Here is a 144,179-nt window from a genome sequence, read left to right on the forward strand (position 1 = left end):
TAGATGCACAATGGGAGTGTTCCTTGGAACAATGAGTCGGTAACTATTCGTTGAGAGGACAAGTGGCGCAGGGTTATAGCGTGGGGCATTGGATGCAGATTTGAATTTGCAGTGGATTCTAGACTTCCTGGGAAGGAGGTGAATCTTGGTATTACTTTGAGGATGGAGGTGTGAGCCTCTGGATTTCCTTGTTATGGATACGGGCATCGTATCCTTTATTTGTTGGTTAAGCAAATGTGTATATATGTATATCATTGTAAATATCGTAATGAGATGTGTTATAAAGTTTCAATATGTAGTATGGTTTTTATCTAGTCATGTTGTCATAATGTTTTTCTTTTGAGCGGGTCATTCATTGTAAATACTGCAACAAGTTGTGTTATAAAGCTCCATGGGTAGTATGTTTTTTTTCAACAGCCTTGTTGGTTATAGGTGTCATTGAACACTGAGGAAGGTGTTCCCCCAAGGGGGAGGGTTCTGTAACAACCCTTGTGAAAATTCCATGTAAAAATATATAAATACCACAGATGATGGGACACGTATTCCAAGCTGAATGGTTGGTAGTACATCCTAGTGGGTGTTCATTTGGTTGTTTATGGTTAAGGAATTGGACAAGGAATTAAAGAGGGAAAAATGTATTTTGGCACATTTATTTATGAAAATAATGGAAATTAGGAGAAAAGGAAGGTGAAAAGTCACATGTTGCATGTGAGGAGGAAATTGAAGGAAAATAATGGAAAGTGAAGAAAATAGAGGCCTCGTTAATAAAAAGGCTCCTGAGGATCAGTGGGTAAGACTTGGTCAGTTTAGTTTGGGAGCTCTCTCATTATTCTCTCTCTCTCTCATACTCTTGGATACTTAGAGTTTTCTTGGAGCACTCTTGGAGGGTGTGGAATACTTGGATTCTTGGAGCAAGAAGGCAAAGGAAGAGTAGGAAAGCATAAGAGGGCATCGACATCAGTAGCTACATCATATTGCTTGCAGGTACTGAGTTGCATGTATGATTTATTCACTAGTTTTGGCATGCACGGAACATGCATGTGGTTTCTTGGTTATGATCTGTCACTAGCATGGAGGATGGTCGGGATTGACAATGGATTGCCTAGCCTTGCCATTTTCTAGATAGCCATGGTGATTGTGGATTTAATTTAATTGCTTTGTTTTGATTAGTTCTCATGTTTCCTTAGCTTGGGTTGAGTTATTAGTCTTGGAAGCCCTAGTTGAACAAATGCTTTGGAAGCCCTGTAACAGCTTGGGTTGAGTTACTAGTCCTAGAAGCCCTGGTTGGACAAATGCTCTGGAAGCCCTTGGTGGGTTGAGTTACTAGTCCTAGAAGCCTTGGTTGGACAAACGCTCTAGAAGCCTTGTATAAGCTGTGGGTTGAGTTACTAGTTCTGGAAGCCTTTGTTGGATTAACACTCTGAAAGGCTTGGATGGAGACCAATCTAATGATGGTTTTTTGGTGATGTCTGACGTGAGGTGGAATCACTGTTTGATGGGTTGAGGTGGGTGGCCTTTAGAAGCCCTGGATGAGTTTTGATTGATGTGTTATCTAAGATCCCACATTCATGCTTGGAATATGGCACGATGGTGATTGGCTGAAGAGAGATTTGGGTCAGCCAATCTATGGTTGGGTGGAACTTGGTAGTCCCATCTCCAGTTGGTTCATTGCATTTATTAATGAAAAATTCATTCCCTTGATTTTCATGTGAAAATGTACTGATGTATATATGGATTTTGATGGCTAATATATTTATTGTATTTATGTTCCTATTATGTTGTTTATATGCACATTTACCCTCAAAGGTGTTACACCAATGATCACAAACTGTAGAGGCTTAAGAATCAGACGCTGAATGTCTTGAGTCCATTGGAGGGGTTTTGGTCAAGCGGGGACAATGGGTAGCCGAGGGACCAACTGAGGCGAGAGTGTGAACGAAAGTCTTTCCAAAACTTAAAGGGACTCTACCGAAAGTCCAAACATTCCAAAGGAAACACGACCAATCTAAGTAAACACACCCAGAACTGGGAAACTTGACCTAACTAATTGCACTTGCCTATCACTGATAACCCAAAGAAGTGCCATTGTAGAGTTGTCTGCATTGAATTTAGTTTTCATGAGACTGAAAATAAAGCCAATTGAGATTTTTACCTCAACACCAAAGAGGGAAAGACACCATATTTCCCACCTACAATGGTGTTTTAACCACAATTTGAGCTCACCGCGAGAGAGAATCAGACACAGCTCATCGTTGAGCTTCTGACGGCTCTAGCCATGAGACACCACACTGGTAATTATCCCTATCTTTTTCCTATTCCTCAGTGGATGACGAAGCCCTAAATTTCCTTGGATGCTGGAAGTGAAAATTAGCATGAAATCGCTCTCCAATTTATGATTGGAGGAGCTTTTCACCCGCATGCGAACCTATAAATTGCCATGATGAATTCCACCTCTCCAAGATTTTGCAATCATATCAGAATTAACTGAAATGACTCCTTCCTTGCAATATATGAGAAAAAATTGGTGCACTAGTCTAATCTGCATCTATACTCTTGATTGAGGCACACTTATTAAGATTATTCCAGTGTGAAGCCTACGATCAAATGTTGTTAAGTATCTAATCTCCTCAGAGTCATTTAATAGAGGCGTGCTTGCATGCTGCTTGGACTCACAAGTTGCCACAAGGGGGTGGCGTAATGTTTTCTAAATAATCATGAGATTGATGGATCATGATGTAGCATTGTGATTTAAATAGTTACCTTTTGAAGATGGGGGGTAAGCAAAGTAGGGAGGGGCAAAGAGTGTAAGAGAGGGGGAGGGTGTGGGATTTCTTTAGGCTCAAAATGAGTAGAGGGAGGAAAGGGGGTATGGGGAAAGGGAGGGACAACCATGTTCTTAAGGAATGGGAGCAAATCGACCCATGTGATTAATTTTCGTATGACATTTTTGTAGCAGACAAGCCTTGTTGGTTAGAATGTCAGCTTTAAAGTTAAGAGATCTTAAAATGTGAAAGGAAGCACAATGAGAGAAGGTTTGGAGGGTACTTTTTTTTGTAAGCTTGGTAGGACTACATCTTCATTGTGTCCAATATATCACCCCAATCGAGGCAGGGAACTGAACTAATGACTTCATCGTCAAGAAGTGCCTTAACTAAGCACCCGATCACCATTTATCCAAGATCCCATGGATCGATTTGGAGGGTACTTTTAATTCTAAGGAACAAAAACTTTAATAGGTTATCCTTTGGGAGAAAAGCAATTCCCAGACAATGAATAATAAGGAAAGAATCCCCCAGGATAGTGATGTCAGTTAATCCTCTGTTGAGAGCTATTGTCAATCCCATGTATAGGCCATATAACTTAGCTTGGTTATTGGATTTCCTACCAAATCCCCACAAAAATTTCTCTGTAATTATTCTTTTGGGATTCAAAATAATCCATCCCCTCTTAACACCCCTACTAACTCAAAATTATCTTAATTAAGTATTATTTTTTAATTTTAATATTATTTTAATTTTATTTTAAATATTTGCTCAAAATCAATATAACATTACATAACATTTTATCAAAACAAATTCAAACTTTTAACTAATAAAAGAAATCCTTGACCACTTATTTAGTAAACTTTTCAAAGATCCTCTCAACATTATATTCAAATACTAAAAACACAATATTATTACCTTTTTTTTCCAATACTTAAAGATTTAATGATATAAAAAATCTTAAAATAATTATTTCTCAATCACAATATTTTCATATAAATGTGAAGTTGATATTATGAAAATATGTGTATTACAATATATTTTATAATTTATTGATTTCATTTAAAATTTTAAATATGTTATATCATTAATTATTAATAATTAATTCATATCGTGTATTTATTTTTATTTTTATTTATATATATATTAAAGCAAATGTATCTACATTATATTAAAAGGAAAAAAATTTACATACTTTACATCCAAGAGTGCATTCTCTACCTTTGTGTGAGGAAACTAGAGATGGAAATTGAAGGGCTCTACCCTAAGAAGGAGAAACCAGAGCCCAGAGGTCTTACCGTTTTCAAAAAAACAACTGACATTAACCAAAAACATGCTCCTAAGATCTAGCATTACATAGTTGTTGCATGAGAAACCAAAACTGGTGCGTAGCGATCCATAAGGCTTCGTGACATAGGTCCACCATCCACACAAAAAATAATACTAAAGAGGCCTACTGGGAGGCTAGATTGGACTAAGAGAACCAACCTGAAAGTCACCATACAGTCGAGGAGTTAGATTCTGCCACATTGGAATTGCATGGTTGCCACGCTGGGGCCACATTGCACTTGGGCACTGCCTTGAGCCTTCATGCTGCCTGTGTTTGCCGGAAGCTCATTCATAAGATAACAACCATAAGGAATTGGACGAGGGGAGGAGGGAGCATTGACCAGGGAGGGGATGGGGGCATGGGAGGGAGGGGGATGGGCCATAGGAGTGCATGGAATGGGTGGAGAGGAGGAGACAACAGGCAAGGAATGTGAAGGGGAGGGAGCAGAGGAGGAGAAGGAGGGGATGCTTAGAGGAAATTCGACGCGGAGGACTTTGGAAATTCGTTTGAGTGAGGAGACAGAGCGGCTTTGCTGGGTAGAGAGCTTGACAATCCAGTAAGAGACCTGCAACCTCTCTTGAGCTCTTTCCTTGAGTTGTCGGGCAAGGAGGTTCCTGAGAGCCCAGAGTGTCAAACGACCTCTGCGAATCTCCGCCTTTTCCATGGATAGGAAATCCCTGCGAATGGATTAAGGAATATTGCAATTAAACATTGCCACAATGGTGGCGTCATTGAAGATGCTGGGGAGACACCCTCGTTCTCTCCCTCTACTAGGGCATCGACCCCTCCCCTTGTCACGGTTCATTATCTGATGGTAGTAAAGAAGAGTTGTAGCGCCGGAGCCAGAGGGAGCGCTGGAGGGAATGAAAGAAGGAGAATAAAGCTAGGAGAAAGGAATGTTAATGGCTTTAATCGGTTTATTGCAGGGATGTGAGAGTAGAGGAATCAATAAAATTACATTCCCAATGCCATCATTTCCATCAACACACTATCATTGACCCACATGGCCCAAATGTTGGAAATAATACTAAGAGGGGGGTGAATCAATATTATCAATTCAATAATTTTATTTCCCAAAAAGATTTATATATGCTACTTCAGTGAAGTGAACTAGCGTGTACACGCGAATGTGCTTAAAGAAACCAGCGTATATGCAAAGAACTTGTGATTTAGACAGTTTATCATGTGTTGAGCTTAAACCAGTATATTAGAGATTTATTAGACAGTGCAGTAAAAGCAGAATAAAGCATCACACATAAGCAACACACATGAACACCAAGATTTAAGGTGGAAACCCAATGTGGGTAAATACCACCTATTGTTGTCATCTCTGTCTTCTTTTAATATAATGTAGATAATCTGGGCTTCCTTTATTGAGGAGCTCAAGGACATCAAGCTTGACTCTTGTGACATTCTGGTCAGTTTTGATGTTGTTTCCCTCTATACGTGAATCCCCATTAATGAGGCCATGGACGTGATCTAGCATCTAACTAATCCTGATACCGCTCGGTTAGTTGAGATCTGCCTCACCTCAACCTTTTTTAGTTTTGAAGGAGAGTTCTTTGAGCAAACTTGTGGGGTTGCCATGGGCTCACCCCTATCCCCTATTGTTGCTAATATTTTTATGGAGGATTTTGAACATAAGGCTCTGAACTCAGCCCGTCTCCTACCCAAGCTCTGGAAAAGGTATGTAGACGACACGAATGTCATCTGGCCTCATGGCCAAGAGGAGTTAGATCTCTTCTTCGATCATCTCAATAGTCAATCCTCGGCTATTAAGTTCACTAAGGAACAAGAAGTCGATGGTTGCCTCCCTTTCCTTGATATCCTTATCTCTAAGAATGAAGATGGTTCCCTCTCCCACCGAGTGTTTCGCAAGAAAACTCATACGAAGCAGTATCTTCATGCTAGTTCCCATCATTTCCCGGCCCAGAAGTTGGGGGTTCTCTACGCCCTTGCAACTCGTGCCTTAAGGATCTCTGACAAAAATAGCTTTGATGAGGAAAAATCCCATCTCCTTAATGTCTTTGTCGAGAATGGTTATAGCAGACACTTGGGACAAAAGGATTTCCTCAAAGTAGCTAAGAATTCGTTTACCAGGAAGGAGCCTAAAGAGTGAATTCCTGGTGTCCATCTTTCGTATGTTCAGGGACCACGGATAAGATTGCGAGGGTTCTTAAGAAGCATAATATCCCCGCAATGTTTAGACCTCTTAACACCATTCATAAATCCCTAAAATTTGTAAAGGATCCCATCGACCCCAAAGACATGAAAGGGGTTTATATTATTCCTTGTTCTTGTGGAACCCCCTATATTGGTGAGACTGGTCGCTCCATTAATCAAAGGATTAGTGAGCACGCGGCTGACCTAAAGCATATGAGAACTAAATCCTCCGCGTTAGCAGAACATATAGAGAAAACCAATCATCATGTCTGCGTCGAGGAGGCTAGCGTGATTGCTAGAGTGTCTCAATTCCATCACCGGAAATTTAGGGAAGCCCTTGAGATTGAAAAAAGGCCGATCAATCTGAATAGAGAAGATGGCTAGAAGATTAGTAGTTGCTGGATCCCAGCCCTCTCCTCCTAATTGTTTGCCTTCTTTCTCTCTCTCCCTTAAATTTTTTTGTTTTTTATTAAGTTGTGATTTCTATCAATTTATTTATTTATTTATTATTATTATTACTATATATATATATATATATATATATATAAGTATTACTTTATCTATTATTAATATTATTATTTATTTTAAACCTTGTGTTTCATTTTTTAAGCTTTGTGTTTCATTTTTATTTAATTATAATATTAATTTCATATTAGTTATTTAATTTAAACTATTAATGGTTCTTAATATATTTAGTTTTATTTATAATTATGTATTTTACTTATTAATTTTTGTAGTCTCTTTGTGTATTAATTTTATTTTGTTTTATAAACATTAATTTTAAATTAATCTAATTTAAAACTAATATACTTTTGGGTTCCTTAAATTAATTGTTTTTATTGTAATATCTTTCTTTTTTGACGAACATTTACTCTATGTTCAACGTTTATAACTAAAAAATATTTAAAGTAATTCATTTTATATAATTTTTAACTTAATTCATTTTAATTTTTCAACATATTATTATTATTATTATTTTATTATTTATTATCTATTTATTTATTTTTTGATTTTCTTATTATTAATTTTAGGTTTAAAAGTAAATATTATTAATAATAACAATATGTTTGACGTTTATAACTAACTATTAAGATTTTAAAAGTAATTCATTTTATATAATTTTTAATTTTATTTATTTTAATTTTTCAACATACTTGAAATTATTAGTTTTTGATTTACTTAAAAAAAGAAAGAGAATATTATTAATAATAATAAATTTCTCTTTTTCTTGGTCAAACTAGTCGTTATCATAGCTGTTATTTTTAGCCGTCGAGTCATGGATTCTCTGCCATGTCTATTTAATGTGCTAAATGTGATCTGCTCATTCAACTTGTCTTGACGATGAACCACACTGGATGGTTCGAAACGCGTCGACATAAGTTTTTCTATGTGATTTTCGCCGAAGATTCTTCAATAAAATTGATATGGATCACAGAAGTCTTAGTTCAATAATAAAATCTGTTTACAATCTTGTATTGGTGCAGAATCATACCAGTACGCAGGCTTCTACCTGCAGAAGGTTACAACCTTCTCTCGTTTTCCAGATTCTACTAGAAGGGAGCTACAACCCCCTAGTTTTTGTACTAGCCAATATGTTTACTAGTACATAGGTGCCAACCTATAGAAATCTCCACTCTTCCACCTGTTATCACCCCAAGAAACTCTCCTAGGTTGTATCTCAGAGATGCTCGGGAACATTACAAACTCAACAAAATGTTGGAAATGGATGAATGGAAGGAATGATGCTTGTTCAAGCCAGATAACCACTTCTACTATGCTTAACTCCAGACATGGGTGAACACCCCCAAACTACAAGGCTTTAGACCACCAATTACTCACAGTTTGAGGATTAAGTGAACATGGAGAATACTGACCACACTAGCAGATGCACAAGACCATGTGATGGCCCGCTGCAACCAGTAAAGAGGTTTGCAAATCTATTTCCTAATGCACAGACAGGGTGACAGCTCTTTGGCACTAAGTAAACAGAAACATGCATAACACATTCAATGATATATACTAGATTCTAACACAGAGGTTGGATGACAGCCCCTCTAATGCTAAACATCAAGAGCACATGAAAAATGCATAACAGGCACAGCCTAGAACATAGCAGAAATGAAAAGTGAGCAATTAATAGCAAAAGAAGCTTGTATTAGCTGAAAATGAAGACCAGGCGCTGCAAGTATCACAGTAGTTACAGTCTCCAGAAGTTGAACCTTACATCAAAACAACAACCATCAACCCTCATTACATCTTGTTTCTGGGTATATATAGAATTTTATTACAAAATGCTCTGCTATCCTATGCGTGGAGGGGTCATAATTGACCACCAACCACCTTAACTATCTAAAATGGGCCTCTTCTACGATCTGTTGCTTCAATGAATGAATTTGACATTCTCTGGTACTCTGTTGTATTCCTCGAGTAGGTGGAGTGTCGTAAAGGGCAGAATTCCTTAACTGCTGAATGTAAGTTTCTTCTTTGGCATCGTCCTTCTTTCTCTCGGGTCTACAATGCGTTGAATGCAGTAGTTGAAGATTAACTGCGCAGAGTGCTGGTAGATGATCGCCTTCATCCTTCGGTAGCACAGAATAGTCAAGGGTGGCACAGAGAATATGGCAGAGGCATGGGCAAGACCGGAACAAATATCAGCAGTTGGATCCAGCATATGAATGGTGGGGATCGATTTGCGAAAGATATTGGGAGATATGGGAGCGGGGCGATCGCATGCCGTTGGATCTCGGGCGGGGAGATCTAACAGTCGTCGAGTGCGGAAGCTGCGCGGGGACTTAACGGCTGGGAAAATGGTTTTGAGCGACCGGCAGTATTGATCGCATCGCTTTAGAGCCTGCGGCAATATTCGTATGTGGGGGAGTGATGCGAGTCAGCGGGCGATGCGTGGTGGACATGACGAGAGAGAAACCACTTTCCCCATGCGTTATCACTCGGTTAGTTTGCGATGGCGGGAGGAGCGAATGCCGTCGGATCGCGCGGTAGATGATTGGACGGTGGGGGTTAAATGCACATGTTTATGACTGATGTGACAGGGAAGGACTTCGCGGGTAGCGCTTTTTGCGAAGGTGCGCAGTTATATGGGTTTAAAACCTTAGCGCCTGGGGGCTATATTGAAATGGGGCTTTGATGGATTTCGGGGGGTTTTAAACGGGGAATGGAGAGGTTTAGGAAGGAAAATAAAGATAGCAGGGGGTTATGAAAGTATAAGGAGAATGAAGGAGTAAGAGAAGAATGACTAATGCGGGTCCTTTGTAAGCATAACCAGCACTGCCAGACCTATTTTTGATCCATCAAATGTTGAAGAATATAACAGAGCTAACACTGGCTCCTTCTAGGGATGAGATCCTCCCTGTGAGGTCTCAAGAACCTGCAGATCAATGCCTTTCCGATGAAAAAAAATTAGCAAAATTCCTAGTGTTCCATTGGGCATGGAGTCTGACTGAACCTACACTAAGACTGATAAAATCAAATATTTACAACTTTAAGGCCAAAAGACCTTAAATCACATAAATTTTCAGAAAACGCCCATTAACTAGGCCATCAAAAACTGCCTATCCTCCCATACTTTTCAGTATGAAGGTGTTGTTCCCTTGAATCTAATAAATGATAAAAGGCCCTGTCCAGAAAGCATAAAACTTCCCATGATTGCCTTTCTTTTCTTTCAGTGCATCTCACTTCTGAACCAATTATCCAACCTGAAAATTATTTGTTTTTGTCCCTTTGTTAAAAGCTTCCTTGATCTTTTTCTGATGTGCTGCAACCCTTTCAACCAGCTATTCTCGGATTTGATGTACCTCTGCCAAATCAATGATCCTTCGTGCCATGTCTTCTTCCTCATTCTGTTCTTCTTGCAGGAACTTTGCCACAGGGAGAATTAACTAAATTGGGAATACAGCCCCAGTGCCATATACCAGCCTGAATGGAGAATTCCCTGTGGATTTCTTAATGGTCACTTTGTCAGCTCACAGTGCATACTTGAGCTTAGAATCCCAATTCTTTTTATTGTCTTCCTGATCCGGATTTAATCAGGAACGTAATAAAATACAGAGATAACCATAAAGACAGATATGCAGTGGAAATAATACTTCATTTCATTACTGTAAAATACTGAAATATGCTTACAAACAGAAATGGAAATAAACCAGCTAGGGCGATGGTAGCTTATCTCTGAGAAGAGATGTGGCGGCTACATGCCTCTGAACTGTTTTGAACTGTGTTACAATGAGGCTCGAGGGCCTATTTATTGTTGAGAAACAATGGAAAACCTTTCACATCCCGAAACCTAACCCTAGAAGATGAAACGCCAAATTGTGGGCCCCGTTTGGGTAAATTGGTACATCAATTTCTCGGGGTCATAACTTTGGCATACGATTTCCGTTTGATGCGTACAATAGCTCGTTAGAAAGATCTATCCGAGTACTATCACTTTGGGAGGCAACATCGGTCCATGGACCGATGTTGCCCCAGATTCCCAAAAAAACGTCGTTTAGGGCCTCAAAACGGTTCCGGAAGTTTAGGACCCGAAAAATTGCTAAAAATAGTAAACTGTGTTGCAACTTAGGAAACTGAAAAGACTGAAAGAGACAATTGTGGGGGTCCAATTGGGATAGGTGGGTGGCCACCAACATCCACTTGGATCATTCCTCCCCCCTTAGGAAGCAATGGTCCCCATTGCGTTGAGTTCCTCCCTGAGATGAGGAAGCTTCTGCTGAGTTGGGTTTGTGGTGAGTTGTTCTGTAATCTCTGATGTGACCAGAAATGGTGGGAAGCATGGTCGACGATGGTCCACATTGAACACTCGGTGCAAGCGAAGGAATGGAGGAATGTTGTGCTTCAAAGCATTGTTGCCCGTAGCCTTGGTACTGGTGTAAGGACCATGTCGGAGTGGTCGGAGCTTCTGATGGGTTCTTGTAAGGTGTTCTTTCTGCAGATGTAACCAAACTTTGTCGCCCACCTGAAACTTGTGTGGTACCCCTGTGGGTGAGGAGAAGTTGTTCCTGTGTTCTATCATGACCGTATCCCTTTGCTGCTACTGCTGCGTGGAGGAACCCTTTGCGGGGGTCATGGATGTAGCAACGATCTTCCCCTTACTTTGGGAGTGAGCCAGACAGATGAATTTCTTGGTCTGGGAGATGAGCTTGCTGCCTTTCTTAGCAGTGATCAAAGAGGTGGCAGTAGGTGGGGCTACCTCCGGTATCCTGTATAATGAATCACCCAAAGAAATAATGACAGCGCGAGGTCTTGACTCATACACAGCATGTTGCCTCCACAAGTATGGCTGGCCTAATAGTACATCGCAAACATCCAGAGGTGTAACATCACACAATACCTCGTCTGTGAAGGGCTTGATGCTGTAGGGAAGGCAACACTGCTGGCGAACTTTGAGATCTCGTCCTTCATGAAGCCACCTGATACTATACGGCTGTGGGTGCGGTGTAGTTGGTAGGCCCAACCGCTTCACAAACTCTACTGAAACGAGGTTCTTTTGGCTGCCACTGTCGAAAATGAATTGTAGCGGCGAACCCTTCACCCACATCTATGAGTGGAAAAGACGCTCCCCTTCCTCTGGATTTTCGGGCTCATCTTTCTCGATCTTGGCAGTGGCAACAGTGGCGCTAGGATCCGCATCAATGATCTGCTTCGCTTTGCCATTCCCCTTGTCGGGTTCTGGCTCAGGGTCGTAACATGCATCTGATTCGGAAGCCTTCAACTCGGCCACCAGCAACTGCTTGGTCGGACACTCACTTGTGTTATGAGTGGGACTCTTGTGGAACTCACACCACTTTCCTGTGTCCTTCTTCGGCTTCGTGGTGTTGTTCTTTTCTTGCGGCTTTGACGGGTTGTCTTGGGTCACCCCGCCTTGGCTTTGTCCTTTGGGCTTCAGATTTGCAGATCCAAAGTCTCGCTTCTTCTGTTTGAACTTTTGTTCAATTTTGACAGCGTATCGGTATGCTGTGCCGAGTGAGGAGATGTTCAAGAACCCCATCTCTTCCTGGATGTATCTGTGTAGGCAGCCGTGGTATTTGAGTACCAGATGTAGCTCAAATCTTTGATACCCAACTGTGTGCGAAGGGTATGAAAAATGTTTGTGAACTATGGCACATCTTGGTCTCGTCCCTGCCGCAATGTGGTCCATTTGATGTATTTGTCCTCATAGCTTCCGACAGGGTAGTACTGCTCCTTGATGGCATCCGGGAAGTCATTCCAAGTGGGTGAGGCTGAAAATATTGAGCCTGTACTTCCATCCTTCTGCTCGCAGTAGGTTTCCCGCCAGTCCTTGACGTGGGGGGCTGCTTTGAGAAGAGCGAAAACAATCTTTTCCCGACTTGAAAATTCGTGAACAGAAAAATACCCATCTAGCAGATTTAACCATTTATCTACGACATCTACGTCTATGTGACCCTCGAAGATGGGGATTTCAAAATTAACTTGTACCTTAAACGGTGTGTCATTTCCAGAGTAGCTGTTGGAAGCCAATGCGTCGCCTCTGGGTAGCCGCTGAAGGATCTGCGCAAAGCTATCCATCATCGTGTTCCTTTGCCGCTCGAGCGCTTCTTCGAGCAAGCTTTTGATAGGATCTCCTGCCCCCTCATCTTTCTTCTCATCCGCCATGGGAGGCCGTCGGGATTTGCGAGGCTGGTCTTACAAAGGTCCGACCAGTTCAAGCCCTAACTCCTTATATCCCGACCTCGTTGGGGACATGCAAAGAAAAACAGAGAAAAAGCAGACCGTTCTGATACCACTGATCCGGATTTAAACAGGAACACAATAAAATACAGAGATAACCATAAAGATAGATATGCAGCGGAAATAATACTTCATTTCATTACTGTAAAATACTGAAATATGCTTACAAACAGAAATGGAAATAAACCAGCTAGGGCGATGGTAGCTTATCTCTGAGAAGAGATGTGGCAGCTACATGCCTCTGAACTGTGTTACAATGAGGCTCGAGGGCCTATTTATTGTTGAGAAACAATGGAAAACCTTTCACATCCCGAAACCTAACCCTAGAAGATGAAACGCCAAATTGTGGGCCTCGTTTGGGTAAATTGGTACATCAATTTCCCGGGGTCGTAACTTTGGCATACGATCTCCGTTTGACGCGTATAATAGCTCGTTAGAAAGATCTATCCGAGTACTATCACTTTGGGAGGCAACATCAATCCATGGACCCATGTTGCCCCAGATTCCCAAAAAAACGTCGTTTAGGGCCTCAAAACAGCTCCGTAAGTTCAGGACCCGAAAAACTGCTAAAAATAGTAAACTGTGCTACAACTTAGGAAACTGAAAAGACTGAAAGAGACAGTTGTGGGGGTCCAATTGGGATAGGTGGGTGGCCACCAACATCCACCTGGATCACTTCCAACAACTTTTTAATTATTCTTATCAGGGTTTTGTTGGAAGACTCTGCTAGGCCATTGCCTTGAGGGTAATATGAGGTGGAATGAACTAGCTTGATGCCCATTGAGTCACACATGTCCACCAATTATTTTTCCCTGAAGGCTGTTGCATTGTCTGTGACTAATTTATGTGGACAACCAAATCTGGTAAAGATATTTTCAATTAAAAAATTCATGACCACATTATGATCAACCTTCCTAGTAGGGATTGCTTCAATCCACTTAGTAAAGTAATCAGTGGCTACTAATATCCATCTGTGCTGGCCACTGGAATGTGGATTGATTTCTCCAATGAAATCCAAGCCCCATTGTTGAAACGGTCCTTTTGCGTGTATTGGTTTTAAGGGCAGGGGCTTCAATTGTTGTTTTCCTTTAAATCTTTGGCACCTGTCACAAGATTTAACAAATGAAAATACATCAGAAAATAAAGTGGGCCAATAGTACCCAGCTTTGAGAATCTTATGGGCAATGGTTTTCCAATAGTGATGTCCTCCACACATGCTGGAATGAAACTACTGCATAACCTCCATTGATTGTTCTTTGTCGAGACATCTCAAAAGCATTCCAGATGGATCCCTCCAATAGAGCATATTTTCGTTAATGCAATATTTAGCTGCTCTGAGTTTAACAGTTCTGGCTTGACTTGTGCTTAAGCCTAAAGAGATTTCTAGCTTCAGCAAGAATTTAACTATTGCAGAATACCAATCACCAGAAGCTATATTTTCTGCCACTGATTGCTTTCTCTCTGGTTCAGTTGTTTCCTCTTCTTCTGTCTGACCATTTTCTGCAGTTGTGCCCATGAAATGTATGTCCAATGTTCTACAATTTTCTTCAGCTAATAGTTTGGCAAGACCCTGACCTCTAACGAGTTTGGTGGGCTTCAGTTCTATATTAAACTCAATTAACTTTGGAACCCATTTAACCCTTCTTCCATCAACATCAGGTTGTGTTAAGACATCTTTTATTGCAGTAGAGGGTACATATGCAATTATCTTGGAATACAGAATGTAAACTCTGAAAGCTTTCAAAGATTTGATAAGAGCATATGCTTTTTTCTCAATAATGTCATACCTCAGTTTAGCATCCCTTAGGTTTTTGCTGAAAAATGCCACTGGATGCTCTGAACCTTCCTCATCTGCTTGGAATAACACTGTTGCAAGGGTGTCATTAGAGGCAAAAGAAAATATATGGAACTCCTTGCTGTAATCTGGACTTATTAAAGTGGGAGCCTCCATAATAGCCTTCTTAATGGACTCAAAGGATTTTCTTGCCAAATCAGTCCATTTGATTTCTGACCCCTTCTTCAACATGGAGGTAATATGCTTCACCAATTCTGAAAAATTTGGTATAAACCTTCTTACAAAATTAATCTTTCCCAGAAAGGACTCGATGTCCTTCTTTGATCTCGGGACAGTCAAGGTCTATATTGCTTTTACTCTTTCTGGGTCAATTCAGACACCTGCAACAGAAACAACATGTCCTAACAGCTTGCCTTCTTCTAAAGCAAATTGTGATTTTTTAGGATTGACTAAAATCCCAAACCTTCTGCACTTCAGGAACACTTTCTTTAAATGTTGCAAATGGTCTTGATGGCTGCTGGAGTATACTGTTATATCATCAAGGTAGATAAGGAAAAATTTATCCTTCTCTCCCACAAATGCTATATCCATAGCTCTCTGAAAGGTGGCTCCAGCATTCATCAGCCCAAAAGGCATCTTGGAGTACATAAAAGTGCCCCAAGGAGTGGTGAATGCAGTCTTCTCTTGGTCATCTGGATGCACAACAATCTGATTAAACCCTAAAAATCCATCCAAGAAAGACATTACTTTGGCTCCTGAGACTTTTTGCAGCAAATGCTCCATCTTGGGTAGAGGATAGTTGTCTTTCTTAGAGCATTTGTTTAAGTTTCTGAAATCAACACACAGTCTGATTTCTCCACTTTTCTTCCTTACTACCACCAAGTTGGCTACCCATTTTGAATATCTGAGAGGGACTATGATTTTGGCAGCCAACAACTTTTTAATTTCTTTTTCAATCAAAGGAAGGAGCAAAGGATTTATTGGTCTCAGCTTCTGCTTGAAAGGAATGGTATCTTTCTCCAGAGGGATTTTATGCTGAATAATCTTTTTATCATAGGTTTTCAGGTCACTATATTCCCAGGCAAACACATCAGCAAATTGCTTCATTAGATTGCAGTATTCTAAACTTTGGTCAGCAGACAGATGAGAGGACAGATTTATTCATCTAGGCTGACCTGGACTCCCTATATCATGCTTACAGACTGTAGATTGATCTTCTTCTTGGGAAGCCTTGTAAGGCACATCATTCTGGTCAAACAGTCTTTCTAAAGGAATTAAACCCTTAGGTATATAATTGTTGGGAAGCTGGACAATGCTATCTTTTCCAATTTTATTTCTAAGCTGGAATTGGGGGCTTTCTTCCAAGGCTTCATTTTCTTGGTCAATTTGCATTTCAGAGAATTCACCAATGACTTGAAAGAACCTATTCAATTCATCATCATTATCATCAAAAACTTTCCAATGGTGGACATTATCAGGCAAGGATGGCCTATACTTCATTTGGACTTCATAAACTAGTCTGGGAGGCATAGGAGGGATAAACATGCTAGCAGACACAACAAGGGAATCAACAAGCTAATTTTTGGCTCTAGGGATATATGAAATACCGAAATTATCAAAGGAAGTTTTGAGTCTCCATACCTCATCTCTGTATGCTTTCAGCCTTGGGTGCTTTGCTTGAAATGTTTTGTTTACTTGCTGAATGATCAAATCAGCATCTCCAAACACCTTTAGGTTCCTGATTCCTCTGTCTTTAGCTGCGTTAAGGCCCAATATCAGAGCCTCATACTCTGTTGTATTGTTAGTGACTTGAAAAGCCAGCTTAAAAGACAACTATGTGCTTTTTTGTTCTGGAGATACCATCACCACCCCTGCTCCTACAGTCTCCCTCGAACATGCTCCATCAAAGAACATCTCCCAAACCTGACCTCCTTGCTCTTCCCCAGCCTGATTTGTTGGTTTCTTGAGCTGCATTGAGGCTTTCTGGGATTCTTCTATTTGGAGGATACATGCTCCAAAATCAGTGTCCACAACATATATGGGATGATTAGTAGGATTCTTCTCATCACTAATGATGTATGCCAATTGTGCTTCTCTATACAATCTCCTGCTTTCTCCTCCGAAAACTAGGACAGTGGCATAAGATAGATCATTCTGTAATGTCCCACCTAGTCTCTTAATCCACCCTCTAGACAGCAGCATGCCAAACTTAGGAGGGACATCTGCTACCATAATATCCATCATCATACTCTTCATGGGTAGCTGAGTTAGGGTAATGGCTAGATCTTTAATCAACCCTAGAAATTTCACCTTTCTTGAACCAAATGAAAATAAATCATGATATGGTCTAGTGATGTCAAGGCCTAACTCTTCCATGACAGCTTTAGACATCAAATTATGGCTGGCCCCCATGTCTAGCAGGCAATTGTGGAGGATTTTGTCATGAATGGTCAAGGAGACATAAAATGATGGAGAATTATTATTAGCAGGATCGATCATGGGGCTAAGCACAACAACAGGCTTATCATCTTGCAAATTGACAGAGTCAGTGGAGGTTTGTGTGGTTTCCAGCTCAAGAGCTCCAAGGATAGGCTTTCTAAACACTTCATTCTTTACCAACTATACCAGAGGCACCAATATTTTTAACTTCTGGAATTTTGATTCAAAGCTGAAAGAGGGAGGTAATTTGTCAGAACCTCTTACCTCTTGAACTGGAGCTTCGAGGATGATTGGGTCAGCTATTGGTCTTCTCTGTCTGATATTCCGTGCCTCTGTTTGGACAACAACTCTTTGGGCAGGATTCTCTTTGACATTTTTTGCATTCAACCTCATATTGTATCTTTGTTGTTCACCAATATGCATAACAACCTCTCTGTCCCACTCCTGACTGATCTGGTCCTATAGTAGTGACTCTTCATATGCAGCCAATGTCAAAAAGCTATCACTACCTTTATCTTCCATACAATGAATTTCATCCCCATCTTCAATCTGCTCCTCCTCCATGACCACATTTTGAAAAGGAGCTTTAACCTTCTGATCTTCATTAGCTTCTTTACCCCTCTGAATGATTTGCAACTGTTCATTTACTCTTCTGAATGGATTCGGATTTCTAGGAGCAAATGTGTTCTGCTGCCTTGTCTTCCCAGAGTTCTGCTCAATCTTCAGCTTAGATATCTCTGCAGCCAATGACTCTATCATTCTAGTCATTTTATCTAATTTAGGCTCTGAATATGAGGCAGGGGAAGAAGAAGCCTCACCTCTTTGCCTCCTTCTATCAACATGTGTTTTAAGCCTTTCTGTAACCATAATATTTGATTCCACCTCCAGTTCTGCATCCTGCATATCAACTAGAGTGGCACATCTCCTTTCTCTCAACAATAGTCAGAAATCGGAGTCAAAAGCGTTGGCATAAGTGAGTTTGGCAAACATGGGGGTAGGATTTACCTCAGCTGGTATCTTACTATACATACGGTTAAATATTTTATTGAAATCAGACAAAGATTCCCCATTCTCCCTCTTTAGGTTTCCAAACTCTGTATGGTAGTAGAGCAGGTATTTTCTATCTCCCCATTGCTTCAGGAATGCATCATCCAATGCTTCAATGTCTGTTATGGACCTATGGGGTAATTCTCTGAACCACTTCCTAGTCTCACCATCAAGGCTCTGGACAAAAACTCTCATCCATACATCATCTTCATTGATATCTAGGTTATCTGCATAGCTATAAAAAGACTCAAGGTGTTCTTCAGCAGTTACTCCCTCTATACCAATGAATTTAGGCATATATTTTTGATACTCTCCTGTAGGCATGGCATTCAAAGGAACAGGCAAGACCAGGGGTCCATACCTAGCAGCAATAATTCTTTCCATCTTCGTAGGTGCTTGTTGTCCTGCCATGACTAGGGTATGTGGAAGGACACTAACAGATTGAGTAGTTTGAAGCAATGTAATGGATGGCAGAGACAAGGGAATATGATGGACTGTATGGGAGACCTTCTTTGGACTGAGATCCAAAGGGGAACTAACTAAACAAGGAGCTCTATTAATCTCTGGAAGAATTTCTTTACTAACAGTGCTGGGCTCTAAATCTTCAAACTGTATATCCTCAACTAAAAACTTCTCATGAAGGGACCAATAAGATTTCTTGGACTTACTTGATCCTGATGCTCCTTTCTGCGATGTTTTCTTCGGTTTAACAATCTTCTCAGGGTCAGGCACTGGAACAGCTGGTGATTTCTGAGGATTTCTCCGGGTATGCCTCACAAACTAAGCCAGAACTGAAACGTGGAGTCGCCACCAGGTAGGTTCTCTAGTAGAGTCGCTAGATAGATGATTACAACCAGAAATGTGCCCAGACTTTGTCTATCATCAAAATCTGGAACTGTGTCGTCTCCCAGGGAAGCTGAGCTTCAATCTCCTCTCCCCGGCAATGGTGCCAATTAATGTTATCACCCCAAGAAACTCTCATAGGTTGTATCTTAGAGATGCTCGGGAACATTACAAACTCAAACATGGGTGAACACCCCCAGACTACAAGGCTTTAGACCACCAATTACTCACAATTTGAGGATTAAGTGAACATGGAGAATACTAACCACACCAACAGATGCACAAGACCATGTGATGGCCGGTTGCAACCAGTAAAGAGGTATGTAAATCTATTTCCTAATGCACAGACAGGGTGACAGCTCTCTAGCACTAAGTAAACAGAAACCTGCATAACACATTCAATGATACATACTAGATTCTAACACAGAGGTGGGATGACAGCCCCTCTAATGCTAAACATCAAGAGCACATGAAAAATGCATAACAGGCATAGCCTAGAACATAGCAGAAATGGAAAGTGAGAAATTAACAGCAAAAGAAGCTTGTATTAGCTGAAAATGAAGACCAGATGCTGCAAGTATCACAGTAGTTACAGTCTCCAGAAGTTGAACCTTACATCAAAACAACAACCATCAACCCTCATTACATCTTGTTTCTGGGTATATATAGAGTTTCATTACAAAATGCTCTGCTATCCTATGCATGGAGGGGTCATAATTGACCACCAACCACCTTAACTATCTAAAATGGGCCTCTGCTACGATCTGCTGCTTCAATGAATAAATTTGACATTCTCTGGTACTCTGTTGTATTCCTCGAGCAGGTGGAGTGTCGTAAAGGATGGAATTCCTTAACTGCTGAATGTAAGTTTCTTCTTTGGCGTCTTCCTTCTTTCTCTCGGGTCTACAATGCATTGAATGCAATAGTTGAAGATTAACTGCGCAGAGTGCTGGTAGATGATCGCCTTCATCCTTCGGCATCATAGAACAGTCAAGGGTGGCACGGACAGTATGGAAGAGGCATGGGCAAGACCGGAACAAATATCAGTCGTTGGATCCAGCAGATGAATGTCGGGGATCGGTTTGCGGAATATATCGGGAGATATGAGAGCGGGGCAGTCGCAGGCCATTGGATCTCAGGTGGGGAGATCCAACGGTTGTCGAGCGCGGAAGCTGCGCAGGGACTGAACGGCTGGGAAAATGGTTTTGAGTGGTGGTGGTATTGATCAGATCGCTGTAGATCATACGGCGGTATTCGTACGCAGGGGAGCGATGCGAGTCAGCAGGCGACGCATGGCGGACGTGACGAGAGGGAAACCACTTTCCCTGTGCGTTATCACTCGATTAGTTTTCCATCACGGGAGGAGCGAATCCCGTCGGATCGCACGGTAGACGATCGAATGGCGGGGGTTAAATGCACATGTTTATGACTTATGTGACAGGGAAGGACTTCACAGGTAGCGCTTTTTGCGAAGGCGCGCGGTTATATGGTTTAAAACCTTAGCGCCTAGGGGCTATATTGAAATGGGGCTTTGATGGATTTCGAGGGGGTTTTAAACGGGGAATGGAGAGGTTTAGGAAGGAAAACAGAGATAGCGGGGCGTTATGAATGTATAAGGAGAATGAAGGAGTAAGAGAAGTATGACTAATGTAGGTCCGTTGTAAGCATAACCAGCACTGCCATAATTATTTTTGATCCATCAAATGTTGAAGAATATAGCAAAGCTAACACCACCAAGGACCACGTTTCATGAATTTTCAGACTGGATACTCCTAGATCACAATACCACAAGTTGAAAGCCGTGTTTCATCAAATTTTCACACTGGACCCATCAAAGCCTTTTAAACTTAAACTGCATCAACCAATATTCAGTTAATCTGAATAATCAGATCACTAGCACCAATAATTGTGCTGAACCCAGAACCCTGCATCATCATCCAGAACCAGTTGTAACCTCAAATATCATGCATTAGAGTGTATACGCTACTTGGTTGAACCCAACCTGTGTATATCTCTAAAGGTACTGAATCATAAACTTCTGAACCATAGACTGTACCAATCAGTGACGTTCTGAATATCTACTGTCATATTACAAAGTTCAAAACAGATAGCAACAAGGATCACCCTTCCTTCTCAATCAATCAATCAATCAGACTCAATTTCCTTATACAAAAGTTCTACATTTAGATCTAATAAGACTTCATTGATAGACAACAGTAAAACAACATAATTTGATCAGATAGATCAGTCAGATCTGAAAAGAAGCTTTTCTTTTTCTATACGCCACTTGAAAGAGTCGAACCTGTGTGTATACACCCTTTGGCCGAGATGAACTTGCGTACATATTTGAAAATTTTGACTCAGAACTTTGCTGCAATTCCAGACTTCAGACAAACCCAGATCATGATAGTTAACTAATAGAACAGGCGTAACACATCAGATCTAGTCTCAACCAATATCATATCATTCAAGAATAAGTCATTTCAAGTTTCATGATTCCTGATCCAATGTTGAACTCAAGGTGCACATGAATATTTCAGATCCAGTCCCAAACATAACCCTGCAACATAATATATACTTCAGATAGAAGTATTTCTTAGAATCTCATTACTTTCTCACCTTGGCCTAATGATCTTCTCCTCCTTATATACTCTTAGGCCTTTCTCAATACCTTGGACCAAAACCACTTAGGACCAATACCTTGTACCCAATACCTAGGGTATTACCTTGGACCAAATGCCTCGGACCAATTACCTTGGACCAAAATACCTTGGGTCAAATACCTTGGACCAAAAACTTGGTTTTCCAACATGTACATGCTTTTCTTCCTGTGAAAGTGCGTGTATACGTTATATGCTACTTTTGTTTTGTTAAACCGCATGTGTATGCGCCTTGGTAAAAGTGAACCACCGTACACCTCTCTTTCTTCATTATTTGGAGTTTAATCTGTAATCCTTTGCTGTTGACCTGTTGCACTGTGAACTTTTATCTGAATGAGTTGCCATCAAGGACAACACATCTATCATAATGCCAAGAATCTCCCCCTTTGGACTTGATGGCAACAACAACACCAAGACACTCTCCCCCTTTGACATCAAGGGCAAAGGGCGAACCAAGATATTCTCTCCCCTATGCTATTCGTGCTCCCCTTGAGTATATGCTGAATTTGGGCACCCCTTTGTACATGCTGAGATGCACTGAAACCGCCCATGCTCCCCTTGAGCACAAGCAGAGTCTGCAAAAATATTCTCCAAAAGAATAACATGACTCTATAACTCAACTATGTGAGTATGACCTTCCTATCACAAATGACTCATTCATACATCCATATCCCAACCAAATGGGGATATACCAAATTTGGCTCATCCACCCAACCAAGTGGGGATATACCAATTGTTTATACATGACATAAATATAATTACATCATCCATCTTATGCAAAGTGGGGATAAATTACATCATTTGTCCAATAGGACTCATTCAAATGTATGAGAAGAAATATCACACCCTAGACTTTTACATGACTTAAGCAATAAAAGGTATAAATATGTGAAGCCATAGCTGTACTTAGCAACCATAATGCCAACAATGTAGAATGCGAGTGAAGGCTAATGCTCCCCATGAACCTGTGCTACCTGTGCATTGTTAACAATTCAATGATCAAGGCATCTTTGTGAGTTAGATAAAATTAATGAACATAGCATATCAATAGACTGTAATCATCAACATTAGACAGAGCACCCATATCAGAGCCTAACCCATTGTTTTTTTTCTTGTCTGAAAAACATATACGTTCCTTGATCCACAGAAACCCGCGCGTGTACGCGACTATACTTCATGAAACGCGTGTATAATAACCTTTCTCTGAAAAATTGGATTTAACAGTAGGAAGATGCAGCAACTACTCCCAAATTTTGTTTGAGATATTCAAATGTTTCTCTGGGCAGTGGTTTAGTGAATATATTAGTAACCTGTTCTTTGGAGGGAACATACTCCAAATTGACCTTTTGTTCAGGCACTTGCTCACGTAGAAAATGGTATTTGATCGGTATGTGCTTGGTCTTGGAGTGCATGACTGGATTCTTTGAAATACTGATGGCACTTGTATTATCACATAGAATGGAGATGGGTGGAGTACATGTGATCTGAATGTCTTGCAAGGTTTGCATAATCCAAAGTAGTTGTGTGCAGCAAGATGCAACAGCCACATATTCTACTTCAGTTGTAGATAAAGCAATTGAACTTTGTTTCTTTTTGAACCAAGACACTAACCTAGAACCCATATAGAATGCACCACCACTAGTGCTTTTTCTGTCATCAACACTTCCTTCCCAATCTGCATCTGTATATGCATGAAGAGTAAGATCTGCATCTCTAGGATACCATAAACCAAAGTCTTGAGTTCCTTGAAGATATTTGAAAATTCTTTTGACTGCCTGAAGGTGTGATTCCTTTGGATTTGCTTGGAATCTTCCAACTATTCCTATTGCATGCATGATGTCAGGTTCTAGTACCTATTAGATAAAGCAGACTGCCAATCATGGATCTGTAAGTTGGTTGATGTAATGCTACTGATTCATCATTTGAGCTAAGACTGCATCCTGTTACCATTGGGGTACATATAGGTTTAGAATCTTCCATTACATACCTTTTCAAGATTTGTTTGAGATATTTGGTTTGTGAGATAAAAATACCATCTCTATTTTGTTGAAATTGTAGACCAAGAAAATAGGTAAGTTCACCAAGCAAGGACATTTCAATTTCTTGTTGCATTACTGAAGCAAAATTCTGACTCATGGATTCTTCATTGCTATCAAAAATGATATCTTCAACATAAACAATAATAATTAGAAATTTATCAGTTTTAATCTTTGTATATAGTTTGCTATCTGTTGAACCTTTTGTAAAACCTTGTTGGTGTAGATATTTGTCAAGGCAGTAATACCAGGCCCTTGGAGCCTGTTTCAGACCATAGAGGGCCTTTTTGAGTATGCATACAAGTTTTCCACCATTTCCAAGAATGAATCCTTTTGGATATTCAATATAAACTTCTTCTTCTAAATCTCCATTTAGGAAAGCTGATTTTACATCCATTTGGTATACTTTGAATTTCTGAAAGCTAGAAAGAGCAAGAAACATCCTTATGGCTTCAAGTTGGGCAACAAGTGCAAAAGTTTCTTCCAAATCTATACCTTCTTATTGAGAATACCCTTTACAAACAAGTCTGGCCTTGTTTCTAATGACTTCTCCATTTTCACTCAACTTGTTTTTGAATATCCATTTAGTTCCTATAATATTTCTATCATGAGGTCTAGGAACTAATTCCCAAGTATTTTTTTTTTTCAATTTGCTCAAGTTCTCCATCCATGGCCTTGACCCAACATTCATCTTTGCATGCTTCTTTTACATTTTGAGGTTCGGTGGAGGATAGTAATGCTAGATAGCTTGAGGTCCCTGTAATAGTTCTTCTTGTCTGTACACATGCCTCTTTTTCCCTAAAATTTGAGTTTCTGGATGATTTTTCTGAACATACCTGGACAGAGTCTTTTCTTATACCATTATCTCTTCTTCTGGTGCTTCATTGGTTTCATCTTCACTATGATTTTGATTTGATGTGGGAAAATAATCCCCATCTTCTTCATTGTCATAATGTTCTGTTGATTTTATCTATTTCGGATTTTTGCATGCTTCATCAACTACAACATCAATGCTTTCAATAATTTTTCCAAGTATTTTATTATAACATTTATATCATTTACTTCTAGAAGAATGACCAAGAAGAATACCTTCATCTGCTCTGGGTTCAAACTTACCAAGTTTTTCATCAGTCCTTTTGATATAACATTTGCTTCCAAAAGCTTTAAATTATTTTACAGTAGGAGTCTTACCATACCAAAGTTCATGTGGATTTTGAGTGTTGTTTACCAGAAAATTTTCTTGGTTGAGAATAGTTACGACATCGAATGCAGCTTCACCCCAGAAGGTTAGAGGAGTTCCAGATTCATCTAGCATAGCTTGAGCCATTTGTTGAACTGTTTTGTTCATTCTTTCTACCACGCCATTTTTTTGGGGAGTCATTGTGGTGGAGAATTGCCTTTTTATTCCATGTTGTTCACAAAAGTCAAAGAATTCATCCGAGGTAAATTCCCCTCCTCGATCAAATCTGAGGCATTTGATTTTTCGATTTGATTCATTTTCAACCAAAGCTTTGAAGGCTTGGAACTTTTCAACATCTTCATCTTTATGCTTTAGAAGAACTATCCAACATATTCTGGAAAAATCATCAATGAACAAAATAAAGTATTCTTCTCCACAAGGTGACTTTTTCCTTGATGGTCCACATAAATCAGTATGGACAAGTTCAAGAGGCTTACTAGCTTATTTTTCCAAGAAGTGAACTCTAGTTTGCTTGCCGATTTGACATGGTTTGTATATTGTATTTTCTGGGATGTTGATATCTGGAAGATCACGAACAACCTTGAATCTGCATGCTTTTCTTATTTGAGAAAAGCTTAGATGTTCCAATCTTCTATGTCACAGCTAGTTTTAATCATTTTTGCTTAGATAGCACTGTTGTTGTCCTCCCTTGAGTATGTATAAGTTGTTTGGAGTTCTTGTACCTTTGATCACGGTCTCTCCTATGTCAAGCTCACGAACAACACATCCGTTTGATCGAAACACCACTTCATTTCCTTGATCACACATTTGACTGACACTCAACAAGTTAAGCTTTAAACCGTTTACATACATAACATTTCCAGCTTTAACCTTTTCTTTCAAGAAAACAGATCCTTTACATTTTATGACAGCAGGAGTGTCATTTCCAAATGAGACATTCTTTTCCTTTTCTAAGGCATTATATGAGTGAAGTTTTTCTTTGTCACCTGTCATGTGTTTTGAGCATCCATTGTCGATGTACCACTGGTTTTCTTGTCCTTCTGCATACAAGGCTATACCACATCTTTCTGTTTGAGATTCTTTCCTTCTCCATATCTTGGGATTTAATGGAGTTTGCTCCTTTTGAGATGTTTGCCAAAATTTTCTCCTGCATTCAGATTCTTCATGATCAAAGTTGTTACAGATTGAGCATTCTATTTCATTTTCAAGAAGAGAAAAGTTATTATAGGAACTTTTCTTGATCCCTGTTACATTCCTTTGATTTCGTGCTTCTCTAGTCATGATGGTTTTGTAAGCAACACATTGAGAAACTTTGTGTCCAAAATTATGACATGAAAAACATTTCCCATTAAAGAAGTTCCTGCGTCTATCAAATCTATTGACCTGTTGATTGTAGTTTCTATTGATATTCATCTTTGGAGCAAATTGAGTATGATTTACCTGAGGTTGGTTGTGGATTCTATTCATCCTTGGAGTAAATTGAGTTTGATTTACCTGGTGATCTGCTTTATGCTTTTGCTGACGATTGTCATATTGTTCAATGGTCTTTGCTGCATCAAGATAGCTTTTGGTGGAAGTTGACGACATCTGTGATTGAGATGCTTCTTCAGTATATCCAAGACCTGTCTTTATCATAGGAGAACGCTGAACTTTGATAATTTCATTTAAAATTTATGATCCTTTAGCAAATCTAAGATTGAGAGATTTCGTTTTCTCAAGATCCTTTCTTAGACCCACAATTTCACATTCTAGTTTTTCATTGTGTTTTTATTTTTCAGCAAGTTGATATGTCAAGGTATTTATAATCATATTCTTTTTTTCTAAATAGATTTTGAGTTTAGATATTTCTTCATGAAGGTCTTCCTCTTCCAAAGCATCCCAAAAATTATCATCGTCGTAAGCCATGAGAAGTCTATAATCTTGTCCAGTTTCATCTTCATCACTATTGGATAAACCATCGCTATCTTCATGAGTATAGTAACTCCTTTTATTCACAACTTGTTTTCTATTCCCTTTTGCATATTCCTTTCCTTTTTCAAATTTATCTTAAGAGGACATCTGGTAGCATAATGATCGACTCTGCCACAAGAAAAGCATTTGAAGGGTAACTTACCTCTAAACCTTCCAGAACCCCGTTGAAGCTTTTTGATAAAGTTTACCTCATATTCTTCTTCTGAAATATGTCCTAATTCATTGTGTTCTTCCTTTCCTTTTGTTGAAGCTTTGAATGCGGCTTCTCTCATATCTGATGGTCCTCCTTTTCTCATCTCAAAGTCAGTTAAGATTCCGTGAAGTTGCGTCATAGTGACATTCTGTAGATCCTGTTTCTCTTCTTTGGCAGACACTTTGGATTCAAATTTAGCAGACAAGGATCTCAAAACTTTGTCAACTAAGGTAACTTACTTAATTTCTTCTCCCGGATTCTTCATACAATTGACAACGTCATCTATACGTAGGAAGTAACTAGTTATAATTTCATCACTATGCATCTTAAGAGTTTCATACTGAATTTTAAGAGTTTTAAGCTTAGCAAGTTTTACTTGAGAGTCTCCTTCGTAGCTCAGAACGATTTTGTCCCATATTTCTTTGGCTGATTTGAGATACATTACTTTGACAAACTCTGATTGTGACAGACTTCCCAATAAAGTATTGACAGCTTTGGCATTGGTTTCATATTGCTTTTTACGTGCCGTATCTGTAGGAATTGCTGTTGGAAATGTATATCCTCCTTCCACAATTTCCCAGACATCCGTTCCAAGCAATTGTAGATAGGTTATGGTTCTTATTTTCCAATAAACAAAGTTGCTCCCATCGAAGATTGGTGGTCTGATGGATCCCATGCTTTCTTGATTATTCATGTTGATGGATCTCCCTTCAAGCGATCAAGCTTCTTCTGAAGGACCTGCTCTGATACCAATTGTTGGAAATAATACTAAGAGGGGGGTGAATCAACATTATCAGTTCAATAATTTTATTTCCTAAACAGATTTATATACGCTACTTCAGTGAAGTGAATTAGTGTGTACACATGATTGTGCTTAAAGAAACCAACATATATGCAGAGAACTTGTGATTTAGACAGTTTATCATGTGTTGAGCTTAAACCAGTATATCAAAGATTTATTAGACAGTGCAGTAAAAGTAGAATAAAGCATCACACATAAGCAACACACATGAACACCAAGATTTAAGGTGGAAACCCAATGTGGGTAAAAACCACCTGCTGCTGTCGTCTCTGTCTTCTTTTAATAATAAGAAAATCTGTTTACAATCTTGTACTGGTGCAGACTCATACCAGTATGCAAGCTTCTACCTGCAGAAGGTTACAACCTTCTCTCATTTTCCAGCTTCTACTGGAAGGGAGCTACAACCCCCCTGCTCTTGAACTAGCCAATATGTTTACTAGTACGTAGGTGCCAACCTACATAAATCTCCACTCTTCCACCAGGGACCACGTTTCATGAATTTTCAGAATGGATAATCCTGGATCACAATACCACAAGCTAAAGGCCACGTTTCATCAAATTTTCACACTGGACCCATCAAAGCCTTTTAAACTTAAACTACATCAACCAATATTCAGTTAATCTAAACAATCAGATCAATGACACCAGAACATTGTGCTGAACCCAGAACCCTGCATCATCATCTAGAACCAGTTGTAACCTCAAATGTCATGCATTAGAGTGTATATGCTACTTGGCTAAACCCAACCTGTGTGTATATGTTACTTCCTTTAACCCAACCTGCATATATCTCTAAAGATACTGAATCATAAACTTCTGAACCACAGACTGTACCAATCAGTGACATTCTGAAGATCTACTGTCATATTACAGAGTTCAAAACAGATAACAATAAGGATCACCCTTCCTTCTCAATCAATCAGACTCAATTTCCTTATACAACAGTTCTACGTTCATATCTAATAAGACTTCATTGACAGACAACAGTAAAACAACATAATTTGATCAGATGGATCGGTCAGATCTGAAAAGAAGCTTTTATTTTTGTATACGCCACTTGAAAGAGTCGAACCTGCGTGTATACGCCCTTTTGCCATGGTGAACCTGCGTACATATCTGCAAATTTTGTACTCAGAACTTTTCCGCAATTCCAGACTTTAGACAAACCCAGATCATGATAGATAACTAATAGAACATGGGCAAAACATCAGATCTGGTCTCAACCAATATCAGATCATTTAAGAATAAGTCATTTCAAGTTTCATGATTCCTAATCCAATGTTTAACTCAAGGTGCACATGAATATTTTAGATCCAGTCCCAAACATAAGCTTGCAACATAATATATACTTCAAATAGAAGTATTTCTTAGAATCTCATTGCTTGCTCACCTTGGCCTAATGATCTTCTCCTCCTTATATACTCTTAGGCCTTTCTCAATAACTTGGACCAAAACCACTTAGGACCAATACCTTGGACCTAATACCTAGGGTTAATACCTTGGACCAAATTCCTCGGACCAATTACCTTGGACCAAAATACCTTGGGTCAAATACCTTGGACCAAAAACTTGGTTTTCCAACATGTACTCGCTTTTCCTCCTGTGAAAGTGTGTGTATACATTATACGCTACTTTTGTTCTGTTAAACCGTCTGTGTACGCGCCTTGGTCAAAGTGAACCACCGTATACCTCTCTTTCTTCATTCTTTGGAATTTGATCTATAATCCTTTGTTGTTGACCTGCTGCACTGTGAACTTTTATCTGAATGAGTTGCCATCAAGGACAACACATGTATCATAATGCCAACAATCTCCCCCTTTGGACTTGATGGCAACAACAACACCAAGACACTCTCCCCCTTTGACATCAAGGGCAAAGGGTGAACCAAGATATTCTCTCCCCTATGCTATTCATGCTCCCCTTAAGTATATGCTAAATTTGGGCTCCCCTTTGTACATGCTGAGATGCACTGAAACCGCCCATGCTCCCCCTGAGCACAAGCAGAGTCTGCAAAAATATTCTCCAAATGAATAACATGACTCTATAACTCAACTATGTGAGTATGACCTTCCTATCACCAATGACTCATTCATACATCCATCTCCCAACCAAGTGGGGATATACCAAATTTGGCTCATCCACCCAACCAAGTGGGGATATACCAATTGTTTATACATGACATAAATATAATTACATCATCCGTCTTATGCAAAGTGGGGATACAAATTACATCATTTGTCCAATAGGACTCATTCAAATGTATGAGAAGACATATCACACCCTAGACTTTTACATGACTTAAGCAACAAAAGGTATAAATATGTGAAGCCATAGCTGGACTCAACAGTCATAATGCCAATAATGCAGAATGCGAGTGAAGGCTCATTCTCCCCCTAAACTTGTGCTACCTGTGCATTGTTAACAAGTCAATGATCAAGGCATCTTTGTCAGTTAGATAAAAATTAATGAACAGAGCATATCAATAGACTGTAATCATCAACATCAGACAGAGCACCCATATCAAAGCCTTCCCCACTGTTTTTTTTCTTGTCTAAAAAACATATACGCTCCTTGACCCAAAGAAACTCGCATGTGTACGCGACTATACTTCATGAAATGCGTGTATAATAACCTTTCTCTGAAAAATTGGATTTAACAGTAGGAATATGCAGCAACTACTCCCAGCTTTTATCTGAGATATTCAAATGTTTCTCTGGGCAGTGGTTTAGTGAATATATCAACAACCTGTTCTTTGGAGGGGACATACTCCAATTTGACCTTTTGGTCAAGCACTTGCTCATGTAGAAAATGGTATTTGATGGGTATGTGCTTGGTCTTAGAGTGCATGACTGGATTCTTTGAAATATTGATGGCACTTGTATTATCACATAGAATGGAGATGGGTGGAGTACATGTGATATGAATGTCTTGCAAGGTTTGCATCATCCAAAGTAGTTGTGTGCAGCAAGATGCAGAACCACATATTTTTCTTCAGTTGTAGATAAAGCAATTGAAATTTGTTTCTTGGTGAACCAAGGCACTAACCTGGAACCCATATAGAATGCACCACCACTAGTGCTTTTTCTGTCATCAACACTTCCTTCCCAATCTGCATCTGTATATGCATGAAGAGTAAGATCTGCATCTCTAGGATACCATAAACCAAAGTCTTGAGTTCCTTTAAGATATTTGAAAATTCCTTTGACTTCCTGAAGGTGTGATTCCTTTGGATTTTCTTGGAATCTTCCAACTATTACTACTTGTTGTGGGGAAAAATGCCTATGTAGGACGATCCTATCCACCTAAGGTGTGACAGTGCCTTAGCAACAAACAGAGACAACTATTCTAGTATTCTTCCTTTATGAATTAAGAATGAAGAGAGATGGATGGACTAACCAGTGTCTTCCGTTTGTTCCTCGATCCAGTTTCTCTTCTCTTTGAGAGTTCCCAGCTACTTGCCTTCTCGCTCGCCCAGCTTCAACAGGTTCCTGCAAGATCACAAGAAGGGAACACTACACAAAGACATAGATTCATATTCATAACTAGTTCAAGATTAGAAATAAACCAAATACACTAATGCAATCATACATCAAAGACACATCAGCATATAGGAGAAACCAAAATAGCTTTATTGATGAATAACAAGGTTCAGGAGGAGATACAACCAAGAGAGTTCCAATCCAGCATCTCCTTCCCAGCAAATGAAATTCCTATCTTCACCTCCCTTCAAAGCATTAAGCACCCAATGATTCCAATCTCAAACCAACAGCAATTCTTTGCAATAACAAAATTCCAGCCTCTAGATCTCATGGAGAAGAGATCCATATATAGATGTTTGGAGTGAGGATGAGTCGGCTTGTGATCTGGTCCTCTCTCTCTGTCAGTTCTTACTTCCACTTGGAGACTAAGAGCCTCTTACTCATCACTTAGTCGAACTCAGCAAGGCAAGTGTCATGGAGGAAGATTCTGGAAGCTTCCACAGTCTTGACACCTCTCACAAGAGACCCTGACATTTGTCATTTCTCGCTCAGCGCACCCTGGTAGTGCTTCTACCTACGTTGCAGTGCAACTAGTCAGTGTAACCTCTGCATTTCAACGCAGGCAGCTAGTGGAGCTTCTGAATTGATCCTGAATTGACTTGTTTTTGAGCAGTTTCTGGTGGAGAACTTCTGTGAATTGCTGTGGTTTGTTAGCCTTGTTCCTCTAGGGGTAGGAATAACATGTTTAGGGACTTTGGATCCCTTGGATTATGGACATTTCATGCTTATAGCTGTAAGGCACAAAAATGTCTATAACACTACTGCATGCATGATGTCAGGTTGTGTACCTGTTAGATAAAGCAGACTGCCAATCATCGATCTGTAAGTTGGTTGATGTACTGTTGTTGATTCATCATTTGAGCTGAGACTGCATCCTGTTACCATTGGGGTACATATAGGTTTAGAATCTTCCAGTCCGTACCTTTTCAAGATTTGTTTGAGATATTTGGTTTGTGAGAGAAAAATACCATCTCTATTTTGTTGAACTTGTAGACCAAGAAAATAGGTAAGTTCACCAAGCAAGGACATTTCAAATTCTTGTTGCATTACTGAAGCAAAATTCCGACTTATCGATTCTTCATTACTACCAAAAATGATATCATCAACATAAAGAATAATAATTAGCAATTTATCAGTTTCAATCTTTGTATATAGTTTGCTATCTGTTGAACCTTTTGTAAAACCTTATTGGTGTAGATATTTGTCAAGGCAGTAATACCAAGCCCTTAGAGCCTGTTTCAGACCATAGAGGGCCTTTTTGAGTATGCATACAAGTTTTGCACCATTTCCAAGAATGAATCCTTCTGGATGTTCAATATAAACTTCTTCTTCTAAATATCCATTTAGGAAGGTTGATTTTACATCCATTTGGTATACTTTGAATTTCTGAAAGCTAGAAAGAGCAAGAAACATCCTTATGGCTTCAAGTTTGGCAACAGGTGCAAAAGTTTCTTCAAAATCTATACCTTTTTGTTGAGCATACCCTTTACAAACAAGTCTAGTCTTGTTTCTAATGACTTCTCCATTTTCATTCAGCTTGTTTTTTAATATCCATTTAGTTCCTATAATTTATCATGAGATCTAGGAACTAATTCCCAAGTATTATTTTTTTCAATTTGCTCAAGTTCTTCATCCATGGCCTTGACCCAACATTCATCTTTGCATGCTTCTTTTTACATTTGGAGGTTCGTTGGAGGATAGTAATGCTAGATAGCTTGAGGTCCCTGTAATAGTTCTTCTTGTCTGTACACCTACCACTTTTTCCCTAAAATTTGAGTTTTTGGATGATTTTTCTGAACATACCTGGACGGAGTCTTTTCTTCTACCATTATCTCTTCTTCTGGTGCTTCATTGTTTTCTTCTTCACTATGATTTTGATTTGATGTGGGAAAATAATCCCCATCTTCTTCATTGTCATAATCTTCTTTTGATTTTATTTGTTTTGGATTTTTGCATGCTTCATCAACTACAACATCAATGCTTTCAACAATTTTTCCAAGTCTTTTATTATAACATTTACTTCTGGAAGAATAACCAAGAAGAATACCTTCATCTGCTTTGGGTTCAAACTTACCAAGTTTTTCATCAGTCCTTTTGATATAACATTTGCTTCCAAAAGCTTTAAAGTATTTTACAGTAGGAGTCTTACCATACCAAAGTTCATGTGGATTTTGAGTGTTTTTTACCTGAAAATTTGCTTGGTTGAGAATAGTTACAACAGCGAATGCAGCGTCACCCCAAAAGGTTACAGGAGTTCCAAATTCATCTAGCATAGCTCGAGCCATTTGTTAAACTGTTCTGTTCATTATTTCTACCACACCATTTTGCTGGGGAGTCATTGTGGTGGAGAATTGCCTTTTTATTCCATGTTGTTCACAAAAGTCAAAGAATTCATCCGAGGTAAATTCCCCTCCTCGATCAGATCTAAGGCATTTGATTTTTCGATCTGCTTCATTTTCAACCAAATCTTTGAAGGATTGGAACTTTTCAAAAGCTCCATCTTTATGCTTTAGAAGAAATATCCAACACATTCTGGAAAAATCATCAATGAACAAAATAAAGTATTCTTCTCCACGAGGTGACTTTTTCCTTGATGGTCCACATAAATCAGTATGGACAAGTTCAAGAGGCTTACTAGTTGACCCTTCTTTTTCCATGAAGTGAACTATGGCTTGCTTGCCTATTTGACATGGTTTGCATATTGTATTTTCTGGGATGTTGATATCTGGAAGATCACAAACAACCTTGAATCTGCATGCTTTTCTTATTTGAGAAAAGCTTAGATGTCCCAATCTTCTATGCCACAACCAGTTTTCATCATTTTTTCTTAGATAACACTGTTGTTGTCCTCCCTTGAGTATGTATAAGTTGTTTGGAGTTCTTGTACCTTTGATCACGGTCTCTCCTGTATCAAGCTCATGAACAACACATCCGTTTGATCGAAACACCACTTCATTTCCTTGATCATACATTTGACTGACACTCATCAGGTTATGCTTTAAACCGTCTACATACATAACACTTCCAGCTTTAACCTTTTCTTTTAAGAAAACAGAGCCTTTACCTTTTATGACAGTAGGAGTGTCATTTCCAAATGAGACATTCTTTTCCTTTTCTAAGGCATTATATGAGTGAAGTTTTTCTTTGTCACCTGTCATCTGTTTTGAGCATCCATTGTCGATGTACACTGATTTTATTGTCCTTCTGCAAACAAGGCTATATCACATATTTATTTTTGAGATTATTTCCTTCTCCATATCTTGGCATTTAATGGAGTTTTCTCCTTTTGAAAACTCCTTTTGAGATGTTTGCCGAAATTTTCTCCTGCATTCAGATTCTTCATGACCGAAGTTGTTACAGATTGAGCATTCTATTTCATTTCCAAGAAGAGAAAAGTTATTATAGGAACTTTTCTTGATCCCTGTTACATTCCTTTTATTTCGTGCTTCTCTAGTCATGATGGTTTTGTAAGCAACACATTGAGCAACATTGTGTCCAAAATTATGACATGAAAAACATTGCCCATTAAATAAGTTCCTGCATCTATCGAATCTATTGACTTGTTGATTGTAGTTTCTATTGATATTCATATTTGGAGGAAATTGAGTATGATTTACCTGAGGTTGGTTGTGGCTTCTATTCATCCTTGGAGTAAATTGAGTCTGATCTACTTGGTGATCTGCTTTATGCTTTTGCTGACGATTGTCATATTGTTCAATATGGTCTTTGCTGCATCAATATAGCTTTTGGTGGAAGTTGACGACTTCTGTGATTGAGATGCTTCTTCAGTATATCCAAGACCTATCTTTATCAGAGGAGAACGATGAACTTTGATAATTTCATTTAAAGTTTCTGATCCTTTAGCAAATCTAAGATTGAGAGATTTCGTTTTCTCAAGATCCTTTCTTAGACCCACAATTTCACATTCTAGTTTTTCATTGTGTTTTTCTTTTTCAGCAAGTTGGTATGTCAAGGTATCTATAATCATATTCTTTTCTTCTAAACAGATTTTGAGTTTAGATATTTCTTCATGAAGGTCTTCCTCTTCTAAAGCATCCCAAAAATTATCATCGTCATAAGCCATGAGAAGTCTGTAATCTTGTCCAGTTTCATCTTCATCACTATTAGATAAACCATCGCTATCTTCATGAGTATAGTAACTCCTTTTATTCACAACTTGTTTTCTATTCCCTTTTGCATATGCCTTTCCTTTTTCAAATTTATCTTTATGAGGACATCTGGTAGCATAATGAACGACTCTGCCACAAGAAAAGCATTTGAAGGGTAACTTACCTCTAAACCTTCTAGAACCCCGTTGAAGCTTTTTGATAAAGTTTACCTCATCTTCTTCTTCTGAAATATGTCCTGATTCATTGTGTTCTTCCTTTCCTTTTGCTGAAGCTTTGAATGCGTCTTCTCTCATATCTAATGGTCCTCATTTTCTCATCTCAAAGGCAGTTAAGATTCCGTGAAGCTGCGTCATAGTGATATTCTGTAGATCCTGTTTTTCTTCTATGGCAGACACTTTGGATTCAAATTTAGCAGACAAGGATCTCAAAACTTTCTCAACTAAGGTAACTTCCTTAATTTCTTCACCCAGATTCTTCATACAATTGAAAACCTCATCTAGACATAGGAAGTAACTAGTTATACTTTCATCACTATGCATCTTAAGAGTTTCATACTGAATTCTGAGAGTTTGATGCTTAGCACATTTTACCTAAGTGTCTCCTTCGTAGCTCAGAACAATTTTGTCCCATATTTCTTTGGCTGATTTGAGCTGCATGACTTTGACAAACTCTGATTGTGACAGACTTCCCAATAAAGTATTGACAGCTTTGGCATTGGTTTCATATTGCTTTTTACCTGCCGTATCTATAGGAATTGCTGTTGGAAATGTATATCCTCCTTCCACAATTTCCCAGACATTCGTTCCAAGCGATTGTAGATATGTTGTGGTTCTTTTTTTCTAATAAAAAAAGTTGCTCCCGTCGAAGATTGGTGGTCTGATGGGTCCCATGCTTTCTTGATTATTCATGTTAATGGATCTCCGTTTAAGCGATCAAGCTTCTTCTAAAGGACCTGCTCTGATACCAATTGTTGGAAATAATACTAAGAGGGGGGTGAATTAGTGTTATCAATTCAATAATTTTATTTCCCAAATAGATTTATATACACTACTTCAGTGAAGTGAACTAGCGTGTACACGCGACTGTGCTTAAAGAAACTAGCGTATATGCAGAGAACTTGTGATTTAGACAATTTATCATCTGTTGAGCTTAAACGAGTATATCCGAGATTTATTAGACTATTTAGTAAAGCATAATAAAGCAACACACATGAGCAACACACATGAACACCAAGATTTAAGGTGGAAACCCAATGTGGGTAAAAACCACCTGCTGCTGTAGTCTCTGTCTTCTTTTAATAACAACAAAATATGTTTACAATATTGTACTGGTGCAGACTCATACCAGTATGCAGGCTTCTACTTGCAGAAGGTTACAACCTTCTCTCATTTTCCAACTTCTACTGGAAGGGAGCTACAACCCCCTAGCTCTTGTACTAGCCAATATGTTTACTAGTACGTAGGTGCCAGCCTACATAAATCTCCACTCTTCCACCAGGGACCACGTTTCATGAATTTTCAGACTGGATACTCCTGGATCACAATACCACAAGCTGAAGGCCACGTTTCATCAAATTTTCACACTGGACCCATCAAAGCCTTTTAAACTTAAACTACATCAACCAATATTCAGTTAATCTAAATAATCAGATCACTGACACCAGAACACTGTGCTAAACCCATAACCCTGCATCATCATCCAGAATTAGTTGTAACCTCAAAGATCATGCATTAGAGTGTATACGCTACTTGGTTGAAGCCAACCTACGTGTATACGTTACTTCCTTTAACCCAACCTGTGTATATCTCTAAAGATAATGAATTTGAACCACAGACTATACCAATCAGTGACATTCTGAAGATCTACTGTCATATTACAGAGTTCAAAACAGATAGCAACAAGGATCACCCTTCCTTCTCAATCAATCAATCAATCAGACTCAATTTCCTTATACAACAGTTCTACGTTCAGATCTAAGAAGACTTCATTGACAGACAACAATAAAACAACATAATTTGATCAAATAGATCAGTTAGATCTGAATAGAAGCTTTTCTTTTTATATACGCCACTTGAAAGAGTCGAACCTGCGTGCATACGCCCTTTGGTCGAGATGAACCTGCGTACATATCTGCAAATTTTGACTCAGAACTTTTTTGCAATTCCTGACTTCAGACAAACCCTGATCATGATAGATAACTAATATAACAGGCGCAAAACATCAGATCTGGTCTCAACCAATATCAGATCATTCAAGAATAAGTCATTTCAAGTTTCATGATTCCTGATCCAATGTTGAACTCAAGGTGCACATGAATATTTCAGATCCAGTCCCAAACATAACCCTACAACATAATATATACTTCAGATAGAAGTATTTCTTAGAATCTCATTGCTTGCTCACCTTGGCCTAATGATCTTCTCCTCCTTATATACTCTTATGCCTTTCTCAATACCTTGGACCAAAACCACTTAGAACCAATACCTTGGACCCAATACCTAGGGTCATTACCTTGGACCAAATGCCTCGGACCAATTACCTTGGACCAAAATACCTTGGGTCAAATACCTTGGACCAAAAACTTGGTTTTCCAACATATACGCGTTTTTCCTCTTGTGAAAGTGCGTGTATACATTATACACTACTTTTGTTCTGTTAAACCACGTGTATATGCGCCTTGGTCAAAGCGAACCACCGTATACCTCTCTTTCTTCATTCTTTGGAGTTTAATCTGTAATCCTTTGCTGTTGACCTGCTACACTGTGAACTTTTATCTGAGTGAGTTGCCATCAAGAACAACACCTGTATTATAATGCCAACACCAAACATAAGCCCACAATTATGACCTAAGATCTAAATTCAAATATTTTTTAAAAAACATTCCACTATGCTCATCAATAATAAACTGATTCCATTATGTTAAGTTCCATGTTATTAATAAATAAGAATAAGAAAAAGAAAAAGAATATAAGGCATTACACTACCCAACTCACTCAACTCACTCATAAAAGATCACACACAACAATCATAGTTTAAAAGTCGAAAAACTAATTTAAACCTAAGATAAACCACAACATACATAAAAGTTAAAAGTTTATGGTCTTTTATACCAGTAAGTGACATTCAAAACTTCAAATTCTTCACATTTCTTTCAATAATGAAAATCTATAAATACACATAATTTTTCAACTAAAAACAATGATCATTAATCCCATAAATCTAAAATATTTCTACTCATTATTATAAAATAAACATATTTAAATTATTCACATCACTCAAAATAAAAATACATAAATAGACATAACCTTTAAACTAAAATCATTAATCTATAAATTCAAAATAAAATAAAAACATTTAAATTCACCATTCTTATTTTAAGATTATTTTAATATTTTTATTTAATTAACATTCAAGTTATTTAAACTATCACTACTAAAATAATATAACAACGCTCATCATCATTCCAACTTCATAATCCAAAGTCAAATTCCATAAAGAACTTAATTCTTTATCAAAATGGTGGCATATTTATTAAAATTAATGTTTTACCCATTAATCATTATATAAACTTATCACGATAAAGTTTGATTGGATGTTTTTTTGTTTCCAAAGTTCAATTTATCCAGACACTTCTCTTTGCTCAAATCAATGCAAATATATTAGATGGTCGTGCAGTGCGCAAATCAATATAACAATCTAACATTGTACGAATTGGTCACATGAATATCAAATCCTTTTTTTTGGTTAGAAAAGAAAAAAGCAATAGGGTTTTATATTAAATTTTTTATTTACATCTAACATATATTGTCTAGCATCGTGTCTAAACACAAAACACATATACAAGAATTTAAAAAAATGCATATGAAAATAGCAATCATCAAAAGTGTAGGACTAAAATTAAATATGGGAACCTTGTAGGACAACATCATTTATGTGGAAACTTAGGTAAACATGATTTTTTTGGTCCGCTACAATTTTCCATTACTATATGTGGAGAAATTGATCTCTCCTAATTGATATCTATGCCTCATTTTTGGGAGAGCATCAATAATACTATTATGTTCCTTGTATATATGAGTGAAGGTCACCCCACAAACATGTCCAATCAACACCCTAATTTTATTTATCCAGTTACTAAGCATTGGAGGATCGAATTAAGACCTTTCATTCACCCAGTCTATAACTAATTTTGAATCCCTGAAGACATCCAATGTCTCACTGGATCACCATGCGGCATAGAATAAAACTCCCTAAAGAGCAATGATCTTGGCCCAAGTGTTTTTGCTTGAACCATTGTCCCAACCTAAATGATAAAAGTGACCTGGATTTATGACAATGTATGCCCCACTACCGCATGTGTCTTGATTTGTAGCCCTATCAAGGAAACCCATAAGATATTTGTTCCATATCTTTACTAGTTGAATGCATCTCAAAGATCTCTTATGTGCTGCAAGCCCTATCTCATTAAAATATGCATATATTTTAATGCAATTTCAGTAATATCCAAAGGAATATTTTCAAATATATATGCATTTTTGTTCCTCCATATGCCCCTGAAAATATAGAATGGAAGGGTTCTAAATTCCTTATAATCCTACTTCTAGGCCTTTAGAAATTTCCTACAGATGTCAAAACCCATCCCACATTTATGTTTAATGTTGGGTGTGGAGTCTGATTATCTTCTTTATTTAGAGGTATCGTCGTGTTGGACCCTAGTTCCTAACGTGGGCGGCAACACTGCCCATTTAATCACCATCAGGTGTCCCCCCCTGGTGGGGGTTCAGGGGCAGCGCCCTTGAAGCTAAAAATAGATGAAAAATTGCCTTATAAAATATTGTAATTTCGTAGTCAATCTCAGTTGTTCATTAGGTGGATGATTTGACGGTAGAAATTATGTTAATTTATGGTTTTTTTTCCCTAGAAGGTAACCCTCGATTTATATGAGGGAATTGTATTGTGGCTGTGTATGTGTGTTCTGAGCGAGAAAGAGAGAGGACACTGTGTGAGAGCGAAGAGGAAATTACAACGGATCTGTTGTAGGTTGTATCTCTTCATTTTGCTAGATAATATAAAAGGAAGGACTGGTTGTTTCTTCATGGATGTAGCCCAAACTAGGTGAACCACGTATATTTGTGTCTCTCTTGTTTTATGTGTTTTCCGTGTTTGTGTTTCTGCAATATTTTATGTGTACCATTGCAATATAATATATAATTTTATAACATTTAAAATGTTCAACACACCGATACAAATGGAAATCGCATAGGGACACTTAAGAAATAGATGTGAAACTTCCTCATTTTCAGCCTTGGACATAACACATCTTCCAGGAACAATGAATCATCTCCTGCATAAATTCTCCCAAGTTAAAATCTCATTCTACCATAAGAACCACCCAAAACATGAGTTTTAGGGGAAAGTTCCATTTCCATATTTTTTTGAAGAACCATTTGTCCTCATTTCTTTGGTGTGATAGAGTGATATACCTATAGGCCTCCTTGGCAGTGATTTGCCCCTAAATAGCTTTACCATCCCATGTAAATAGGTCAGCCTTTTCCAACAAAGTGATTCCATCCATGTATAAATTGATCACATACATATCCCATATCTCTTCTAATTCATTAATGTTAGCCTCTCTCATAAAACAATAATAAATCCAAAAATAAATAAATTAATTAAATATTCCAAGTTAGGAATTTGTGCCTAACTCTTGGGTTGTTCCTCTAAGATAGGAGTTAGTTTAGGTAACTCCTATATTGGTGTGTGTCTGGAGAGAAATTATCTCAACCAAAAGTGTCTAAGATAGCACGCACTATCTTGAGAACACTATCTCTCATCTATTTATTTGTAACACTATATTCAATTATTTTAATGAGTAATTTATGAAAGTGAGAGAGGAAGCATGAAGCTTCAGCCTTTTTCCGCCCATATTTTGTGTCTGATTTTTATGTGTATTTTTCTGTAATCTATTTGGAGTTAATTTCATTTTCAATATGTGGTATCAGAGCCTCCATCGTCAGATTCTTTCAAAGAATACGCTGTAAATTCTCCATCGGTTTGAATCTGATGCGATGAAATCCCTTGACAATAACTGTCTCCTTCGTTATTTTCTGTATATTTTCTCAAGGACTGGGAAAGGTCTACATTCAAGGCCTCATTTAACAGAGAAATATTTAAATCTTTTGATTCTTTTTTAGAATGGCTTTCTTGGCCTCCTTGGACGAACCATAAAGGCGACCTTGGAGAGGGAAAAGGCGGGCACGAAGACGACAATGGCGGAATAGAGACTGAAGACGGAGTTTCTGCAACAGAGTCGCTCCCATTAACATTTCTGTTGCGTGGAGATGCATCGATTTGACCAGTTCCTGTGGCATTGTTCTGTCGGGGTTTCAGGCTTGCCATTGAAATTTTTGTAGCTTTTACGGACCTGAGAAGGCAGCTGTCAAAGCCAGAGCATTTAAGCTGCCATCGTGGAAGTAGTTATTTGTTGCACAAAATATCGGGTATGAGAGAAGATTCATCGGGTATGTATTGTCTCAGTTTGTGATTATAAATCTCTGTTTTGGGATGAATGTCGCTGCCAGAGCGAAATGGTTAATCGACTGTCTATGTGATTGCTTATTTTGAGAGTTGTTGAGTTGTTGAGGAATAAGGATTACGAGCTTCAGGATAGGCCCGCAGGAGGGCTCCAGGCCCAAATTCTTGGCCACGGTGCCCCCTCTGCCCCATACCGTGCAGCGACAGCTTAATCGCTCACTTGTCAACCGACGTAACCTTGACATAATTTTCATTGAAAATCCAAAGCTGAAGTTTTCGTAGTCCGATTTCATTTGGAGACCTGATACTTCATCTGTTACCAGCAATGTGAGCAAACCATAGTCTGAATGTGCTCCAGCACCATATATTCCTAGTTCTGGCTTAGATATTTCATCCACATAATGTAGAAGCCACAATATAGCAATTGGTTCCTCAAGAATCTGTGGTTTGTCAAAGAAATCTGCCCCTAGATTCAAGGCCAAAGCTATCAGCCTGGCGACCCTCCTCCCAACACTTAATGCTTCTTGATGATACTTCTCCATAGTCTGCTTCCAACCAGGCAAAACATCTGCTGAAGGCCAAACATTTGGTCCAAAAAAAACTCTTTGTTGCCTGAGGATCATCCTTGGCCACTTCAACTCCAATATAATACCCTTCTTTACAGTCTCCTTTAGTTTGTTTGGATGGATCAAGCATCTCATCCATGAAGGGGGTGTAACCTCTGAAATTATCGTTCTTCAACACCTTCATCTTTTCCTCCAATGGAAGCTGGAAAAAGTTATGAGATTGATCGAAAAGCTCCTCAAATAGCTCCTTACTGATGCCATGGTTTATCACATAGAAAAACCCACTCTCCAAGCAAGCCTGTCTGATCAAGGATGCAGCGTGTGTGAGGTCAGAACTGGAGAGGTCTATGGCAATTAGGCTCTTGCTACTACCGCCGTCTGCTGACACGGCCATTGCTGATAAGCCGGATTTGCTTGGAGAGAAAGGACGAATCTTACACCTCTTCGTTGGATATTTTGTGTATAGACAACCACTTCAGCTTAGCTCGCAAGCTTGCATAGCTTCCATGTGCTGGACAGATATATCTTTTGACTCGAATTGTATGAAAAGCGGGCTACTGTACTGTTACCACATCGAACCTCTCGCTTTGGGGAAAATGATATAGAGCTCGTTCGACACTGCAGTAAGCCTACAGAGTACGCCGGTTGGAGCAACTCGGACCTATTTATGGCGAGATCACAGTTTAATGTACAAATTTATACAGTTGACAACAAACTTGGACCTCTATTTATTTAGAAATCGGCAAACTTTTTTATTATGACTCACGCCCAGAGCAGGAGAGAAACTTGATTGTATGATGTTTGGACATCGCTAAAAACTTCAATTCAATTCCCCTTCTCTTGAGTGCATATCACTTTTTGGAATATTTTATTATTCCATTACAACAGAACGAGCCGTATGGCGAGCCATATGGTGCATGTTTGAACACAAAGTTTCAAGTGATGTTTTCACTTTTTTATAAAGTGATATTGAAGTAAAGTTCTTGGAGGAATAAGAGTGGTATGTGATAGTGAGGGCATGTTTTAATACTTTGGAGTGATAAAGTTTTTTTTTTTTTTTGAAGTAAGAAGTGATTTTGTATTCAAAGTGATAAGTGGAAATCTTTGAGAGAAATTCTTTTTTGTAATCCGAAGTAATATTTTACTTTGAGAGAGATTTTGAGAGTGAGTGAGTGCAGGTAGTTTTTTGAAGACATTTTCTTCTTTCAAAAATTCTAGAACTCTGATTCCATGAAGATGTTGTGAAGCTGAGTGCTTATGTACTCCAAAATTTAATAAAGACATATTATTTGTGGTGATTGTGTCCTAGATCCGCCCAAAACTGAATAAGGGGATCTTAGGTACATGAAGAGTGTGTTGATGATGGTGCATGCTTCATGTTGTTGTTTTTGATTTGTGTCTATTTTTGACACATAAATGATCTCATTTAACACACATAAAGTTCAATGCAAGCAAGCACAACATTTGTAACAAAATATTTTCAAGGAAGGATAATTAATCTCAACACATACAACAACTAATCAAAGTTTTCAACATCGGCATTCTACGTCAACAACCAAATTCACTCAATACAATCAAGTTCCTGAATCTGCAAACTCCAGCATTTCAAAGCAAAGTCTACATCACTACATTCAAGTTAATGAATCTGTAAACTTCAACGTTTCAGCGCACAGTCTACATCAACATTATTGAACTTGTACTAAAACTCAAACTGCATTGAATTGTAAGGGTGCATTCTCGGTTGAAACCGACACCCAAGCCTTGAATTGAGTCAAATTGAATTCATTGTAGTGAGTCATTAAAGTCATTGTAAGCTTTTTTGGGTGCATTTTCAACAGTGTTCGACACCCTTCCTTTAAGCAGATTCGAGTGAATGCACGATTTTTAACTCTAAAGCAAACAAGCAACAAGTTCACATCTCCTGCAAGCGAGCGTGAGTATTCATTCAAGCAATTTGTGTCACAACAGTACAAAGTTAAGACTTTCAAGCGAGCCAGAGTGAAGATCATCAAAGCAACCAAACAAGTTCAACTCTAACACCAATCAAGCAAGTTGAAATTGACATCAAGCGAGCGTGGCTATTCCTTCAAGTGAGCGTGAAGTCATTAAGTAAGGCAAGTGAGCATTCATGCAAATACGATCATCATCAAGCGAGTGTGAATTCCAGAGTCTAAGTAAGAAAGTTCTACAACTCTAGCAAGTGTTCTCAGCAAGTACAATAAGCAACAAATCAAGCGAGCGTGCCATTCAAGTCCCATAGCAAGCGAGCCTGTCATCCAAGTAACAAAATCAAGTGCAACAGTTCACAGCACGACATCTATGACAAGAGAGCCTGAGTTTAAGTGAGCAAGTTCAGATGGCACAACATATTTAGTGGTTACACATTCTTCAGAGTTTGATCATCTCCAGTGATGAAGACATGGTGCACATCAGCAAAGAAACTCTTGCTGATCTTTCACGGCATCTACAACAAACACATGAAACCATTGAGTTTCTTCAACTAGAGTCGCAACTACAAAGAGATGAGCTGCAACAAAGGAGTGCTTCTTCCAAGTCATTCAACCATACAGATGAAGATAAAGATGTTGATTCCAAATCACTCATCCAAGCAACTTCAAGTGTCGAAGTTGTTCATGATCAAATTCAAATTTCTTCCAAACCCATCATCAAGCCCTGGGAAGAGATTCAAAATAACAAGAATCGACGAGGCTTAGGATATGTCACTGATGACACCAACTTACATATCCCAGATAATTCCAAGCCAATTAAGTTTGTGAGTGCAGGATTTCTTGAACAACTCACCGCAGAAGGTTCTGAGAAAATTGCAGACAAACAAAATTGCACGCAACCTGAAGTTGAAGTTCAACCAAAGTGTTCTCATTGTCAAAGAACTGGTCATATGGAAGATCAATGTTTTGATCTCCATCCTTGTTGCCATTGTGGCAAGCCCAATCATTCCTCGGAAAAATGTAGCAACCAACAAAAATCAGCCAGATTGAAGATACATTATGAATGGATCGACCCTTGGGAATGGTCATCCACAGTCAAAAGATTGTCTCAGTTCTACTACCGACTACAATCGCACATAGTGCAACCAACAGTGAACAGATGATGGTACTCTCATGTAGTTGAATGAGGGAGTACAACAGTGAAACTCTCCTACACCTGAAGGGGGGAGTTCAAATATATTTTGGAGTAGATTGTCTCTCCTTTCAGCTGACAAAGGGATGAAAATGTCAATGAAATTGACAAGTTGTTGTCAGACTGAAAGTCTCGTCAACATCAGCGAAGCAGCTAGTGGGCATCTTCATCAGCCAGTGGGCATTTGTCATCAGCAGTGAGCGTCAGCAAATTCGCCAGTGGGCGATCGACAGCCAAAGCAGCAGTGAGCAGCTTTCATCATAGCAAAAGCAACATTGAGTTGTTTTTTGACATCTTCAGCCAGTGGGCAATCATCATCAGCAAACACGCCTGTGGGCGTTCATCAAATTGTGTCAGTGGACACCGGATGCTGTTTTCAAACAAAGGACAGTTGGATCCTTTTGTGGCTTGGCACGTGATGGAGTTGTCAAGTAACATTCAGAGATGAATCAGGCATGCAGCTGATTCATGTTCTCTTCAGATTTGAGTTTTTTCCAGCATCCAGATTTGGCGGTTTTTTCAGGCAATGTTTTTGAGGATCAACATGGGAACTTGGAAGATGGTTCCTCATTGTTATTTTGGATTTATCATTGAAGGGGGGAATGTTAGCCTCTCTCATAAAACAATAATAAATCCAAAAATAAATAAATAAATTAAATATTCTAAGTTAGGAATTTGTGCCTAACTCTTGGGTTGTTCCTCTAAGATAGGAGTTAGTTTAGGTAACTCCTATATTGGTGTGTGTCTGGTGAGAAATTATCTCAACCAAAGGAGAAATTATCTCAACCAAAAGTGTCTAAGATAGCACGCACTATCTTGAGAACACTATCTCTCATCTATTTATTTGTAACACTATATTCAATTATTTTAATGAGTAATGTGTTAGTGTCAGTCTTTCCAGCCTTCCTCCAGTGATCAAATATGCTCTTACAAAGTGGTCTCAGAGTGTCAAGGTCAAATTTTGTCATTTCAAAGAGTCTTCAAGCAAAATTTGGTCACTAGGCATTAGGTCTAGGGTTTGTTTTCACTCTTTTCAAAGTTGTCCAAATGGCAGTCCATGTCATCATTCAGCTGAGTGTATCATCATTCAGAGGTTTTTCATCATCATGTCAGTGTCGAATGAGTCATTTTACACCTTGTTCATGCTTCAGTTGCGCCTAGGTAAGGTCATTTCCCTCTCCTAGGGTTTTGGAGGTAATTTCTCTTAGATGATCAAATCATTGGCAAAACTTGTTTCCTGATGTTCATACACCTTCCCCTATCCTTAAAGTAACTTACCAAATTCTTCCCATCACTGAGATTCCCCAAATTCCTCATTTTTGCACAAACCCTAGTTTCTAGCTACAACCTGGCAATTTTCTAGGTTGGGCCTGTGTTTTGCCCTTTTGGACCCCTTCCCCTCACTCAATCTCTGAGATTCCACTTTCCCCTGCTTCCTAACATCCCTCCCTACTTCCAAAAATTTCCCCAAGAATTTAGAAGCCCCCTATCCCCTTCATTTCGACGAAATTCCTTGTTTCACACATCGGGATCAGTTTCACTCAAAAGATGTTTCAGAGCAATCAAAGATGAATTTTGGAAAAATGAGAGAGGTTTTTGTCCACAACATTCCAAAGAAGAAAAACCTCCTTCACTTTTTACACAGGTGTCATGGTTTTAGAGAAATGTCAAAAATACAATCGCTAGATCCAAGGAGGTTGAGCAAAGCACTAAAACGGAGAAAAAGGCCTGATCCACTCCAAATTTTGGCCAAAGCCTCTTTGACTGAGCATGGTACTTGATTGGGGACTCCCAGCCCAAATTTCAAGAAATTTGGAGAAAAATTTGTCAATTGTGAATTTTTTGTGCGAAACACAGGTTTTCCTCCACAACACGTCGCGCGCCGCGCGCGAACCTTTCGATGGGAAACTCCTTTTCAAGAAAACTCAGTATTTTTGGATTTTTCATGCAAAAATACACTTTCTCAGCAATTTCCAAGAAATTTCACCAAGTTTTGGGCCTCCAGAAAGTCAAAAAACAAGCAAAAAATGACTTTCTGCCACCTTTTTGACACACAGGAAGCAGTCTTGGGAGATTGCAATTTTGGAGGGGAAAATGGACACCAAATTCAGAAATTCCACTTGGGTTGGAAAGTAGACATCTAGAAATTTCCAACAAGACCACTTTTGCCTCATTTGGACACCTGGAAGTGCCTCAAAAGCAGCTCCAAAGGCGCGCGACGCGTTTAGGATCAGGGCGCGACGTGTTGGGCAGTTTTCACAGAAATTCACCTACAGCTCAGCAAAACGCAGTTTTGACTGGATTTGACTTTTTGGAGTAGATTTTGATATTCCTTGTTGTAAATGATGTAATTTTATGATATTTTGACTCTTATTTATCTCTTCTAGAAGATTCATTCATGAGATAGGCAAAAATTTAATGAATGAATTGGTTTCCTAGCTTATAGAGGCAAGTTGTTTTGACTGCCTAGTTTTCAGTGCTCAGTTTAGAATTGGTTGAAACAGCTCCTAGGATAGTGAGCTCGACCCCTAGAGGCAAGGAAAGATGTTAGATTGCTTATATTATGTACTTTCTTGGTCATTTTCATGGTTGGAGTCTTGAGGGAGAAGCTTCTATTGTATTACTCATTGTATCTCTACAATTTTTGGCAAAGGAAGACCAGGGTTTTGCAGTCCTTTTTGGGATTCCTGTGGTTACATGTATTGATGGTGTGTTTCTCTTTGTACTTGTAAGTTTGTTATTTGATTCATCTTCTTACTTTTCCTTCTGCAAATTAGGCAAATGAAGTGTTAAAGTAGAATTCATGATTGCCATGCTCTGCTTTTAAGTTTGCTTAATATCAATGTTTTCATCTGTTTAAGGAGAACTCAAGGTGTTTACTTGCTCTCCTTAGCTCCTCACCAGTCATTCTTGCCCATATGACTCTTTCAAAGGCATCAATACAGTCTCCTACCTTGCCCCAAAGAACCCCCTGCAAAAACTGTGTCCAATCCCCGCACCCAAAATTGCCTTTCCCCAACTTTCCACTGAAATCCTAAAAATCTCAAATCAAACCTTTTATTAGTTTACTAGCCTAAAATCAGTGTTCTTTATTGGTTATCTCCACCCTCTGAAGATCTTTGCCGAGATATACCGGAGAGAGCCCTCTCCTGCCCCGTAGGGCTAGCTACGAGGCTGAGTGGTTTGATGTTGCCTTGGAGTTTGCCTTTCTCAGCCTGAGGTGAAATTTCAAGCGCTAACATATTGGCGACCATACTGGGGAAGAACAAACTTGTTTGTGGGTTGATGTGTTTGTCTCATAAGTCTTAGACGGAGCTTGAAGTTATGCCAGGTAGCCTTCGAAACGCTTTTGCTTTGCATAAGCGGAAGTAGATAAACACTGCTTCAGTCCATCTCCGTGAGCTTGTGAATACAACACTTCATTTGCATTTCACCCCAGTACATGTATCAAGTTCAGATTTTATTGTTGATGGTAGACAACGATCAGACACTTGAAAGGCTGGAATCATTCACCTGGCGACTCTAAATCATTTTTGAGATCAGATCCAAAGACTCCACTGGAGGATGATCCCGACCAGCAAAAACATGAAAGGACAACATGGACAGCTCAGGTATTCAAGTTGGAATTTCATCCAAGACATTTTGTCCTTTGTCATAAATTATTTCTTCTATTTTCCCAAGAATGTCAAGACTGCGTTGCAAAGTATACTATGCTTGAGAAAATATCCCAGGCCTGCATTTGATTCCTTCCCTTTGAAAAGTTTGAAAACCAAAGATTTGCATGCCTTTGAGCTTGATCAGGTTCCTTTTTCCGAATTTTGTGATGACCATCTTCGAATTGATGAGCCTCAAGAGACCAAGACTAATTCTATACCTGCTGTACATACCCCTACACCTTGTAAAATTCCAGATCGGTATAAACCTCTTGTTTTACCTTCTGTTCTTCATGCTTTCCCCAAAAACTATGATCTATACTTGCCGAGGTTTGACGGTGAATGTAAGAATGTCAATGCTGAGCAACATGTGCAGAATTTTGAATCTTTTCTAGATCTTTTTGAAGTTGATGATGTAGATGTTAGTATTAGGCTTTTTGCTCTTTCTTTGCAAGCCAAAGTGAAGAGTTGGTTCAAAACCCTGCCTGATGTGAGCATCTCAGATTTCCAGCAGTTCGTCAAAGTTTTTCTCGATGGGTGGATGATCGGGCAGAACCTTTTCTTGATTGTAGAAGAGTATAACCAGCTGAAAAGATTTCCAGGGGAGACAGTACAACAATTTTTGGCCAGATTTAACCAAGTTTATTATTCGATGCCAGTTGATATAAGGCCTACTCCTAGATCGGCTCTCTTGCACTATCCGGGTGCCTTTGATCTGGAGATGGAGTTTCAGATGAGAGAAAGGGATATTGCAACACTTCACGAGATGCAAAACAGTGCAGTAAATGTAGAGGCTCATCTGTTGATCCGAAGGGCAAGGTTGAAGGAAGAAGAGATGAAAAACATAGATTCGGAAAAATCGACATCTCTAGAGGTAAAGCTTGACATTTTGGTAAGTGCAGTAGAAAAGATGATGGACAAGATCACTGCAAGAAATGCTCATGAAGTTCAAGCCCATGGCTCGCTGATTGAAGAAGAACAAGTTGCTGATCCAAAACATTTTGTTTCTTATCCTAGTTGTCATAGATCTGATAATGATTATTTTGTAGATCATCTTGGCGAAGAAAGAACTGTTGATATGACCTGCATGCTTGATGATATGATTTATACCGATGATTTGCCTCAGTTTGATTAGTATGATGATGATTATGTTCTCCAAACAAAAGCTAATCTTACAGGCAAATCAGCAGCTAGTTTTTGGGAGGAAGAAGTTCACTTACAGCAGCTCAAGTACAATGATCAAAGTTTGAAGTAAGTGAAGGATCTTTGCCTTTTTGTTTTGATTCGTTTCAGTTCATCAGAGATAACTACCATGCAATTAGAAATCAAATGTCAACAAGTCTTGATTTGAAGCATCTTGAGAGCAATGAAAATTTTGTTCAAGACTTCTCATATTCAGATTTGCAACCCACTATAGTGTTCTATCTAGGGTACTAGACTAGACCATATTTATTATCGACCAGGATGCGTAAGCTTAGAGGCATGCGTCTAAAGTATATAGACATAAAGGATTATTAGCTAAGTGGTTATGATGTAGGTCACAAAACTTCTTTACGGAAGATTGGGGTATGTTACCTATCATCCAAACACTTAGGTCACTCTGCTAATATACCTGATTACAACACTGTCATTAAATTCATTTACCAAATTAAACACTGTGTATCACTGCAAACCAAGATTTCAATCTCCTTACAGAGACATTATACATAAAACCCTTGTTTAGCAAATACTCAGCATTCACTAATATTCATACAAGATAAAAATATACAGAGATCATAAACAGATTTTGAAATGAAAACAAAGTTCATGACATTGCTTTAAAAAGACAACAAAGGGATCGAATCCCTTACAGGACGCGATTCACGATCTCAGTGATGGACTGTTCAAGCATTATCACAAACACAAACCATATGCATTCGATTGAAATCAACAACCAATCTTAACTATTGAAATCGGAAACCAATCTTAATTACTGTGCATGTCATGTAATACCCTAAGTTGCGAATAAAACGAAAATGACAGTATACCAGTTTAACGCAGGGCCTGTCCGCATTCCAGAGGTATACTGGACTGTGTTCAACCGGTTATCAAATCAACGCAACAAGACAAGGATCGTGACTGTAACTGTGTTCTTGATATTAAATTCAAACTCTGTTTCAAATGATACAACGATTACCATTCATTGATTACACAGGATTGTATTTACATATGTTTTTTTACAACCCTTACATTTCGAAAACGAATGTACATTCATGATATGGCTGTTGTTGCTTTTACCATGTCGAGATTTTTAAAATGTTTCCATCCTAAACTGATTTCAAAAAGGAACAAAAACTAAATCAATTTAGAATGCTCTGCTGTTGCTGCCTTTGTCGCCAGTATGCCATACTTTGACCTGTGTTGACCGCGCATGTAGGAGGGTCGATTCTGCTGTAGGATAGGTATTCGTCCATGCTTGGACATTCTACTTTTAATCCCTACCTTTCGCTCTAGCCTAGCTGTTGTGCCACATGTCAAACAATGAGCTAATTACAGGATGTTGGAACTTCCTGTAACCATTTTACCAAAAACTTCTAATTCTTTAACATAAAACTCCTAAATCAATTTCAATGCATTTTAATAACTATAGGACTATTAACTAATCAATTTTCAAGGAATCTAAGAGATATATGATGAAAAGAAGTAGGCAAATGATATGTTTTAGGAGGAAAAAGGAGGTAATGGGATGGTACCAACATCTCTCCCCGACTTAAGGAATTAGCATGTCCTCATGCCAACCCCGAAGTGCTTCCTTTGAACTCTATCCCTGCCTGGATCTCTGCTGCCTTTAGCAATGTGTCCACATTCTTTTTCACCTGGGTATCTTTCTGACCCTTGAGCTCCTGCTTTAATCTTTTGTATTTTTCTTTGAGGGTCTTCTTTTGATTGTACCACTTAGTGGCCCAATTACAAATATCCATTTGCTCAGCCTCCAGTTCACTGATTCTCTCCCTTAATTTTTCATTCTTCTTTTGAGTTTCTTTACTCTGCGCTTGGAGCATTTCATTTTCTTTCTTGATAACTTTTTCTAGCATATTAGCCTCCATGAGCTCTTCCTTTAATTCTTCAATTTGTTTCTCCAATTTCTTCTGTCTCTTAATGGGAGATGGTGAACCTTTTTCCTGCCTGTTATTGCTTTCTACCTCTATATCAACTCCTGGCCCTGGTGGTGAGTGGTCACCACTCTCAACATCCATTGGTATAGGTGCATTGGATTCAAGCTGGTCTTCTTGTAACTGGGATTTTGGTGTCCTCCTTGTTCTTCGTGAGTAAGTGGTGAAAATTTTATCTTGTTCTGCCCTCTTAGCATCTTCCTTTCTCATTTTCCTAGTCCTTATGCTGCTCACAGTTAGAGGTGCCTTGCTGGCTTTGGATACTGGGATTTCTTCATCAATATCCTTCATGAACCCTGAGTCCTCCTGCAATTCTTCTTTGTCTTCCTCATCTCTAATTTGGTTAGCAGCTAAGAACTCCTTCCACATTTTCCCTCTTCTCTGCAATTCATGCTCAATAAGAATTTTAATTAAGACAAAGTGGTATAGGCTCTTGTCTTCATTTCCCTTCTACTTTTGAATAATCTTCGACATCTTAGTTAGGCTTTGTAATAGAAAATATGGTAGACTGATAACACATTGTCTTTTCAAGTGGAGCAGTAATTTAATATGGTATAGATAGACAATACTGTAACGGCCTTCGCAGGTTATGAATTTTTGAAGGATATAGACCATCTCATCCCAGGGATGCATCAACCAACTTCTTGGAACACCTTTCTTCCAGTTAACTGATGAGACTCTGGATCTAGACATAAACTGCGTCCACGATTTCTCTTTAAATTGCTTTGTTTTAAAGTACTTCTCCCCTTCTGGGCTAATCCCTATTGACTGGGCTATAGTGTCCTCTGAAACCCTGAATGAGAAGTTACCTATCAGGGCTTTCTCTCCATTGAATGTGAAAGCAAATTGTTTGGTAACCTCTTCATTACTTCCATGAAATTTTCTAAAAAGGGTAACCACTATATCTCTCTGAGAATGGAAATGCAATCTTCATGATATTGAGAGCTATCAAACATGCTTGGTTCAACCCTATTAGTCATCTTGGCAGAGGGTCGTGCCCTAACTCTTCTCTGTTTATGTTTTGCAATTTCAACAAAGAAATTTCAATTTGTTACCTGGTGGTGTCGCTCCAATATGATGCTCGGTTGACTGTCTTGTGACTTTGGTGGGAGTCGAAACCGAATGGTTATATTTCCCTTTTTGTGGCGCTCACTGCTTTCAATCCTCACTGTGTAAGTTGAACCCAAATGGCTATATTTCTCTCTTGTGGCGCTTACTGCTTTCAATCCTCACTGTGTAAGTCACGGGAGTTAACTGCCAGCGTGAAATAACTGAGAATGATGGTGGAATAACCACTGCACTTACTTCATAGCGTATTCATTCTTTTAGAATAGAGGAGTGTTGTACCGCTTGTATAGATGTCATCATAGGAGCGCTGAAGGCATATATGCAATACTGGGGTATGATTTCAGGGAGTCCTCTGAATCATTTGGCTACGTCGGGTGGTGGAGTCATAATTCGGCCGTGTGGAATACAATGAATAGGCAGCTTTACATTTGTTTCTTTCCCCTTTATTTTTTAAAAAACACAATCCACCACGTGTCCTGTTTCGGTTGGCATTCGGTCAAATGGAAGATGTTGGTATGGCTGTAGGATGCATTTAACATAACAAGGTTGATGTGTTGGTAATGGGTTTAGAGGTATGAATAGGTTGAAGTATGAAAAATGATAAGAATCAGTGGGATAAGGGATGATGGAAAATGTAGGTGTCCTTGAAATCATTCATAACAGTCACAGTCATTAAATTTACATTAAAAATTAATCTAAGAAATTAAATGTTAAGAATAAGAAACATATTACTCTTTTGTTGGTTGTTGTTGTATTGACATGTTGAGTAGGACTAGTCTCTTTTGACTATTCTTTTGCTTGTTGTAACAGGTCCCCTGAGAAAGATTGAATGCAACAGGTCCCTTGAGAAAGATTGAATGCAACAGGGCCCTTGAGAAAGATTTGAAGATGTTCATGCAGCTCCTTATATGTATACAGGTTCCTTGAGCCTGGGTATTTGATGGAGTCTTAGTGCCCAGAAACCTGTGAATGAAGCTTTGTTGAAGTAACCCTGAAGTAACAGTTTCTTAACAGGTCCCTTTGATGTGTCTTAAATAGGTCCCATTACTGCTGGTGTTGATAGCATGGTCTTCTGGACAGAACAGGTCCCCCTGCATAATGTTTATAACCAGGTCCCTTTGAGATAAAACAATGACAAAACAACTTAGTTATTGAAGTCTGGAATGCTGGAACAAGCTGCTTTGGAAATTTACAGTGAAGAGATAGGATAAGAAATCTTTAAGAATTTACAATGGAGAGATAAAAGAACAAAATGCTGATGCTGCTCTCCCCCACTAAAGTTTTGACTTGTCCTCAAGTCATTATTGAGTTGATAAATCAAACAGTGAACAAAAGAAAGAGAATTCTTACCCGCCAATGAATTGGTTTTCAAGTAAGAATTCGGGGTTAGAGTGTGCCAGAGGCTGGTTTTCACATCTAACCCATTAGTTTTTTTTTTTTTTTTATATATTTTTTAGTTTTTGTTTTATATTATTATTATTATTATTATTATTTTTATTTATTTATTTCTTTTTGACTCTGAAATTGAAAGGAAATGAACTAAGGCAGTGATACTGCAGCTGAGGGCTGCAGTATCTCAACCTCTCTTTGTTGAGATATTGTTTGGAGAAAATCTTGCTTGCTGATGGGCTTACTGTATAGTTTCAGGCGATGACCATTGACAGTAAAGGAATGACCTTCTCCATCAATAGTTTTGAGCTTGACTGAACCATTGTCGTAAGCCTGAACAATTTGGTATGGGCCCATCCAATGGGTGGTAAACTTGGCTTTATGATCTCTGAATTTAGAGTCAAAAAGTAAAGCCCAGTCACCTTCCTTGAACTGCTTTTTCTTGATATGTGCATCATGCCACTGCTTCCTTTGTTTTTGCATGAGGATTGTGTTTTCCTCTGCTTGCTGCGTCATTTCATCCAGCTGGTTCAACTGCTGAATTCTTTCTTGTTGTGCTTGGTCCAAGTCAATTTGCAAATCTGCAGCCAGTTTAAAAGTATGTATTTGAAACTCAATAGGAAGCATTACCTCTTTGCCATACACCAATTGATATGGTGTAAATCCTGTAGTATCTTTCCACGTAATTCTGTAAGCCCAGAGTGCATCTTTGAGCTTCTCTTCCCAATTCTTCCTGTTCATTGCAACAGTTTTAGTAATGATCCCTTCCAAGGTTTTGTTTGTGGATTCCACCTGCCCATTGGCCTGTGGATGGTAAGGGGTACTTTTCCTATGCTTGATTTGGTATTTGTCTGTGATGTCCTTCACTAGCTTTGAGGTGAATTGAGTACCTTGATCAGTCACAATTTCCCTTGGTACTCCATACCTCACAAAAATCTCTTCAAAAAGGAAATTTACTACTGTGTGTTCGGTGGCTCTAACCAGTGCTTCTACTTCAGCCCACTTTGTGACGTAATCAGTACATACTAAGATGTACTTCTTACCATTGGAGGTTGGGTTAATGGGTCCTATAAAGTCTAGAGCCCATTTGTCAAATGGCTCTAGGTGAACTTGGGGCTGAAGGGGCATCTCATCTGTAGTTGTTGGCCTGCCCATTCTTTGGCAGCTGTCACAACTCTTTACATACTTCTTGGCATCCTTGAAAATGGATGGCCAGTAGTATCCAAGAGTAAGAACTTTGAATGTTGTCCGCTTAGCTGCAAAATGCCCACCCCATGGTTCATCATGGCAAGATTTTAAAATATCAATTACCTCATCATTTCTTACACATATTCTAATGATCATATCATAACCAGTGTAAAATAAATTGCCATTAAGCCATGAATATCTAGCACTTTGTTTGACTAGTCTCTTCTTTTCCTTTGCAGTAAAGTGTGGAGGTGTCCTTCCTGTAGACAAATAATTGGCCAAATCAACATACCAAGGAGTTACTATGGAAATTGCAAATAGATTTTCATCTGGAAAAGAATCTTCAACCGGAACAACTTCACCTCGATTTTGCAGTCTAGAAAGAAAATCTGCCACCTGGTTCTATTTGCCTGGTCTATCTAACACTGTGATGTTAAATTCCTGTAACAATAATAACCATCTGGTAACTCTGCCACTAGTTATTGGTTTATTCATTAAATGTCTAATGGCAGAATGATCAGTATGTACAAAGACTTCATAACCAGTTATGTAATGTCGGAATTTATTCACAGCATATATGATAGCAAGTGTTTCCTTTCCTGTGACTGTGTAGTTTAACTCTGCAGGTGTTAGATTTTTGCTAATGAAATAAATGGCATAATTACAAGATTCCTCTTTTTGGCCTAATGAGGCACCCACTGCGGTGTCAGATGCATCCGTGAAGATATGAAATGGTAGGCTCCAATTAGGCCCTCTCAAGACTGGTGCGGTTGATAACTTCTTTTTGAGTTGTTCGAATGCTTGTTGACAGTTCTCATTCCAGTTGAAAAGTACATCTTTGGTTAGAAGTTTAAACAAAGGTAAAGCTATTTTACTAAAATGTTCAATAAATCTTCTATAATAGCTTGCATACCCAAGGAAACTTCTTACCTCTCTCTGATTCTGTGGAATTGGCAAATCAGCAATGATCTGGATCTTTGCTGGGTCAACCTTGATGCCTTGAAAAGAAATATAGTGGCCTAACACTATCCTTTCGTTTAACATCATAAAGCACTTTTCATTACTGAGGGATAGATTAGCTTCAATACATCTTTTCAAAACTCTCTCAAGGTTTTCTAATGCATGTTCAAATGAATTGCCATATACTGAAAAATCATCCATGTAAACTTCAACACAATCATGAATTAAATCAGCGAAAATAGCTAACACAGCTCTCTGAAATGTAGCTGGAGCGTTGCAAAGTCCAAATGGCAAAACATTGTGAGCATAAGTGCCCCAAGGACAGGTGAATGTGGTTTTGTCCTGGTCTTCGGAGGCTATCCTGATCTGGTTGTAGCCACTGAAACCATCAAGAAAAGAAAATGATGATTTGCCAGCTAGGGTGTCTAACACTTGGTCAATAAATGGTAGTGGGAAATAATCTTTGAGCGTTGCTTTGTTCAGCTGTCTGTAATCAACACAAATGTGCCACTTACCATTTTTCTTGGGTACTATAACCAATGGGGATACCCACTGACTGTCAGAAATAGGATATATAAAATTAACTCTCAAAAGTTTTTGCAATTCTTCTCTGACAATATCTTGGAGCATGGGGTTCATTCTTTTCTGTGGTTGCCTCACTGGTTTAATGGTGTTATCTGTATATATGTGGTGAGTGCATGTGTCGGGGTGAATCCCATGCATATCAGTGTAGTCCCAAGCAAAGGCTTTTTGGTATTTTCTCAAGAGTCGAATCAATTTCTCTTGCTGAGATGAGTCTAGGTGATTGCCTATGTTCAGAGTTTTCCCTGGACTAATCTCTATGATCTGACTCTGTGTGTTGGTGATGGATTGAACTGGAAAAATGTCGTGAAATGTGGTTTGCAAAGATTGAATGGTGCATGTTTCCTGAAATTTTTGGGCCAAAAGTACATCTGCAGCATGATATTGTTCATTTCTCAAATTTTCGGACATATCAGGTTGAGAAAGGAATAATTCTACCAAATCATTATTGTCTTGTTCTTGGAAATCATAGATTTGGTCAATGCTAAAAACAGATTGTACTTCTTCTTTATCATTAAATTTATCATCAAGCCACAAATTGTGTGTTACTGCTGGTGATTGTGCTGATGGATAAAGGGTGAGTTGTTTTCTTTCGGTCCCTCTTGAAATGATCATGTTGCCCGATCGACATCCTATGAATGCATCAGCAGTCGCTAACCATGGTCTACCATGGATGATAGGGTGCCCTCTTAAATTGGATTTGGGTTGAAGAACTAAGAAATCCACTGGATACTCCCAAGAGTCCAGTGAGACAATTATGTCCTCCAAAATCCCTTCAGGAATCACTTTAGACCTATCATCTAGTTCTAGAACAATCGTTGTATGTTGCAAATTTATGAGCTGGAGTGTTCTCATGGTTTCAAGAGTCATGACATTGATTGCGGCCCCAAGATCTATCAAAGTGTTTGGAATTTGTATGTTGTTAATGATGGTGGTCACTTTGGGAATGCTAGGATCAACATACTTTTCCATGGAGATGGTATTGGTCATAAGGCCTGCTAAATGTCCTATGACATGAATGGTTTGAGGATCAATTCTTTTTCTAGCAGGCTTCTTGAGACATATGTCTTTGATGGCCTTAGTATAGATGGGAATGTCTTTTATAGCTTGCAACAGTGGAATTTTTATGTAGACATTCTTGAGTTCATCTAAGACATCAAACTGTGGTATAGACAGTGGAGGTTTTATTTGGACCAATCGGTCTGGAAAAGGTGGATGCAGTGGTTGCATCTGTTTATCTTTGGTATCATTGTTTGGTTTTCTTTGATTTGTCATTTCATTTTCATTTTCTGTGTTTTCTTCTTGCTTATCTGTTATTGGAGAATCTTTGTGGAGTACCCTACCAGACCTCAAGTTAATATTTTGCAAAGGCAGTTTGGAATATGAGGTTCCCTCTTCTACATTGTAGGCTGGCCTCTCTGCTCTATTATTTGGATTTGGGACAGTTTGAGCAGGAATTTGAGTGGGTCTGGGAGGTTGTGAGTTAGCTGGAAATTGCAGTTGTGGTGGATTTATTGGTGGAGGAGCAGGCAGTGCTTGTTGAGGAGGTTGGGGCTGATAAACAACTTGCTGAGGATACTGCTGATATGGTTGAGAATGTGATGAATACGGCTGTTGGTATTGTTGATATGGTTGTGAGTATGGTGGGTATGACTGAGGATATGTATGATAAGATTGAGAGTACTGTTGAGACGGTCTCCATTGGTGTTGTGATTGGTTTTGGTGCTGCCATGGCATGGGTACATTCCATGAGTTTTGTGCATACATTTGATCATTTATAGGAAATTGCAAATTTTGATTTGGAAACATACCTTGAGGTGCTGGCCTTGGCTACCATGGTCGCTTTGTGCCCATGTAATACACGTTTTCCATCTCTGTATTGGCTGCCATATTACAGTTCTGCAAAACCTTAACTTTAGGACAGTTAAACATATCATGATGTTCAGTACAGAAAGCACAAACTTGGATGTTTTCTAGAGGGCAGTCTTTTAATGCATGTTTCTTCCGGCATTTTGGGCAGAAGATAACCATTATCTGATCTTCATCTTCTTGTTTCTTCTTAGCTTTTAAAGTGTCAATTTGGTTCCCTAGGGTGCTTAACAGATCTGTTTTAAACTCTTCTAAAAGATTCCCTATTTCAGCCCTTGTGACACTTGCAGAGGCAGATTTTGTGACTTTGGATGACAAGGTTCTCTTTCCCATTTTAGCTTTACTCCTTGAATACTTTTCGCACAACTCAGCGATTTCTTCAAAGGGTAAGGTAGAAATGTCACCTTTGCCCATCAAGTTAAGATCATCCATGTATTCCTCTCGGATACTTTCAAGAATATTGTGTGGATCAGATCAAGAGGCATAGTTCGGTGTTTAGATTTTTGTAAGTTGTAGACAAACCGTTCTAAATATTCCTCTAAGGTTTCATCCTCTTGCTGGCTCATTCTAAAGATATCATCTTTAGAATCTTTGGATCTGCAATAAGGCTGATATTTCCTTAGAAATATTCTCCTCATGCCATCCCAATCAACTATAGCATGCTCACCAAGCCTCATGAACCATCTTAAGGCTGATGCCTTTAATGTCGCTGGGAATAGTCTAAGCCTATGAGCATCATCTGTATAGCCATATGTTCGACATACAATGTCAAACTCGAACAAGAATGAGTCTGGATCTTCCGAAGCCATACCATAGAAGTTTGGTAGCACGGATGGGGGTATGTTTTTCATTTTGATCTCATCATCTTCCTGTGGTTCATGTATAGGAAACTTAAAAGTTGACTCCTCTTCATCTCCCTGTCCTTTATGTGGTACTGATCCAGCTCCTTCCTCAGCCATTTTAATAGGTCTCTCTGTGTCAGTGTCACTTGTTTGATAGAGGAGATTAAAGAAAGATTGTTCGGTCACTGTGCTACTTTCTCCTTGTGTGGAAGATCTAGGAAAGTGCTTCTTCTGCGATTTATGTGTGAATAAAGTTTTCCTTTCAATGAGGGTAAGTGTCTGCCTTGACTTTTGTTTTTCTTCTAATGCTTGGATGACTTCCTCAGCTAGTGTTGTATTCCCTAGAGAGTCTGCTCCTGATGATGATGGGTTAGCTTTTAGATGGTGGGGGGTTTTTACAAATCTACCCTGACTATCTCTAAATCTAGGCATAAATGAACATGATTTCTAACTGTGTTTTTGTTTATTTTTGTGTATTGAAATTTTTTTTTTAGAATCCTTTAAGTACGCCTCCCCGGCAATGGCGCCAAAATGTAGTGTTCTATCTAGGGTACTAGACTAGACCATATTTATTATCGGCCAGGATGCGTAAGCTTAGAGGCATGCGTCTAAAGTATATAGACATAAAGGATTATTAGCTAAGTGGTTATGATGTAGGTCACAAAACTTCTTTACGGAAGATTGGGGTATGTTACCTATCATCCAAACACTTAGGTCACTCTGCTAATATACCTGATTACAACACTGTCATTAAATTCATTTACCAAATTAAACACTGTGTATCACTGCAAACCAAGATTTCAATCTCCTTACAGAGACATTATACATAAAACCCTTGTTTAGCAAATACTCAACATTCACTAATATTCATACAAGATAAAAATATACAGAGATCATAAACAAATTTTGAAATGAAAACAAAGTTCATGACATTGCTTTAAAAAGACAATAAAGGGATCGAATCCCTTACAGGACGCGATTCACGATCTCAGTGATGGACTGTTCAAGCATTATCACAAACACAAACCATATGCATTCGATTGAAATCAACAACCAATCTTAACTATTGAAATCGGAAACCAATCTTAATTACTGTGCATGTCATGTAATACCCTAAGTTGCGAATAAAACGAAAATGACAGTATACCAGTTTAAGGCAGGGCCCGTCCGTGTTCCAGAGGTATACTGGACTGTGTTCAACTGGTTATCAAATCAACGCAACAAGACAAGGATCGTGACTGTAACTGTGTTCTTGATATTAAATTCAAACTTTGTTTCAAATGATACAATGATTACCATTCATTGATTACACAGGACTGTATTTACATATGTTTTTTTACAACCCTTACATTTCGAAAACGAATGTACATTCATGATATGGCTGTTGCCGCTTTTACCATGTCGAGATTTTTAAAATGTTTCCATCCTAAACTGATTTCAAAAAGGAACAAAAACTAAATCAATTTAGAATGCTCTGTTGTTGCTGCCTTTGTCGCCAGTATGCCATACTTTGACCTGTGTTGACCACGCATGTAGGAGGGTCGATTCTGCTGTAGGATAGGTATTCGTCCATGCTTGGACATTCTACTTTTCATCCCTACCTTGCGCTCTAGCCTAGCTGCTGTGCCACATGTCAAACAATGAGCTAATTACAGGATGTTGGAACTTCCTGTAACCATTTTACCAAAAACTTCTAATTCTTTAACATAAAACTCCTAAATCAATTTCAATGCATTTTAATAACTATAGGACTATTAACTAATCAATTTTCAAGGAATCTAAGAGATATATGATGAAAAGAAGTAGGCAAATGATATGTTTTAGGAGGAAAAAGGAGGTCATGGGATGGTACCAACACCCCCGAAAGCCATTGATTGTCAAGTTGCAGTTGAAGACTTGGAGGTGGACACACATGATTGAATGATTCAAGGTGACTCCGTACCATTCTGTTTTGAATCATTTCAGTTTTTGAAGGGTAGATTGCATAGTAAATCTTCAAATGAACAGCCTATAACAAATCAGCAATCTCTTAGTGTTAATGTTGAGGACGAGACAAATAACAAAATTCTTGAGCAGCCTGTAGCATCAGATTTGCAGCCACCAAATGAAATTGAAGGGCAGATTACAAATGAAGCTGTGGAAGACGAAATACATGATTTGATGATGCAGGAAGATTCTATACCCTTTTGTTTCGAAGCATTTCAGTTTATAAGGCAGAATCTTTGTAAAATCTCTCAAGAAAAAGATGAACAGCTAGAAGGATGTCATACATTTTCAATGGATACATTGCAGCAGTCTTTTCAAGTTTTTCATGATCCAATAGCTGATGTTTTGGATGAGGTTTGCAGTCAAAGTCTTTCTCCATTGACTACATGTGAGCTTGAAACATGTGCTGATATGAATTTGATCCGGCAGCCGGTTTCTTTCTCATTTTCAGCAGAGGTCTTGTCACAAGGCTCAGATCAAAGTTTGCATTCATGGTATGAGGAAATGAGAAGTAATCCATTGTATGAGCTAAGTCCCAGTGTGCATGAACTTCAAGATCCTTATGCAGTGTTTTTGGAGGCGGATAGCGAATCCATATCATTCAACGGATCTGTTTCTAAGTTGTCATGGGAGTTGCCTTTCAGTAGTTCTCTCTTGTTGTTCATAAGCGAGAACTTGTGGAGAATTCAACCAGCAGACGGGATACTTACTTGGTTGCATTGTTTGTTTCATTTCACTTGATCAGGTGATGAATGAAACTGTTAGAGTAGGTTTTGATGAATAAGCTCCACTTTGAGCATCATTTCTAGTTTGTCGGTTGTGTTTAAGTATTGAGTCAGTTTTCAGTTGAGTGAGAGTCAATTTGTGTTGTCAAGTCATCATTTTTCAGTCATGCATTTCAGCTTGAGCTTTTGACTCCATTGCCCAATGGATGAAGGCACTGTCTAGCTCTTCCACAGATCTGTCGTTCTTGGCACCTCCAAGGAGCTACCATCCCCATTGGAGTCAATGTTAGTGTCAGTCTTTCCAGCCTTCCTCCAGTGATCAAATATGCTCTTACAAAGTGGTCTCAGAGTGTCAAGGTCAAATTTTGTCATTTCAAAGAGTCTTCAAGCAAAATTTGGTCACTAGGCATTAGGTCTAGGGTTTGTTTTCACTCTTTTCAAAGTTGTCCAAATGGCAGTCCATGCCATCATTCAGCTGAGTGTATCATCATTCAGAGGGTTTTCATCATCATGTCAGTGTCGAATGATTCATTTTACACCTTGTTCATGCTTCAGTTGCGCCTAGGTAAGGTCATTTCCCTCTCCTAGGGTTTTGGAGGTAATTTCTCTTGGATGATCAAATCATCGGCAAAACTTGTTTCCTGATGTTCATACACCTTCCCCTATCCTTAAAGTAACTTGCCAAATGCGTCCCATCACTGAGATTCCCAAAATTCCTCATTTTTGCACAAACCCTAGTTTCTAGCTACAACCTGGCAATTTTCTAGGTTGGGCCTGTGTTTTGCCCTTTTGGACCCCTTCCCCTCACTCAATCTCTGAGATTCCACTTTCCCCTGCTTCCTAACATCCCTCCCTACTTCCAAAAATTTCCCCAAGAATTTAGAAGCCCCCTATCCCCTTCATTTCGCTTCATTTCGACGAAATTCCTTGTTTCACACATCGGGATCAGTTTCACTCAAAAGATGTTTCAGAGCAATCAAAGATGAATTTTGGAAAACTGAGAGAGGTTTTTGTCCACAACATTCCAAAGAAGAAAAACCTCCTTCACTTTTTACACAAGTGTCATGGTTTTAGAGAAATGTCAAAAATACAATCGCCAGATCCAAGGAGGTTGAGCAAAGCACTAAAACGGAGAAAAAGGCCCGATCCACTCCAAATTTTGGCCAAAGCCTCTTTGACTGAGCATGGTACTTGATTGGGGACTCCCAGCCCAAATTTCAAGAAATTTTGAGAAAATTTTGTCAATTGTGAATTTTTTGTGCGAAACACAGGTTTTCCTCCCCAACACGTCGCGCGCCGCGCGCGACCCTTTTGATGGGCAACTCCTTTTCAATAAAACTCAGCATTTTTGGATTTGTGATGCAAAAATACACTTTCTCAGCAATTGCCAAGAAATTTCACCAAGTTTTGGGCCTCCAGAAAGTCAAAAAACAAGCAAAAAATGACTTTCTGCCACCTTTTTGACACACAGGAAGAAGTCTTGGGAGATTGCAATTTTGGAGGGGAAAATGGACACCAAATTCAGAAATTCCACTTGGGTTGGAAAGTAGACATCCATACATTTCCAAAAAGCCCACTTTTGCCTCATTTGGACACCTGGAAGTGCCTAAAAAGCAGCTCTAAAGGTGCGCGACGCGTTCAGGATCAGGGCGCAACGTGTTGTGCAGTTTTCATAGAAATTCACCTACAGCTCAGCAAAACGCAGTTTTGACTGGATTTGACTTTTTGGAGTAGATTTTGATCTTCCTTGTTGTAAATGATGTAATTTTATGATATTTTGACTCTTATATATCTCTTCTAGAAGATTCATTCATGAGATAGGCAAAAATTTAATGAATGAATTGGTTTCCTAGCTTATAGAGGCAAGTTGTTTTGACTGCCTAGTTTTCAGTGCTCAGTTTAGAATTGGTTGAAACAGCTCCTAGGATAGTGAGCTCGACCCCTAGAGGAAAGGAAAGATGTTAGATTGCCTATATTATGTACTTTCTTGGTCATTTTCATGGTTGGAGTCTTGAGGGAGAAGCTTCTATTGTATTACTCATTGTATCTCTGCAATTTTTGGCAAAGGAAGACCAGGGTTTTGCAGTCCTTTTTGGGATTCCTATGGTTACATGTATTGATGGTGTGTTTCTCTTTGTACTTGTAAGTTTGTTATGTGATTCATCTTCTTACTTTTCCTTCTGCAAATTAGGCAAATGAAGTGTTAAAGTAGAATTCATGATTGCCATGCTCTGCTTTTAAGTTTGCTTAATATCAATGTTTTCACCTGTTTAAGGAGAACTCAAGGTGTTTACTTGCTCTCCTTAGCTCCTCACCAGTCATTCTTGCCCATCTGACTCTTTCAAAGGCATCAATACAGTCTCCTACCTTGCCCCAAAGAACCCCCTTCAAAAACTGTGTCCAATCCCCGCACCCAAAATTGCCTTTCCCCAACTTTCCACCGAAATCCTAAAAATCTCAAATCAAACCTTTTATCAGTTTACTAGCCTAAAATCAGTGTTATTTATTGGTTATCTCCGCCCTTTGAAGATCTTTGCCGAGATATACCGGAGAGAGCCCTCTCCTGCCCCATAGGGCTAGCTACGAGGTTGAGTGGTTTGATGTTGCCTTGGAGTTTGCCTTTCTCAGCCTGAGGTGAAATTTCAAGTGCTAACATAATGTATGAAAGTGAGAGAGGAAGAATGAAGCTTCAGCCTTTTTCCGCCCATATTTTGTGTCTGATTTTTATGTGTATTTTTCTGTAATCTGTTTGGAGTTAATTTCATTTTCAATAATTAATTAAACCCAAATCTCTAGAGCTTATCCAAATCAGATATTGAAATGTAGGATCATTAGCAACCTGAATTTGATTAAAAAAATATATGCCCTTATCATGGATGTACCTGACTAGAGATAAAGATAATGTACAATTATCCTGGAATCCCCTTGTAGGGTCCAAGCCAATCTCCATCGATGCACTCGATCCTATCTCCTACCTCAAGTTCCCAAACAACCAGTGTTTGACCTTCATGAAATTGTTCCATATATATGAGACAATGTTAGGAACTTGTGCTGCATACTTAATCCACTCTTGTACTAACTGCCCATCCAATTTTTTCAATATTCTTTAATCCCCAACCTCCATCGTTCTTCCTCATAGAAACATCCTCCAACCGAACTAGATGAATCTTGCTTTCAACTCTGGAACCTAACCAGATGAAGTTTCAAATTATGGAGTTTATCTGCTTGATGATATTTTTGGGCATCAAATGGAGGTGCATCCAATATAATGAAATATTCTGCAAGATCAACTGAGCTAAAATCAACCTTCCCCCAAGAGTCAACCACTTTAATTACCAAATAACTAGTCTTCTTTCAAATTTTTGAATCAACCAACACTAGTCTCTAATACCATAGTTGTTTGGTTTCAAGTGGAAGCCAAGATATTTGAAACCCATGTCCATCGCAACCACCTCTACAAAAAATATACCACAATCTCCAAAACAATAACCTGATTATTAGATGCTTCAATAAGCATATATTTTTATTTTCTCATAAAAATACCATTTGCATTTCCAAATGTGGAGATGATCTGATGAAGATAACTCCATTCCAATGTGGATACCTGCCCAAAAATTAGAACATCATCCACAAACATAATATGTGTTACGAAAATATTTATGGTGATATTAAGCCCACAAAATACCCCCTAATGTGTGCCTCCATAATAAATCTACTCAATCCATTAATAACCAACAAAAAAAATAAGGGGGATAATGAGCATCCATGTTACAACTCCCTCGATGCCTTAAAGAAATTCAAAGGAACACCATTTATCAAGACTGCATGGTTGAACAAAGTAATGCAAGCCATAACCCAATCGACAACCCCCATGGAAAGACCAATTTTGTGTAAAACCATCCTCAGTAAGCCCCAATCCACACAATCATCTTCTTTTATCAAGTCCGATTTCAAAAGAAATGCCTCCTTTTTTTAAACCTTAATAGAATGCATGAATTCTTGAGCAATAACAACAATGTCTTGGATTTGACGATGCTTTAAAATACAAAATTTTTTGGGCTAATGAATTTGAATAGCTTATCCTTCAAACTATTTTCAATAATCTTCGAAACCATCTTATATGAAATATTGCATAGAGAAATAGGCTGATAATCCTTGAAAGAATAAGCCTTTGAAACTTTTGGAATCAAAGAAATAAAAGTAGAATTTAAAGCACCTATGATTTTACAAGAAGTCCTTGATCTTCTACTAAGAGTAACAAATTTGGCCCCATAATATCCTTAAAATGAGGGAATAATTCCATGGTCCACCCATCCGGTCCAGGGATTTTTTCCCTGGCAAAAGACTTTAGAACAAATACCACGTCATTGAATGTGACTGGCTGCCCTATAACCACATCATCCTTGACAATAAACATCCGAGGATATGAATGAATGGCCCCCAATTGAGTATCAATGTCCACCCCTTCCCTGGATTTAAATAGATTCTGAAAATATATGACAACCTCCTTATGAATATCCCTTAGTTTGTATATTTTCCTACCCGCTTCGTCCTCTAGGTCCCAAATTTGATTGTCTTTCCTTTTTTGAGAGGCAAAATTATGATTTTTTTTGTGTTTTTATCACTCGATCAATCCAAATGGCATGAATCTTGAGCCACCATTTGTCTTCTTGTTGTTTTAATATAATTCTCTTTCTGGCTTCCAAATCCAAGGCCATTTGTTTCTGAGCACCAAAGAAAAAATCGGGATAATATGGGTCAGACATCAACTCAAGTTCTTAGGCTATCTCTATTAGTTCTTTTTTATTCCAACGTTTTTTATCCCTTTCTCGTCTTCTTACCACCTTCTTTATATCCTTTAATTTCAAACAAACAACATCCATCGAGGAAGTCTCATTATGAAATTCCACTTTTGATTAAGTATCCCTTACTAGGTTCTCGAAGTCACGGTCTTTTAACCATGAATGGTTAAATTTGAAAGGGAGACCCTTCCAAATACATTCACCACACCATTGTAAAAAAATGGGAGAATGATCAGACATCATCGATGAGTTGACCCATGTACGCATCGTACCAAACTGTTCCAACAAGTTCTCATGAACAATGAACCTATCCAATCTCTTAGAAATCCCATCCAAACCAGTATGTACATTCCTCCAAGTAGGAATAAGAGGAACCAAAAGAATATCCACTAAGTGGTTTTGCTCGATAATCTCCTTAAATAACCACCTAATGGATCCAATTTACATTGCGACCCCCATATCTCTTCCACAAATGCTATAAAATTTAAATCCCCTGCCACTATAAGAGATCCAATCTTCAACAACCTGTTCCAGAAATCTAGTCTGGAATCATAGGGACCATAAACATTTCAAATGTGAAATCTAACCTTTGACCCCCTAGTGAATCCCGTAAGTAATATGCTTGCAAAATATTTGAAAGCCAAGAGATTAACTATACTAGGATCCCATAAAGTAGCTAGACCCCCTGATCCGAATTGGATCCATAAAGAACTGTCAAAGAACCATGATTGTATCAGGTCGAACAAACTTCTAAGAATCCAAAACAACAATCAAAAACACCCTAAACCAGTGGCAATGGTAGCCAGCATGGAACGTTGAGGACCTTGGTCAAAGCGTGTTGACCGAGGCCCATGGAGACTGCGCGGGAGGCCGAATTAGCCCCTGGGAGCCCTAGATCGGGAAAAGGAGGTGATTTTTGATGTGCAATTAGCACGCAGGGCGAACAGGGCTAAAATGGAAAAGCCCCAAGCACTCAGACGCATGGGGAGCTGGAGAACTGCGGGCGAAAGGAAAAAAGCGCTAAAAGGACAAAGGCGAGACCCACGCTCTGGAAACCGGCGGTATTGATCGGGGGGCCCTCAAACGGTAAGCGGTTTTGGATGGAAGCGGAGCAATCCCACTCAACGATCGACGCATGGCAAGTGGAGGTCAGAGAAAACCGCCATTGATCGCGCGCTAACGGTCGAGCAAGTCAACCATGCGAAACATGTGTATGGCGTTGGATCTAGGGGACCCAGATCGGACGACTGAGACTGCGCCCAACGGAGAAGCGGAACCGACGAGGGATTAAGCCACATTTTAGAAAGATTTGAAGTCCGTTTTGACCACCACGGTGGAGGAAGACTTCATCCACGATGTAACTGAAGAAACGAACCGACGAAGCAGGCTGGCACCATTTAGAGGAGGACATGTGGCCACTCACTGAGCGCTGATGATGACGCCAAACAGGGAACTCCAAGCGCAACTGCAGAAGGCAAATCGACAGAGGCGGAAGAGGAACCGAACAGACATGGGAATGAATGGATTCAAAGCCGTGAACAGAGACAGAATACACAGTCAAGCTAGTCAGTCCAAGAGACCGAGAGGGACAGAGAACCCCAAGGGATAGAGAAACCAGAACCCCGAGAGGAGGACGGTACACAGAGAAGAAGACAGTGAAGCAAAAGCAGAAGAAGACAGAGGGCTGAGCCGACCAAAGGCAACATCGAGCACCAGAGGCTTGAGAGATCCAAGCCATCCCAAAGAGGATTTGTCCAGACTGAGCACCACATTGGGCTCTCTCCACTGTAGACCAGAAGGTCATAGAGATGGTAGGAAAACAGAGTCTGTGCACTCTAGTGGCCTGGGGAATCCAAGAACCACCCTGCCAAGAAAACCTGCTTCAGGAGAACTCACATTGAGTCCCTGCATTGTAATTCTCTGCTTAAGACACAATAAAACAAGGCCACCACTGAAATTTGGACCGGAGATGTAGCCCTGGAGAACAGGGTGAACTCCTTATTAATTTCTTTTGTTCTTGTATTTGATTATTGTATTTCTCTGCTCTCTTTCCATTTAAATGTTTGTGTATTGGCAATCTGATCGATCCGTTGCTTAAAGAACATAGACACACACCAGCACATGAGTCTGTAATACCTTTGTTTAATAAATCTTAAATTGAGGTCACTCATAGGGTGATTATCAGATCAAGTGGTATCAGAGCTTTAGGCTATAAGGTTAGACAAGCTTGTGTTGGTTTAGCTATTGAATGCTCACTAGATCAAAGCTCAAATTAGGAGAAGGAGAGTTGGTGGAAACTAATCCTGAAATTGGGAGAGTCTATCCTTGGAAGACAATGTCAGAGCAAGGTTCTGTGGGGGCAGACCCTCAATTCATAGAAAGTTTTCTAGCTATAAAGTCTATGGTAGAAGAAATGTACAAGGACTTTAGAAAGCATAGGAATGAAGACTCCTTAGGTTCTAAACAAGATAAGGAAGAATATGAGTCTCTCTTCCATGACCACTCCAAAGGAAAGGGGAAAGAGGAAAGCTTTCTCACACCTCCTAATAGCCCTGTGCATAATAAGAAAGCATCTTCGATTAAGTTAGATGTTAAATTTGATTTGCCTATATATGATGGAGAGCTAAATGCTGAAAAGTTGGACAATTGGATTAGACAAATTGATGCATAATCCAGGGTACATAACATAGACTCAAACAAGAGTAAGATTCAGCTGGCAAGCCTACGCCTAGGAGGCACTGCCTTGTTTTGGTGCGAAGGCAGAACCCAAGCTGATATGAAAAGACATGGTAAGACCATCTCTGTCTGGAGTGAATTTGTTGCTGCAATAAAAAAGCAGTTCTATCCATTGGCCTACATGCAACAAGCCATTATGAGTTGGCAAACTCTTCAACAGTTGAAAGGGCAAAGTGTGCAAGGGTATACTCAAGAATTTAGAAATAGAGCATTGATGTTGCGTATCTCATTAGACTCACCAGAGACTCTTTTGAAGTACATTGGTGGTCTACACAACTACATGAGGCATACCATCCTCATGTTTAATCCCACTAGTATAGATGAGGTATCTGTACAAGCTACTCATCTAGAAGCTAGAGGAAAGAATGGGAATACGGAAGTTGGGGGACCATCCCAACCCACTGTAAGCGAGAGCAAGGAGAAAAGAAAGCAGAAGTGGAAAGCAAGGAAGCCTAACACTGCACAGAAAAGCAAAGCTTCATGCACTCACTGTAAAAAGGATGGGCATGATGATGAGCATTGTTGGATTTTGTATCTGGAGCTGAGACCTAAGAAGTTCGAGGGCAAGAAGAAGAAGACTGATGCAGCTATTCAGAAATATTTGGGGTCAGACTCAGGAGATGAAACAACTATAGCAGCCACAGGTATTAAAGGTAAGAATTCTGAAGCATCTACTAGTAATTCTGCTCAATCTATTATTGATGAAGAAAATGAGAGAAAAAGACATGAGATTTTCCATATTCAAGTTATTTCCAAAAATCAAAAGATTGATACTTTGTTTGATAGTGGCTCACAAGTAAATCTAATTTCTGAAGCAATTGTAAAGAAATTGGGATTAGCAACTACACCTCACAAGAAACCATACCCATTAGGATGGTTGAATGATAAAGCACAGCTACAAGTGACTAGACAGTGCAAACTCAAGTTTTCTTTTGGGTCAGCATTTGTAGATGAGGTTGAGTTAGACATAATTCCTTTGGATATATGTGGAATTTTTTTAGGAAGTCCTTACTTGTATGATAGAAAGGCTATTTTCTATAGAGCTGAGAACAAGTATCTACTTGTTAAAGATGGAATCGAATACTTTGTAAGAGCTCATAAGCTCAAGAATAATTATACTCTCATAAACTCAGGGCAGATGAAAAGAATGATAAATTCATGCAAACAATTCTTACTGATGGTTGTAAAGGAAAAGAAACCTGATAAAACCAATGTATTTGAGGGTTGTAATGCTGAACAACAAGTTGATATAGAAAAGGTTGTTCTTGTTTCAAGAACCTAAAGGTCTGCCACCCAAAAAGGGAATAGTACATGATATTATTTTGCAGCAAGATGTTCCATTGCCTAACATTGGGATGTACAGGTTGTCTTCTTTAGAGAATGTTGAAATCAAGAAGCAGGTGCGGGAGTTGCTCGAGAAAGGGTTCATCAGGCCTAGCACATCACCATGTGGATCACCAATCGTTTTGGTGAGAAAGAAAGATGGCTCGTGGAGAATGTACATTGATTACTGAGCACTGAATAAGATAACAATAAAAAATCGTTATCCCCTTCCTCGCATAGATGATCTTCTATATCAATTGAAAGAAGTTGTTTATTACACCAAGTTGGATTTGCATAGTGGATACCATTAGGTCAGAGTTGCAGAGCAAGATGCATGGAAGACTGCTTTCAAAACAAAGCAGGGATTGTATGAATGGCTTGTTATGTCTTTTGGCTTAACTAATGCTCTTGCTACTTTTATGAGATTAATGAATGATGTACTCAGACCTTTTCTTGATGATTTTGTTACTATGTACCTGGATGACATTTTGATTTTTAGTAAAACGTGGGAAGAACATTTAAAGCATGTTAATTAGACATTAGATGTTTTGAAAAGAGAAAAACTTTATGTTAAACTCTCAAAATGTGAATTTGGCAAAACATCTCTAAACTACTTGGGTCATATAGTAGGGGGAGGTGAATTGAAAATAGATCCCTCTAAAGTGGCAATCATTGTGAACTGGCCTAAACCCAGGTCTGCTACAGAAGTGAGAAGCTTCTTAGGAGCAACAAAATATTGGAGGAAGTTCATTTCTAACTTTTCCTCAATAGAAGCTCCCTTACATGATTTAACAGGATTGTGTTGGCATTATGGCACAGGTTTGGTGCTATGGCACAGGTGTTGTCCTTGATGGAAACTCTCTTTGGTAACAGATCTCAGTTCAGGCTTTCAGAATGAAGGAAAAGATATATACGCAGGTTCATCTAGATGAAGACGCGTATACACGCGGGTTAGACGTTTCAAAGGCGCGTGTGCATATACACGCACTTTCATGCAAGGAAAAGCGCGTATATGTTGGAGAACTTACCTTTGGTTCGTGGTAGTTAGTCCTTGGTATTTTAACCTATGGTTTTGGACCATGGTACCTCGTTAGACGTGTTGATCCCAAGTATTGGGCCCGTGGTATTGATTTATTATGGTTTTGTACCGTGGTATTGTGGAAGGCCTAAAACTATAAAAGAGGAAGGAGATCATGTGGCAAAAGGACATCTAAATTATTATTGAATATCTGATAAAGTGCTAGATCTGGAATACTGGTAATTGGGTTATGGTGCAGATCTGGATCTGAATGAAGGAGGAACTTTAGCGCAAAGAGAATGATAAGTTCTATTGATGGATCATAATCTTTAAGCTCGAATGGTAGTATCGTTGTATGATTTCGATCTGGCGCTTGCTTGATCTATAAAACTGATAATCTGGGTTAATTAGTGTTTGAATATCTGAAAGAGCGAATTATCCTTTATAGATCTATACGCAGGTTCAGTGAAGCGAAGGCGCGTATATACGCTAGTTTAGTGAAGGAAAACAACATATACACAGGTTGTTCCATACGCAGAAGCGTATGCACGCAGGTTGTTCCATACGCAGAAGCGTATGCATGCAGGTTTCAGGCTATTAAAGTAGCGTATATATTTTGAGTTTTGATCTTGCTGCTTCTGTTTATTGCTGCAGTGTTCTGGGTTTAGATTTGGTGTGTGGTTACTGTTACTGTTATCTGGGTACAGTCGTCAGAGAAGTGTTTATTTCGATTCAGTTTTGATTGGTGAAAAGGTGATTTCTTGATGCAGAAATTCTTGATGTTTGATTGATGCTATTTGTGGATCCAATCTGAAAATTTATGAAATGTGGTCCCTGAAAGAAAGAGAAGGTTGTAGCCTTCTATAGGCCAGCACCTACGTACTAGTATCTTGGCTAGTGTAAGAGCTAAGGGGGTTGTAGCTCCCTTCCAGGAGAAGCTGGAAAATGAGAGAGCATTGTAGCTCTCTGCAGGTTGCAGCCTACGTACTGGTAAAGGACTGCACCAGTACAATTGTAAAAAGAAGTTTCTAATTAAAGAGAAGATAGAGACGAATTGCAGCAGGTGGTTTTCACCCACATTGGGTTTCCACCTTATATCTTGTGTTCTTGTGTGCTATTGTCTTTCTGCTCTGTTTTACTGTTTCTGGTTATTGGTTATTTGATTCTCAAACACAGATTAACAATCAACATCAGAAAGATAAAGTAAATTAAAAGTTTGCATTGTATACGCGAGTTTCCTTCTGAATAGTTGTGTATATACGCGGGTTTAATTAACTGAAGTAGCGTATATCATTTGATTTTGAAAAAGGAATATTTGACTTGATAATACTGATTCACCCCCCCTCTCAGTATTATTTCCAACAATTGGTATCAAAGTAGGTTCTTCAGAAGAAGCTTGATCGCTTGAAGAAAGATCTTTCATCATGAGAAACTACGAGAGGGAAGCATCAATCAGGCCACCGATTTTTGATGGGACAAACTTCGTTTATTGGAAGGTAATAGTTACTGCCTATCTTCAATCTCTTGGTACAGAAGCCTGGGATATCATAGATACAGGGTATACTTTTCCATCAGCAACTCCTACAGATCCGACTGAGAAGAAGAAATATGAAACAAATGCAAAGGCGGTCAATACTCTATTAGGATGCCTATCTCAATAAGAATTTGTCAAGGTAATGCAGTTTAAATCCGCAAAAGAGATATGGGACAAGATTGTTCTGAGCTATGAAGGAGATGATCAGGTAAAACGAGAAAAACTTCAAACCCTCAAGATTCAGTATGAAAATCTCAGGATGTATAATGATGAAAGTGTGGCTAACTATTTTCTTCGTGTAGATGAGATTGTTAATTGTATGAAAAATTTGGGTGAAGAAATAAAAGAGGTTGTTCTGGTTGAAAAAGTTCTAAGACCTTTGTCCCCTAGGTTTGAATCTAAAGTTTCTGCAATAGAAGAAAAAGAGAATCTACAAAGCCTTAAAATGTCACAGCTGCACGGAATTCTAACTGCTTATGAAATGAGGAAAAGAGATCCATCAGACAGGAGAGAAGCCGCCTTCAAGGATTCAGGCAAAGGAGAGTACTATGAGTCAGGACACGTGTCAGAAGAAGAAGAAGAATCAAATTTTTTCAGAAATCTTCAACGGGGTACTGGACAGTTTCGAGGTAAGTTACCTTTCAAATGCTTTGTTTGTGGAAGAGTCGGTCACTATGCTGCCAAATGTCCTCACAAGGATAAGATTGACAAAGGGAAGGAACCTATTAGATGGAACAAGAAACAGAATGCAACTAAGAAAAGTTACTACACTCATGAAGATAGTAATGGCCTATCAAATAGTGACGAATATGAATGAGGTAATGATTATAAACTTTCAATGGCCTTTGAAGATGATGATTACATGGACGCTATAGATGTAGATGCTTTTTATGAATAGATTTCTCGACTCAAAATATGTTTAGAAGAAAAAGATATGATCATTGATACTCTGCAATTCCAGCTTGATGAAAAAGAAAAATCTCTTGAGAAGCTAGAATGTGAAATTGTTGGCCTTAGAAAAGAAATTGAGAAAACAAAGGCTCTTAATCTTAAATTTGTTAAAGGATTTGAAACTCTGGATGAGATTATCAATGTACAACGTTCTCCACTAATCAAGACAAGTCTGGGTTATAATGGAGAAACATCCAAGCATCCACCTCAAAGAGTTATCTTGATGCAGCAAGGAGGAATGAGCAAAAGCCCAATGGAGATCACCAGGTAAAGCAGGGACAAATTACATCAAGAACAAACAAAGACTACCAGGTAAACCAGGGGCAATCCATCTTAAGGGTGAACAAAAGCTACAACCAGCCACAAGTAAAAACTTCTCAATTTGCTTCAAGAATGGATGACAAAAGAAATTACAATCATTTGGCTGGTAGATTTGATAATCGCAGAAGTTTCTTTAATGGCCAATGTTTCTCTTGCCATAACTTTGGTCACAAAGCATCTCAATGTGTTGCTTATAAGACAATCATGACTAGAGAAGCTCAAAAACAAAGAAGTATGATTGGGATTACGAAAAGGACCTATAACAACTTTTCGGCCCTTGAAAATGAAATTGAATGTTCTATTTGTAATAACTTCGGTCATGAAGATTCTGAATGCAGGAGCAGGTTTCGGCAGACAAAGGAACAAGCCTCAAGCACCAGAACATGGAGAATAAAGGAACCACAAACAGAAAGACGTGGGATAGCTTTTTCTGCAGAAGGACAAGAAAATCTATGGTACATCGACAATAGATGTTCGAAGCATATGACAGGTGATAAAGAAAAACTTGAATCATATACTACTTTAGAAAAGGGAAAGAAAGTTTCTTTTGGAAATGATACCCCTGCAGCCATAAAAGGAAAAGGCACTGCTCAGTTGAAAGAAAAGGTCAAAGATGGAAATGTTTTGAATGTTGATGGCTTGAAGCATAATCTACTAAGTGTCAGTCAGATGTGCGATCAAGGAACAGAGGTAATATTTCGATCAAATGGATGTAGTGTTCGTGATCTTGATACAGGAAAAACAGTGATCAAAGGCAGAAGAACTCCAAATAATCTATACATATTTGAAGAAGGACAACAACAATGTTATTTGAGCAAGGATGATGAACATTGGTTATGGCATCGGAAGGTTGGGGCATCTAAGCTTTTCACAAATAAGGAAAGCATGCAAATACCAGGCAGTTCGTGGTATTCCAGATATCAAAATTCCAGACAACACCATATGCAAATCATGTCAGTTTGGTAAGCAAACCAGAACTAACTTCCTTGAGAAGGAAGGATCAGCCAGCAGGCCTCTTGAACTAGTCCATACAGATGTATGTGGTCCATTTAGGACAAGGTCACCTTGAGGAGAAGAATACTTTATATTATTCATTGACGACTTCTCCAGGATAGTTTGGTTGGGACTTATGAAACACAAGGACGAAGCATTCGAAAAATTCAAATCTTTCAAAGCCTTGGCTGAAAATGAATTAGATCACAAAATTAAGTGCCTCAGGTCCGACAGAGGTGGGGAGTTTACCTCAAATGAATTTTTCGATTTCTGTGAAGAACATGGAATAAGAAGGGAATTCTCTACAGCTAGGACTCCTCAGCAAAATGGAGTGGTGGAAAGGATGAACAGAACGGTCCAACAAATGGCTCGTGCTATGCTTGATGAGTCTGGGACTCCCGCAACCTTCTGGGGTGAAGCTGCATTTGCTGCAGTTGTTATTCTCAACAAAACAAATGTCCGAGTGAACAGCACTCAAACTCCTCATGAGCTCTGGTATGGTGAGACTCCTTCGGTAAAGCATTTCAAAATTTTTGGAAGCAAATGCTATATTAAGAATAATGATGAACAGCTTGGCAAACTTGAACCTAGAGCAGATGAAGGCATTCTCCTTGGTTATTCTCCCCACAGCAAAGCATATAAGTGTTACAATAAAAGACTTGGAAGAATTGTTGACAGCATTGATGTAGTGGTTGATGAAAAAGGATACATTCCTAGGAAAGTAAATTATGAAAATATCGAAGAGGATGAAGACTACTCTCCAAATCAGACTGATGATGAAGAAGAACCTCAAGAGGCACCAGAGGAATAGATAAGGATAGAAGAGAAGACTCTATCCAGGTATGTTCAGAAGAATCATCCAGAATCTCAAATTTTGGGGCAGAAAGAGGCAGGTGTACAAACAAGAATAACAATTGCAGAAGCCTCAAGCTATTTGGCATTGCTCTCCTCCACTGAGCCACAAAATGTAAAAGAGGCATGCAAAGATGAATGCTAGATCAAGGCAATGGATGAAGAACTTGAGCATATCGAAAAGAACAACACTTGGGAATTGGTTCCTAGACCAAAAGATAAGAATGTCTTAGGGACAAAATGGATCTTTAAAAATAAGTTGAATGAAAATGGAGAAGTAATCAGAAACAAGGCTAGACTTGTGTGTAAAGGGTATGCTCAACAAGAAGGAATAGACTTTGAAGAAACTTTTGCTCCTGTTGCTAGACTAGAGGCCATCTGAATGTTCCTTGCTCTCTCAAGCTTTCAGAAGTTCAAAGTATTTCAAATGGACGTGAAATCAGCCTTTCTGAACGGAGACTTAGAAGAAGAAGTGTACATTGAGCAACCAGATGGTTTCATTCTTGGGAATGATCCAAATCTTGTATGCAGATTAAAAAAGGCTCTCTGTGGTCTTAAACAGGCTCCAAGGGCTTGGTACTACCGTTTGGACAAATATCTTCATCAACAAGGTTTTTCAAAAGGATCAGCAGATAGCAATCTCTATATAAAAATTGAAAATGACAAATTGCTAATACTTGTTATGTATGTAGATGATATTATCTTTGGAAGCAATGAAGAAGCTATGAGTCAAAGCTTTTCCTTGGTGATGCAGAAAGAATTCGAAATGTCCTTGCTTGGAGAACTGACATACTTTCTTGGATTGCAAATCCAACAAAATGAAGGCGGTATCTTCTTGTCTCAAACCAAGTACCTCAAGCAGATTCTGAAGAAGTATGGCATGGAAGATTCGAAACCAATATGTACCCCTATGGTTACAGGATGCAGTCTCAGTGCAAATGATGAATCAGCAGTAGTACATCAACCAACCTATAGATCTATGATTGGAAGTCTACTTTATTTGACAGGTACCCGACCAGACATCATGCGTGTAGTGGGAATAGTTGGGAGATTTCAGGCAAATCCAAAGGAAACTCATCTTTAGGCAGTGAAGAGAATCTTCAAGTACCTTCAAGGAACTCAAAACTATGGCTTATGGTATCCTAGAGATACAGATCTCACACTTCATGCTTATATAGATGCAGATTGGGCCGGAAGCGTGGATGACAGGAAGAGCACAAGTGGCGGTGCATTCTTTATGGGTTCCAGATTAGTATCTTGGTTCAGCAAGAAACAGAGTTTGATTGCTTTATCTACAGCTGAAGCAGAATATGTGGCTGCTGCATCTTGCTGCACTCAACTTCTTTGGATGATGCAAACCTTGCAGGACTTTCAAATCACTTGTACACAACCTATCTCCATCTTATGTCATAATACAAGTGCAATCAGCATTTCAAAGAACCCAGTCATGCATTCAAAGACCAAGCACATACCGATCAAGTATCACTTTCTCCAGGAACAAGTGTTGGAACAAAAAGTCAAATTGGAGTATGTTCCTTCTAAGGAACAAGTTGCTGATATTCTCACCAAACCACTGCCCAGGGAGACATTTGAATATCTTAGACAGAAGCTAGGAGTAGTTGATGCATCATCTTGCTGTTAAAACTTGTCTGTTTCAGAGAAAAATGGGTGTACGTGAGTTGCCTGAGGAGGATCCATGTACATACGCCGGTTTGTGTAGAGACAGTCGCGTATATGGAGGTTTGATGGATATCAGTAGGGACAGGCTCTGGTTGAAGATATTCTGATATGGGTTTGACAGAGACCATCCGACACAGGTTCAGGGGGAGCAGATAATCTTCTAATAATGCATTGTTGGCATTATCTTAGAAGCTTTTGGTTCTAGTTCACAGCTGTTGTTGGTTTCAGGTGGAACAAAGGCAGAGGGAGAACAGAAGGAAATCTTGGTTGCTGATCTGAATGGTGATTGACAGATGCTGCTGCTATCAGTTATTGGTGACTTTCATAAGTCTTGTTCTAGATATTTCGTCTCTATCTCATATATCTCTTTTGTGATATCTCTATTATGGTTTCAAGGTCACGTAACGACCTATTTTGGTTTCCCCACTATGCTTGGGATGAATATGTAATGAACTTGGTTGTCATATGTAAATTTTTTATGTATCCCAACTTGGTTGGGTGGATGATCCCCACTTGTTGGGTGATGGATGTATGTATTGAGTCTTTTGGTGATAGGAAGGTCTTTTATGATGTATAAGTCATGGTTCTTCTTGAAGAACATCTTTTGCAGATCTTGCCTATAGTTAGGGGAGCATGGTAAGCACTGCAGGGCAGAAATTTCAGCATGTACTCAGGGGGAGCACAACCCTTTGCCCTTGATGACAAAGGGGGATAATGACTTTGAGGATGTTGGGTTGCCATCAAGTCCAAAGGGGGAGATTGTTGGCATTATGGCACAGGTTTGGTGCTATGGCACAGGTGTTGTCCTTGATGGCAACTCTTTTTGGTAACAGATCTCAGTTCAGGCTTTCAAAATGAAGGAAAAGACATCTACGCAGGTTCATCTAGACGAAGACGCGTATACACGCGGGTTAGACGTTTCAAAGGCGCGTGTGCATATACATGCACTTTCATGCAAGGAAACGTGTGTATATGTTGGAGAACTTACCTTTGGTCCATGGTAGTTAGTCCTTGGTATTTGAACCTATGGTTTTGGACCATGGTACCTCGTCAGACATGTTGATCCCAAGTATTGGGCCCATGGTATTGGTTTATTATGGTTTTGGACCGTGGTATTGTGGAAGGCCTAAAACTATAAAAGAGGAAGGAGATCATGTGGCAAAAGGACATCTGAATTATTATTGAATATCTGATAAAGTGCTAGATCTGGAATATTGGTAATTGGGTTATGGTGCAAATCTGGATCTGAATGAAGGAGGAACTTTAGCGCAAAGAGAAGGATAAGTTCTATTGATGGATCATAATCTTTAAGCTCAAATGGTAGTATCGTTGTATGATTTTGATCTGGCGCTTGCTTGATCTATAAAAATGATAATCTGGGTTAATTAGTGTTTGAATATCTGAAAGAGCGAATTATCCTTTATAGATCTGTACGCAGGTTCAATGAAGCGAAGGCGCGTATATATGCTGGTTCAGTGAAGGAAAACAGCGTACACGCAGGTTGTTCCATATGCAGAAGCATATGCACGCAGGTTTCAGGCTATTAAAGTAGCGTATATATTTTGAGTTGTGATCTTGCTGCTTCTGTTTATTGCTGCAGTGTTCTGGGTTCAGATTTGGTGTGTGGTTACTGTTACTATTATTTGGGTACAGTCGTTAGAGAAGTGTTTATTTTGATTCAGTTTTGATTGGTGAAAAGGTGATTGCTTGATGCAGAAATTCTTGATGTTTGATTGATGCTATTTGTGGATCCAGTCTGAAAATTTATGAAACGTGGTCCCTGAAAGAAAGAGAAGGTTGTAGCCTTCTGTAGGCTAGCACCTACGTACTAGTATCTTGGCTAGTGCAAGAGCTAAGGGTGTTGTAGCTCCCTTCCAAGAGAAGTTGGAAAACGAGAGAGGGTTGTAGCTCTCTGCAGGTTGCAGCCTGCGTACTGGTAAAGGACTGCACCAGTACAATTGTAAAAAGAAGTTTCTAATTAAAGAGAAGATAGAGACGAATTGCAGCAGGTGGTTTTCACCCACATTGGGTTTCCACCTTATATCTTGTGTTCTTATGTGTGATTGTCTTTCTACTCTGTTTTACTGTTTCTGGTTACTGGTTATTTGATTCTCAAACACAAATTAACAATCAACATCAGAAAGATAAAGTAAATTAAAAGTTTGCATTGTATACGCGAGTTTCCTTCTGAATAGTTGCGTATATACGGGGGTTTAATTAATTGAAGTAGCGTATATCATTTGATTTTGAAAAAGGAATATTTGACTTGATAATACTGATTCACCCCCCCTCTCAGTATTATTTCCAATAGATTAAATAAGGTGTTTCAGTGGGGAGGCAAACATTAGAAAGCCTTCGACACCTTGAAAGAAAAGATTAGTACAGCACATGTACTAGCACTTCCAGATCTACAAAGACCATTTGAGATCCAAACTGATGCCAGCGACTATGCCATGGGAGCAGTGTTGACACAGCACGGTAAACCCATATGTTATCATTCTGAGACTTTTAATCCTGTAGTAGTTAACTATCCTACATATGATAAAGAATTGTATGCATTAGTTCAGAGTGTGAAAAAGTGGAAACATTACTTAATGGGCAAAGAGACAGTAATACATACTGATCATCAACCACTTCAATATCTACACTCCCAAACTAAGTTGCAGCAATCAAGACATTACAGATGGATCAGTTTTCTACAACAGTTTCATTTAGTCATCAGATATAAAAAGGGCATACATAACAAGGTTGCAGACATGTTATCTAGACCCATTATAAATGCGTCTACCATACTTAAGCATAATTTTGTACTACATGAAAATTACATTGAACAATATGCTTAGGATATGGACTTTAAACACGTATATGCAACTTTGAGTCAAGGAAAAAGAATAGAAGACTTGGACTATCATGCGAAGGACTGACTCTTATATCATTGTGGGAAACTCTGCATTCCACAAACTAAGAGAGTAAAGATAATTAGGGAAGCACACACTTCTCTAATATCAGGTCACTTTGGGGTAAGTAAAATAATTGCACAACTACAAAGGTTCTGCTATTGGCCGAAAATGAATGAGACAGTTTCTAGATATGTAAGAGGGTGTACTATGTGTGCTAAAAGCAAGCCCAGTAACATAAAACTAGGCTTGTACACTCCATTTCCAATTCCTTCTCACCCTTGGGAAAGTGTTTCCATGGATTTTGTTGGAGGACTGCCTAAATCTAGGAAAGGTCATGATTATTTATATGTTGTTGTGGATAGGTTCAGAAAAATGTGTATTTTGATACCTTGTAATAAACAGATTACAGCTGAACAGACTGCAAAATTATTCTTTGAACATGTATGGGTTCATTTTGGATTACCCACTTCCATTGTATCTAATCGAGACATCCGATTTGTGGGGAAGTTTTGGTCGAGTCTATGGGAACTGATGGACACCAAATTGAAGAAAAGCACAACTTTTCATCCATAAACAAATGGCCAGATAGACGTAGTTAATAGGACAGTGATCCAGTTACTGAGAGGTTATTGCAGCAAACATCCTAAGCTTTGGGATGAACACTTGTGTTATGTGCAGCATGCTTACAACAGAGCAAAGCATTCTTCTACACAGAGATCTCCTTTTGAGACCTGTTTTGGTTTCACACCAAGGTCTCCTTTGGATTTTGTCTTTGGTAAAGATACCATGGTTGATGGACACAATGATGTGGACAGGGCAACTAGGTTCATTGAATAGATCCAGGAGATCCTCCAGGTAGTATAGGAACAGCTGGAAAAGAGCCAAGCCAAGTACAAGGCTAGGCATGACAAGCATCGGATGGAGCATAGTTTCCAAGTTGGTGACCAATTCTGGCAGTATAGCAGCAAGGACAGAATGCAAGGTGAAGGTAAAAAGCTAAAGCCTATCAGGTATGGACCCTTTAGGATACTTGAGAAGATTGGTGAAAATGCTTTTCGCCTTGATTTACTAGCTTACATGCACATCTACTCAGTCGTAAATGCAAATTGCTTGAGATTGTTTGAACCTTCAATGATTGAGGACCCTGAAGAGCAGAGTCAATTGCCTTCTATTGATGACTTGCTACCTAAATATCTTAATGAATTGCAGGAAGACACAGTGTTGGACAGGAAGGTAAGGACGATGCGAAAGGGAGATGTTGAGTAACTCAGGGTTGGGCTCAAAGGTTCAAAGCCAAGCAGTGCGAAGTGGATTGAGATTGGACAAGTGAGAATGCAATACCTTCACTTAGTCGATTCTTGAAAACCAACTTTTGGTGGTCCAAAAGATTTTTCAGTGGGAAGGCCGTGATCCGAATTGGATCCATAAAGAACTGTCAAAGAACCATGATTGTATTAGGTCGAACAAACTTCTAAGAATCCAAAACAGTGACCAAAAACACCTTGAACTAGTGGCAACGGTAGCCAACGTGGAACGACGAGGACCTTGGTCAAAGTGCGCTGACTAAGGCCCATGGAGACTGTGCGGGAGACCGAATTAGCCCCTAGGAGCCCCGGATCAAGAAAAGGAGGTGATTTTAGATGTGTGATTAGCGCTTCGCTAGGCGAACAGGGCTGAAATGGGAAAGCCCCGAGCACTCGGATGCATGGGGAGCCAGAGAACCGCGGGCGAAAGGAAAAAAGTGCTAAAAGGACAAAGGCGGGACTCACACTCTGGAAACCGGCGGTATTGATCGGGGGGCCCTCAAATGGTAAGCGGTTTTGGATGGAAGCAGAGCGATCCCACTCAACGATCGACGCGTGGCAAGAGGAGGTGAGAGAAAACCATCATTAATCACATGCTAACAGTCGAGCAAGTCAATCGCATGAAACATACGTATGGCGTTGGATCTGGGGGACCCAGATTGGACAGCTAAGACTGTGCTCGATGGAGAAGCGGAACTGATGAGGGATTAAGCCGCGTTTTAGAAATATTTGAAGTCTATTTTGACCGCCACGGTGGAGGAAGACTTCATCCACGATGTAACCGAAGAAACGAACTGACGAAGCAGGCTGGCGCCAATTAGAGGAGGACATGTGGCCACTCCCTGAGTGCTGATGATGATGCCGAACAGGGAACTCCAAGCGCAACTGCAGAAGGCAAATCGACAGAGGTGGAAGAGGAATCGAACAGACATGGGAACGAATGGCTTCAAAGCCATGAATAAAGACAGAATACACAGTCAAGCTAGTCAGTCCAAGAGACCGAGGGGGACAGAGAACCCCGAGAGACAGAGAAACTAGAACCCCGAGAGGAGGACGGTACACAGAGAAGAAGACAGTGAAGCAAAAGCAGAAGAAGATAGAGGGCCGAGCTGACCAAAGGCAGCGTCGAGCACTAGAGGCTTGAAGAGATCCAAGCCATCCCAGAGAGTATATGTCCGGACTGAGCACCACATTGGGCTCTCTCCACTGTAGACCATAAGGTCACAGAGTTGGTAGGAAAACAGAGTCTGTGCACTCTAGTGGCTTGGGGAATCCAAGAACCACCCTGCCAAGCAAATCTGCTTCAGGAGAACTCACATTGAGTCCCTGCATTGTAATTCTCTGCTTAAGACACAATAAAACAAGGCCACCACTGAAAGCTGGACCGAAGATGTAGCCCTGGAGAATAGGGTGAACTCCTTATTAATTTCTTTTGTTCTCGTATTTGCTTACTATATTTCTTTGCTGTCTTTCCATTTAAATGTCTATGTATTGGAAATCTGATCGATCTGTTGCTTAAAGAACATAGACACACACCAGCACATGAGTCTGTAATACCTTTGTTTAATAAATCTTAAACTGAGGTCACTGATACGGTGATTATCAGATCACCCCCCAAGAGACGAGGGCATCAATCGAACAAAACTTCCACCCAGAGCATAATTTCAAAAAATATTTGCGAACCTTATCACCAATAACCATATTCTCCTAGATTAAAATAACAGATGTCCTATGCTCCATAATCATGTGACGCAGGGAATTCCATTTAGGGGCATTCCCCAATCCATAAATATTTAGGGACATAATCTTCATGGAGGAATGTTGTCTATGAGCATAAATTATCTAAGACCCCGCTTATCAAAATCATCAAGGGAAGGGGATATGTGTGAATACAAACATACCAGGAATGTTAATGGTTTTCCAAGATAATTAGGGTTACCTGGAGAAATTTTTTTCGACCCACCTCCTTGCTTCTTCCTAATGATAACATTCCTCTTTGAATTCGGGTTAGTGGGGAAACAATTTGGAGCAACCAAGGACGAGTGGATGGTTAGAGGCTCAATATTCAAAGTTGGGTTGTGCCTAAGAATATCAATGTCACTACCAATAGAATTTGTTGGGGAATGCACACCAATATAAGAACCAAAATGAATAACAAGGGACTTGAATTTCGAAAGAGGATCGCTATTCACATCCATCATGTCATGTTCGCTTCCCACCCTAGTATCCTCAAGGACCGAAGAAACATTACTAGGGGGACAAGACCCCATATGAGGGAGTTATTTGAAAATAGAAGAAAAACCTATTGACCAAACATAATCACCGAGTTTTTAAGAGGAGGAATATGTGCATCCAAAAAAACTATAGATTTATTAATAGGTAAATCACAAACCAGATCAACACCATAATTAGGAAAGTTAGAAGAGGGTAAATTAGAACAAGTAGCTTGATTAGTATTTGAAAAGGTATTCCTAACCATTGGTTTTGAACCAGCCATCCCCTCATCAATCGATGAAGCCCCATCCCATTGAATCAACCTCAGACAAATATTCACCTTATTCACATATGAAGGATCCCCAAATCGCCAAGGACATTTAGTAATGAGATGACCCATCCAGTGACACCCCAACCATTGAAATGGAATCCTCCAGTAGTTGATTCATTGACGAAGAGACATATCACCCAAATTAGATCCAATTCCACAGGAAATCCATCGAAGAAATCCATCTTCACTAATAACCAAGCAAGATGCTTATCCAACCCAGATAAACTGCGATTATCCCATAAAATAATTTTTCCTATCATATTACCAATCTAAACCAAGGCATGTTGAGTCCACAACTCCAAGGTAAGGCCAAGAAGCTTCACCCATATCAATTTCATTTGAGGAATCTCAATGATAGGATTAAAACCCACATATAAATGTTGTAGATTCAAGAAACTCTGCCCTTGAACCCATGGAATGCCCATAATTTTATCTATGCACTTGGGATGAAGAAAATGAAAATAGAAATAGTTATTGGACAACAAGATAATATGGGGCTTAAAATGTATAATGGGTTCCCAATGGGTATCAAACCATTCCTTCATCATCCTCCCATCCATTTTGGCGAATTCCCAATGGCCAACTAGTGCCCACTTCTGTAAGCCCAATACATAGTCCCAAAAAAACATCCTTGCCAAAAACCAGTACCCACATAATATCACAAGCCTTTATTGCCTTAATTTTATGACCATGATCAGCATGAAAAAATACAAATTGATCAACATCCTTAGACCTGCCACCCTGTGAATTCCTGTCAACATGCATGGGCTTTCTTCGACAAGAATCCAAATTCTCCAAATTTGGCAAACCCCACAACAAAATCACAAGTAGATCTCGTGCATACAAGGCCTTAGTCTCCAAAGTTGGCCTGTGAACTATCGTGGATATTCTGCCAGATAGTTCATCACAACAAATCTGATAATATTATATTAAAAATATGAGATTATACACTATTACAGTTTTATTTAATTTCTATGTAAACTTAACTGTAATTGGTTCATGCATGTAAAATTAAATCAAGAAGAAAAGTATAGAACGAAAAAATAATCTCACACACACATAATACACAAGATATGTTCTCAGCTGGGAAACCCTTTCAGGAGAAAACCCAGCTGGAAGGTGAGGTCGCTTCTCTCTCTTTATCTGTTTGGAAATATGGCTATAGATATAAAGAAGTAATGTTTGTGGCCTGTGGGCTGCTACAGTGCATAGATCCTATGTGTGTGCTCTACCTCCTATCTCTCCTGGCTATCTTTGCTCAACTATGGAACAAAATGCTCTCGAAAGAATGGAATGCCTCTTCCTCCTAGCAGCCCGGTTATAACACAACCTGATAGCCTACTAGTGGTTAAGTTTGACTACATCAACTTTTAACTAGAGTTATGAAATAGACTCTTCTAGAGTATTTTACATCACAAACACGTGACTAGCCCCTTGTCCACGAATAATGGGAGCTAACGCGACATCCTCTCAAACTATAGGTGTGAAAAATAGGAAGGTCAACTTCTGAGTGGCATAACTTTTGCATACGGACTCTGATTGGCACGATTCTTGTGTCGTTGGAAAGATTTTTTGATTCCTTAAAAATCACCATTTGATGCCTCAAAAAACGTCATCTAATGCATCAAAATGATCCTAGAAGGTTTCAAACCTCGTTTCTCCAAACTGGGTCCCGCCGGTAAAAATGGTCCCGTGAGCTAACTCCTCCACTTTTTCCACTCCAAATGCATCGAGATGGATGAAAAACAGTATAATGATCCAATTCGGATCACACCTCCCCATTTTTGGAGGCTTTTGGTCACCAAAATATTTTACTGAATGAGGTGAGGAAATTTTTCCTCCACCTTCTGTTACACAGTATTTTGTCACACCTCCTGCACTTCCCCGTGACATACCCCGACGTGCCCGAAACATGACCATCATATAGTGTACTCATCCAGATATGTAGCTTAGATCCCCCCTAAAACAATGATGGAAAAATTCCATGAGCTTCCCCTGAAGGAAATGGCTCTAAAACCATAATTTTGGCATCATCGTCCCCCTAACACTGAAAGCTGCGATGGTCGCTAGTTGCACTATACTAGCCCCATGATGCCATCACTCCTTTTTCTTTGATACCAGTGATGATCCCTAAAGGGAAAATTTCCCAAAGAGGATAAGAAGCTTCGTGATCTAGAGGCTTCCAAAACGATGAGTTGGAGGTTGTTTAGCGTGGATGAAGTCGAGTTCTCTCAACTTGGCCTTTTAGTCTTATCCCTATGGGCTACCTCCTTGAGATGAGGGCCTTCTCCTATCTTTGGAGAGATCCTAACTCCCTTTCACTGCCTATATATTCATCCTCTTCCATTCCCAAATGGTTGGTCTTTGGCTATTTTCACCCTTATGCTGATATTGTGCCTACATGCTACTCATTTGGCTTGGAGAATGAGTGCTTGGAGAGATTGAGATTGGACTTGGATATTCACTCAATGAGAGCTTATTGACATCAAGGCTTGGTTGTATGATTCCTCCTTTATTCTATTAATATATATAACTACTAGTTCATTTTCTATAAATGTGTATGTTAACACATCATTTATCTTAATACTCCTTGATCTGTTAAGTAGGTTACTTTCGATTATGCTATTTGTACTTGTATGCTTTGTTGTGTCTTGATCTCTTGTGCAGGCATTTAAACACTGTGAGAGGTAGGACCGATCCCATGGCACAAGCAATTCAAGGTCTTCAACAAAGGAGGATATTGTAGCATCAGAAAGACGTAAGCCATCTTCCTCTTCTTCTATTTCGATTGTAACTTAGGAAAGTGTCTAGTAGATTGTCATGTAGGTTGCTAGTACCACTCATTGGGCTAGAGGGATCATCTTTGTCTGCAAAGAGGATTGTCTAGAAAACAAAATGGTGACTCTAGTGGAGAAGTTATAACCCTTTCCATCCAATCCTTCAATCAGATCCTTTGACTAGTTAGACCAACCGTCAATTTTTCGGCTTGTCTGCATCAGTCTGTGTTTATACCATTACTGATTACTGCCTTAGAGTGCTAAGTCTGGATTTTTTCTTGGAATGTTTTTTATTTTTCCCATATTCCTCGCCCATCGTGAGTTTAGCTCTAACAATCATGCTAGCAGCATGAGTTTTTACCTGTATAGTCGCGATGAAAAAAAATTCCTCACTGTTTGGTCGCGCTAAAAATCATCACTACTTTTGTTATATAAAGTAGTGTTGATGACCCCGACCATTGCAGGTTTTGCTATGGAAAGTAGCGTTGATAACCCAATCATCACGGGTTTAGGTATATAAAGTATAGTTGATCCTTGAATGTGTGAATTTTTAGGGTTTATGCCTTAGAATCCAGTGTGTCTTGGCCCCTAAGGTCTTTTCCCATCATGTATGCTTGGATTTGCTAGTTCCTTGATTGATTGTCTTGATTAATTTGCAAAATTTGTGTCATTGGCTTCGAAGTGAAATCTGACTAAGTTCTAGGGTTTCTGGTCACTGGTCATTGCTTGCTGCTTGTTGGTGTCATTGAGATGCTAGTTTTTCTAATTAATTAAGTGTTTTTTTTCTGTGGAAATCATTGAAAACATCATTGTGAATTTATTTAAGCTTGTTTTTCAAAATTTACTTTTCGTGGAAATGCATTAGATTAGTTGCATCGAAAAATTAATTTTTTGAGATTCATCATTGAAAATAGATCACATTTTTCAGTGATTGAAAGCTAAAAACTGTATTAGGTGCATCAAATCATTCAAAATGAAAAGAAAAGCATAATTCATATAAGTGCATCTTTGTAAAGTAAAATCATTTTGCTTTCGAAAAAGTTGCATTTAGGATAGTGAAAAGTGAAAATATTTTTTACTTTTGGCATTGCATTTGGAAGACGAAAGTGAAAGTTAGTGGAAGGCATTTTGTTTGATGCATTATTGATTGAGTTTCTTCCCTTGGTTAGTCTAGATTTCATTGAAGTGGAAAATTTTCCTTTTCTCATATAGTTGCATCTTAGGGATTCAGGTGACATCGTTTTGAGCCTTAATACCAAAACTTAATTGAAGATAAACATTAAAATTTACCTCGATTAACCTAAGGATCATTTGTCACTTAATGCAAATATCTGGAGGTCTAGGCTAGACACGTGTTCCAGTGTCTTTAAACATAGCAGTTGTCGCTAACTGCCTGCAGTGTATCCGAGGGGTGAAATCTCATCCTAGTATGGAAGTATATAGAAGGTTCTCCAGTACTTTCGGGTATATTGGAGGCACTTCAGTATGATAAGTAGATAGGGACGCTCTCATCGAACGGTTCTACATTAGACAATGCTAACATGGACTTGTGCTCCCCGTACTGTCACGTATATATTGGGAGACCCCATTAGGTTGCTATCATTTAGCCACAAGTAACTGAGTTAGACGCCTTGTAAATGTGATACACCGAACACAACATTCGGGGAGATGTTGTTCAAGTATCCTCAAGCATAGTTTCCCATGTTTCAAGCTTGTGAAAAAAATGAAACCATTTCCCTCTTTCATCTCGTGATTGTCATTTTTATCAGCCTGTTTTGCCAGATGAGCCTTAGTTTTTTCATTCCATCGTCACCATCTCTTTGGCCGATCATATGATTTCACTTGGTTGTTTTACCCTTGCCTGAGGAACATCTGCAATGAGTGGTCTTATTATCCAGCCTCTTGACCATTACATGTTTTGAATAGTTCCATCATTACCGGAACTAGTCGTTATCCCTTTTTTACCACTCGTTCCTCTAGGAGGAGTCATCTTTAAGCTTTTTTCCGACTTTCGAAACATGAAAAGATCGTCGAGTAATTTTATTTTTGAACTCGTTAAATTAAATGAATTGGCTTCGTCTCAATATAAATTTACCCCTTTTTCAGGCTGAGATTGACTATTTACGAAAAAGGTACACCTTGGTCGACATGGTCAAGAGGTTCTCTCGAATATTGTTTTATACCATTTCGGGTTCGAGGGACAAAGTACGAAAAGGGACATGATGGAGTTTTTTTTTTCGTCTCTTTTTCAAACTCTCTAAATATGAAAAAGATACCGAGTTATTCTTCCATCAGTCTAATTAAAAATTTTACGAAAAAGACTTGTCACCATGATGAGACCGAGTTTCTCCTTCCTAGGACTCGTAAAACTTACTAGGATGGATTCATTCGAAGAATGAACTTATATGACAAGCATATGGTATCCTCTTCAAGCTTGTGTAAAACTAAAGAGGTACTCACTAGAAATAGTGGGAAAATGAAAATTAAACATCTCTTATATAGGCAGCATGTCACTCTTGAACATGACACTCATCTATTTCTCGTGTCAGGTTTGGGATATCCTCACTCAGTCACGTGTACTTCCAGGCTTGGGTGATCCATTTTGCCTCTCATCTAACTATTCCACTTTGTCGTGATGACCCCTGGTCCTATGTTGTGTCAAATGATGCCACACTCCAGAGTCGTGTCGCCGATATGTTCAAGAGAATTTCTATCTGCAGTTCATTACCTATACATTGTCTGACCCTTTGCTACAGTCTTGAATCCTATTCATTCATTCCACTTTATTCCTTGTTTCGTGTCGATGATGAGGGAATCATCATGGCCCTCCTTCGATGGGTCACTTTGTGTTGACTTCAGCTCATTATCCAGGAAGGTGGCTTAGAGACTCCCTTTCAGTACCTTAGAACTTGCATGCCTTAATGGCAAGTTCTTCGCATTCGACGACATGTTTTCATCATTGGCCTTTGATAGGATGATTCCACGAGTGTTCAACTTCATCTTCATTTTCGCATTCAGGGATTGTAGTTTCGTACCTTGAGAACCATTTTCATTACTGGTGGTTTCTTTCATGCCTATTAATGGTCCACATCATTGGCCAGTAATCGGGTGGTTTTCTAGCATGTTCGACTTCGACACATTCATTCACATATTAGAATTAATACTTTGATCGGGTTGGGATGGAGCGGAAGACCCTAAGTCTTTTCTGATATGACTCAGGCTGCATGGAGTTATGTATTATTCATGATTGTACACATGTTTCTACTATACAGGTGGTTGTGACCATACCGTGGGACTTTACATTTATGATGATCCTTCTATCTTGGATGGATGTGTCCATACCTTGGATCTTAGATTTACAGATGATCCTTTTCATACGGATGGATGTGCCCATACCATGGATCCTTTCACATGGTACTTATTATCCAGATGGTTGAATCCATACCATGGATTCATGTTTTGATATCAGATCTGTATATATATATGTGTCCTTGATTTGTAGGTCTCCTGACAATGTTTGTTCTCGCCCTTGCAAAATCTCGTAAATCATCTCGGCCATCACTCCCTATTCTGCGTTCATGCTATAGGGGTATATGTTACACAATATTTTGTCACACCTCCTGCACTTCCCCGTGACATACCCCAACATGCCTGAAACATGACCACTATACAGTGTACTCATCTAGATATGTAGCTCAGATCCTCCCTAAAACAATGATGGAGAAATTCCTTAAGCTTCCCCTGAAGGAAATGGCTCTAAAACCCTAATTTTGGCATCATCGGCCCCCTAACACTGAAAACCACGATGGTTGCTAGTTGCACTATACTAGCCCCATGATTCCATCAATCTTTTTGCTTTGATACCAGTGATGATCCCTAAAGGGAAAATTTCCCAAAGAGGATAAGAAGCTTTGTGATCTAGAGGCCTCTAGAATGACGAGCCAGAGGTTGTTTAGCGTGGATGAGGTTAAGTTCTCTCAATTTGGCCTTTTGGTCTTATCCCTATGATCTACCTCCTTGAGATGAGGGCCTTCTCCTATATTTGGAGAGATCCTAACTCCCTTTCCCTGCCTATATATTCATCATCTCCCATTCCTAAATTTTTGGTCTTTGGCTATTTGCACCCTTATGCTGAGATTGTGCCTACATGCTACTCATTTGGCTTGGAGAAGGAGTGCTTGGAGAGCTTGATCTTGGACTTAGACATTCACTCAAGGAGATCTTATTGACATCAATGCTTGGTTGTATGATTCATCCTTTATTCTATTAATATATACAATTGCTGGTTCATTTTCCATAAATGTGTATGTTAATGCATCATTTATCTTAATACTCCTTGATCTGTTAAGTAGGTTACTTTTGATTATTCTATTTGTACTTGTATGCTTTGTTGTGTCTTGATCTCTTGTGCAGGCATTTAAACATTGTGAGCAATATGATTGAGCCCGTGGCACAAGCGATTCAAGGTCTTCAACAAAGGAGGATATTATAGCATCAGAACAAGGTAGGCCATCTTCCTCTTATTCTATTTCAATTGTAACTTAGGAAAGTGTCTAGTAGATTGTCAGGTAGGTTGCCAGTCGCACTCATTGGGCTAGAGGGATCATCTATGTCCGCAGAGAGGATTGCATAGACAACACCTTCCCTCTGGTGTACCATTTGGCTTTGCCTGGAAGTTGTCCCTTCAACCCAATTTGCCAAAGGTCTTGTTTCCCTTGTCTTGTAGTTTTGGACCTCTTCTGCAAAACTGTATTTTCTGTCAACTCTGCCTAAGCATTGGTGCAAAATCCTCCATAGAAGGTAGGACTTGTTCCTTTTCCTGATCTAGCATGGAAGGCTCATAGAGTTTCAAATTCTCTACATTTACCACTGAGTAAATGCGCATATATGGTGGTAAACTGAGTCGATAGGCATTATCACCCACCTTTTCCAGTATCTTAAAGGGACCATACCTTAGAGCCTTGATTTTCTTACCAGGCCCCTGCAACCTCTCCTTATTCAACTATAGCCATATTTTGTCTCCCACCTTGAATGATTTCTTTGTTCTGTGTTGATCATGCTTGGCCTTATACTTCACCTGTGACTTCTGTAGTGTTTTCTGTACCTGTAGATGGATCTGCTTGATCTTCTCTATAAATTTTTCAGCCCTCAAAGCATCTGTTGTAAGGTCTTCCTTCACTCCTCCTTGCTGTCCATATGCAACATCCAAAGGTGAAGGTGGAAAATATCCCAAACAAGTCTCAAATGGGGACTTTCCTATAGATGTGTGGACTGCTTTGTTATAAGAATGTTGTATATATACCAGATTTTCATCCCAGGTTGTAACCTCTCAGAAGTTGCACCAAAGCCTTGTTGACTACTTATGTCTGCCCATTTGTCTATGAATGGAATGTTGTAGATCTCTTCAACTTCGTGTCCATCTTCTCCCATAATGTAGTCTAGAATGCACTGAGAAATCTTGTATGCCTGTCTAAAATTATGCTCCTTGGTATCCCAAAGTGTACCCAGACCTGTCCAAAGAACAAGTTTGTTGCTTCTTGTCTGTTGATGGTCTTTTTACAGGGCATAAGAACACACATCTTTCTGAACCTATCAACTACCACAAACATGTAGTCATGTCCCTTCCTGGTTGTCAATAAACCTCCCATAAAGTCCATGGAAATTCTTTCCCAAGGATGAGTAGGTACAGGTAAGGGATGTTACAAACCCTGTTTCATGTTGCTAGGCTTGTTGGTACAACAAAGCATGCATCGTCTTATCAACCTAGCTACTTTTTCTTTCATCTTGGGCCAATCCACATACCTTTGCAAGTTAGCCATGGTTTTCCCTACACCAAAGTTCTCTGCAACCTTAGAGGTGCGAGCCTCTCTAATCAGCTGTAAATGATCACCATAAGGAATACATAGCTTATCCACCCTGTAGAGTAACCCATCTTGGAGATGGTAGTCAACGGTGTTTTCACCATCGTGCACATGACTCTGACTCTGCGACTGCTAATACACCTCCTTGAAGTTCTCATCTTTTGAATATGCATCTCTGTATGCATCATGGGTGAATGGCTCCATGTGCATAAGAGTCCCCAAAGCTGCAATATTTGATGTGGATGGCCCTGAAATCATATCAACCAACTTGTTTGTGCTTCCCTTAATATACTTGATCACCAAATGAAACTGCTGTAAAAACCCCGTCCACTTGTAATGCCTGGTTTGTTGTAGCTTATTCTAGGCCCGCAGGTACTTTAACAGCTGGTGATCCATGTGGATTATTGTCTCCTTTCCCATCAGATAATGCTTCCACTTCTTCACATCTTGCAGCATGGCATAGAGCTCCTTATTGTAGGTAGGGTAGTTAAGAACTGCCCCATGAAATACTTTAGAATGGTAGCAAATGAGCCTTCCTCCTTGCATCAAGACAACTCCCATAGCATACCCACTCACATCTGTCTCCAATTCAAAAGGTCATTGCAAGTTTGGTAATGCCAGAATTGGTGCTTCACTGATCTTCTTCTTTAACTCATCGAAAGCCTTTTGCTACCCATTTCCCCACTATAAACTCTTGCCACTTGCTGTTATGGGATGGAGTGATGCTGCTATTGCTGAAAACGAGGCTACAAATTTCCTCTAGTATTGTGCTGCTCCAATGAAAATTTTAACCTTGGTAACATTAGTAGGCACCGTCCATTTCATGGTGGCCTCCATCTTGGAAGGGTCTATCTTCAATTCTCCTCCACCAATCACATATCCCAAATACACCAAGGACTGCTGCGCAAACTCACACTTTTTGAGATTTGCTAGCAGCTGGTGCTTCTTCAATGTTTCCAGCACTTGCGTCAAATGTGAAATATGATCCTCCCAGGTAGCACTATATACTAGTATATCATCCAAATAAACAATAAAAAATGAATCTATAAAAGGGAATAGTACATCATTCATTTATCTCATAAATGTAGTTGGTGCATTACATAGTCCAAATGGAATAACTAACCACTCATACAAACCTTGCATGGTTTTGAAGGCAGTCTTCCATGTATCTTATTCTTTGACTCAAACCTGGTGATATCTAGACTTCAAGTCCTGCTTGGTGAAATAATTTTCTTGCTGCAACTGATCTAGTAGATCATCTATCTTGGGCAGGGGGTATCTATTCTTGAGCGTGATTTTATTCAACACCTTGTAATCTATACACATCCACCAAGTCCCATCCTTCTTTGGCATAATGATGATGGGTGACCCACATGGTGATGTACTCGGTTGAATGACACCCTGTTCCAGCAGCTGTTGCAACTATTTCTTCACCTCACTTTATTCTATAATAGACTACCTATACAACCCAATATTTGGCAAAGGGGAGTATGGAAAAAGCTTGATCTCGTGCTCCACTTTTCTCTTAGGGGGTAGCCCTTTAGGCTCTTGGAACACTTCCTTCTATTCCTGTAACAACTCCTCTAATTTTTAGTTTGGTTTCTTAGTAAACCCCTCTAGGGATGCCTTGCCTCTTATTAACTCCTCTATAGACTAACTTTCTCTTAAAAATAATAAAACATACTTCTTGCTGGAACTTATCAATTTCTTGGCCTGGTTGGCACTTACCAGTGAAATTTTCGACTTGCCTTTGTATGCGTTGATGATGAATGATTTTCCATCCTTGATGATCCAGTACTGGTTATCTCTCCTCTTGAATATTTCATCACACATTTACATGTATGGACTCCCAAACACAACTCCGCATGCATCAAGGGGAACCACATCCAAATCTACTTCATCAATAAAATCATCACTGATAGCAAATCTAATTTTACACTGTTTTGTTACCTTCAGCTCTGCATCCTTATGTACCCATCCTAGTGGATATGGACTTGGATGATCACGAACTTCCAACCCCAACTTCTTGACTAGGTCTGCTGCAATGAGATTTGCCTGCGATCCTAAGTCAAAAAGAGCATCAATATTCATCTTCTTGACCTGTATCTTTACATGGAAGAATATGGTCATTTCTTTCTCTTCTTGTTGCTGAAGGCTACTTAGATTCACCTCCTTTTGCACCGATGTACAGACAATCTTCTCATCCACGTCTGAGCTTCTTTCAACTTCGTTGCTCGAATCAGTGGCCATTAGATTCTTCTTCTTATTATGTTTCTTCTTGTTCTTTGGGTTTAGCTCTGGATGCAACTTCTAGCACTTCTCCTCTGTGTGGCCATCAATGTTGTAATGGTTGCAGTGGTTGCTAGGATCTTTGCACTGGTGTGTTGTGGCTACCATCTTTTTATTGTTTCCCCCTTTTTGCTTCTTCTTCCCATCCTTAGAAGCGTCTTGTTGCTCATTTTTCTTCAATCCACTTGATTGTGCTCTTTTCAAGCCTATGTTCTCCAAGTCCTATGCCCATACACAAGCCTAGTCTACCGTTTTGGGCTTGAACAACATCACTTGCTCACGCAGATGGTGGTGCAGACCCCCCAAATACTTGAGTACATATGGGTTCTTTGGAGAGACACCCAACATTATAATCATCTTTCTGAATTATGTGGTGTACTCCTGAACGCTTTGGCTCGGGTTTTTCCTGAAGTAATGCCACCGGATCCACTAGTCTTCCACGTACCCAATGGGATAAAATTGTGACTTAATGAGGGTTATGAAATCCTCCCACTTAGTCACTGGAGGTTCTCCATCCAACCTCAGGGTTTCCATGTGGCTCTCCCACTAAGTCAGTGCATGGCCCTACAATTTCAGTGTGAATGAGATCTTCTGCCCTTCCTCGTTCTGATGGACACTGAAATAAACTTCCAGTTGTTGCAACTAGTGGTTCAACTTCAGAGCTTTGATCTCACTATGGTATGGCTTGATATCGAACTTTTCTTCCAATTTAAATAGGGATTGGTTCACGACACTCGAACTGGGTCAATTTTTTTTTGGTTCTTTATTCAGCTGGTTATTTACGTCTTCCCGATCTCTCGATCCCCTTTCTGATTTTTCCTTTGCATTCTAACCCTCTTCTTCTCCAAATATCCACAACTTATTTCTTAAGGCTGCCATGAGGAGGTTTACATTGAGGTTTATATCCATGACTTGTTCTTCGAGTCACGAAAACCTCACCTCTGCAGGATCATGAGGTTCGTTTACAGATTCGTCGTCCATGATTAGGGTTTTACGATTTTCGGCCTCACCGATCTAGATCCCTGAAATCTCCACAAAATACCCAAATAAACCTACTTTGATACCAAATGATCCATAAACTGTCGTGGATATTCCACTGGACAGTTCGTCACAACATATATGATAATATTATATTAAAAATCTAAGATTCTACACTATTACAATTTCATTTAATTTCTCGACTTGTAAACTTAATTGTAATTAGTGCATGCATGTAAAAGAAAATCAAACAGAAAAGTAGAGAACGACAAAAGAAGCTCACACACACATAATAAACAAGATATTCTCTTTGGGAAACCCTTTCGGGAGAAAACCAGCTAGAAGGTGAGGCCGCTTTGCTCTCTTTCTCTGTCTGGAAATATGGCTGCAGATACAAAGAAGTAATGCTTGTGGCCCATGGGCTGCTATAGTGCACAAATCCTCTCTATGTGCTCTACCTCCTATCTCTCATGGCTATATTTTCTCATCTATGGAACAAAATTCTCTCGAAAGAATGGAATGCCTCTTCCTCCTAATGGCCTAGTTATAACACAACCCGATAACCTACTAGTGGTTAAGTTTGTCTACATCAACTCGTAACTAGAGTTATTAAATAGACTCTTCTAGAGTATTTTACATCACAAACATGTGGCTAGCCCCTTTTCCATGAATAATGGGGTCTAACGTAGCATCCTCCCGAACTATAGGTGTGGAAACAAGAAGGTTAACTTTTAAGTGGCATAACTTTTGCATACAGACTTTGATTGACGCAATTCTTGCGCCGTTCAAAAGATTTAAGTGTGTAGAATGGCATGAAAACGTGTCACACTTAGGCGAAAAAATTTTACCCCCAAAAACATCGTTTGATGCCTCAAAATGCTCCCGGAAGGTTTCAAACATTGTTTTGCCAAACTGGATCCCGCTAGTAAAAACGGTCCCATGAGCTGATCAATCTACTTTTTCCACTCCAAATGCATCGAGATGGATGAAAAACAATATAATGATCCAATTTTGTTCAAAAGTGATCCGAATCAATTCTGCTGGGTCTGGTGAATCGAAGCAATTCATGGCCAAACACTTTCCGCACGAAAATTGCCCAACTGTCACCAATTTTGTTCAAAGCGATGTGGATATCAATATGGTTATATGAATATCAAAGTGTAATTTTTCAATTTAACCAAATTGTGTAGTTTGTTAATGGGTTGAGAGGTGCTCTCGAACCCAGTATGGTAGAGATGTTATAATGTAAAATCTTGTTTAATAATTTGATTTAGTCAAATTACATATAAATTAAATAAAATTAAAGAATGAAATTAATAATTATAATCATAAAAAATTATATCACATCCACTAAATAAGAGGGATATCACCCAAATTAGATCCAATTCCGTGGGCAATCCACCCGAGAAATCCATCTTCACTAATAACTAAGCAAGACGCTTATCCAACACACATAAAGTGTGATTGTCCTAGAGTATAATTTTTCCTCTCATATTACCAATATGAACCAAGGCATGTTGAGTCCACAACTCCAAGGGAAGGCCAAGAAGCTTCAACCATATCCATTTCATGTGAGGAACCTTAATGATAGGATTAAAACCAACGTACCAATGTTGTAGACTCAATAAACTTCGCCCTTGAACCCATGGAATGACAATAATTTTATTTGCACCCTTGGGATGAAGAAAATGAAAATAGAACCAATTATTGATCAACAAGCTAATATGGGGCTTATAATGTATACTGGGTTCCCAATGGGTATTAACCCATTCCTTCCTCATCCTCCCATCCATATTGGCAAATTTCCATTGGCCAACTAATGCCCACTTCTATAAGCCCGACACACTGTCCCAAAAAAACATCCTTGCTAAAAACTAGTACCCGCATAATATCAGAATCCTTTACCACCTTATTTTTATGATCATTTTTAGCATGAGAAAATACAAATTGATCAACATCCTTAGACTCGCTACCTTGTGAATGTTTGTCAACATACACGGGATTTCTTCGACTAGAAGCCAAATTCTCCAAATTTGGCAAACCTTTCGACAAAATCACAACTAGATCTCGTGTGTACAAGGCCTTAGTCTCCAAAGTGATTCGAATCAATTCTGTCAGGTCTGGGGAATCAGGGAAATTCATGTCCAAACCCGCTTTCCACATGAAAACTGCCCAACTGTCACTAGTTTTGTCCAAAGCCATGTGGATATCAATATGGTTATATGAATATCAAAGTGTAATTTGATAATTTAACCAAATTGTGTAGTTTGTCATTGGGTTGAGAGGTGCTCTCGAACCCAGTATGGTAGAGATGTTATAATGTAAAATCTTGTTTAATATTTTGGTTTAGTCAAATTACTTAAAATAAAATAAAATAACTAAATTAATAATTATAATCATAAAAAAATATTTTAACTTCGTCAAATTATAAAAAAACTAAAACTAAAACTAAAATAAAATAAAATAAAAAACATAAAACATAAAACTATGAATTATAATTATAATTAATAATTAAACCAACCAAGATCCATCTTAACGCTGGATATACTAAGCGCTGAGAGAGATCAAATCTCTTTTCATTCTAAACGAGGTTTGCATCTCAAGAGATGTGATCCCTTTCAACGCTTGGTAAATTTGGTGTTAAGATGGATCTAGGATAATATATATATATATATATATATATATATATATATATATATATATATATATATATATATATATAATTGTGTGAGAATTTCTTAAGTTATAATAATAATAATAATTTTTATTAATATAAATTATTATGTTTAATATATAAAAAATTAAATAAAATATTTATATGGAAATATTTAAATAATTAAAATTAAATATTTATGTGAAATTAGTGAAATGTCCCTCTATGGGGTGTCTCATCCTGTTCTAGGGAACACACAAGTTGTTAAGTTTAGTATGAGTGGAGAGGATCAGATAGTTGGACAATTGTATTTGATTGAGGTTGGTTTACGAGACTTGTCATTGAATTTGCTAAATCGAGGAGAGCCGGTAAATGGAATTAAATCAGCCTCACATGAACCTTCATTTGAGCAGTCAATCGTCTCTCTACATTCACTCTGCAATGAAAGTGCTAAATAAAATGGAGGTGCTCATTGAAGACAATGTTGATCATAACATATTATGCGGGAATTTTAGGAAGAGTTCAAGAATGTTCTTCTATAGTGGTTGATTTGCGTTAAAGGGCATGGCATTATAAGAGTGTGAGGGGGAGAAAGCTCTACAAATTTCCCAATAATAACTAATCAAGTTGAAGGACATGTCCTTCATGGCCTAGCCCCTTTACCTCTTTTTGTGTTGTTTCAGTGATAGTAGACTCATTCCCTTTGCTTTGTTAGCCTTTAGCAGGGCATCGTTGGTAGCGGAGTTTCTTCAATGCTTTGGGAGCTTTCTCTCTTCGACACTAGAGACATTCAAGTATATTGCTATACAGTGAATTTTGATTTAGTATCTCATGGTTGGTTTCGTCTCTAGCTCTTTGAGTTTGTAGTTTGTTGGGCCATTAGTCCATGTATCATCTTTACTTTCCCTCTGAAGTGCAACAATCTCAAGTCTCCCTTTTTGAGTGGCCATCCTCACTTCACCTCCCATTTATCTATTGTTAACCCCTGATTTCTCTTTGGTCATTGTGTTATCCTTTGAGTTGTCACTATGCCCAAAGAGAGGGCTCACTCGAGAAGGGGTGTTGGGGGTTGCGACACCCACAATAACACCCAAGCTTGAGAAGCTTGAGCCCAAGCCCATACCTTCATTGATCGGTACCATGAACACACTCCATTGGTAGTCCCCAATAGTTTTCACATATTGAGCAGAATTTTGATGATGAAAGAAACAACATATCTGACTCATAGGTCATGGAAAAAGTGGCATACTAGGTTCCAAACCTGGGCACTCCAAGGGAACGTCATAACTAATATATAAAGACTATTGATATATATTTGCATGTTAAACACTTGTTGGTTTAAGTTCTATTTGATTGCAATGAAAGCAAAGATGAGCTCCTCCTTTGCATGGAAAAGTTGCATTTTCTTTACCAAATTATGGATGAACGCATGTAGAGAATGGAAGCAACCCTACTTCGCGACAGAGAGCCACCACCTCCTAGACAACCTTTGCACCCTACTCCAGCCATCTAGTTTTATGATGTTTATATGGCATGATGCCATTGATAGTGATATTATCAGTTTATACAATATTTAATATATGTATTTATTGTTCTTAGTCTACTTAATTTCCATGATTTCCAAAACTAGTTTTTTTGCCATTTTTGTAATGTAAAATTTAGCTATAACTAACTCTTTAGGTCTATTTTGAAAAACTCAAAATTAAACCTTAACTATTCATTATGTATTATGGTATGACTTCTGCACATTCAAACCAAAACTATTCAAAGTATCATTCACAATATGTATTCTATATATTGTCTTACGTAATATAAACTTTTTGAGCCTAAAAAAATTTAATGAAATATCAATAACATTAATAATATTTTATTAAATTATTCTTTTAAATCTATATATATATATATATGTATGGCAACACTCTCGTATACAATTTTAAGAGAACATGGGATGGTTAACATATATTTTGTGAGAACATGGGATATAAATGATATTATGTAGATGGAAATTAAAGGTCAAAATTGCATATTAGGAAGGATTTATAAGATGGTAATGAAGTGATTTTTTACCTTATCAAATAAAGTTTTGTCTAGGTTTATTTATTTATTTTTAAGATGTTTTTTATTTTATTTTAATTTAATTCGTAAAATTTTATTAATCAATAGTATTCATAGGTTTTGACAAAAGTTTTGTCATATTTGGGATAAGATTTTTATTATATAAGAGTTGATATTATTTATTTATTAATTTATTTTTGATGATAATATAGTTTAATGATAATTTGAAAAGTATAATTTATATAAATGATAATAAAAAATAAAAGATAATATAATATAGAAATTATTGGTAATTAAATAATGAATCTATACAGGGGAGGAGAGTTTTAGATAGAGGAGGAATAACCTGTTATAGACTTGTATCTCTGAGCCAATGTTTAAATTGATAAAGCTTTTAATGTTGGAACTATTTATATCTCATAATTATTAAGTATACGAGAATGAAACATGTTTTCAAGTTTACAATGTTGAAAATTGCATCAAGAAATTCTCAATTTGATTTTTCTTTGATTAAATTGAGAAAATTCGAATTTCCACATCAACAGACAACTTGGATGATGTTAACTTGTGTGACATGGCTTGTGTCACCCAATTTAGATAGTAAATTTCAGTTGGAGGAGTTAGAGTTTAGTTCTGCATGTGTGATTGCTAATTTGTAGCAATCAAGGTTAGTTATTTGAAGTTGTTTTCAGTTAAATTAGTTCCAACTTTTGGAGGAACTAGTGGAAGGTCAGTTAAGCAGTAGGACTTTAGTCAAACTCAATGATCATCCAGTTAATTGATCAATCAACCCTAAATATCTAGTGCATGCAAAGAATTTGAGTTACCCAATTGAGGTGGAGATTCCAAGACAATGTAACATCAATTGTAGACTAGTCTTGAGTGTACAGGTGTTGCATGCAGTCAAATGCTCAGCCTAAGGAATTGCACAATTCAATTAGATGAATTTCCTAAATAATAGGGTCTAATTCCTTAAGGAAAAACTCAAGGAAATAAGAGCTCAATCTGAGGCAAAATTTGACTAAGTTTGGGTCAGAGGCTTTCAGTGAGCAGAGAGATAGGTTGTGCACTTGCAGGGAGAGCTCAACTGAGAAAAGCAATTGTAATACATCTATATTCTTTTGATTAATGTAAGCAAACATTGGGGTTTTTAGCAGATCTCTTTCTCCAGATAAAAATACTTGTTGCATGTCTGTTATTTCTTCTTGCATGTTTGAGATTTTTGTTTTAAATTATGAATTAATGTCCGCAAAGCAGAGTAGGTTTGTGTCTTGTGATTTTGATTAAAACTTCTTGAGAAGTTGTAAATCGACAACCCAATTTATACATGGTATCATAGTTGGATTCACATTAGAGCAGGAAATTCAAACTTGTTTCTCAAAGGTTTGAATTTAAATATCAGTGTAGCAGGATTTCTTCAGTGCTAAGAAGATGGCCTTCAATGGACGAAGGCTAGAGTATGCCTTGGAAGGCACATCTAATTTTGTTGCATGGAAGGATCACATGGAGGCACTATTGGATGACAATGGATTGCTAGAATACATACAGACATATCTTGCAAAACCTTAAGCATATGATGCCCAAAACCTTGCTCAGTGGAAGAAAGATGTAGCCAAGGCGAGGAGAATAATCTAGGAGGGAGTACGAGATCATATTGTCTTGAATATCCATGTAAAATAAACTCCATTTGCGATGTGAAAATCACTGACAAAATTGTTCGAGAATAGTAGTGACCATAGGAATTTGGCGCTCAAGGATAAACTTTGAAGTATCAAGAAGCAAAGAATGATGCAAATCCGCAGTATCTGAGAAGTTTTACACAGTTTCATGATGAACTTGGCGGGGTCGGTGTTAATGTCCCTGTAGAAGACTTGGGAAGCCTAGCCCTTCTGGGACATCCTAAGAGTTGGCATAATTATCGAGATTCAGTGAACAAGAGGGATAAAATATTGAATTGGGAGCGCTTATGGTCCGATTTGGTATAAGAGGAAATAGGGTAGAATACTAGAGATGGGACTTCATCCAAGGGAGAGGATGAAGAAAAAATTGCATTGGCTGGAAAGGAAAAGAAGGGGAAAGGGAATAAATCCCAATCCAAACCAAAATCCAGTCAAGGGGGAAAGAAGAAAGATTTGTCAAAAATTTAGTGCTTCTATTATCATGAATTTGGGCACTTTTCCACAAAGTGTTCACACAAGAAGAAAAGAAAGAAGACCTCAGGAGGAGCAACAAGTTAAGATTTGGCTTCATATTTCAAGCTTGACTTTAACCTCATTGCATGCATGACCAACATATTGATGGGGAGCATGTGGTACTTGGAATCAGGTGCATTGTTCCACATGACGGGGAATAGAGACTTTTTTAGTGATCTGGAAGAAAAATATTTGCAAATGCATGTTGAGATGGGGCATGACGAAAGGTATAGCGCAAGCGAAATTGATACAGTCACCTTGCAGTTTTGGAAGACCATGGTTATGATGTGATCTTCAGCAAAGGAAAGGCATTCCCGAGACACATAGCCAGGGATAGGTGAAGTAGATTGGGGTTCGTGTGAAGAACCTATACAAGCTAGATGTGGAGGATTGTGTTGCATTGAGAATAAAGGTAGAGAAGATGCATAGCTGCAATGTCAGTGAACTTTGGCATAGAATACCTAGCCATTTGTATCACGGTGGTTTGAAGATCATGTAACAGATAACCACAAGCCTCCCCAGAGGAGCACTTGAGAAACAAGATGTATGCAAAGGATGTACTTTGGGGAAGTACACAAAATCCACATTCCATGATCAGGACAACAAAGCACATACAATCCTTGAAAGGATCCACTCTGATGTCCGTGGACCTTTCTCGATAGCCTCAACTACCAGACATAAATATATTTTCATTTTTATTAATGACGTCTCACGGAAGTGTTAGATCTTCTTCATGTGGAACAAGGATGAGACATTCTCCAAGTTCATAGAATTCAAGGCATTGGTTGAGAATGAAATGGGAAAGAAGGTGAAGGTTCTAAGGAGAGATAATGGAGGTGAGTACGTTTCGAATTAATTTAAAATTTTATGTGAAAAAGAAGGCATTCAATGAGAGTTGACAACACCCCACAACCCACAACAAAATGGGGTGTCTAAGAGAAAGAACAGTAGCATTGTGGGAGCAACGATGGCGATGTTACATGATCAAAGCCTACCTCTGAATTTGTGGGCCGATGCATGCAACACAATAGTCTATTTGCAAAACTGGAGTCATCATCATATTCAAGGCATGATTACACAGGGGGAGGATTTCTCGGGGAGGAAGCCGGATGTGTCACAATTCAGGATTTTTGGAGTCTCTTTTTACTGCCATGTCTCCAAATAATCAAGGAAGAGGCTAGATTTGATAGTAGAATTGGGGGTATTTGTGGGTTACACAGAAACTCCCAACAACTATTGTGTGTACTTGTCATCCCTCAAAATGACAGTTGTGCGAAGGGATGTAAAATTTGATGAAGACAAAGTGATGTGGTGCTCTCTTGAGAGGGAGCTTCAAATCCCACCAGAGGAGGATATTTTACCTCCAAAGGAGGAACCTCAAGAAGTTGTCAAGCATCCACAAATTCAGGAGTAGAGAGTGGAGACAACCACTCAAGCAGAACCATCTAGAGAAGGAAGAAAAAGGACTAGGGAAGCTGCGAGACTTTTGCAGGATGCGAGGGAGAATGTGGGTTCTCCTTCAAATCAGCGTAGGCAGAGAAGGTCACTAGATCGGTACACTGGCTACATGGCTCTAATGACTAAGCTTGTAGAGACTGTGCCATCCTGTTTCGATGAAGTAGTAGAGAAACCTATATGGGTTGATGCACTGGTGGAGGAATACAAATCCATTGTAAAGAACAATGTTTGGGAAGTGGTCCCAAGACCAACAACATATCAATTGTTAGTTCAAGATGGATCTTCAAGGTAAAGCATGCAGGAGACAAAAGCATAGAAAAGTACAAGGTCATATTTGTAGCCAAGGGTTACTCTCAAGTTGATGGGATTGACTATGAGGATACCTTTGCTCTTATAGCAAGGTACTCATCCATCAGATCAATTCTTGCTCTGGCTGCACAGATGGGGTGGAAGATCCACCAGATGGATGTAAAAACAACATTCCTCAATGGATTTTTTGAGGAGAAGGTGTTTATTGAGCAACTAGAAGGCTTAGAGACTTTTGACCGGGAGTATCATGTGTGCAGACTCAAGCAAACATTGTATGGTCTCAAGCAAGCACCTCGTTCTTGGTACACTAGGATCGATAGCTATCTCATCGGTTTGGGCTTCACCAAAAGTGAAGCAGATCAAAACTTCTTGTTGAAGAAATTGAAACTAGGTTCAGTATTTACAAATGTAATTTTGATCTTTGTACTTATCAAGAAAAAGAAATATTATTTTTGTAAATTACAAGAATGAGTTTCTTTCTCATTCCATAGGTCTAGGAAAGTCAAAGATTCAAATACATGTGTAAAGAGATTTTCTTGAGCATATATGTAATGTACATGAGTCTACCTAGTGACTAGATTAGCCCTCCAAGACCAAGCACAATCCTCCATGACAAGCACAAAGAAGTCTGCCTACAAAATGATGAAGATAATAGTTAAAGTCTACCTCAAAATGAATATTAACATCAAGTTGACTCACATATGAAGACACATCTTTTCGGTGGACATGTCAGCACAAATATAGGGGAAACCCACTATATATACCCAGTTAGGGTCTGTGAAGGAAAGAAGAAACAAGATCTCAGATATCTCTGAAATTGTAGATGAAGTTCAGGGTATAGTATTTCAGATAAGGTACAGGGTTACAATATTTCGAATAAGTACAAAAGTACAGTGTTTCTGATGGGTGTAGTGAACACAATGTCTCTGCAATTTTGGGTGTAATCATGGTGCAAGAAATTACAGTCATAAGGAATTCGATCAAGCATATATGTGTCTCAGCCTCCTCATAGTAGTAATGATCACTGTCTCAACATAATTGTGATCCCACAATAAGACACTCTTCGCATATTAGAGATAGTTATAATGGCAACCATGGTCTTGGTTATAATCCTAGTGAAGACAAGGTTACGATGCAGATCTCGGTGCATTTATAAAGACATGTTATCAAAGTCATGATGAAGAGGAAGTAGAGACCTCGTTGAAATAGTGATAACCTCAGTAGAAATGCAGTTATGATCTCGAGGAAGGCACAACTATGATGAAACAGTCATGATCTCGATGGATCTAAGAGAAACTCTCATTCATATGGAGATCTCGTGAATACCTCGGTGAAGGTGCAACAATGATGTTGCAGCATTAATGAAGATCTCAGTGTTGCAGTAGTAATGGCCTCAGTGGTGCAACGATGATGATGATCTCAACAATGAAAAAGAAGAGGATTGGTGTCTTGGTCTTGGAGTGGCATAGAAGGTCAAGTGTCATGGTCTTGGTGTTCATCAATTGGAATCTCTATAATAATAATTATGAGCGGTTTTTCCTCTCCAAGAGGGAGAGATTTTGGCCCTGGAAGAATGCCAACATCTTGTTTTCTTATCTCTTTGTTTTTGGTAGCTATCTGATGAAATAAGAAACACACACTCTAATAATGTCAAAGAGAATATTGTGCTAATAAGAAAATTAAAAGGGTCTCACAAATAGTTATTAGAAAAGAAGAATCTCATTAACCACACGTTGTTTCTAATAGTCCATAGTCTATTTATGTGTTAGTAATATAATACCATATATCAATAATCATAAAGACCCGATAAGGAGTAAAAGTGCCTTAGAAGTTAAGATGATGAAGCAGTTTCAAACATCTTAATAACATATAGTCTGGAGTAGTTTTTGTGATGCTTAGTGATGGATAGTGCAAGGAGTATTGGTAAGAGGTTTTCAATAATGCTTTAACAAGAATCTCATTCAAAGAAGCATCAAGGTAAGGATCTCCTCTCCATGTTCCAAGTAAGTATCTTTCATGGTTATGATCTATCTTTGATTTAAATGAATTCATTGTACAAATCGTTATGTTGGTCCTTGTATAAGGAGGATAGTATTTGTCCTTATAGATAGGTGAAGTCATTGAAATAGGTCTCCTTTGAATTCATGAGAAGAAACTTTTGAAGTCCTCTCACATAGATAATATTGGAGACTTAAAAGAAGTTGGAAGAAGAAAAGATGGTCCTTAAAGGACAATATCAAATATAGGAGAAAAAGAAAATTCATGCTACTGGTTAGGATGGAAGGCTCTGAATGGATTCCATGATAAGAGGGAGTAGAATTATTTAAGTTAGCCTCTCTCTATAAGTCTCTTTCTAAGCTCCTAGATCCTGCAGAGGATGTGACTACAATATGTTATAGGATATGGTGTAACATTATGGAAGTATTAGAAACAAGATCTCATGACATCATCACAAGGGTGACTATGATCACCAGGATAAGTAAGATGCCTCTGTAAAAAACGTAGGGTTTCTATGAAAGAAGGAAAGTTGTAAGCAACAACTTTGTAGAAATCAAACATTTGATGAATGCTCATCATGCAAAAAAATGGAAACATCTACTGGATAGGGATCTTTAAGATCCTCAAGATTCTCTAATGGAATCTTCACTAAGATTCACTGATCCAGGGATGAAGCAAGTGTTTCAATAGAAACTCCAACTTGTGGAGTTCATGACTAATGAGATGATGATGTAAGAGTAGTTCAAGGTGTTGAAGATCTTTCAATCAAGGAAGCTGTTGAAAGAAGCTTGGACAACCTAAAGGTAAAATGAGGTATGTATACTTGTATTTAAGTAATATAATGTCATGTCGTATGGTTGTAGATCAATACTTCTATCTTGAGAAGCATGATCGAAGGAAAATGATCTCCTCCTCTAAAAGGATGTAGAAAGACATAAGTCACACTAGATGAAATCAACATAATATGTCCTCATATGAAATATGAGGTGTTTGACTACAATTACATAACTCTGAGTAGAAAACTCTAAAAGACACCTGGGAATGAAATGTGTAAGGAAGGAATAGATCGTGAGATATTCAACCCTGATGAAGGTAATCAACATCTAAAAATATCAAGAAGACTTGACTAGAAAAATCTCCTGGAAAGATATGAAGACTATGTTGGAAAAGATGTAGACCCTTGATAACAGATATCTTTGGGAGATGTGTCAACATGAATATAGGATGTTGATACCTACAGAAAGATGTCATGATGAAGAGCCACCTAGTAAGGTATGTTTTGATTTAATGATATATTTGATTTCTTGAATAATATTTGGATAAGTTCATGCAGGGCTAATTACAAGTACAACTAGAATTCATGTGATGAATGGAAGAAGCATGATGAGAAAGAAGTCATATGATGAAGGTTCTAGATATGAATAAGGCCACTTTCCATGAAAAAATGAATGACATGACGAATTAAAGAGGAAAGTGATCGATGAATGTTTCCCTACAAGAAAGAAGCTTAACTAACTTTCATGACATCAAGGAGAGAAGTTGATCAAGCCAATGATGGACCCACGAAGAAGAAGTTGTTGATGTATTGAGGAGTCCCTAGCTAAGAGGGAGCTCTGACAGGTCTCTGATCAAGAGGGAGCTTGGATTAGATCACCCCTGATTAAAAAGGAGTGACGATTGTGTTTTTCTATTTCATGTGTCATGCATTAGACCAGGACTAACAACCGTAAGTCTAGGTAAAGGATGTGAATAGAAATGTAGACACATGATAGACACAAAATTCTTGTCTTCATTTTCGAAGAAAGAATGAGGATTGGGTAATCATCTAGCATTTGATACTCTTTGAGGATGTGTAGGGCATCCAAGACAAGAGTAGGCAAGAGGACTGATATTCTTTGAGGGCTGGGAACCCAAGGCAGGAATAGTCCTAGAAGGTCATACTCAGTGAACACCCGAGTGGGTATGTATCTTGAGAGATAATGCCTAAGGTGTCTATAATTCATTGGTCTCGCCAACATTGTGCTCTGATCTTATCAGAAATAGAGTTTTTAGTCCAGACCTTGCTATGAACAATGTTGGTTACTATGATGTTATACAGATGGGTGTTGGGACTTAGAAATGTCATATTTTCATCCACCTTTTTCTTCACTATTCCTTACATTTCATCATCCCATTAACCTTTTATCATATCATTTTCATAAATACATTTGGGTTTCACCTTCTTATTTTCCATTTTATTCATTTTTGTATTACAAGTGAATTTATGATTAAATATTAGAAAATATACATATTTTTATATATATCTCAAGAATATGTGAGTTTTGTGATGTGTAGGAAATATGTGAAGAATTAATATCTCCTCCACCATATTAAGGAGATAATTATGCAAGCCTATTCCTAAGGAGAAAATCATGGAGAATTTGGTTGGCATATCTTATCCTATTCCTAAGGAGAAAATCATGGAGGATTTGGTTGGCATATCTTATCCTATTCCTAAGGAGAAAATCATGGAGGATTTGGTTGGCATATCTTATCCAATTCCTAAGGAGAAGATCATGGAGGATTTGGTTGGCATATCTTATCCAAGATATGTGAGAGATTTATGAAGGATTCAAAGGGATCATATTTTGTAATAATGGGAAAATAGTTAAAAATGGTTGCGAGATTTATGGAACTAAAGAGAGATTAGTGGATGATCATTATGAGTTTGTTACTCATTCCATTGTATAAATAGGAGTACAATCTCCTCCATTTGTAATCTGGAAGTTTTTGTAATCTTAAATTTTGGAGTATGTAATCTTAGAAGCTTAGAGTTGTAATCTTAGAGTTGGTTTGTAATGGAGATTTTGAAATAAGGATCATACTTCAATTTTGCTTCTACATCTGAGTCTCCATTGAAGTGGTGTGCTGGTGGAGTTATGGAGGGCCCCCATGGCCTCACTTGCATGCTTATTTGTTTATAATTTACTTTATGTTTTTGTTTGATTTCAGCTTTCAAGTTTTATTAAATGTTCTAATATTGGAAGGATCTTATTCGAAAGTGTTTTGTAAAAGAACCATAAGATCTCATACAATGATTAGATCTAGGTTTACTTCATTTCCGCTTTTAAGTTCTAATTAGATGATCTAATTTTGGAAGAGATCTTGTAGAATATGTTCTTGTAAGAGAATCATAGATCTCAAACAATTGTTAGATCTAGGCTTGATTAGTTATTGAAAGAGATCTTAATGAATACGTTCCTGTAAGGGGACTTTAAGATCTTGGACAAATTAGGAATCTTTCTAGATCTATATATTTTAGATAAGCACTTCTAAGTTTACCTTCCTGGGTTGACATTAAATTAAACTCTAATTTGCATCCACATTTTAGACCACACAATGGGTTACTAATCCGATTCTTCTTATGAGAAATTATTCAGATTTAGAATGACGAAGTACCATTATAAATACCTCCCTAGTTAAGAGTTTTGAAGAAAGTGTAACTAGGTTCGGTATTTACAAATGTAATTTTGATCTTTGTACTTGTCAAGAAAAATAAATATTATTTTTGTAAATTATAAGAATGAGTTTCGTGCTCATTCCATAGGTCTAGGAAAGTCAAAGAGTCAAAGACATGTGTAAATAGTTCTTCTTGAGCATATATGTAATGTATATTAGTATACCTAGTGACTAGATTAGCCCTCCAAGACCAAGCACAATCCTCCAAGACAAGCACAAACAATTCTGCCTGCAAAACAATGAAGAGAATAATTAAAGTTGGCCTCAAAATCAATATTAATGTCAAGTCGGCTCACATATGAAGACACATCTTTTCGGTGAACATGTCGGCTCAAATATAGCGACAAACCACTATACATACCCAGTCAGGGTTTGCGCATAAAAGAAGAAACAGGCTCTCGGATATCTCTGAAATTGCGGATGAAGTTCAAGGTACATTATTTCAGATAAGGTACAGGGTTACAATATTTCGAATAAGTACAAAAGTACAGTGTTTCGGATGGGTGCAATGAACATAATGTCTCTTCATTTTTGGGTGTAATCATGGTGCAAGAAATTACAGTCATAAGGAATTTGATCAAGCATATTTGTGCCTCAGCCTCTTCATAGTAGTAATGATCATTGTCTCAACATAATTGTGATCCCAAAATAAGACACTCTCGACATACTAGAGAGAGTCATAATGACAACCATGGTCTTGATTATAATCCTAGTGAAGACAAGGTCATGATGTGATGGGTATGTGTTATATTATTTCCACAACTACCCCATGCGCGGGGGAGGGGGGGGGGGTGCGGCAACCCCCCCTATACATTGTGTTGGGTGTAGCAGGGGGGTCACATGGGGGGCAGTTGGCCCCCTTGTTGAGGGGTAAGCAGGGGGGCGGTAGCCCCCCTGCACAGGGTCTGGCGAAGTGCCCCAAGAATTTTTTTTTTGGACCCTATATTAGGTGGGAAAACATACCTATGGTTTTGTGCATGGATTACACACATGGTTTTCGGCATAATGGTTTTCTGTCCATGGTATTATGTAGATCCGGTCAAGAGAACTACGATTATGTTCTAATCCAGGGTTAATGGATTGTGGTTTATGGATGCTTCGACATGTATATATATGTATTGTAACATTGAAAGGAATATAATGAAAAATCAATTTGGTAGTCTTGGTTTTGGGATCCAGGGGAAAAACTGTGTATATATGTTTTATGTTTTATGCTCTTGCCATTGTTTATTTTCTATTTTTTAGAATTTGTATGCAAGTAATTTTTGTACGGGATTAGTATAGGAACTATTTCGACTTCAAGGGGATGACTTTGTTGCTGAGGGGTTTTTCTTGGGCTTGTGGTAGACCTTGTTCAGTGGGATATCTGCGGGATTGATTCTTGTGGTGAAAGAAGATGACGAGCAGTGGAAAGATAGATATCAAGAAATTTAATGGTCAGAGTTTTGAGTTGCGGAAACTCAAGATGGAGGATCTGCTGGTGGATAAATATCAATGGATCGTGGTAGATCCAGGTACTAAACCAACAACAATGTCAGATGAAGACTAGGTGAAGTTGGATCATAAGGAAAAGAGCACAATACGATTCTGTGTATGAGATTTAGTTTGCTGAATGTATCAAGGGCAACTTCATGAAGGCTTTGTGGGACAAGTTAGGGACTTTGTACCAATCTAAGTCTCTGGTGAATAAATTGTTCCTGTGGAAAAAGTTGTATAACCTGAGGATGAAAGATGGAGACTTGGTGACAGAGCATCTGAATGCCTTTAATACTGTGGTAAGCCAGTTATTATATGTTAATATTAAAATTTCAAATGAAGATAAGTGCATCAATTTTTTGTGTTCTCTACCAGATTCGTGGGATAGTCTGGTTGTTGCAATAGATAGTAATGCAACTGCCTTGCAATTTGATGAAATAGTCTCATCCTTTCTGTCGGAGGAGATGAGATGGAAAAATATGGAAGGCCATAATGGTGATGCCTTGTCTATACAAGGATGGTCCCAAAACAAAAACAAAAATAAGTCCTCGAGTGGGAGATCTAATTCTTCAGGAAAACTTGTAAAGGTGTGCTGGAAATGCAGAAAGCAAGGGCACTTCAAAAGGGATTGTAAATCTAAATCTCTTGAGAAAGGAAAGGGATCTGATGATGCTCCTTCTTCAGAGGCAAAAACCACCTTAGATGAAGGTGGGGATGTGTACTTGGCTTCTTCTTTAAGTACACATGTAGTTCATGAGGCATGGTTGATTGACTCAGGTGCATCCTTTCACTTCACTCCCCATAGGGAGTGGTTCTGCGACTATGAGAAATATGATGGTGGTGATGTCTTCTTAGGGGATGATAGGAAGGCTAGAATCATCAGTCATAGAAAATTCAAGTTGAAGTTGCAGGGTGGAATGATTAGAACACTTCAGGGCATTCTATAGATTCCTTCGTTGGCCAGAAATCTGATTTTTGTAAGTAAGCTGGATGATGCAGGTGTAAAAAAAATGTTCGAGAAAGATACCTGCAAGATGGTTCGAGGAACATTGGTATTGATGCGGGGAGTTCAGATTGGAACTCTGTACAAGCTTCAGGGTAGCATTATTATTGAGGTGCAACATTCCTATGGTTCTTGAAAGTGGAGTAGAAAATTTAGTGATCTCTGGAGAAAATACAATGCTATGGCATCAAAGGCTTGGACATATTAGAGAGAAGGTCCTTTGAATACTTCATGGTAATGGTATGGTAGAAGGTATGTTCAATTTCTCTTTTGATTTTGATTTTTGTGAAAATTGTGTATATGGGAAGTAGAATCGTGTGAGTTTCTCTTCTGGTGCTAAGAGGACGAAACATATATTAGAGCTTGTGCAAGTGATGTGTTTGGACCTGTGTCGGTTCCATCATTAGGTAATTCTTTGTACTATGTATCATTTATAGAAGAATTCTCAAGGAATACATGGATATATTTCCTCAGGAAGAAATCTGAAGTCTTTGACAGGTTTAAAGAATTTAAGGCTCTGGTGGAAAACCAGACAGAGAAGAAGATAAAGGTGTCAAGGACAGATAACGGTGGAGAGTTTTGAAAGAAGGAATTTTAAGAGTTCTGTAAGAAGTGTGGTATAGTATGACAAAATACTATTCCATACACACCTCAGAAAAAAGGATTTGTAAAAGAATGAACAAGACGTTGATGGAAAAGGCAGGAAGAATTCTCAATGGTTACGGGTTAGGACAAGAATTTTGAACAGAGGCAGTGGAGACTACATGTTACCTGGTCAACATATCACCTTCATCAGAATTGGAAGATAAGACTCCACAAGAGGTATGGACTGGTTTGAAACCTTCTCTTAGACATCTGAAGGTATTTGGATGTGATGCATATGCACATGTTCCGAAGGAGAAATGAAAAAAGTTGGATAATAAATATGAAAGGTTCATCTTTATTGTGTATAAGAATGGTTTAAAAGGTTATAAGATTTGGAACCCAAAAACAAGGAAGGTTGTGTACAATTGAGATGTGGTGTTTAGAGAGGTGAAAGATGTTATTAAATATGAATTCCTACCAAAGGAACTTGAGAAGATAGAGTTTGAGCTAAAGGAGGAAGAATCAAACTCTACAGCAGAAGAGGAATCAAAAGATTGAAGAGCCACAAACTCTGGTTGTGAGAAGATCAGTTCAAGAAAGAAGGAAGCCAGAAAGGTATAGGCATCTTCTTTCTATTAAATTTTTGCTTTATCTATTATTGATAATGGTCCCAGAATTGTGAGGGAAGCAGTAAATTCAGAGGATGGAAAACTCTGGAAAGAGGCCATGGTTGATGAAATGGCATCTTTTCACAAAAATGAGGCTTGGGATTTGGTGGAGTTGTCAGCTGGAAGGAAAACCATCGGTAGAAAATGGGTGTTTAAGAAGAAGATGAATGGAGATGGCAAGGTGGAGAAATACAAAGCTCGGTTGGTAGCAAAATGTTATTCCTAGATGCCGGGAATTGATTTTGGTGATATTTTTTCTCCTCTTGCCAAGGTAGCTTCTATTAGATTACTTTTATATGTTGTTGTTGCTTTTGATTTTGAGGTATAACAAATGGATGTGAAGACAAAATTTCTTCACGAGGATCTAAAAGAAGAGATCTACATGAAGCAACTTGAAGGCTTTGCGGTGAAGGGTAAGAAAGAACTGGTATACAAGTTAAAAAAGTCTTTGTATGGTTTAAAACAGTCACCAAGGATGTGGTATAAAAAAATTGATACATATATATAGGGACTTGGCTTCACCAGAAGCAAAGCATATCACTGTGTGTATTTTAAATTAATTGGTGACCGTGTAATTTATTTGGTCTTGTATGTGGATGATATGTTGCTGGTTGGAAATGACAAAGAAATTATCTAGGATTTGAAGACCCAACTGTCCTCCACATTCGACATGAAATATCTTGGTACTACAAACTATATTTTGGGCATGGAAATTAAACGAGATCAGGAAAAGAGGAAGCTCTGGTTGAACCAGAGGAAGTATGTTGGGACAATATTGCATAGGTTTAATATGTAGGATAGTAAACCGGTGAAGGTTCTTATTCCTGTAGGTGTAAAGTTATATGCTAAACAATGTCCCAAGACACAAGAAGAGGAAGAGGACATGTCCCGTGTTCCATATGCAAGTGTAGTCGGTAGCCTGATGCATGCAATGGTATGTACTAGAACAGACATTGCACATGTAGTGGGAGTATTGAGCAGGTTTATGTCAAAACCAGGGAAGGAGCATTGGACAACAGTGAAGCAGGTTTTCAGGTATTTGCGTGGCACTAGTGATTATGGTTTGTGCTACCAAGGAAGTCCAGGATTGGACAGAGTTTGGACATCCGTGGCTTTGTTGATGAAGATTGGGCTGGTGATATGGATAAGAGAAGATCTATAAGTGGGTATGTGTTTAACCTATTTGGAGGTGCATTTAGTTGGATGAGTAAGAGGCAATCTATAGTGGCACTTTCAACTACAGAGTTAGAATACATGGAAACCACTAATGCAAGTAAGGAAGCAGTTTGGTTGCAGAGATTGTGTTCAAGTATGGGGTTAGTACAACGAGCTATAAGGATAGACTGTGACAACCAAAGTGCAATTTTCTTGGCAAAGAACCCTGCTTATCATTCAAAGACAAAGCACATTGATGTTCAGTGTCACTTTGTGAGGGATATGGTTGAGGACAAAAAGGTGTTACTGGTAAAGGTGGACACTTTGAAGAATGTTGCGGATGCATTGACAAAGTTTGTGAGCACTGAGAAGTTCTCTTGGTGTAGAGAAACAATGGGCATTGCAGGGTTGGATCAATGACTAAGCTCTTTTGTGGCCCCATGTGGAAAGAAAACAACAAGTGGGAGAATGTTGGGTGCGTGTTATATTCTTTCTATGACCCTATATTAGGTGGGCGGACCTACCTAGGTTTTGTGCATGGATTTCACACATGGTTTTGTGCAAGATGGTTTTTTGTCCATGGTATTTTGTAGATCTGGGCAAGGGAACTACAGTTATGTTCTAATCCAGGGTTAATGGATTGGGGTTTATGGATGCTTCAACATGTATATATATTTATTGTAACATCTAAAGGAATATAATGAAAAATCAATCTGGTAGTCCTAGTTTTTGGATCTAGGGGAAAATCTCTGTGTATATTTGTTTTATGTTTTATGCTCTCGCCATTGTTTATTTTCTGTTTTTTAGAATTCGTATGCAAATAATTTATGTACGGGGTTAAAAACTACATTATGTAGATCCCGTTGCATTTATAAATACATGTTATCAAAGTCATGAAGAAGACAAGGTAGAGACCTTATTGACATAGTGATAACCTCAGTAGAAGTGCAATTATGATCTTGAGGAAGGTACAACTATGATGAAACATTCATGATCTCGATGGATCTAAGAGAAACTCTCATTCATATGGAGATCTCATGAAGACCTTGGTGAAGGTGAAACAATGATGTTGCAGCAGTAATGAAGATCTCAGTGGTGCAGTAGTAATGGCCTCAATGGTGCAGCGATGATGATGATCTTAGCGGTGAAAAATAAGAGGATTGGTGTCTTAGTCTTGGAGTGGCGTAGAAGGTCAAGTGTCATGGTCTTGGTATTCATCAATTGGAATATCTATAAGAATAATTATGTGTGGGTTTTCCTCTCCAAGAGGGAGAGCTTTGGTCCTGGAAGAATGCCAACATCTTGTGTTCTTGTATCTTTGTTTTTGGTATCTAGTTGATGAAATAAGAAACATACACTCTAATAATGTCAAAGAGAAGATTGTGCTGATAAGAAAATTAAAAGGGCCTCACAAATAGTTATCAGAAAAGAAGAATCTCATTAACCACATGTGCCTTAGATTCTTCAACACCTCTATCATATATTGGTAGAAGGTAAATTGTTGATTATTGTCTTATATGTTGATGATTTGATTTTAACAGGTGATGAACAACTGATTAGATATTGCAAGGAGGACCTTGCAAGAGAGTTTGAAATGAAGGACATGGGTCTCATGTACTACTTCCTCGGATTGGAAGTATGGAAAGGTGATGAGGAACTATTTGTCTATTAGGGAAAGTATGCCAACAAGATAGTTCATAGGTTCCGCATGGACAAGTTCAAACCCATGGAGACACCTCTAGTGACCAACTGGAGGAAAGAGGATGCCACTTTAGGTGAGGAAGTTGATACTACTGTTTACCGACAGTTGGTGGGTTCACTAATGTATGTTGTGAACACACAACCAAATATGTGCTATGCAATCAACCAACTAAGCTAAGCTATGGTTAGGCCAACCAAATTATTTTGGAGGGCAGCTAAGCATGATCTACGATACCTCAGAGGCACTACCCAGTTTGGACTATGGTACATACTGACAGAGGGAGTGAATCTATGTGCTTCAAATACACAGATTGGGCGGGGAGTCCATCAGACCAAAAGAGTACATTAGGTGGAATTTTCAGTGTTGGGTCCACAACGGTTTCTTGGTACAACATGAAGCAAATATTTGTGGCATTCAACTTGGTAAAAGCAAAATACATGGCTGCCAATATAGTAGCATGTGAGGTGATTTGGATGAGAAAGACACTTGTTGGATTGTTTGGTCAGATGATGGATCCAACTATGATCTACTGTGATAATTAGATTTGCATCAAGCTTTTTGAAAATCATGTTTTTTCACAATAGATCCAAGCATATAGATATCCAGTATCACCATTTACGAGATTGTGTGCAAAGGTAAATAATGTTGTTGCAGTACATTCTGATAGAGGAACAAGATGTTGACATTTTGACAAAGGCATTTTCAAGAGGGAAGTTCGAGTTCCACAGGCGTAGGATAGGGGTAGTTGATAATATCTTTCTTGCTAAGAGGGAGTGTTGAAAATGGCAACAAGAAATTCTCAATTTGATTTTGCATTGATTAAATTGAGAAAATTTGAATTTCCACATCAACAAACAACTTGGATGATGTTAACTTGTGTGACATGGCTTGTGTCACCTAGTTTACTCAGTAAATTTGAGTTGGAGGAGTTAGATTTTAGTTCTGAATGTGTGATTGCTAATTTGTAGCAATCAAGCTCAGTTATCTCAAGTTGTTTTCAGTTAAACTAGTTCCAACTTTTGGAGGAACTAGTGGAAGGTCAGTTAAGCAGTAGGACTTCAGTCAAACTCAGTGATCATTCAGGTAACTGATTGATCAACCCAAAATAACTAGTGCATGCAGAGAATTCGAGTTACCTAGTTGAGGTGGAGATTCCAAGGCAGTGCAACATCAGTTGTAAACTAGTCTTGAGTGTACAAGTGTTGCATGAAATCAGATGATCAATGTAAGGAATTGCGCAATTCAATAAAAAGGAATTTCCTTAAAAATAGGGGCTAATTCCTCAAGGAAAAACATAAGGAAATAGGAGCTCAAGCCGAGGAAAAATTTGACTAAGTCTGGGTTAGAGGCCTTCGGTGAGCAGAGAAATGGGTTATGCACTTGTAGGGTGAGCTCAGTTGAGAAAAGAAATTGTAATACATCTCTATTCATTTGATTAATGGAAGCATGCATTGGGGTTTTTAGCATATTTCTTTCCCCATATAAAAATAATTGTTGCATGTGTGTTATTTCTTCTTACATGTCTGAGATTTTTGTTCTAAATTGTGAATTAATGTCCACATAGTAGTAGAGTAGGTTTGTGTCTTGTGATTTTGATTAAAACTTCATGAGAAATTGCAAATCTACAACCTAATTTCAACATACAATTCAATTTTCATGAACACTATTTATACCATAAATATTGACGAAGTCTAACTATTTTATGTTTTTACTTTTTTCATTGCAATTCAATGAGACCTTTTTTTGATGAGATCACAATTTCTTTTTACTTAAAATACATTTTTGAATGCATAAAAAATTAAAAACTATGGGGGTGACGGGAGCGAGAGGAGTGTTATATTGCCGTGAAGAAAAAGAAGAAATCAGATATGCATGGGGATTAGGCACAACTACTAATAACAAGGCATAATTCCGAGCACTTTGGAAAGGACTTGCCATTGCTAAGAATCATGGCATTAGGAAACTTAGCATTCTTAAGGATTCTATGCTATTTATTAGAATGATCTCATAATCCCAATCATCATTTGATCCTATTTGTCCCCCTGTGGTGAAAATGATTATTCTATAATCATATTTTTTTGAAGAAGCCTCCCTTTATCACGCCATGAGACATATAAATGGAGAGGATAATGGAATGGTGAATCGAGGAGTAGAATTGGTGGTTGGAGCTCTCGAATTAAATGGAAATGACAAGGGCTACGTTCTTATGCCATAATCAGATGATCTCAACCTTGGTGCTTCGAGCCATCAATGATGGCATCGACAAGAACCTTCAACTTTGGATAATAACTCCTCGAATGCAGGACAAATGGGGAGTGTGGTATATTAAGAGCCCACTTGGAGGAATTAACATGGTACCTGGTACTTCAAGGAGATAAAAACTACCTTCCAAGTGCATCGTGGACAGAGTGATGGAAAGAGGGTTGGTTTTCATCTCCAGATTGACAGTATTATAATCACCTGTATTAATGGATAAGAGTCGTATCTAATCTCCCCCTCCTGCCTTTGTAAATTGTCTGTAAGGGATGTTAAATTGGTATCTTGGGAAGGGCGAGCTCACAATTGTCATGAAGATCAGTGATGATATAACATTAAAGGAAGCAGAGGAGAACAATCGAGGGAGCCTGGATGAGGAACCCCTATTTAAATTGGCTCTGCCAGATCTTTGGGCATTTTTTTTCCTATTCCTTGGGTGTTATTCTCACATTTCACTTTTATTGAATTGTATGGTGATGGCATCAACAAGCGACCAATCTCTGGAGGTTTAGATGGAGCGCTAGAAAATTATGGTGGAGTTCTTGTTTAAGTTGGTTATGGGAAAAATATATCTCATAACACCTCAAATTAAGATGTGAGAGAGTGGCGTATAAACATAGCTACGTGACCTAGCCGCCGCCCTGCTCCGCTGCGCCAGTCGACTGCTCGGCCCTCGGGCTGCTTGGAGGGCTCCGTAGGCCTCCTGTGGGCTCCTTCCTCGGCAAGGTGCTCCCCTACGCGGTCTCCCTTCGTGGTGCTTTGCCCGCTCCTGCTATTTGCTGCTGAGACTCCCTTCGCTCTGCTTTGCTCCTGAGATGGCCGGTGGGGTTTGATTTGCTTCAATGGATCCGCCCCCTCCACCCCCCCCATTTTGATGCCGAAGCCTTCCTTAAGCTTCTGGAATCCCTGCCGAAGAAGAAAGCTTCAGAATCTGCGAAGTTTGTGAAACGTTTGGATGACATCCCAGAGATCTCACTTCCCCCTGAGGGTCCGATCAAGGTTGCCCTTTCCCTGGCTGAGAGAGCTCTGGTAGGTCAGTTCACGGGCCTCTGGCCCTCCCTCAAATCCATGGAGAACTGGATTGCCAGAAATTGGGCTCCATTGATTAAAATAGTGTTACCTCGTATTTTTTAGGGAAGGGATTCTTCATGTTTGAATTTACTGACAAAGAGGATAAGGATCTGATATTCCGGAACGGTCCCTATTTCATGGGCCCTCAGGGGCTGTATCTTAACAAGTGGACACCTGATTTCGATCCTTCTGTTGACGTTCCCACAGCCGCCCCTGTGTGGGTTAGGCTACCCAATCTGCACATGCATTGCTGGAATTGGGACTCCCTAAATCATATCGGTAACACCTTGGGCAAATTTATCAACTGAGCAAATAACAAGGACCAATTTGACTGTGCAAGAATCTACGTCGAAGTTGACCTGGAAGTTGGTTTACCGGAGGTAGTAAAGATCAAGGTTGGAAGCTGGTCTCATGTTCAGAAGCTGGATTATGAGCAAGTCCCGTTCAAGTGCAGGAAATTCCAGGTTTATGGCCACTTCGCCCGGAACTGTCCAAAGAACACTGAAATGGAGAAAGGCAAGGACAAAGGCTGGACCCAGGTTAAAAGATCCAAAAATGCTCACAAAGCCAATCGATCAGGCAATACGAAAGGAAATGGTCCTTAGGTTGCCCCTAGAAACCAAACCCCTAACATGGAAGAGCAAGGAAACAAATACACTTTGTTAAGCCCAGCTATGGAAGGTTCCCTAGAACCAGAGATAAAGAAAGAAGGAACGACCCTCAAGGAGCCCCTTAGGGAACTAGTACAGGTGGAAAGCAATGAAGATAGACCAAAAGAGCCTCCCACTGAAGAGGAAGAGGATGTGCAAAGCTCGGAGGAATCAGAAGAAGAAGGCGAAATAGAAGCTTCGCAAGCCTTGGCCAGAAGATCTGTGAGAGGTCGAAAATCTGCGAGGGAAAAAAGAGAACAAGAGACCTATAAAGACAAGCTCCAAGGAAGCCAACCAACCCTTGAGATGCTTTTGGCAAATACTCCGAAGAAGAACAAAAAACAGCCTCAGAGCTCAAAGGGAGCTCATCACTCAAAATGCAAGTGATGAAGATTGTCTCCTGGAATTGCAGGGGAATGGGGAGCAGAATAAAAGAAGAAGCGATAAGAAGCCTGATAAGAACAGAAACTCCCGATATCCTCCTTATCCAGGAAACTAAAATGGAGGATCATGTCTTCCTCCAGATCGGTAAGAAGTTATGGAAGCAAAGCGAAGGACAAGCAGTTTCAGCTTGAGGCGCTTCTGGCGGCCTAGGCACTATTTGGAATGCAAACAAATTTACAAAGATCAGAGAAGTTAAAAATATTCATTGGTTGTTCCTAAAAATCCAGCACATTGAATCAGATATGACTCTCTCCCTTTTCAACGTGTATGCACCCGTTAGCTCAGGAGAGAAGAAGCTCTGTTGGGACTCCATAAGGAATCTGGCAAATATTGAAGAATTACCTAATATTATTATAGCAGGGGATCTTAATCTAACTTTATCATTGTCCGATAAATGTGGAGAAAGCATCGTCAGGGACCCGGCACGGGAATGGGTTGAGGATTTTCTTTTCGACTGGGACATGATCGACATCAAGCCTTCGGCTGGGAAATACACATGGACAAACAAGAGAGTCGGCCCAGGTCACATCGCTGCAAGGTTAGATCGATTTTTCGTTCAAATCTCCTTTCTTCTGTTTGGTCTAGAAACTAGAATGTATATTCTTCCTTGCAACATTTCCGATCATCGTCCTATCAAACTCGAGCTGCTAGCTCATGCGGACCAAGGTCCCATCCATTTTAAATTTAATTCTCACTGGGTCAAGGAACAATCCTTCTTGCCTCTGATAAAAGAAACCTAGAAGCTCCCTGTCAAAGGTTCTTCATTTTTGTTTGGGAGGAGAAACTCGGGAGAGTCAAAGCTGCACTAAAGACCTGGGTAAAATCCTTACCAAATCCTGCCGCGGAAAGAAAAATGATCCAGGAGCGCCTCGAATCGCATCATTTGGTCTCGGAAAACGCTGAGATCACTAAAGAGCTACTTGATAAGGAGGCGAACCTTCAGAGCATGTTCCTTAAGGCTAGCCTGGCAGAGGAAGCGTACTGGAGACTGAAATCCCGCAGTCTCTGGCTCAAGGCGGGAGATAGAAATTCTTCTTTCTTCCATAAGCAAGCACATGCCCAAAAATGCTACAATTCCATATCTGAAATCAAAGTTGAGACCACCATCCATAGAGACATCAGAAGCATAAAGGATGCGGCCTCCATTCATTTCAAAAATCTTTATAGTGAAGAAGAGCCCGCTGATCACGTTTCTCCCCTGGTGAATGAGGTGCCCTCCCTGATAACCGAAAGAAATAATCAATTTCTGGAGGCAGAGATCTCTAATCATGAAATAAAAGCCGCTCTCCTCGCTATGGAACCAGATAAGGCCCCGGGTCCTAACGGTTTCACTGCCGAATTCATTCAGACCTGTTGGCAGATTGTGGAGAAAGACCTATGCAGAATGATACGAAAATCCCAAGAGTGCCAGAAAATTGGGGGAAGCACTAATTCGGCCTTCTTGGCCCTCAGCCCCAAGGAGAAAGGAGCCAACTCCTTTAGTCGGTTTCGCCCTATATCCCTTTGTAACATAGGCTACAAGCTGATCACAAAAGTTATTGCCAATAGATTAAAAACCATCCTCCTGGACATCATTCCTGCGAACCAGGGAGGATTTATTCAAGGAAGATAGATTGTGGACAACTTTGTATTGGTCCAAGAGGCGATCCATTCGAGTTTGGTTCGCAAAGAGAAAGGTATGGTTGTCAAGCTAGATCTTGAGAGCGCCTTTGACAGAGTGAGACACAGTTTTCTATTGGATGTCCTGCGCAAATTTGGATTTGGACCCAAATTTATCAGATGGATTAAGGCCTGTATCAGCGAGCCTTGGATTGCCCCCCTGGTGAATGTGAGGGCCTCAGATTTCTTCAAAGCTTCTCGTGGTTTGAGGCAAGGGTGTCCTTTACCACCTCTACTCTTTGTCCTCCAAGCTTCTGTTCTCAGTTTCCTCTTGAACAAAAAGCAACAAGACCAAGATCTTATGGGTCTGAACATTGCGAGAGGGGTTGATAACATAAATCATGCGTTATTCGCGGATGATTCCCTCTTGCTAGGCGCTGCCTCTGTGTCCTCAGCTAAAAGTTTCAATGAAGTGGTTGAGGACTACTGTGAAGAATCTGGAAGCAAGCTGAATAAAGGCAAATGTCATGTCTACTGTTGGAACACCCCTACCTCCACTCTTCAAGCCATTTCCATTTGTTTGGTTTTGCGACATCCTCATCTTGGTCCTCCTTCAAGTATTTGGGTCTCCCTATCTTTCAAAAACGTGCTGTCAACAGAGTTTGGTTGCCCCTGCTGGAAAAGTTCGAGTCTAAGATCCATTCTTGGGGCTTTAACTGGCTTAATCTGGCAGGTAAAATAGTTCTAATAAAAGCTGTTCTAAACAACCTGCCCATATATCAATTTGCAGTGATGTTGGCCTCTGCTGGAATCATAAAGAAAATGGAGGAGCATTTCAGATTTTTTTTGGAAAGGTGGGAAAGCTAATGAAAAGAAAACTCCTCTAGTAAGCTGGACTAAAGTCTCTATGCCCAGATTGGAAGGTGGCCTGAACTTTAAAAACTTTAGCATACAAAACATGGCGTTGGGAGCAAAATTGATCGGGAGGATTATTGCCCCAAATCCGGGGTGGGATCAGATCGCCTTGTGGAAAAAGTTTTTTCGTGGGTAGAGGAAAAGGTGCCTAGACCACCCCAGAGCAAACTCTGGCTCGTTAATTCAAAAACTCTATGCAAAATCCTCCTCTCTAATCAACGATCATGCTCATTGGATTTCGGTTAATGGCAAGCAAATCAGAATCTGGGAGGATCGTATAATGGGCTGCGACCCTCTGTTTGATGATCACTCCCTGTCAGCGTTGAAAGACTGGATGTACAGATCGGGGTTCATTACACTGTGGGACATTTCGAATTGGGAGAACGATCACTGGCTCAGTTGGATTAAGTTAGAAGTGCCCCAGTCTCTATCTAACGAACTAGCAACCTTCTCAGACTTCCTGCACGGTAAGGCCCCTTTGAATAGCAGAAAGCCTGACACTCGTGGTTGGGGCTCGTCACCTGGGTGCTATTCTGTCTCTCTGGGCTACAGACAAATCTCAGCGCATCCCCACGTTCCCCCAGATCCTAAACCTTGGAAAGGAATCTGGTCCCAGTGTCGCTTCCAAAAGTCGACCATTTTTTTTGGCTCCTCTGCCACCAGCGAATATTGATGGACGATAGATTGCACAAAAGAGGATATCACGGCCCCTCTCGCTGTTCTCTGTGTGGTGAAACCTCAGAAAATGTTGTGCATTTGATGTTGCATTGCAAGTTTGTTGTTGATCTTTGGAACGCGGCCTTAGGCCCATGGAGGGTGGATTTCATACTTCCCACGAATATTCCAGAGCTGTTCTCGATCTGGAAGCGGTCGTATCCCGGAGGCTCTCTTCCAAACGTCCATCTCAAAGCTGCCTAGTGTATCCTTCCCAAATTAATCTGTTGGCACTCCTGGCTGGAAAGAAACCAGAGGATCTTCAGAGACAAGAAGAGAGATTACAGAATTGTCTAGGTTAAAATTAAAACGCAGTTAAAGGAATGTGTTGGTGAACAAGTTGATGGAGTAGGCCTGAGAGATATTGATGTAGCTTGGAGCGACTCCCTGGACCTTCGCTTCATTGAAGTCGCCAGGCCTCCCGTTCTCCCTAAAGAATGGCAAATTCGTCTTAGCGCTTCGGATTTCTTGGCTCTATGCTCACAACAGGAGCATATTATCCTCTTTTTTGATGGGGCTGCCAAAGGCAACCCGGGCAGATCTGGTGCTGGGGGAGTTGTTAAGAGAGGGGATGGCAGAATTGTCTTCAGATTTGCCTGGGGAGTGGGCTTCAACACCAGCATTCAAGATGAAGCTCTGGCCCTTTTTCAAGGGCTGAAGCAAATTAAAACTCTCGGAATCAAAGATGAAATAGTGATGGGAGACTCCCAGACTATCATTGTCCCATCATATTTAAGGCTATCCAAGTTGATTTCCAGAACAAGAAGTCTCATAAATTCCTTCCAGAGCTTGAAATTCTATCATGTCAAGAGAGACAACAACAAAGAGGCTGATGCTGAAGCTAATAGAGCTGCCCTTCTCCCTCACGGAGTCATCCTCAGAGATGGAGAAGAAGGTTGGGAGTCCATTCCTTAACCACCTAGTGATCATGATTTACTGCCTTATCCTGAAGCAGTTCGTTTGCATATTTAAATTGGTCGGAAAATAGAGGCGGTTGCCAGAAAAATAGATTGTAAAAACCTCTGGTGTAGCATAGGAAAAGAGATCTCGATCCTGGACAATGAGCAATCCAGACTTTACTCTACATACTGTAATCAAATTTGCGGCATTTTGGCCAGAAATTAATATATCTCTCTAACCGTTTCTGTTAAAAAAAAAAAGATGTGGGAGAGTGACAAAGTGACCAATGTGACACGTACAAAGGCTAGGCTTGAAAGTTTGGAGGCAAGGGTGGACATGAAAATCATCAAGATGGAATCATGTATGTTTTCCAGTTATCCAGAGCTTGTTTGGGGTAGTTTATTTGCCTAGGTTCATGAGCTTCTGGCTAGTAAGCCAGGCTCCAGCACCAATGAGTAGCAAGGGCCCTCTGGTGGTGGTACAGATAGTGCAGGGACGAGCAAAGGGAAATAAGTCTCCAATGAGGAAGTCGAGCCCTCCAAGTCTATTTAATCATGTATCTTTATGTACTATAATTCATTTTGTTTATAGAGCAATTTTGTAGGATATATGAGAAATATCAATGTAGAATCATAGTTCATAGGGCTCGTCAAGGTAAGAAGGCTTTGCTCTTGTTATATTGGAATGTGGAAGCAACAGAGATCATTAAAGCAAATTTTGTTAAATTTAATGTAAATACTTCTGTCAATATTATCCAAACTATTTAATAGAGTAATACTCGTTTTGTTAAAAAAAAAAAATCAAAACTATAAAAAAAATCTTGAATATTTAATTTAATTATATTTCAAAGTTCAAATTTGAAATTTCAATCATTTTTACCCAAATTTAAAATAAAATTTATCAAATAATGTATAAAAAATTTTACAGTATACTATAAAATATTATTTCCCAATATTCATATTAATATAAATATATAAATAATATTATTTGTACTTTAAATATTCAATCATTACAATAACATCATAACTAACATAGAGTACAGAGAAAGCAAAAGTGAACTTTTATGGACTAAAGATAACATTATACATACTTTACATGAATAGACCACTTGTTGGCGACTTGCTGCACAACCTCCACATGTTTGTATAACTAACTATTCAAAAGTTAAATGAAATTTTAGTCCTATCGAATTTAATATATTTAGAAAAATAAATTGTAATTTACTTTTTAGGTATATAATTAATGCGTAGTTTGATTGATATTTTATATGTTGTTTTCTTAACCATATTTTTTTTAGTGAATTTGGTTTAAAATTTGGTATATATTTTGAAATGGTATAAGTTTAAATGGTTTAATATATAAATTTTGAGAATAAGTTTAAATTGTTTAATCTATAAATTTTGAGAAATTTTTAAATTGTTTAATCTACAAAGTTTGAGTTTTTCAAGATATTTTTAGGGATTGAATCTATTTATGCATTTAAAATGTATTTTAAACAAGAAGAAATCATAATCTTGCTAGAAATTGTATTGCACAATAAAGTTATTTCTTTTATTAGTTAGACTTGTCATTAAATTAAGTTAAATATTATTCAAAAGTATATGTTTTTATTATTTATATTTGTGATACAAAATGATTTTAATAAAAAATAAAATTATAAAATTTTATTGTGATTTGTTTTATATTAATTTTATCAAAATATCAAATTAAGAAAAGTAATTACTATGTATATGAAGGTAGGGGAGATATTAGGAAAAATTAAAAGAGTGAGGAGATAGAAAATATTAATGTGAATCTAATATCTCTACTAAATATTATTTAACACCTCCTCCTAATAGATTTTTGGCTCTAGCTCCATCTCGTGTATAAGTAATAATAAGTTTATGTTAATGTCTTCCCTCACTCTTACGTCACCCTTGTATATACGTAATAATAAGTTTTCCTTAATATCTCATCTCACTCTTAGTTTTTCATAATATCTACTCCCACTACCATCATCATATATATAGTTTTCCCTAATATCTCTCCATGCACCTACTCCCATGTAAATTTTCCCAAATATCTTCCTTGCACCCCATCCTCATCCTCATGGGGCCCAAGATAGTAGGAGATAATTGTGGTGGTGGGGGAAGTTTTTTTTTTTTGGTGGAGCTAGTACCAATAATGTGCAAGCCAATACTAGGAATAACTTGTGACTTGGCAAGGGTCAAGATGTTCAGAGACACTAGGTCCCACTCCAGGGGATGCCTACCCTTTGAGCCTCATCAAAACCATCCAATATTAATTTATCAACATGTATCAACGTTACCCCCTATTCATTTTGAATGTAACCTTATGGTGGGGGAAGATATTAGGGAAAACCTACATATGAGGGTAGAGGTGAGGGGAGACATTAAGGAAAACTTAATATAAGGGTCGGGGGAGGGTTCTCCTTAATATCACCTTACTCCTACTCTCATATATAATTTTCCCTATTATCTCCCACCACCTCCACCTCCATAATAAGTTTTACCTAATATCTTCTCTACCTTCACCTTCATATATAAGTTTTTCCTAATATTTCTACCCACTCCAACCCTTGTATAGGGAGATCGTAGGAAAATTGTGGGGATGGAGGGAGATATTAGGGAAAATTTAATAACATTTCCTTAACATCTCTTGTCATCCTCACCCTTACCTTCATATGTAAGTTTTCCCTAATTGCACTGACAGGCACTCTCTAGCTCAGTATGGAAGAGATGTCGTAATGTCCCGTTATGATATATATATCTATAGATGTATGTATGTATGTATGTATGTATGTATGTATATATGTATATATATATATATATATATATATATATATATATGTATGTATGTATGTATGTATGTATATATATATATATATATATATGTATATGTATATGTATATGTATATGTATATGTATATGTATATGTATATGTATACATATATGTATACATATACATATACATATACATATACATATACATGTACATATACATATACATCTATATATATATATATATATATATATATATATATATATATACATACATACATACATACATACATACATACATACATATATATATTTCCTTGAAGAAAAATCACAGCGTTCTATTATAAATAAAAAGTTACATCCATTGATGCACTGAAGTGTATTCTTGAAGCTTTCCTTTTCACAAAAGACCTTGTGTTCAAAAAAACTAGATGAGAAGAATAATATAGATCAACCCTATAGTTTTAAAGATACAAAAAAATAGTGTAATATAAACTTCCCATCAATGTTCACCTAAGGATCCTAATACATATAAAGTGATAAAAAAATATTTCTATTGTTGAATGTAGAACTAGAAAGAGCTAAAAGTAAAGCTAGAGCTTTAGACTTTGTAATAACCCTGGTGAAAATTCCATTTAATAAAAGTTAATAAGGGAAAAAACAATAACCACAGTTGATGGGACACTTATTCCAAGCTGAATGTTGGGCAAGACATCCTAGTGGGGTGTTCATTTGGTTGTTTATGGCTAAGGAAATTGGCAAAGGCAATGGATAAGGCTTTGGAAAGGAAAAATGACATTTTTGACACATTCATTTATGAAAATAACGGAAATTAGGAGGAAAAGGAGGTGAAAGGTCACATGTTGAATGTGAGGAGGAAATTGAAGGAAAATAATGGAAGATGAAGAAAATAGAGGCCTCATTCATAAAAAGGCTTCTGAGGATCAATTGGTAACATTTTGTCAGTTTAGTTTTGGAGCTCTCTCATTATTCTCTCTCTCTCTCTCTCTTACTCTTGGACACTTAGATTTTTCTTGGATCATTTTTGCATTGGATCAAGAAAGGCAAAGAAGGCAAGAGGAATCAAAGATCAAGTAGGGAAAGGCAAGATCAAATAGCTACAACATGATTCATTGCAGATATCGATTTGTATGTGTATTTTCCTTGCTAGATTTTGCATGCAAGGTATTGCATGTGGTTCTTTGTTGTTGTGGCATGGGTTTTGCTAGGTGTAATAGTGTTTTCATCCTAGCCTTGCTATTTATGGATAACGATGGTGTGACGGGGTTCTCATGTTTTGGTTGAGGTGTATTACTAGATGGATTTGAAGATAAGTTAGGTGGATCTCCGAAATGATAGAACACATGGCATAGTAACCCTTAAACCAGACTGTGGGTTGCAGTAAGGCTGGATTTTGAGTTGCCTCGGATGGCCTAGGAATCCTTTCCGATTAATGGTAGGATACATGGTAAAGCAAGAGGTGGTTTGCTCTCTGTTGAGCCTAATAATCCCGAGTTTGGGATATGCGGTAAGGCCTGGAGAGTGGGTCTCGGTTTAGGGCCTAGTGATCCGGGTTTGGATTGCGGTAAAGCCTGAGAAACTAGGAGACAGGAAAATTCCTCACGGTGTAGGTGGAGAAATTCGATGGCACCCGTGCTTGTTTTGCCTAGTGATCAAGTGGAGATCACGGTAAAGCCTGTTATGATGTGTTCATTATGTTGGCGTAGTGATCAAGGATGGATTACGGTAAAGCTTGGTTTTTGTTGATGAGGGTGAGGTGGTTTAGCCTCGGTATGCCTTGGTTGGTTCTTTTGGTTTGAGTCCCACATTCATGTTTGGAATATGGCACGGGGTGAATGAGTGAAGAGAGATTTTTCTTAGGCATTCTATGGTCAAGTGGAACATGGAAGTCCAATCTCGGGTTTGCTTTTTGCATCATTAATGAAAGGTTATTTCTCCTTGTATTTCTATGAGAATTTTGATGGATTATATGTGGTTTATATGGTTTTACTTTCATGAGTATTTCTATTGTTATTATGCTTGTTATATGTGTGTTTTATGACAATAGTTATGTATGGATCTTAGCATGTTTTTTCTTGTAAATGAATGGATATGTATCTATGACCTAATAGATGGTAATGCAGAAAATGGCATGAGGGAACAATGGTTCTTAGCTATCCTCAGATAAGTACAAGATCCCGATGTTTAATTTTGTTGATTACACTTGTAGATTACATTATTGTGACATGTTTGATGAAATGCTTGTCATGGCTAGTAGGGGTCTGATTAAGGTCTTGTTTAACTTATTGATCTTGCATCATTGTAAATCTATTATTTTACTATTCCTAGGTTATAATTTCATTATGGGTAGTGACCTGGGCTTTGGGCCTGAAAAAGTGGCTCAAATCCCGGGGATGCTGGCATAACACTGGTAAATTGAGTCTCTAGACGCTAGCAAACAAGCCTGTGAGAGCAACTTTGGGTTTCTGGACATTTTCATGCCTATAACATGAGAGCAACTAAGGCTTAAGATGGCCAAAATATCAATGGGACCCAAGGAAAGGATGTATGAGTAAGGGTTATGTTGTTGATGTGGCTAGGTTGGTTGATGTGTTACGTCGATTCCACTTCCTTAAGGTCACATAGGAGGTCGAATCCAATCATAGTAGCCCCTCGTCGCATGTTTACCCCGGTTGGATGGTTACTTGGGTAGATGTGTGAGGAGGGTGTTATAGAGTGGTATAAGAGCATCGTTCACCCCTCGGATTGGACATTGAGTGGTGTGTGTTGGTCATGCATGCATGTCAGTTGCATGTGTGTCTCTTACACTTGCATTCCATGTGCTTGTTGATTTTGCCTGATGTTGATCATGATGGTAGTAAGGTTGCCATGAGGAACTTGACGATTGATTTTGTGGAATGCATCGTTATGAGTATATGACTGGTTATGTATTGTTGTATGTCACTTACATGTTGATTATATGTCACTTGACTACATCCTTGTATATCAGGTGAATTATTGAATGTTTTGATTACATGTATGAGTCTTGTAGGTTGATTACAAGAATTGATTGCTTATGCTCAACTACATGCGTCTATGTGTATGTGTAGTTGATTAGGAATTGTTTATCCATGTTGATGGTTTCATGTGGCAATATGTACAATGGAGTAATGGTTGTTGTCATGCATGAGTTCATAGCATGCATTGTTGATATGGTCTTACATTGATGACTGAACCCTAACTAGAAAGATGTTTATGTGTTGATGAATTTATTTGTGTATGTCTATATGCTATTATGTTTATGTTATACATGTGTTACACAGTAATTTGTCACTGCCTTCCTCCCAGTCTTCCTACTGTGTCATGAGTCCAAAATCATTCATGCTCATGCTCTCTGATGTTTCCAAATGACCCACTTTGCCAAAGTTTCTGCCTCATCGCGTCTGTTGGCCAAATAAACGCGTTGAAGGGCACTCCAAAACAGTACAGAAGCACTGCCATCGTGGAAGTACACGTGAATCCCATGATGGTCAAATTTCAAGTGACAACGCGACTATTGTTTGTATTTTCCCGCGATGAAATGACTAGCTTCATTATGTAATAGTGATGTCAGCGTGGCAGACCAGTTATGTGCCCGCAATGATCTAGTTTGGGCGAGTTTGTTCCAACAGTCGGCCTTCTAGATGACTCCATACCTGGTTGTTGGCCTTGTTTATGTCGCCCTCCTTTCTCTGGCATGGTTGTTCCATCATTTGTGCTACCTTCCTTGGAGATAAGCTCATCCTCCCACCATTCATGGGGACTCCTTCTCCTATTTAAGCTCTCACCATTGCTATGGGCTGCTATTTTTTGGATAGTTTGGAATTCTTAGTCTTTGGAGTGTTGTTGATAGTATTGTGAGCTTGATAGATAGTTGGTGTGACAAGTGTGGGATTGCTTGAGAGCTTGAGGAAGGTTGTGAAGTGCTTTTATCTTGTGTGAAACTTGTGAGTGAGAGAGACTTGTATTGGGAGATCCATCTTCAAGGGTGAATGCTTGAGGAACATGCTGGCTGGACCCTCCTGAGAAGGCTTGTGACGTCAAGACCTGGGTTGTAAGCTTACTCTATTTTATATTTAATACAATCAATGATGTTTTCCTATGTCTTATATGCAATGTATTAGATAGCTCATGATTTATTGACTTTATGGGTAAATAGTTCTTTGTTGTATCTGGTTATGTGCTTTGTTGTATTTCCTTGCTTTGTTTCAGGTTGATTACTCACTAGGAGAAAGAAGCGGAAGCTGGAGCAGCGCAACGGAACTCCATCGACCACCGGTTGAGGTAGGCCTCCAACTTGAACTATTTAAGGAGAATTGTTGTTGATTTGTCCTTGTTTGTGACTAGACCCACTCTAAGGCTAGATGGGTTTCCTCTGTCCGCAGAGGGAACACTTTCCTGCTTCACAAATTGGCGACTCCACTGGGGAGCTGGCCTTTGTTCTTTTCTTGTTTACTCTTGCCTTGAGTTTTTGATTTGGTCTATTTTGAAGTTTGGGGATTAATTATCGGTCTTTTGAGTTTCCTGGGTTGATATGGGAAATACCTTTATTTGATTGAAGGGTTGACTGGTTTTGGTTCGGGAGTTTTTATTCATTTGTCATTGTTTTTTGCATCATTGCGGAAAAAAGCCTAACAGTCGCAATGTCATCGCAACTTTGTAGCTTTGTACCCGCGATGATCTCGGGTTTCTAGTTTGATTCCCGCAACGACTCTTGAAATCGCATCATCGCGGAAAATAAGTGTTTTTCGGCGATCATCTCCCCTTCTTCGCCTGTTTCTACGTCCTCATCTTCTACTTCGCCTGGTGAAAGTCTGGATTCAAGTAACCAGGTGACTAAGAAGAAGAAGAAGAAGATGAAGAAGAAGAAGAAGTCTGATAAATGTGAGGCCACCTGTGCAGCTACTGCTCCGAGTACATCTCAAGTCAGAACTCCTTCTGCTCCTCCGCGGAAGGTTAAGTTTCCTTGTAAATTGTGCAAGGGAGACCATCTTCTTCGTGATTGTCCTGGCATTCCTAGGGTCTTAGAAGCATGGTCTCACGATCTGGCTTGCCCCTCATCATCCTCTGAAGCTCATGGCGATGCCACCCTATCAACTAACAACATTTAGAAGAAAGGGAAGATTCAAATCCCCTGTAGACTATGTGAAGGCAACCATCCCCTTCACCTTTGTCCGCTCATGGATAAAGCTTCCGCTGTTTTGGAAAGTCTTACAGCTTCCTCACCCCAACTTCCCATTGGTTATCAGAGTCTCTCTTCAGATCGTCTCCCTGTCGACAAAGAGATTGACTTAGATTCTTCTCTTGTCCGGGCTCCTCTTCCCGAACCTGGCTATGTTAAGCCTGGTCCAGACCAATCGTTGGTCGGTGAGAGTATCAACTTGGGTTCCCCACCCGTTGATCACTTTGTTTCGAAAGAGCATCATGCTAATGTCCTTCTCGTCTCATCAGATTCTCCAGCGTCTGAAAATGACTCTCCTATTCCAGCTAATCCCGAGAGTCCTTTTTCGGTTCCTGGGGGCAGGGGTGCAATCATATGATTCCCCCACCAAGTAGTTTGGCCGCTACTTTTGATTGGAGTCACTTGACTACTTTCCGCCTTCCATCCTATGTGCCTTTCAAGATTACAGTATATGCCTACGATAAGGCAGTACCTGGCACTGTCTTGGATGAGGGTGTGTCTGTCAGCCTTATGCCTTCCACTACTTGGCAAGATTTGGGTCCCCACAGCTTGTGTCGGTTACACAGAATCTGTTGGCATTCGACAGAGAACCTTGTCAACCTGTAGGGATCCTCCCAAAGTTGCCTGTTACTTTGGGGGGCAAAACCGTCTATATAGACATCATGGTTGTCCAAGGTGCAAATTTCAGTCTTCTCCTTGGCCGTGACTATATTTATGCCATGGGGGCCCTCGTTTCTTCCCTTTTTCGCATGGTTTGCTTTCCACATGAAGGAATAATAGTGACTATAGATAAATTATCGTTCTTTCATCCCCCGGTGCCTCCGGTGCAGTAGTCATCCCCTCTCGGTTCTTGCTCTTAAGCAGTACCTTCCTTGCCACAAGTCAATTATGTGGCTACCCATTCCATTTTCGCCTCCACTGATGACCATACATCTGGTCTGGTACAAGATGTACTGGGGTCATTGGAACCCGACCTGTCATTGGTGCATCCCGACATGTGTTCCTCCCAGAATGTGTTTCTTCCATCCCGTGAAGACCTCTTGGGAGCCACATTCTTGGATGGCCCTTGAAAAGGGTTTCGAGCATAGTTTTGTTCTTGTGTCGACCTCGTTAAAAAACGAAACAAGACATCCCGAGGATAGTTCTGATCTTGTGTCGACCTCGTTAAAAAACGAAACAATGTGCACGAGGATAGTTTTTTCTTGTGTCAACCTCGTTAAAAAATGAAACAAGGAGTGCTGAGGATAGTTCTTTTCTTGTGTCGACCTCATTAAAAAATGAAACAAGATGCCCGAGGATAGTTTTGATCTTATGTCAACCTCGTTAAAAAATGAAACAAGGAGTCATGAGGATAGTTCTTTTACTATGTCAACCTCATTATAAAATGAAACAACTCCCTTTCCAAATCGAGTCTTTGATTAAGATCTTGTAAAATCCAAAGTCGAGTCTTTCCAAGATCTCAAAAGTGAACCTTCATTCCATCCACCTCGTTGAATGCAATGAAGCTTGGGGGGCATGTACCTCGATTTGTGTCATTATGCTGGGGGCATGCTGTCGCACGGAATGTGTCGATCTTGCGGACAAGATAGACCTTCCTAGAATCTAAAAAAGACCTAACGACAAGCAAACCAACCAGACACTATCTTTCTCTAAATATGTTTCAATAAACAATTAACAAACAAGTGTTTTTAGGGCCTACCTTTGGTCCAACGCAAGCTTGTGGATGCCCTCGCTCCTTTGATCCAAATGAGTTCCTTTTCGTGAATCTGCAAACACAAACAAGGCAAACAAATTAAATAGCACCTGAAAAACCAATCGCATAAAACATATTTAACATGAAAGTCAAGGAGTCCATGAAACAAATAACATAAGATACTTGTTGAGAAAAATGAGTTTGATTGTATTAATTCAAAAGAAGAAGAAATTTACAACATTTGCCTTGACGTTGTACAAGCTCCTCCCAGGGTCCAACAAGATGTCTCCTCTACTTTGACAAGTTTCACTCACTCTCCAATGGAACCAAGAGGTATGTGATCTCTCCTCTCAAGCTCAACTAAAGAGTCTTAATTTCACCAGCATTTACCCTCAAAATGTTCAGCTTCTAACCTCCCTAGACCTTACCCCAATGCCTGTATTTATAGTGCAGTGGAGGGAAGTTACTAGGTCCTCCTTCAAAGGGATAAAACCCTCCAAAGGGATAGCTCCTTTAGTCAAGGGATTAGCTCCTTCTCTTTTGGGATGCATGAACCACCTCAGAGCGAACAATCCACGTCAAAATTCCTTCTAGAAAACTCTAGAATTAACCCAAAGTGAGTTTTTTAAGATAAAATTTGCGCCTTTTGACTTTCACAGGGGTCTGCACCTACACCGTTAGGAACAGAGCGGGTAGGTACGCAGCTTTTGTATATAGAAGGTGCGGGACCGCAGGTGACCATGAGAGAAAGTGCGGAACCAGAGTTACATTGATTTTTAATGTCTTTCTCCCACTTCTAAAGCTTGATTTGAAGAGCTGAGGTCTTAGAATTGCTTAGGAGGACAGTACAAGTGATGATAGATCCATACTGACTGCAAATAATCATGGTGACGATATTTTTGCGTAACAGATTTCCCCCTAAAGTGCGAAGTCTGTAGTAGATGAGGATTTCATTTATCATATAGGAAGAGTGAAGTACTTTATCATTTCGAGGATCATCTTGTGGAGAGCCCGGTCGGAACCTGTAAAAACATTCAATGCAAGATATATATATGAGATCATATCATCGCTGAGGTAGGCATTCCCATACTCAGATCAAAACTAACTAGAAAACTATCTACTGCTCTGATACAGGAATGATCTTGTAAAACATCATAAGTATAGACTCGTGTGAACACAGTATGGACGCAGCCATCTGTTTATGAATAGTCCACAACATAATGAATACAAAATTCCTCGCAGCCTGGATGGTGGAAACTAGATCCAGGGTCTTCATTTCTATATCCCGAAATAGTACGATTCTATCCATGCGAATAAATGTGTTGAAGTCGAACATGGTAGAAACCACTTGATTACCAGTCAATGATGTAAACTGTTAACAAGTGTGAGAGAAACCACCAGTGATGTCAATGGCTCTCAAAGTACCCAGTACAATCCATGAGATGTGAATAAATGTGTTGATGTTGAACATGTCACGGAATCCTTCGATCGAAAGTCAATGATGTAAACTGTCATCAAAGGCGAGAAACCTGCCATTGAGGCATGCAGATCTCAAGGTACTGACGATTCCTAGATCATCTTTCTAGATAATGTGCTGATGTCGATAGAAAGCGATCCGTCGTAGGCAAGCCCACAACACGAAATCATAGATCAAGTTGAAGAAATTTAGTTGCAAGGACTGACTCAGGGATGGTCAAGATGGATGACAGATATTTTGCAGATGAACGGCTTATTGGTAGTGACCTCTTGAACACATAACGACATGACAGATGGCTTGGTAACAATTGACCCAAAGTTAATACCCAGAAACCGGCTGAAGACTTTCAATGTGGTTTGACCAATTGTTAGGCAAAGGATTTCCCAACCCAGGTGAATGAAAGTGTCGTGTTCAAGAGTGGTTACAAAGTATGACAAACAGACTCATTTTTCTCCCTTTCCCCCACCATTTCTGGCAAGTACCTCTTTATTTTTGACAAGCTTGAGGAGGATAACATTTTCTTGATTATAAGCTCATCCTTCGGATGAGTCCAACTTAGTTTAGATTCGAACCCTAAGAAGGAATGGTTCGTTCCTGTTTGTAATTGAACAGGTCCTTTACTGTGAAATTTTAACGAGTCCAATATAGGAGAAACTCGGCGTTTTTCAATTTTAGAGAGTCTGAAAAAACTTAAGAAGACTCCAGGGTTGACCTTTTTCGTAAATTTGTGTCTCCCAAGCCCGAAAAAGTATAAAATAATACTTGAGAGAACCGCTTGATCTTTTACGACCAAGGAGTACTTTTCGTTATTAGTGTCACTGATCCGAAAAAGTAAAAAAGCGATCAACGACACGTCGTTTTATAACCAATATCGAATTCGAAACGACAAAAATCCGGCAATCTTTTCATGTTTTTACGGTCGGAAAAGAGCTGTAAGTGGACCGTCTTTTAATTCCATTTTAACGAGTGTAAAAGAAACGCTCGGCAATCTTTTCATTTTTTAGGAGTCAGAAAAGGGCTTAAAGATGACTCTACTTGTTTTTTCGTTGAAAATGATAGATTTGGCCTGAATAATCCTTTATTCTGCACAAAAACACAAACATTACTCATACCTGTTTGAAATGGATAAAAAGCGTTGCAAAATACCTTTTCAAAGTGAAACATAAACAAATTTGCGATTTATTTACTCAAGCAACTTATAAAAAGGGCCTTTGTCAATTCATTTTTACCGTTCGAGTTTGGGTGAGAAAATAGTGCTTTTGCTTAGAAAACTTCCTGTGAAGATTGTGGAAAATCCAACCGTCGGAATCGAGCGCCGTCATCTCCAGGTAATCCACATCATCCTACTCTTCATTTTCAATCGTTTAGTTTTTTGATTTAGTCCCTCATTTCATTTTTTGGGAGGGTTTTTAGGCGCAAAACCCGCGTGCGGGGGTCCGCAGGTTTACCATTGCGGACCCGCGGTCCCCAACTTTTTCTCCATTGGGAAAAAACTCGGGGTCCGCACCTTTTGTGTAGACAAAGTGCGGACCCACGCACAGTGTCTAACGTGGAGGGTGCGTACCCTGCAGCAAGGGTTTTGAACCCAAAATTCCTCAAAAATGGACCAATCAAAATGTTTTCTAGCAATCTAATTAATCTGTATACTTGATGCAGAGAGTACATCATGCTAGATTGGCGTGAACGAGAGCATGAGGACGTGCATACTACCGCATGGAATCATCAGCCTTCACTCGATGCTTTGAGGGCATGCAGATTGTACAAATTCTGGACCATTCCTGGCATGAGGGCTCAGGTAGATTTTTTGCAGTGGCTGGTTGACAGATGGAGCATACAGGACCAGTGCTTCTTCATTGGCGGGCACCGGCTCAAAATCGAGCCGGAGGACATTTATTTCTTGACTGGTTTGCCTAAGAGAGGCGAAGACTTGACTCTATATGGGACTAGGCCAGGTGGCCAGTCTGTCGATAGCCTCCGGCTAGAGTACTGCAACAGCCAGGCTAAAGACAAAGGGATAGACATAAAAACCATATCCCGTCCTGAGCTCATGGTGATTGCGTTTACTGTCACCAGACTTTGCGGAGCTGCCGCATTACATGTTGCCACCGGATCCCAGATGCGTATGGCAGTTGATTGCTTTCAAGGCACCATCTTCAACTGGTGCAATGCTGTGCTGGCCAATGTGAAAGGCCAACTGACCAGGGCCAAGAGCGGACGACTAAAGACCTTTGGTTATGGGGCTTTGGTCATGAGTTTTGGCTTGGAGAGGGTTCCTATGCTGATCCCACAGCATCTTACTGTTGGAGCTGGGCTTCCTCGAGAGCCCAAACTGATGCGATGGGTCGCAGTCATGGCCCGTCACCCAGACGAGAGGACAGGGGTTGCTCGGTTCAAACCTGAGTATTTCCAATGGTTGGAAAACCAGGTTTTTGCCATTCAAGATTTCCCTTATGCTAGGATAGATTTCCGTGGTGACCCAGACATGGCTCTTCCACCAGGAGAGTAGTGGGACAAGTCAGGTAAAATCCTTTTCAACTTTTCCCATTTAATTTTTTTTTTTTTTTTTTTTTCCATCGTCTCAAAACTGATAGTAAAAATTTCAAATGCAGATGTGGTTCCACAGCGACCAGCCGCTCTCCGGCCTTTCGAGAGGAGGCAACTAGTTGCACCCACGCCAGCCCCACAGGACGAATCAGCAGAGGTTTTGGCCGAGTTGGAGGGTCATCTTGAGCGCTTGACAGGGGATATTCCTGAGACCACTATAGACGACATTCCTCGTCAACTTCAGCACTATGTGATTGGAGTCCCAGGACCTTTTAGGAGGTTCCTTTGCAAGGTGGGCCGGGCAGTGGTTTCTTATAGAGATCATCACCAGTGATAGGATGATCGCCTTTTGTGGGCACATGTGACATTTTTGTTTTTTGTACTTATCATTTTTGCCAATCATAAGGTGTTTTTCAACCTATGATCGAAGACGATGTATTTTTTGACACACTCCTATATATATATATATATATATATATCACTCTTACCGTCTTATCTTGTAAATCATGTTATGGAATGGTTTTAAATTTACATGTATGATTATTGCAAATGTCTATTTAACATTCGAGAAGCAATTGCATCTGCTAATGTATTTAAAGACCTTGGAATATGCTGATATTCAATGTAATCAAACTCACGTTCCAAGAGACGCACTCTCAAAAATAATCTTAATAACACTGGATTTATAATGGCATACACTCTATTAAGCTGTAATACAACGAGTTCAGAATCTAACCTCACTATCAAACTCTGAATCCCAAATGAAATAGATTTAGAAAATAACTCAATCACTGCACTGTACTCTGCAATGTTGTTTGTTGTTTGACCGAGGCTTACCCCATGCATAGGAACTAACTCGTCAGAGGGTGAATAGATAACCCAAGCTGCGGAAGAGATGTTCTGTGTATTACGACAAGCACCATCAGCAAATCCAATGTATGTTTGGAGAGGCATCGACATCTGCAATATCAAGAGTAAAACCAAGATAAGCAGGAATAATGACGGAAAAACACTCTCTAAACTAAGCACACTTTTAAACTAAAACACACCAGCTAGAAAGAAAAAACTATCCTAACTAAAAATCTCCATACCCCATTCTTTTAAGCATAGTACCTCTTCAAGTAAAGGCCATTTCTGGGTTTACCCAAAGAGTCCCCATCAAAGTCTACCAATTCATAGGCCCCTTTTGCTAGCTTTCGCTTAACAATATAGGGACCATGCCACATAGGAACGAATTTCCCAACGCCTAACTTATCATTAGCTTGATCATACAATAACACTAGGTCTCCTTCTGAAAAATTTCGAGGGGTCACATTCCGATCACACTGAGCTTTCATACATTTTGCGTGAGTCTCGATCGCCAATGCAGCATCACGTCGATTCTCATCTAATTGAGCTAAGTATAACAAACGCTTTTCCTCTCCGGAAGTAGCTGGAAGTAACTCGATGGCCATTTGCAGTGACGGGATTTCGCACTCAATGGGTAACACAGCTTCCAAACCATAGACTAGTTGGAAAGGAGTGAACCCTGTTGATGTTTTTACTGAAGTTCGGTACGCCCAAAGCGCTGAAAATAACATGTTGTTCCAATTTGACCGATGAATCCCAATGATTCGTCGGATCATGATAACTAAAACTTTGTTGATGGACTCAACTAGACCATTCGCTTGTGGATAATAAGGAGTTGAACTATCGTGACGTAAACCAAGCTGGCCTGTAAGTTCGGTCAGCATAACGTTTCGAAAATGACGCCCATGATCAGTGATTATCACTTGTGGGACACCAAACCTAGCAATTATATGATTGAACATGAAAATTGCAGCTGTCTTGCCGTCTGCCTCGAATGTAGGCATCGCCTCGGCCCACTTAGTAAAATAATCTACCGCAAGGATGATATACGCATGCCCCCGAGTGAGGGTTACAAGTAATAAAATCGATACCCCATTTGGCAAAAAGACCAACGGCAATTATAGGGTGGAGAGGAGCGGGTGGAGCACGCATCTTACGATCAAAAATCTGGCAGTTGTGGCATTTTCGGACCACCGTAATACAATCTTTAAATAAAGACGGCCAGAAGTAGCCAGCGCGCAATATCTTTTGGGCTGTGGCATACCCAGACATATGACCGCCACATGCTCCAGAGTGACAGTCATTTAGAACCCTTTCAGCCTCTTTGTGAGTTAAGCAACGTCGAAAAATAGAATCCGCCCCACGGCGATAAAGAGTATCTCCAATAATTTTGAATTGTTGGGACTGGAAGCGAATTTTCCGACGTTCCGACTTTGAAATTTCTGACCGAAAGGATTGGGTCTAGAGATAGACGATGATATCCCCATACCATGGATCTAAAGTGCTGATTAGAAACAAAGATTCGTCCGCAATGGGCTCTTCTGCCACAGTTTCTGTGTCAGCACACGGGAAGTCACATATTAACTCTGCAAAAACTAAAGATTTCTTAGACTTAGATTTCTCAAACTCCAAGTCAAACTCCTACAGGATAACGATCCATTTAGAGTACTTGCCCCCTAGTAATTGTTTGGTCAAAATGTAGATCATAGGGTTGCAATCCGAAATTACCGTAGTTTTACGTAGTAAAATGTAGTGACGAAAACGTTGGACAGCTTGAACGGTTGCCAATGCCAATTTCTCCACATGTGAGTATTTTAGCTCAGTTGGATTTAACGTTCGACTAAGGTAATATATCACATGTTCCGTTCCAAATTCATCTTCCTGAACCAAGACCATTCCAATGGTGGAATGGGAGGCGGCGAGATACAAAAAGTAATCCTGGTTGTAGTTGGGAGGATGCAACAATGGTGCATGGGTCAACGCGTGTTTGAGTGCATCAAAAGATTTCTGAGCTATCTCATCCCAAGAGAATTGAGTGTTCTGTTTCAACAACCGTGTAAAACCCTTTGTAACCTCGGCGTAGTTAGGAATGAATCATCGTAAAAAGTTTGCTTTCCCCTGCAAACTTTGGAGTTGGCGAAGACTCGAAGGAGGAGGCAAATTGATGATAGCTTCGACC

General features: G+C 39.1%; 1 pseudogene; it reads right to left on the reverse strand.

Annotated features, from left to right (window-relative positions):
• Positions 1–42,149: 42,149 nt before the first annotated feature.
• Positions 42,150–43,383, reverse strand: LOC149138750 (kihadalactone A synthase LFS pseudogene; annotated as a pseudogene).
• Positions 43,384–144,179: the final 100,796 nt, after the last annotated feature.

This window comes from Pinus tabuliformis, chromosome X (assembly GCF_031772625.1).
Source record: "Pinus tabuliformis cultivar Carrire ecotype Pingquan chromosome X, CPIR1, whole genome shotgun sequence".
Taxonomy (NCBI): domain Eukaryota; kingdom Viridiplantae; phylum Streptophyta; class Pinopsida; order Pinales; family Pinaceae; genus Pinus; species Pinus tabuliformis.